This window comes from Mesoplodon mirus (assembly GCF_964341445.2).
Source record: "Mesoplodon mirus genome assembly, chromosome: 3".
NCBI classification, from domain to species: Eukaryota; Metazoa; Chordata; class Mammalia; order Artiodactyla; family Ziphiidae; genus Mesoplodon; species Mesoplodon mirus.
In genome coordinates, this window is record NC_138978.1 from 64,723,120 (window position 1) to 64,867,298 (window position 144,179).

The 144,179-nt window shown below is 37.7% G+C and overlaps 2 protein-coding genes across 6 annotated transcripts; both read right to left on the reverse strand.

The window, feature by feature from the left end:
* Positions 1–30,855: 30,855 nt before the first annotated feature.
* Positions 30,856–109,527, reverse strand: PTGER3 (prostaglandin E receptor 3). Its single transcript, XM_082614057.1, has 4 exons — positions 108,452–109,527; positions 72,658–72,837; positions 33,476–33,567; positions 30,856–30,937 (listed from the first exon to the last, which is right to left on the reverse strand). The coding sequence occupies exons 1-4, from the start codon at positions 109,343–109,345 to the stop codon at positions 30,934–30,936; spliced, it is 1,170 nt and encodes a 389-aa protein (XP_082470183.1). The 5' UTR covers positions 109,346–109,527; the 3' UTR covers positions 30,856–30,933.
* Positions 109,528–121,698: 12,171 nt separating this feature from the next.
* Positions 121,699–139,981, reverse strand: ZRANB2 (zinc finger RANBP2-type containing 2). Of its 5 annotated transcripts, XM_082612410.1 has the most exons (11): positions 139,703–139,973; positions 137,206–137,258; positions 137,007–137,115; positions 135,874–135,956; positions 130,695–130,771; positions 130,269–130,403; positions 128,939–129,108; positions 127,304–127,390; positions 125,191–125,349; positions 124,060–124,133; positions 123,453–123,540 (listed from the first exon to the last, which is right to left on the reverse strand). In XM_082612410.1, the coding sequence occupies exons 1-10, from the start codon at positions 139,756–139,758 to the stop codon at positions 124,100–124,102; spliced, it is 963 nt and encodes a 320-aa protein (XP_082468536.1). In that variant the 5' UTR covers positions 139,759–139,973; the 3' UTR covers positions 123,453–123,540; positions 124,060–124,099. The 5 variants fall into 5 exon arrangements, with proteins under 5 accessions (XP_082468535.1, XP_082468538.1, XP_082468534.1 ...); XM_082612409.1 differs by lacking the exon at positions 124,060–124,133 and having other exon boundaries at positions 121,699–123,540; XM_082612412.1 differs by lacking the exons at positions 124,060–124,133; positions 139,703–139,973 and adding an exon at positions 137,510–137,932 and having other exon boundaries at positions 121,699–123,540.
* Between the last annotated feature and the right edge of the window lie 4,198 nt (positions 139,982–144,179).

Below are 144,179 nucleotides of genomic sequence, written 5' to 3' on the forward strand. Positions count from 1 at the left end.
ATTTCAATTATTTTGTTGTTTATCATTGTTTGTTTGCTCTTTAGTCCTTCTAGGTCTTTGTTAAATGTTTCTTCTGTTTTCTCCATTCTATTTCCAAGATTTTGGATCATCTTCATCTTTACTATCATTACTCTGAATTCTTTTTCAGGTAGACTGTCTATTTCCTCTTCATTTGTTTGGTCTGGTGGGTTTTTACCTTGCTCCTTCATCTGCTGTGTGTTTCTCTGTCTTCTCATTTTGCTTAACTTAGTGTGTTTGGGGTCTCCTTTTCATAGGCTGCAGGTTCGTAGTTCCTGTTGTTTTTGTTGTCTGCCCCCAGTGGCTAAGGTTGGTTCCGTGGGTTGTGTAGGCTTCCTGGTGGAGGGGACTGGTGCCTGTGTTTTGGTAGATGAGACTGGAGCTTGTCTTTCTGGTGGGCAGGACCATGTCCAGTGGTGTGTTTTGGGGGGGGTGTGACCTTATGATTTTAGGCAGCCTGTCTGCTAAAGGGGGGCGTTGTGTTCCTGTCTTGCTAGTTGTTTGGCATAGGGTGTCCAGCACTGTAGCTTGCTCGTCGTTGAGTGGAGCTGAGTCTTAGTGTTGAGATGGAGGTCTCTGTGAGAGCTTTTGCCATTTGATATTACGTGGAGCTGGGAGGTCTCCTGTGGATCAGTGTCCTGAACTTGGCTCTCCCACCTCAGAGGCACAGGCCTGGCACCTGGCCGGAGCACCAAGGCCCTGTCAGTCACATGGCTCAGAAGGAAAGGGAGAAAAGAAGAAAAATAAAATAAAATAAAAGTTATTAAAATAAAAAATTAAAAAGTAATTAAAAGAAAATGGACAGACAGAACCCTAGGAAAAATGGTAAAAGCAAAGCTATACAGACAAAATCACACAAAGAAGCATACACATACACACAAAAAGAGAAAAAGGAAAAAAATATATATATATATATAAAGGAAGAGAGCAACCAAATCAATAAACAAATCTACCAATGATAATAAACTCTAAATACTAAACTAAGATAAACATAAACCAGAAACAAATTAGATGCAGAAAGTAAACCCCAAGTCTATATCTGGTCTCAAAGTCCACTGCCTCAATTTTGGGATGATTCGTTGTCTATTCAGGTGTTCCACAGATGCAGGGTACATCAAGTTGATTGTGGAGCTTTAATCCACTGCTCCTGAGGCTTCTGGGAGAGATTTCCCTTTCTCTTCTTTGTTCGCACAGCTCCCGCGGTTCAGCTTTGGATTTGGCCCCGTCTCTGCATGTAGGTCGCCGGAGGGCGTCTGTTCTTCGCTCAGACAGGATGGGGTTAAAGGAGCAGCTGCTTCGGGGGCTCTGGCTCACTCAGGCTGCGGGGAGGGAGGGGTACGGAGTGCGGGGTGAGCCTGCGGCGGCAGAGGCCGGCGTGACGTTGCACCAGCCTGAGGCGCGCCGTGCGCTCTCCCGGTGAAGCCGTCCCTGGATCCCGGGGCCCTGGCAGTGGCGGGCTGCAGAAGCTGCCCGGAAGGGAGGTGTGGATAGTGACCTGTGCTCGCACACAGGCTTCTTGGTGGCGGCAGCAGCAGCCTTAGTGTCTCATGACCGTTTCTGGGGTCTGCCCTGATAGCGGCGGCTCGCATCCGTCTCTAGAGCTCGTTTAGGCGGTGCTCTGAATCCCCTCTCCTCGCGCACGCCAAAACAATGGTCTCTTATCTCTTCGGCAGCTCCAGACATTTTCCCGGACTCCCTCCCAGCTAGCTGTGGCGCACTAGCCCCTTCAGGCTGAGTTTACGCCGCCAACCCCAGTCCTCTCCCTGCGCTCCCACCAAAGCCCGAGCCTCAGCTCCCAGCCCCCGCCCACCCTGGCGGGCGAGCAGACAAGCCTCTCGGGCTGGTGAGTGCTGGTCAGCACCGATCCTCTGTGCAGGAATCTCTTTGCTTTGCCCTCCGCACCACTGTTGCTGCGCTCTCCTCCGTGGCTCCGAAGCTTTCCCCCCTCCTCCACCCACAGTCTCTGCCCGCGAAGGGCCTTCCTAATGTGTGGAAACCTTTCCTCCTTCACGGCTCCCTCCCACTGGTGCAGGTCCCGTCCCTATCCTTTTGTCTCTGTTTATTCTTGTTTCTTTTGCCCTACCCAGGTACGTGGGGAGTTTCTTGCCTTTTGGGAGTTCTGAGGTCTTCTGCCAGCGTTCAGTAGGTGTTCTGTAGGAGTTGTTCCACATGTAGATGTATTTCTAATGTATTTGTGGGGAGGAAGGTGATCTCCACGTCTTACTCCTCTGCCATCTTGAAGGTCCTCTCTGTAATTCTTATATTTTCTGAGCTAGTAAACAAAACTAAACGTGGCCCCTTCTAACTCAGAGAAACTGACAACAGTGAGACACAAAATCTGGTCCTAGAAAATGTACCCCAACACCCTACTGCAGACCCTTCACTTAATGTTGTCCTTATAGCTTTGCAGTTTTGTGAAAAGCGACACATGAGAGATTTTGCTATCACTTAGAACTGTGGGACTTGGTGTTTACTACAAAATGCTTGCTCTCAAATTCAGACTGTGTCTCTGCCTGCCAGGTGTGTGTCTATGCATATGAAATCCAGAGAAAAGGACTCCAATGGAGTAAATTGGGATGTTGTCCAAAGACTTGGAGTCATAGGACAATAGATCTTATACAACCTAATCTGACTTGATTTGGCATAGGTACAAATGTTTTTTTACCAAAAGTTTACATTCTCATGTAGTGCTGAGACTGTACAGATGTAGCTATGTATTGCTATTGTTTGCTTCATGTCAAATTAACAAGAAAATATTCACAAAACAGCAATTCCTTCCTCACAGAAAAAAGCTATATTTATCTTTTAAAATACATGATTCATAGAAGTGCATGAAAAAAACACCTAATGGCCCTTTGAAAATCTCATTGCATGATGTAAACGTCTGACATGTTTCTTATCGTGGAGAAGGAATTACTGGTGTACACAGACTCAGTAAGATTCTTTATATTTTGCCCTGAAACCTCTCTCCAGAGTCCACCATTGTGGACTCAGAAGGTAGAGAGTACTAAATATTGTTGAATTTAGATGAGATGGATTCAGTAAGGCAAAGTTAAATACCTCAAGTGTACATCCAACACCAGAAAGTGTCTTAGGTAAAGGAGATTTTGAAATGACTTTCCGATATGTCATGATTTCCATAGAGATGGTAGCCAATATGGGATGAGAGAGAAATGAGAAGTAATCTTAGGACCGTGCTGGCATCTGCTTTCCCTAGACCCCTCACAGGTGAAGTTGCTGAGGTCCCACATTTGCATAATCAGACACCGCTGTCTGAGTGTACCCATCAGAACCCATACTCTGTATACCATGGACTATGACCTGGGCTCTGGGCTCATGCCATCTGGACTTGAGTCGCTGCTCCACCACAAATTACTTTTATGAATTTATGCAAGTTACTCAGTCCCCTCCTTTATTTACCAAACACTTGTCTAGCAATTACACTGAGCCCGGCACTATTTGAGGCTTTTTAGACTCTTAACCCAAAAAGGTGAGCACCGTTATCCCTCCTAGTTTACAAATGAAGAAACTAAGTAACAGAAAAAGTAAGTTTCCCCAGCTAGAGAGTACAGGCCATTAAGAGCCAGAAATCAGACCCAGGCAGTTTGGTTCCAGAGTCCATGTTCTTTACCACTACAGTTTAGCCAGGCTAAACTGTGGCAAATAATTTTTCTTCTTCATGGCTGTGGTGAGGTTTAATTAAGATAATCCACACAAAATATCATACAATAGCAGGCATAGATCCACAGTCAGCCTGTGGGTTCTGAAACTAACCTGTTGCTATAAAGCTGGTATGTCTGGAAGGTCCTGAGTGTTCATGAGCTCTCCCCAACAGCCCACCCTGCTTGCACAGTCTGCATACCTGGACTTCTGCTGTAGTTTTCCTGTTTGACATTCCTGTTTGTAATGTGACTGTGGCCCAAATCTGACCCCCAGATCGTTTGGCTGGGGTCCTGACTAGTTTTGCTCCAGAAATCATGTGTGCCTGGTCACAGCTCTTATGTTTCACATACTGCTACACTTTACTTTCCCTTGTTGATTTGCTCCTGCATGTCCTTGGGCAGGTTTATATCATTCCAGGTATAACTATGTAAGAAGGGTTTTGGTGACCTGAAGTAGCATGATAAATGAGAACAGGAATAAACTTGAGGGGCTCAGACCTGGGTTTAAATCTTAGCCTCAGCGGCATGTTCTTGAGAAGTCAGTTATCTGCTGAGTGACTTAGTTCTCACTGGTAAAATAGGGATGCAAATTTTTACTGTTAGGGTGATTGTTAGAATTAAACATGATATCATATGTGAATATATCTAGCACCATGTTTAGGCTAAAGTAGGTGCTCAACAAACTTACTTTCTCTCAGCTTCCAAAAGTAAAGGGGAGCTCCATATGTCTAGAAAATTAACACAAATTAACTTTTGCATTGGACCACACACAAACTCAGGTTCTCACACTGCTGTAGACTGGGATTTTCGAGCTTCAGTTTGCACTGCTGGGACTTACCAAAGCTGATGGGATCACGCATGGCTTCATCAGTGTTGAGTACTTGCAACTCAAATAAGCAGCATGATATCATTTAGAAACAGTCACACTCCATACACTTTTGTTTAATTATCTGCGTATAAGTGTTCTAAAAATTTATACTTTTACATGCTATGGTTTGTCTTGTTTTGATAGGATGAATGATTGTTTGTGCTTGGGAATCCTAAGAACCAAATTATTTTTTTTAAATGTCCATAGTAATCAAAACATAACCTAAGTACCAGAGAACACAATCATGGGTTTCATCGGGGCTGAAGACGTAGTGAGTGTAATGGAACAGTAGAGTTTTCCTGTAATGCCTGAGAAAGAGCCTGATGACCCCTCGCTGCTGGGGGGAACAAGTAAATGCTATCATACAAAACCAACACTCCCTGCAAAACAGAACATGAATCTTTTAGCTTTACATGTTGCCACTAATCTGAAAATAGCTGCATACTAATTTATACTCATTTTTGTAATATTTAAAGAAAGTGGAGGGACACAATCTAATCACAGAGACTGGAGACCGACACAGTTCCACATGCAATTAGTTTAGCAAGTGTGTCTGATAATTCTTTTATATACTTCCTTTCTTGAACAAGATATTTTTTAATTATATAGAAACAGATAAGCATGATTTTCTGAAATGGGCCTTGCATGAACCGAGGAAGAAAAATGATCAGCTGCATTGAACTTGAATTGTAAATAATTTCTCAAATCGATCCACATGCTTGGCTTAATCAAGATTATGAGTTCCTTGTTCAAGTGCCTGAAAATTGAGGTGAATGTTCTGATCTTGGTCAAATTGGGATCCTTTGAATGGGGATTTGTAAAATCTTTGTTATAGTTACTGCATTTTCAGGATGATATTGCAACTACAGATATGTTATAGAATCGAAGTTTTCTCTCCATTTTCTTACCAACCTGAGACATGCACATCAGGTTCAATTCTCAATTCTTGAGTAAAAATGTCTTGTATGTTTGTCACAAAGTAAACACATTTCCTGCAGAGATATTTGTCCTCAATCTCTGCACATCAAAGATGGAGACAGGGTGACCAGGGAAAGCCAATGAAGAAGCAGTGTGGGTGAGATGCCAGCTCGTGTTTAATATCCACTCAAATATATTAGTACTAATCTATTTTAGATTACTAATCAGAAAGTATCTTCAGTGGGGGTATTACAGCTCTCTGCATCCTTTGCTACAATTTAACCTCATCTTTAAATGCTGCTAACTAGATAGAGGTCAGGTGTGAATTAAAGGAAGGACCAGAGCCCAGATGGGAGCTGAGCTACTCCTGACAATTCTGCTCTTGTTGTGGATGGTTGTTCTGCTGAAATGTTTTCTCTATCTATAGCTATCACAAAGAAAAAAAAAAGATGAATTATAGCGTGTTTCTCAAAGGCTCTGCCAGTATTAGAATACGTTCTTAGAGTTAAATATTGGAAAATATTCAGACATAATTTATACATTATCCACAGAACTGCACATGTCTCTTCATGTGTGGAGTAAAGGGTTTGAGAGAAAAGTTTTTAGTGACGGGGAGGGAGTCACACACACGCACACACACAAACACATGTACACACATGGACATGCCTACAGGTATAAAGATACAAAATGTTTGTTTCTGTGCAAAACACTTGGAACAGTTTAAGTCGCTAGAGTTAAGATCTTTTCCCTTAAGAAGTTTAGTATTTCATCATTTTCTATGCGTGAAATACAGTTCCCCTTTCTCCCTAAGCCCTAAATCGCTTTCTGATGTTTAATGAAATGAATAGTCAAGCAACATCAAATTAACCCCCCATCTCTAAACTGTCCAGAGAGATGGAGGACCTCCTCTTCAGGTGTCCCACAACACCAGCGTATACTTGAGATACTAAGTGGGGACGGAAGAACAGTCTGAACAAAAGGAATGGCATGGGGCTTCCCTGGTGGCGCAGTGGTTGAGAGTCTGCCTGCTGATGCAGGGGACACGGGTTCGTGCCCCGGTCCGGGAAGATCCCACATGCCGCGGAGCGGCTGGGCCCATGAGCCATGGCCGCTGAGCCTGCGCGTCTGGAGCCTGTGCTCCGCAACGGGAGAGGCCACAACAGTGAGAGGCCCGCGTACCGCAAAAAGAAAAAAAAAAAAAGGAATGGCATGTTTAAAATTGGAGTCAAGAATTGTAAAGTAGTTCAGAAGAGTACATTTTAAGGGGAGGAGGGATGGTAAAGTTAGACAAATGATAAAGGTCAGGATGGATTTTGTAAGCTTTGTAAAAGAGTTTGGAAAGCAGTGTTATGCATCATTAACTGAAAAGAAAAAAATGTCAAGGACATTTGTACTGAGATTTAGCTTGTTAAGAGCTGTGTGGTCACTGATGCATTCCTGTCAGGGCTGCTCACATTTTGGTCAGGTTGTCATATGTTAAGAGACACACATGGCACAGATAAGTGAAGCTCTGTGTACTCCAGAGCAGCTCTGTTCAGTACAGATTTCTGTACCTTTTAGACACAATACCTGATAATAAATTCTAGCAGTTCACAAATCCATTGAGAACTTGAAATGAGGCTAATGCAATGAGGATGGTAATTTCAGTGAAGGAAAAATAGATAGGCTTGTTGGGGATCAAATGCTAGGAAATATGGGCATAATTCCAAGACCCATTCTGCATATCCAGAGTAATATTAAGAACATGGCCAATTTTGGTGACTGCAGGACAAGCCAAATCTAGAGAGTGAATGAGTCACAGTCAAGAGGCAGATTACCGCAGAATCTGGCAAAAGTTAAGGAGAACAGCAGGCTTGTAGGAAAGTCACAAACATTCTTCTAGACCTGATTCATCAAAGAAGAATTGTTTTAGACACACAAGATGTGGTCCCCACAGGTTGACCTTCATCAATCTTAAAGGAGAGCAGATGGAAGTACACATCCTATTGCCTATGAAGCAATCAACAAAGAAGAGAACAAGTGAAGAAGATACATTGAGGGTCTTTCTTTTTGTGCATCTAGAACAGTTGGCTGTACACTGGTAAATATTTCCCACTCCAAAATGGACACCATTTTTTTTTTACATCTTTATTGGAGTATAATTGCTTTACAATGGTGTGTTAGTTTCTGCTTTATAACAAAGTGAATCAGTTATACATATACATATGTTCCCATATCTCTTCCCTCTTGCATCTCCCTCCCTCCCACCCTCCCTATCCCACCCCTCTATGTGGTCACAAAGCACCGAGCTGATCTCCCTGTGTTAGCTTCCCACTAGCTAACTGTTTTACGTTTGGTAGTGTATATATGTCCATGCTACTTTCTCACAACTTACCCTTCCCCCTCCCCATATCCTCAAGTCCATGCTATAGTAGGTCTGTGTCTTTATTCCCGTCTTACCCCTAGGTTCTTCATGACATTTTTGTTTTTTTCTCTTAGATTCCATATATATGTGTTAGCACACAGTATTTGTCTTTCTCTTTCTGACTTACTTCACTCTGTATGACAGACTCTAGGTCCATCCACCTCACTACAAATAACTCAATTTCATTTCTTTTTATGGCTGAGTAATATTCCATTGTATATATGTGCCACATCTTCTTTATCCATTCACCCAAAGATGGACACTTAGGTTGTTTCCATCTCCGGGCTATTGTAAATAGAGCTGCAATGAACATTTTGGTACATAACTCTTTTTGAATTATGGTTTTCTCAGGGTATATACCCAGTAGTGGGATTGCTGGGTCATACGGTAGTTCTATTTTTAGTTTTTTAAGGAACCTCCATACTGTTCTCCATAGTGGCTGTACCAATTCACATTCCCACCAGCAGTGCAAGAGTGTTCCCTTTTCTCCACACCCTCTCCAGCATTTATTGTTTCTAGATTTTTTGATGATGGCCATTCTGACTGGTGTGAGATGATATCTCATTGTAGTTTTGATTTGCATTTCTCTAATGATTAATGATGTTGAGCATTCTTTCATGTGTTTGTTGGCAATCTGTATATCTTCTTTGGAGAGATGTCTATTTAGGTCTTCTGCCCATTTTTGGATTGGGTTTTTTGTTTTTTTTGTTATTGAGCTGCATGTACTGCTTGTAAATTTTGGAGATTAATCCCTTGTCACTTGCTTCATTTGCAAATATTTTCTCCCATTCTGAGGGTTTTCTTTTGGTCTTGTTTATGGTTTCCTTTGCTGTGTATGGACACCATTTATAAATGAATATTAGTCCAGAACTGTGAGGAGTTTCTTTTAAATAAATACTGGTCTCTCTACCTGCAGAGCTCGACTCTAAAGTAATTCAGGCAACTGATCAAGAAGAATTAAGACAGGCCTGTAGGACTAATTCCTTCACCTCACTGAGTCATAAATTCCTCATAAGTAAACTGAGGGAGTGGGTTCATCCATCTTTCAGGGAGAAAAAGGAGCACGCTCCATTAGAAAACTACTACTTTCAGACAAAACCAGACTAAAAACATCAATGAAAGCCAAACATGCAAGAAGTGTATTTTAGAGTGAGATTCTGTTCCACACAGAGCTAAACTGATATAAGTTTCATAATTATGCCTCACCTTTCAGACATAATATCTGATGATAAATTCTAGCATTTCATGTTGTTCTTTAAACTTATTCTTTTCCTTTTAAATGCAGTATTAATCATTTTAATTTCAATGTGTCCAATAAAATCTAAATGTTAACCATTCATTATATGTTTAATTATTTTCACCTTTGTCTTAATCGTATTCTTACCCTGACTTTTTAATCAGTAGTTTATGTATGTTTATATTTTCATTTCCACTTTTAAATAAGAGAAAATGGCACAAAAGATTCAAGTAATTTTTTTTTTTTTTGCGGTATGCGGGCCTCTCACTGTTGTGGCCTCTCCCGTTGCGGAGCACAGGCTCCGGACGCGCAGGCCCAGCGGCCATGGCTCACGGGCCCAGCCGCTCCGCGGCATATGGGATCCTCCCAGACCGGGGCACGAACCCGTATCCCCTGCATCGGCAGGCGGACTCTCAACCACTGCGCCACCAGGGAGGCCCAAGTAATTTTAACTTACCATTGCTCAAGACAAATATAGAGATACTGTAGCACCTGTAGGAAGAGATAGTAAGAAATAGGTGTTTGCTAGCTGATAACTAATCTCCAAATTTGGTATAGAAAAGGTCATGTAAAGATGTCAGTACATACTTCACAAAAACACAGATGTATTTAAAGACAAATGTATCAAAGCCAAGAGTAACCTTTTCTGTTCTCTGTACTTCAGTATCATTTGCATTTAGTTAGGGTTCTAGGACATTCATATGTGATGGGGAGACATGCCAGTGTACCTTCAGCAGGGAAATGTATAGGTTAGAAAAGGTGGAGATTGACTGGGCAGCACTAGTAAAGGAAAGGGAAGGAATACCAATATTTACTGAGCGCCACCTAGGTACTTAACTATGCACTTAATTATCTCACTTACTCTTCACAACAGCTCCTTATATCATTGCACATGTATTTCTTGAACAGCAGCGATGTGGCAAGCACTGTGCTTGTTAGAGACAAGGCTGAACAAGAACAAGCCAGTCTCTGCCCTTGTGAAACTCACATTCTAGTACAGAAAACAAGGAAGTAAACAGACAAAAAAAAAAAAAAAACAAATGACAAATTAGGACGGGCACACCATGAAGGAAACAAATGAGTAGAAGTAACAAGTAATAAGAGGAAACAACCACAGATAGGAAGATCAAGAAAGACTGCTTTAAGAAAGGATTTAATTGCTAATCTAAGGAAGAAATAGAGCTGACAAGATAGGAAATAGCAAAGAGTCGGGTAGCATGTGCAAAGGCCCTGAGATAAGAAAGATTCTTATGTCTACTGAGTTGGAGGCAAAAGCAGAAATGGAAAAATCATTAGGAGGCTATTGGTGGTGATTTAGCTGAGAGATGAGTTTCTCCTGAATTAGGAGTATTAAAGATGAAAAGAAGTAAGCAGTATCAAGATGTATTTTGGAGGTAGAGATATATTTTGTAGTAGTACTTGTCACATTTATTTATTAATATCCCCCACATAACAGATGATAAATAGCCTAAAAGAATAGGAGATTAACTAAACTCTTATAGTAGTTTCAGGATGGGGTTATGAACCCTGCTTTCTTTAAAGCCCTTTCCACTACATCACACTTCTTTGCTTTATTAATTCAAGGTCAATGTAGGTTTCATAGAGTCCTAAAAGTAGAAGCATTTGCCAGTCAAATGATTTTGAATTAGAATATTCTTTAATTACCTGGACAATTTACAGATTTTTCAGTTCACAAATCCAAAACTTCATTTCATCTGAAAGGAGCACCACATTCTATGAGCACTCCAATATAATTTTTCTGTACAAAATGTGAAAATACTCTTGCATTTCTTCCAAGGATGTGCTGAGTTATCCCCATACATGTGGAAAATTTTCTATTGACTAAAGCAGCAATCTGTAGCAATTCTGAACCATATGCTGTTCTTACCATAAGTCTTAATTGGGTAATTTGAGTGACCAAACTGTTTTTTCAGCTTTGTTAAAAATATTTCTGTCTCTGCCCATATTTAAAATGACTGGTTGCTGATAATCTCTCACCTCGCCAAGTAAATCAACACGTGAATAAGGCTTGAAATTAGCAGGTTTGTGTTCAAAAGCTAAGCTGGAAAGGACCTTGCTCTTTATAAACTCAGTACTTCTGCAGTTTTGTTTTTTATTATTATTCTATCTTTACTGTTGAGATTCTGCTCACCAGTACTGCCATTTCTTCTTCTCCTCTGTGCATGATAGGCTTGTACTTCCTCATTCTCTTGGGTTGGCATGACGTAGTCCTTTCTCTGGAAGTAGCTAGGAGCTGCTATACAGTTCTCCCCTCCCCCACTGCAGGGTCTAGTGATGTTCAGAGCCTTTGTTAGCCTGAGTCCCTGATGAGGATGACCTGCAGAGAGTCTCCCCAACTAACCCTCAACAGACGTGTTGTATGAGGGCAAAAGAATTTTGCTGTTTTAAGACACTAAGATTTAGAGGTGTGTTGTTGTTGCTGCTGCTACATAACCTCATCTCTTTGACAGCTATAGGTTTCCTCACATTCTTGACATGAAGGAAAATACAAATTTCCAAATTAGAGAAGCATGACAGACAGTACAGTTGGCAGAAAATGAGGAGGTTTGGATTGAAATGGACCTGGTTTTAATCCAGTCTCTGTACCTTACTTGCTCTTTTAGCCTTCTTTTTCTCAGCTGTAAAAAAGAGATAATAGCATAGTTGTGCTATGAAAATTTAATATGTCAAGTGCCTAGCAGGATGCCAAACCATAGATGATGTTCAATGAAAATAGCTATTTTGGGGAGGAGTAATGGTAAATAGACTAACGGTCTAGAAGGATATATCCATGTATGCAGGACTGAATCTGAAGAGACTGCAGAAATGGGGGTAAAATTGCCATTTATCCCCTCGCTTCCCCTTTATTCTCCCCCTGCAAGCTTCTTCCTAGTCATGAGCATGACTTTCTCTCCCTCTGTGTACCCTGATGCTTTCTTTGCCCTCTTCCAACTCTGCTTTTACAAACTGCCTCCAGGAAGGTATGTATCACTCATTAAATCATTCATTAAAATAGCTGCATTTTAACAGGAAATAACTTGAGTTAATAAACTAAAGCTCCAACATGGTATTCATCTCGTGGTATTCAGGTGAAAAGCAGTGGGGTACTACCTTTCACCCAAACCCAGGATGGCAAAGAGGATTCCCCAAACTTGTTAGATCCACTAAGCCAGGTAGGTCTCCTTGGTAGTCTTTAGAGAAGACGTTGATAAGGCTTCCATTTATGAGTCTGTCTAGAATCTGCTGGGAAAAGTACCATGATAGTTTGGCAGGGTCTTCCATGGGCTCAGGAGTAGGGACTGGCAGGACGAGTACTATGTGTTTGCATGACTTGAAAATTCATAGTGCCTTTACATGCTATCTCCACATTAAGCCTCATTGCAGATGATAGAACTAAAGCTTAAAGCTTTTAAATCATTTACCAAATTCACATAGATGGGAAGCGGAGGAGTAGATATCCAAAACCAGTACCTCTGATTTCAATTCTAACACACTTTCTCCTTTTTACTATCACAGTTTTTTTTTTTTTTCTGTCCCTGGAGGAGCAAATTTGATAATGTTTCTTGACTTTAAGAGCACATGCTATTATAAAGTGAAGATATTTCTTTTTAGTTATATATTTGGGAATGTGAAATTATGCTTTCTACATTTATAAAGTAACTGAAAGAAGATACATCAGGATTAAAAAAAACTATAAACATGCTCTTGAAAATAAAATTAAAGTGAGGTATCCTGTATAGCAATTTGTTCTGGCTGAGAATAATACCCATAGTTTCAGAGAATTTTCATCTCTTCCTACATGAATGAAAAGAGAAGGAAATGAGGAAGGATGCAAAATTTTTAAGTCCTATCATTTCTTTAAGAAACTATAGGGACTTCCCTGGTGGTGCAGTGGTTAAAAATCGTCTGCCAATGCAGGGGATATGGGTTGAATCCCTGGTCAGGGAAGATCCCACGTGCCGTGGAGCAACTAAGCCTGTGCGCCACAACTACTGAGCCTGCGCGCTAGAGCCCATGCTCCACAACAAGAAAGCCAACGCAGTGAGAAGCCCACGCACCACAATGAAGAGTAGCCCCCGCTCACCGCAACTAGAGAAAGCCCGTGTACAGAGACCCAATGAAGCCAAAAATAAATAAATAAAATCAATAAATTTATATTAAAAAAAGAAGCTATAATTATTTTCTGTGGCTAATATAATTTCTAATATTCTATCTCTTCCCAATCAATTTTAAACACTGGAAACATCTTGAAAGATACAATGAAAATACAAGATTTGTAGCCAGGCAAGCCTGGGTTTGAACACTGGTTTGATCATCTAATATGTTGGGAAGGCAAGGTAATTAAATCCTAATTTAGAGATGGGCCTCAAGATTTTCATCTTTAAAATGGAAGTTTACATTAACATTCTCATAGGATGGTAGTGAGTATTGTATGAGATAGTGAATAGAAAGCATTTATATATTGTAAATTTTAGAAAGTGTTACTTCTCTTTTCCCTTTGCATCATATAGATTCACATTGTTCTCTGATTCCTATTCCCAAGTAACACACAGTCAAGATTTTATTAACTTAATAAATATAGGAAGGAAAGAAGGAAGGGAGGGAGAGAGGGAAAGAATGAAAGAAAAATCCCTATTAAGAAAAACAATTCAAAAATAAGGTAGAAAAAAAATAAAAAAAAAATATGGTAGAGATACTTTTCCTTCTCTGAATGATCTGATATTGTTCTATCAGCAGATATTGGAAGGCTCTGGAGTATTCTGCCCTTGGCCTCTTTCCCCAGTAGAGACATAAGAGATATAAAACCTCTTTATAACATTTCTGACAATATCACTAGAAACTGGTCATTTTTTTCCAAAAGCGGAACCTCCTTCTTGAAAGGCTTTTAGCCCTGTTTGACTTTGTCATTTATTAATGGATGAAATTTTCTCAGAAATATATTTTAAGGCTGCTAATATCATCACTATACACAATTATACATTTGTCTTTCAGACAACTGACCAGATAACTAATGTAAACCTGTGAGACAGAGGGATTTCCCAGTACCCAGTCTTGGACTGGTCTTGGCTGAAATGTTGCTGTTTATGTCACCTCAGGTAGCTATTTCAATCTTCACCTAATAGGAGAACCTCTATGGGTTTGGGCAGTTATCTCCACCATAAAGAAGGCTTAGTTTCTCATACAGTTTCAGAGTCTGAAATGTGAAATGTGAAATTTTTAAGTACGTGTTGAGTGTTGTCAAATGGATCATATCAATGTGTTCCCTCTATTTCTGACAATAATTGATATATAGACAAATACCCTAGGTAATTATAGGCATTTACAATTAGGTTTTACTGGGGAACCATTTCAAGAAAATGATTTGTTCAGCTGTGTACTAGATTAGTAACACAGTTGGGTGTTGGCAAAATCTTCCACTGTGACTGTGAAAACACAGCAAGAAGTGTTGATACAAAAAAGAACTTTAGAAATATGCTGGAAGTTTCATGATTTTTCCAAAAACTATTGCATCACTTCCCAGAAACATAAGTCCATGTCTTTTCAACCACTATTTTTCTTTTTTTAAAGCTATTTGAGGCATACATAAATACAGAGATGAAATGAAAAAGTACAGCCAATGGAATTTTACTGGCACAACCTGTAAATCAGGAATTGATTAACACTGAACAATGTTCTGTGTGATCATGAATAGCTTTTAGACACCTCCAGAGCACCCACATGATCTGGTGTCAACAGTCAGACCTACACATCAAAGAGACTAGGCCAGGCACTTGACCCTTTACCCAAGATGAGACTTCAATTAGCAGATAAAACAGAGGTACCACTGCTTGTGATGCTCCTTTGAAGGTTTATCCATGCACAGGCATGAAATCATAAATAAAAATCTCCAAATAAGCAAGCTGACTCAAGAAAGCAGTAGCTGGACCACCATTACACTCTGGGCTCAGTAATAATATCATATACCTGTTTGAATGCCCACTTGTTCAAATGACTTTGTAAATCCTTAATTATCCCCTTTTAAATGAGTAGCATTTGGTTTCCCTTCAAACTTCAACCTCTAGATGAGTATATTGCTCTGATTTGGAACTTACCAGAGTAAAAATGTGACTATTCAAAGCAATGAAATCAATCTGAGTTGATAACATAAGTGCAGGAATTCTTACAAGCTCCCATTCTTCCCAACATAAATAGAGCAATTTGACTTTCCTCTAATTTGTTCATTTAAAACCTGGTACAAACACAAATATCTTTCCCACCACTTGTTTTATGAGCTTTTTACTGGGTTTTTTTATTTATATCTGGAAAAACTTCCAGATATTTCAGTGTCAGAAATATGATCATTTTTGAATTGTCTTTCCTAATTGGAGCCAGGGCTGTCATGTGTCATTGAGATATTTATTCCTAACCCATTAAATCCCCAAAGCAGCATCATTTAGGTCTTGTGATCTTGGAGTTTAGATTTGGCTTCCTCCCTGAATCAACCAACCATTCTGTTATTGTTGAATTCTTCCCCCTGCCCCAATCAAATCCATATGTTGAAGTCCTAACCCCCAGCACTTCACAATGTGACCTTATTTGAAAATGGGGTCATTGCAGACGCAATTAGTTAAGATGAGGTCCTGCTAGAGTAGAATGGGCCCCTAATCCAATATGACTGGTGTTCTTATAAAAAAGAGAAATTTGGACATGAGATACACACACAAGGAGAACGCTACGTGGGACGATGTATCTACAAGCCAAGGGATTCCAAGATTGCCAGCAAACCACCAGAAACTAGGAGAGTAGCATGGAACAGAATCTCCCTCACAGTCCATGGAGGGAACCAACACTGCCAACTCCTTGATCTTGGGCTTCCAACCTCCAGAACTGTGAGAAATAAATCCTGTTATTTAAGCCTTCCAGTCTGTGGTACTTTGTTATGGCAACCCTAGCAAACTAATACACCTTTTTCACTGCTGTGGCAGCAAATAATCTCCTTGGCTGATTAGTGATTCCATTTTTATCTCTGTTCCTATACATTAAATGAGAATATTTTGCACATTAGTGGTGTTCCCAGTTAGCCTTCAAAATGATGGATATGTTTTTAAAAAAGGACAATGTCTTTCAGCATTGCCTTAGCCTTCCATAATGTGAAAAAAGATGAGACTTAGAAGAGAGAAGAAGACAGTGTGTTATCTGCTTACACCTTCCTCCAAAAAAATATCGTAGCCCCTGGCTGGGTACATACGAATATTAAAAAGCATTTTGATAGATGTGTGAGTCTCAGTCATAAATAGTTAGAGCCAACTGGTCATTCAGCCAGTGTTTTTAAGCGGGGAGCTAAGCAACAGGAGGATTTCAAGTAGGAAAATAAATAACAAAGTATATTTGTAATCAGGAAAGAGAGAGGAGCACTACCCTGATCATTTGGAAAACCAAGGAATCCACAAAATCAAACTACTCTTTAGAAAATAGAAAAGGAGGACTGATGTCAAGGGAAAAGCAGCAGTCAGCAACTGGATTGAAGTCATGACTTTCCTAGTCCTAGGAGAATCTGGATCAAGTGAGTTTCCTAAACTACAGCTATGCTCCCAACTTCAAGCTCTCTGGACCACATTTGACATAAGGAGTTCTCAAATTTTAGTGTGTGTGAGAATCACTCAGAGGGCTTCTAAAACACAGATTGCTGGGCTCCAGCCCTGGAGTTTCTGATTCAGTAGGTCAGATGGGGCCAAATAATTTACATTTCTAATAAATTCCCAGGTGACGCTAATGCACTGGTCTAGCGATGTACTTTGAGAACCACTGGACTACATCAATGTTGTCGCATCTGCTTGTTGAGAAGAATCACCTAGGAGAAGCTTATTTTCAAAATACAAAATCCTAGGTCCCATGCCAAACTTTCTGACTCATAACCTCCAGGGAAGGGACCAATATTTTCTATTTTAATAAACTTTGAGTGATTAGTATGATCAGGCAAGTTTGAGAAACACTGCACCAAGTCTTCATGAATTCCCTTTTTGCATCCGTCATTTTCCCACATGGTACCAACGGGTGGGTTTCACAATATGGCAATAGTTGTATGAGAAGTTAAGAATAGCACAATCACTGAGTTCTGTAACCCTAATCTATTGATACTGCCTATAGGCCAACCATAGAACTGCACTTCTCTTCACAGACAGATGCCCTGGGAGAAGTCTTTCTTAATACCAACAGGACCTGGTACTGTGATGTAGTCCAGAGCCCACACTGAAATAGGCCCAGGTGATGTAGCTTTTACTGGCAACTCTAATACTTCTCTTTTGCTCCTTATTATTCCATAACCATGTCTTGCTTCCAATATTAATGGGGTCTCTAGCCTCAGGTTGTTTCCTCTTTAACTTCACAAGTACTTAGTGTGAGTTATACTCTAGGAGTTTTATTTCAAAACCACTTTCTCTTTTTTTTTGGCAGGAATATTCTTGCTGGCACCTTCAGAGGAAATCTCACTGGCTTAGCAGCTGGTTGATGGTAATTCAAGTTAACTGTTTAAAGGGTAGTTGGGGATTTGCAAAGAGCTTGTAGTAAAGTTGATTGGGGCCCAACTATGCCTATGTGCTGCTTTGGTACACATATAATTCCTCAGATCCAAATTCCAACCACTTACTCAAAAGTGAGGCATCCTGTAAATGGCTTTCTTTGGACCATCTTTTACCTCTGGGGATTTACAGTGATCTTAAGAATAATGGCCTCAAACATATCATATCTAATCTTTTCAGCAACCCTAAAATGTGTTTGTTACTCTTTTACAAACAAGGAAACTGAGGCTAAATGAGATTAAATATAGAATCTTCAAGGTCACATGACTAGCTAGTGTCAGTCAGGATTCAAGGCCAACTGTCCAACTTCAAAGCCTGAGCTGTCTCTGCAAGACTACAGTATTCTGCCTTTGAAGAAATTCAGGATCAAGTTGGAGAGCAATATTTCAATTTGTTATTTTTTTCTTGAGTTTCTAAGATTGCATCTAAACTGCAGTCAAGTGAGATAAGGTTGTGGCACTCTTTCTCAGTTTTGTCAGTTACTTCCACAGAATCTCTGCCAACTTCAAGTGTAAATACAAACCTAGTTCTATGACCGGAAAGTCAACAATTGGATGGTTATTCAGAAAGTGTGGTTAATTACCTGCTTTAAGTAACATAAAGACAGTTTGGATTTTGAATTATCTTGAACTTTTGCTTTTGCTCGAAGTCTCATTGCTGATTGTTTCACATCTTCTTTCTGTTCTTTCTTTCACTGGCAAGGACTTATTGAATACCAGTTCTATGCCATACACCAGACTCAGGGATGAAAAACATATCCCTGCCTTGGCTAGCAGAGAAGATGGGAAAATACACCAACAAATTATAACACAGATGGACGTTTTATCAAGAAGAAGGTTTCCTGATAGAAGTGGTACTTGAGTTGAAACTCATGAAAGATGAGTTAGGATTAATCATGTACAGAAGAGGAGAAGGGAGTATCCAGCCGAGAAGGAACATTATGACAAAAGTACAAAAGGGTTGGACAGCAGTTTGGCATTGCTGGAAAACAAGGTGGATGTGGAAGAGGAGACCAGAGGCTCAGCAGAGACTAGATTGTAGAAAGCCCCATAGACTAAGTTAAGTTGTTTTAACTTTATCCCTAAGGCTATAGGAAAAGATTAAAGATGTTGTGAAGGAAAATAGCATAAACAGGTTTTCATTTTATTAAGAAAATATTACTCTGACAGCTGATGTGGAGGATGATTAAAGGGCCCAAGACCAGAATCAGGACATGGGTTACTGGCGTAATTCAGATGGGAAGTGATGGAGGCATAGATTTAAAACATGGCAGTGATGACGAAGAGAATTGAGAAATACTGGTAGGATTAACAGAACTTAAAGGAAGGTTAGATATATAGAAAGAAGATTAACTCAATCTTTACTTTTTTTCCAAAGTCTTATTCAAAAATATTACTATGTTTTCCCTATTCCCCCAAATTCTCTTAGTATAACATTTACTTAATTTTGCTTGAATATCTATTTCTATTCTTTACCAGCAGAAGCAGGAGCCTCTCCCACCACCACCACAACAATCAGCAAGTAGTTATGGAGCACTTATTACTAAATCATACTTTGTCTAGTCTTATAACAAATTTACATCCCTTTGTTTTAATCCTGAATTTCTATTGGTAGTCTCTGTTTGGTTTAACCCTGTATTTTACGTGACATTGTGGTTTTTTAGTGTATAATCTATTCTGCCCTTCCTGTGCTATAGTATTATAGTGTTTATTAAGTTCTCATGTTTTCTATGTATACCTGCAATTTTATTCTTTATTATTTTCTCTAAGTAATTCTGAATAAGTGCTTCTTGTCAATTTCCAAAGCATTTTAAAAGATTTAATATTTCAATTATAAGTTAAATACACTGATAAAAAAACATGATCAGCAACCACTAACTTTCTTTAAGAAATCAGCTAATAACAGTTATTCATTTACTATGCCTCTGGTATACTTAGTTCGAAAAGGAAAACACTATACTTTGCTCCAAAAAGTCATAAAATGAAAATTTTCTACTACCCTCATATGTGCAAATTATGTTCATTTTATTCCATAGGCTATATATCTTCAGCAATACCTTCATTTACTTCTAAGTGTAGTAAAATTCAGCTCATATACCAACGTAAGAAATAACTTAGCTAACAAAAAGACAAGTTAGTTTTATATGTAGTTTCTATTTATCTCATTTATTTTTTTCTAACAGCAATCACCCCATATTCAACAAATATTTACAGTTGTTTTCTTCAAGAAGTCTAAAGAAGACTCTCTGCACAACTCAGACTTAAAGACTGACCGAGAGACTTCCGGGTAAGATGGCGGAAGAGTAAGACGCGGAGATCACCTTCCTCCCCACGGATACACCAGAAATACAGCTACACGTGGAACAACTCCTACAGAACACCTACTGAAGGCTGGCAGAAGACCCCAGACCTCCCAAAAGGCAAGAAACTCCCCACATACCTGGGTAGGGCAAAGCGGAGAAATTCCTGCACAGAGGATCGGTGCCGAGCGGCACTCACCAGCCCGAGGGGCTTGTCTGCTCGCCCGCCGGGGCGGGCGGCGCTGGAAGCTGAGGCTCGGGCTTCGGTCAGAGCGCAGGGAGAGGACTGGGGCTGGCGGCGAGAACTCAGCCTGAAGGGGGCTAATGTGCCACAGCTAGCCGGCAGGGAGTCCGGGAAAACTCTGGAGCTGCCGAAGAGGCAAGAGACTTTTTCTTCCCTCTTGGTTTCCTGGTGCGCGAGGAGAGGGGATTAAGAGCGCTGCTTAAAGGGGCTCCACAGACGGGCGCGAGTCACGACTGAAAGCGCGGAGCCCAGTGACGGGCGTGGGACGCTGGGGCTGCTGCTGCCGCTGCCAGGGGGCCTGTGTGCGAGCGCAGGTCACTGTCCACACCGCCCTTCCGGGAGCCTGTGCAGCCCGCCACTGCCGGGGTCCCGGGATCCAGGGGCGGCTTCCCTGGGAGAACGCACGGCACGCCTCGGGCTGGTGCAACGTCACGCCGAACTCTGCCGCTGCAGGCTCGCCCCGCACTCCGTGCCCCTCCCTCCCCCCAGGCCTGAGTGAGCCAGAGTCCCCGAAGAGGCTGCTCCTTTAACCCTGTCCTGTCTGAGCGAAGAACAGACGCCCTCCGGCGACCTACACGCAGAGGCGGGGCCAAATCCAAAGCTGAGACCCAGGAGCTGTGAGAACAAAGAAGAGAAAGGGAAACCTCTCCCAGCAGCCTCAGAAGCAGCGGATTAAAGCTCCACAATCAACTTGATGTACCCTGCATCTGTGGAATACATGAATAGACAACAAATCATCCCAAATTGAGGAGCCAGGAGTCAGTGCTGTGCCTCTGAGGTGGGAGAGCCAACTTCAGGACACTGGTCCACAAGAGACCTCCCAGCTCCACATAATATCAAACGGCGAAAATCTTCCAGAGATCTCCATCTCAACACCAGCACCCAGCTTCACTCAACGACCAGCAAGCTACAGTGCTGGACACCCTATGCCAAACGACTAGCAAGACAGGAACACAACGCCACCCATTAGCAGAGAGGTGGCCTAAAATCATAAAAAGTCCGCAGACACCCCAAAACACACCACCAGACGTGGACCTGCCCACTAGAAAGACAAGATCCAGCCTCATCCACCAGAACACAGGCACTAGTCCCCTCCACCAGGAAGCCTACACAACCCACTAAACCAACCTTAGCCACTGGGGACAGACACCAAAAACAACGGGAACTACGAACCTGCAGCCTGCAAAAAGGAGACCCCAAACACAGTAACATAAGCAAAATGAGAAGACAGAAAAACACACAGCAGGAGAAGGAGCAAGATAAAAACCCACCAGACCTAACAAATGAAGAGGTAATAGGCAGTCTACCTGACAAAGAATTCAGAATAATGATGGTAAAGATGATCCAAGATTCTATTTCCCAGATCCAAAATCTTGGAAATAGAATAGACAAAATGCAAGAAACAGTTAACAAGGACCTAGAAGAACTAAAGATGAATCAAGCATCGATTAAAAACACAATAAATGAAATAAAAAATACTCTAGATGGGATCAATAGCAGAATAACTGAGGCAGAAGACGGATAAGTGAGGTGGAAGATAAAATAGTGGAAATAACTGATGCAGAGCAAAATAAAGAAAAAAGAATGAAAAGAACAGAGGACAGTCTCAGAGACCTCTGGGACAACATTAAACGCACCAACATTCGAATTATAGGGGTTCCAAAAGAAGAAGAGAAAAAGAAAGGGATTGAGAAAATAGTTGAAGAGATTATAGTTGAAAACTCCCCTAATATGGGAAAGGAAATAGTTAATCAAGTCCAGGAGGCACAGAGAGTCCCATTCAGAATAAATCCAAGGAGAAATACGCCAAGACACATATTAATCAAACTGTCAAAAATTAAACACAAAGAAATCATATTAAAAGCAGCAAGGCTAAAACAACAAATAACACACAAGGGAATCCCCATCAGGATAACAGCTGATCTCTCAGCAGAAACTCTACAAGCCAGAAGGGAGTGGCAGGACATAATTAAAGTGATGAAGGAGAAAAACCTGCAACCAAGATTACTCTACCCAGCAAGGATCTCATTCAGATTTGATGGAGAAATTAAAACGTTTACAGACAAGCAAAAGCTAAGAGAATTCAGCACCACCAAACCAGCTTTACAACAAATGCTAAAGGAACTTCTCTAGGCAAGAAACACAACAGAAGGAAAAGACCTACAATAACGAACCCAAAACAATTAAGAAAATGGGAATAGGAACATACATATCGATAATTACCTTAAATGTAAATGGACTAAATGCTCCCACCAAAAGACACAGAGTGGCTGAATGGATACAAAAACAAGACCCATATATATGCTGTCTACAAGAGACCCACTTCAGACCTAGAGACACATACAGACTGAAAGTAAGGGGATGGAAAAAGATATTCCATGCAAATGGAAACCAAAAGAAAGCTGGAGTAGCAATTCTCATATCAGACAAAATAGACATTAAAATAAAGACTACTAGAAGAGACAAAGAAGGACACTACATAATGATCAAGGGATCGATCCAAGAAGAAGATATAACAATTGTAAATATTTATGCACCTAACATAGGAGCACCTCAATACATAAGGCAAATACTAACAGCCATAAAAGGAGAAATCGACGGTAACACAATCATAGTAGGGGACTTTAACACCCCACTTTCACCAATGGACAGATCATCCAAAATGAAAATAAATAAGGAAACACAAGCTTTAAATGATACATTAAACAAGATGGACTTAATTGATATTTATAGGACATTCCATCCAAAAACAACAGAATACACATTTTTCTCAAGTGCTCATGGAACATTCTCCAGGATAGATCATATCTTGGGTCACAAATCAAGCCTTGGTAAATTTAAGAAAATTGAAATTGTATCAAGTATCTTTTCCGACCACAATGCTATGAGACTAGATATCAATTACAGGAAAACAGCTGTAAAAAATACAAACACATGGAGGCTAAACAATACACTACTTAATAACGAAGTGATCACTGAAGAAATCAAAGAGGAAATTAAAAAATACCTAGAAACAAATGACAATGGAGACATGACGACCCAAAACCTATGGGATGCAGCAAAAGCAGTTCTAAGGGGGAAGTTTATAGCAATACAATCCCACCTTAAGAAACAGGAAATATCTCGAATAAACAACCTAACCTTGCACCTAAAGCAATTAGAGAAAGAAGAACAAAAACATCCCAAAGTTAGCAGAAGGAAAGAAATCATAAAAATCAGATCAGAAATAAATGAAAAAGAAACGAAGGAAACAATAGCAAAGATCAATAAAACTAAAAGCTGGTTCTTTGAGAAGATAAACAAAATTGATAAACCATTAGCCAGACTCATCAAGAAAAAAAAGGGAGAAGACTCAAATCAATAGAATTAGAAATGAAAGAGGAGAAGTAACAACTGACACTGCAGAAATACAAAAGATCATGAGAGATTACTACAAGCAACTCTATGCCAATAAAATGGACAACCTGGAAGAAATGGACAAATTCTTAGAAATGCACAACCTGCCAAGACTGAATCAGGAAGAAATAGAAAATATGAATAGACCAATCACAAGCACTGAAATTGAAACTGTGATAAAAAATCTTCCAATAAACAAAAGCCCAGGACCAGATGGCTTCACAGGTGAATTCTATCAAGCATTTAGAGAAGAGCTAACACCTATCCTTCTCAAACTCTTCCAAAATATAGCAGAGGGGGGAACACTCCCAAACTCATTCTACGAGTCCACCATCACCTTGATACCAAACCAGACAAGGATATCACAAAGAAAGAAAACTACAGGCCAATATCACTGATGAACATAGATGCAAAAATCCTCAACAAAATACTAGCAAACAGAATCCAACAGCACATTAAAAGGATCATACACCATGATCAAGTGGGGTTTATTCCAGGAATGCAAGGATTCTTCAATATACGCAAATCAATCAACGTGATACACCATATTAACAAATTGAAGGAGAAAAACCATATGATCATCTCAATAGATGCAGAGAAAGCTTTCGACAAAATTCAACACCCATTTATGATAAAAACCCTGCAGAAAGTAGGCATAGAGGGAACTTTCCTCAACATAATAAAGTCCATATATGACAAACCCACAGCCAGCATCGTCTTCAATGGTGAAAAACTGAAACCATTTCCACTAAGATCAGGAACAAGACAAGGTTGCCCACTCTCACCACTCTTATTCAACATAGTTTTGGAAGTTTTAGCCACAGCAATCAGAGAAGAAAAGGAAATAAAAGGAATGCAAATCGGAAAAGAAGAAGTAAAGCTGTCACTGTTTGCAGATGACATGATACTATACATAGAGAATCCTAAAGATGCTACCAGAAAACTACTAGAGCTAATCAATGAATTTGGTAAAGTTGCAGGATACAAAATTAATGCACAGAAATCTCTGGCATTCCTATATACTAATGATGAAAAATCTGAAAGTGAAATCAAGGAAACACTCCCATTTACCATTGCAACAAAAAGAATAAAATATCTAGGAATAAACCTACCTAAGGAGACAAAAGACCTGTATGCAGAAAATTATAAGACACTGATGAAAGAAATTACAGATGATACAAATAGATGGAGAGATGTACCATGTTCTTGGATTGGAAGAATCAACATTGTGAAAATGACTCTACTACCCAAAGCAATCTACAGATTCAATGCAATCCCTATCAAACTGCCACTGGCATTTTTCACAGAACTAGAGCAAAAAATTTCACAATTTGTATGGAAACACAAAAGACCCTGAATAGCCAAAGCAATCTTGAGAACGAAAAATGGAGCTGGAGGAATCAGGCTCCCTGACTTCAGACTATACTACAAAGCTACAGTAATCAAGACAGTATGGTACTGGCACAAAAACAGAAAGATAGATCAATGGAACAGGATAGAAAGCCCAGAGATAAACCCATGGACATATGGTCACCTTATCTTTGATAATGGAGGCAGGAATGTACAGTGGAGAAAGGACAGTCTCTTCAATAAGTGGTGCTGGGAAAACTGGACAGGGACATGTAAAAGTATGAGATTAGATCACTCCCTAACACCATACACAAAAATAAGCTCAAAATGGATTAAAGACCTAAATGTAAGGCCAGACACTATCAAACTCTTAGAGGAAAACATAGGCAGAACACTCTATGACATAAATCACAGCAAGATCCTTTTTGACCCACCTCCTAGAGAAATGGAAATAAAGACAAAAATAAACACATGGGACCTAATGAAACTTCAAAGCTTTTGCATAGCAAAGGAAACCATAAACAAGACCAAAAGACAACCCTCAGAATGGGAGAAAATATTTGCAAATGAAGCAACTGACAAAGGATTAATCTCCAAAATTTATAAGCAGCTCATGCAGCTCAATAACAAAAAAACAAACAACCCAATCCAAAAATGGGCAGAAGACCTAAATAGACATTTCTCCACAGAAGATATACAGACTGCCAACAAACACATGAAAGGATGCTCAACATCTTTACTCATTAGAGAAATGCAAATCAAAACTACAATGAGATATCATCTCACACCAGTCAGAATGGCCATCATCAAAAAATCTAGAAACAATAAATGCTGGAGAGGGTGTGGACAAAAGGGAACCCTCTTGCACTGCTGGTGGGAATGTGAATTGGTACAGCCACTATGGAGAACGGTATGGAGGTTCCTTAAAAAATTACAAATAGAACTACCATATGACCCAGCAATCCCACTACTGGGCATATACCCTGAGAAAACCATAATTCAAAAAGAGTTATGTACCAAAATGTTCATAGCAGCCCTATTTACAATTGCCCAGAGATGGAAACAACCTAAGTGTCCATCATCGGATGAATGGGTAAAGAAGATGTGGCACATATATACAATGGAATATTACTCAGCCATAAAAAGAAATGAAATTGAGCTATTTGTAATGAGGTGGATGGACCTAGAGTCTGTCATACAGAGTGAAGTAAGTCAGAAAGAGAAAGACAAATACTGTATGCTGACACATATATATGGAATTTAAGGAAAAAAAATGTCATGAAGAACATAGGGGTAAGACAGGAATAAAGACACAGACCTGCTATAGCATGGACTTGAGGATATGGGGAGGGGGAAGGGTAAGCTGTGACAAAGGGAGAGAGAGGCATGGACATATATACACTACCAAACGTAAGGTAGATAGCTAGTGGGAAGCAGCCGCATAGCACAGGGAGATCAGCTCGGTGCTTTGTGACCGCCTGGAGGGGTGGGATAGGGAGGGTGGGAGGGAGACGCAAAAGGGAGGGGATATGGGAACATATGTATATGTATAACTGATTTAATTTGTTATAAAGCAAAAAATAAAAAAACAAAAAATAAAAAAATAATAAAAATACGTTTAAATACAAAAAAAAAAAAAACTGACCGAAGCAGCACATCAAAGAGGAAAAGTAAACAAAGAATCAACTGTCAACTAAATGCTACCTTTCCCCATATTGTGCATACCTAGTGTCATAGGCATCACTCATGTAGATTGCAGTCTGGCCACTTAGACTCGCCATCAAGTTTTTATTGAGCAATTTCTATGTGCTTACCACAGTACTAGGCTCTGTAGGTACAAAAGCAGAGGTCCTGCCCACAAGGGGCTTACAATATGGTTGAGTATTAAAAAAAAAAACTACAAAAGCTCTTAAAAATGCATATTGTACAAATTATTTTTATATAAAAAAGTATTTCAGATAACAACAATAAAATAAAGTCTTAGAACATGAATAAAGAGCGAAACATTTTAATCCATGAGGTAAGCCTAGACATATTTTGAATTAAAATATTTAGTAAAAGCCTGGATTAATGAAACACATAAGCACAAATATTTTTTTGAGGCAGCTGTTAAACATTTAAGTATTCATAGTAATTAATTAAAAGCATATCAAGCAAGGTATATTTTATTCAGATCCTTAAGGTGTCTGAATAATTACAATTATCTTAACAATAGACTTCTTTTAAATGTGCTTCCAACTACTGAAGATGTTGAAAAAAATTTTGTTCTTTTAAGTAGCTGATATGGTTTCCTTATAACCTAGTTTTCATTATTTATTTAATTTTTAAAAGTCGTTCTTGTAGACACTAAAAATGTAGACCAATTCAACACTGTCTGAATTTTCATATACTTCATGGACAAAGATCCCCTTATAAGATACATATACACATTTACATACAAAAGATAATGACTTTAATTTTTTCCTCCTTCCTTGGGAGAATTTGGATAAATATAATTTCTGATGGAAGCTCAGTCTTCTAACCCTAATATTCCTTGTTTCCTTTCCTTGCCCTGGCTCTAAGATCTCAGCATGTCTTGGCATGCCTCTTCACATTACCCTGTCCCAACCTCTTTTGGGAACAGCATAGCTGGATTTTTTTTGCTTTTGTTTATTTTGTTTCACACTGGGTTGCAGTGGTGCTGAATGAAATCACTGGCTCTGCAATAGAATGTTGGTAGAAGTAGGCAGGAGTTTATTTCTTCTAATGCAAAAGTCATAGGTCTATATGTAGTCAGGAACAAGGTCTATACAGCCCATTTTTTGTTGTGTCAAATACTGTACTAGTGCTATGAGACCCATGAAGAAAATATAAGAAATGTGTCTGTCAACCGTGAAATAGAATTTTGTCAAGGGAAAAAGACAGGCATAATGAAAATATTTAAGGAATAATATAGTAATTATCGAAATGAGCACTATATAGCTTCAGAGCTGGGGAGAGAGGTAAGCAGATAACAAAGACATAGTAGTCCTCCCTTATTTTTGGGGAATACATTCCAAGACCCTAGTGGATGACTAAAACCACAGATAGTACTGCATCCTATATATAGTATGTTTTTTCCTATACATAAGTACCTCTTTTAAAGTTTAATTTATAAATTAGGTACAGTAAGAGATTAACGATAATAACCAATAGTTATTGTACTAGCTCTTTTTCCTTCTTCACAATTTCAAGAATAGAAGATTTCTTCTTATGTAGATTTTAGCAACCTCAACAAATTTTTTTTCTTTCCTTATTAAATCGAGAACTTTCACTTAAAGGAAGCACTTTACACTTAAAGGAAGCACTTTACAATTTCTCTTTGGCATATCCGAATGGCCAAGCATCACTACTCTTGGGCTTTGGGGCTATTATTATTATTGTTATTATTATTATTATTTTTGACCACACTTCGCAGCTTGGGGCATCTTAGATCCCCTAGCAGGGATTGAACCCCAGGCTGGTGGCAGAAACCACGGAGTCCTAACCACTGGAGCACCAGGTAATTCCCTGGGGCCATTATTAAGTAAAAAGCATATTAAGTGCTTGAACCCAGGCACTGCAAACCTCAACAGTGGATCTGATAACTGAGTAGGCTATCATGTGACTAATGAGTGGGATACGGGGGACAAAGTGATGATTCACGTCCCAGGTAAGACAGAGCAGAACCCTAGGAGATTTCATCACGCTACTCAGAATGACATGCAATTTACACTTATGAATTGTTTTTTTCTGGAATTTTCCACTTAATATTTTCAGGCTGCTCTTGACCACTGGTAACTGAAATCGCAGATAAGGAGGGGCTTCTGTACTTAAATTGTCCAAGGTCTAAGGACAAGGTGAGATTCGAACATGTGGGAGATGAGTAGGTTTTTTGTGGGCAAAAATAACCATGAGGTATTAGAATCAAGAAGAATAGCATCCAGGGATTTGTTGTTACATAATGTTGATTCTGTCCATGACATTTCAACCCACACAGTCAGGAAGCCAGTTTATAGTTGAAAGTTAGAACTCGTATTATACAGTTGGAGGTAAGCCTAGATAAAGAATTAATCACAATTAATACTTATTGAGTACCTACTGTGTTACACTCACTTTACGTACCTTATCACAATAACCCCACAGGTATTATTGTCTTTAGTTTACAGATTAATTCATTGAGACTAAATGAAATTAATTAACTTTCTCAAGTTCACAGAGCTAATGAGTGGCACAGCCAGATTTACATCCAAGTTTGATTCCAAAACCCATACTTTTATTACTAGATCACATTGTCTTATAAATGGAATATCATTGTAATAAGTCTCACATCCCACTGTGCTGTAGGGAGAACAGTAAACCTAGAATCAAAAAACTTAAACTTGGATCTGAATTCCTACTTATGTTAGCTAAGTGACATTGGGCAAGCTCTCTGTAAACTTTGCGCTCTTTTGTAAAAATAAAATAGTAAATAGATGACAGCTAGACAACCACATAGCTGGATGATGGACAGATAGAAGTAACAGGAGTATGGATATTCCTATGATGGTTTGCAAATTCTACTTGCTCAATAAAATATGTTGAATTTAAACCTGAATAAAGGGATTGTGTACAGCATCAGTTTCGTGCCAGTTACATGGTGCTTGAATTTCAATACATATTTAATGAAAATAATTGTAGTTTGCAGCTAATTCACACTGGTTCAACTAGCCAAAAGGAATGATTCAACTATTTTGATTTCATCTTATTGACAGAAATGTCAATGGAGTCACATTATAGGCTCCTATTGCAAAACTACTGATACCATATTATCATCTCTTTCCAATATATCCTCGTAGGTGACAGCATAGCCTTTAGGTGCCTAAAGAAGGGACACTCAATAAATATGTGTTGAATTAAGTGAATGGGGTGAGGGAAAAGAAGGAGGAAGGGAGTGGGAAAGAAAGACAAGATAAAGAAATGTTGGTTGAATTTATGAGCAGGTAAGGGCACCTTAGCTGAGAGATAGTAGATGACTCAAAGTATTTTTTTAAAGTTCACAGAATTTCTTATTTCAGACAAACTAGACCCTTTTATTTCATAAAAAAGTAACAAAACTTGATAGTTGATAACTATGTCATTTATTAATTTTTTCTTTTGTATGCCACCCAAGAAGAAATTGTAAGAAGTGCTGAATTGATAGTGGTGGATTGGAGGCTGCACCTGGATTTTTTAATGCTCCAACTCAACAGTTCACCCCTTAGCTTCAATATTATTTTCTATGGCATTTCAAGACAGCCCTTCATTGCATCACACCTTTCAGTCTTCAAAGACAGAGAAATAACAATTATGCTGATTCCTGAGTTACTAAATGACACATAACCAGAATATAGACTTAAGGACTTTTAGTTCCCAGCTTAGCCCAGAAGAACATATCTCCAAAACATTAATCACACATTTTGCATAAATATCTTTGGTCATGGTACCTTCCTGCCTTCATTTGGCATCCTTTTCTATCTCGTGAAGTTTATGTTTTATTGGTTGAATTCTTCCTCTCAGTAAGTTGACTTTTCACTGAGAAAAACTTTTACTGATTTTTCAAACTCATATTGTAAAATCAAAACTACCATAAAATGTAAAGATATCCACATCAGTTGAGATTCACATAATGGTTTGAAGTTGGGGGAAAAACTCCTGAAGGATGAGGTTTTCTTTTTCTCATTTTTTTCACCAGTCACCATCTGTGCAATCGTGCCCAACTTCTTAAATATATACTCAAAATCCAGTCCCAGAAACCAATTTTTAATACCAAAGACACATATTACAGTAATAAACTTGGTCTCAGTGGATATTACTGACAAGAAAAAACATTGAAATTTTTAAAAAGATGAAAAAGAAGAAACAATCCAAATCAAGATATAAAATTCTCCTTCTCAGGTAGGAAGAAATACAGAAACTCAGGGAAGCAGGAATTGCAATAAAAAGTCCAACTCCGTTCTTTCATTATCTGTTAGAATAAAGAAAAAAAGATACAATAAGCATGGATAGGAATACTTTTGTTTTTGTATGGTATGAGGACTAAGATGTAAGTGCAAAATATAATGTCTTAGATATCAAAACATTCTCATTTGAAGTAATTACATCTGTGTTTTGTAAATAAAAGCGATTTAAATAATTCTGGATTTTGGATCATGTTAGCCTCTGGATCATTTAATTATGCTAGGTGTATGCCTTCATTCTGAGCAATTTTTCTGGTTTCTAAGATTATAATCCAGAAGAATAATCAACTTATAAAACTATATCAATTGTATAAACATTGAATGGTCAAATAATCTTGTCTTAAAAACAAGCCCTAATCAGTATATAACCACACTCTAAAAACATCAGGAAGAGTACTGATTAAAAGAGCCATGAAATACAATTTTTCTCCTATCAAAACAACAAAGTATTGTGTGTGTGTTTTAAGATACATACAGTGTTGGTTAGAATAAAGCAAAGTAGAAACTCTCACACATTGCTGAAGAAATTTTAAATCTCTAGTAATTCTTTTTGAAAACAGTCAGACGATAGGCATCTTTCAAGAATATTAAAAATTTATACATTATTTATTCCTTAAAGTATACTTTTGGTAAAAACAATCACAAATACTTTTTTTTTTTAATTCTGCATTTCAGTCTTTGGGTAATAGATACAACTCTATTCATCATGGTGCCAAATGTAAACACACATAATGATTAAGTAAACTATAGTATATTCTTTTAATAGGCTATTACATAAATATTAAAGTTACTTTAAAAATAATTTGTAAATAATCTGAGGAATGCTTATTTTATGTTAAATGAAGTAAAAAAAAACAAGACACAATAATGAGTATATATTATCATAAGTATGTAAAACTAAATCAAGGAAAGTGTAGGGGAAAATGAAGAGAGAAATACACTAAAATGATGGTGGGTTTTTTCTTGCGTAGTGGAAGTAAAGTTTAGTAAGTTGCCTTTCTTTCTAATTTTCTTTATTTTCCAAAGTTTCTATAGAGAGCCTGCCTTATTTATATAATGAGGGGAAGTATGATAAGATTTACTTTAAAAAAATAAAAGTGGGATTAGCATGAACGTACCAATAATGAGATGGGAGCTGGTTATCTCCCTTCTTTTCCCTTCTTTTGTGTTCCAAGGGATCTGTGTTCATAGCAAAACAATGCCTGTAATATGTATATTACAGGCAGATATCCAGGGGAAGGATATAAGATCATAAAAGTGAGTTGAGTAAAAATTTTATTGGCCTTGTGATTTTTGAGGTATGTTCCAGAAGCAACCAGCTTATTCTTATCCTTTTGGCATTGTTGCACAGTATTTATTGGAAAACACATTTAGATCTTGCCCTGAAGAACAGAATTGATTATCTCTCAGTTACTGCCACTATGGTAAAACAAATGGTCAAAGAAATTGAGCTGCTTGAATGTCCACATGTCATAACAACTTATATTGAGTAGAGGAGCTATTGTACCCAGCTGTACCCAGGGAATGAAATAAAATGAACATGCTGACTTTCCATTAAAAATGAAGAGTTCAACTTATTTGAAAAGACATGTGCTATCTTTGAAAATAAATTTAAACTTTTTACATGCTCTCATTAAAACAAAAAAGATCATACAATGCAATGATACACAGAAGATTATTCATTCAGTTTACCCTACCGTCAGTAACAAGAATATTGAAAGGAAATGTTTGAGGGAGGAAACTAATGCTCGAAATTTAGTCTGACCAAACTTGCATCACATTTGGCATTATGTTCTGTTTTCTGTAATGTTCATTCATTGAAATATATGTTTTATACAAAACAGATATAATCGAAAGGGCAAGTAAGAGTGTGCTAAACATATGGTGAACATGCTGAGTTCTGGTGCCTAAGCAAAACAGGGGTCACTTAGCTTTAAAATACTCCTGGAAGGATGGGATTAACATGTACACAATACTATGTACAAAATAGATAGCCACAAGGACCTACTGTATAGCACAGGGAACTATACTCAGTATTTTGTAATAACCTATAAGGGAAAAGAATTTGAAAAAGAATATATATATATATATATATATATATATATATATATATATATATATATATATATATGTATGTATGTATGTATGTATGTATAACTGAATTTCTGTGTTGTTGATCTGAAAATAACCTGACACTGTAAATCACCTATACTTCAATTTAAAAAAAAAATTAAGAAATACTCCTGGAGACTGTTCTTACTATGAAAAGTAAGTGACGTGCAGGCTCCTTCACTACATGAGAGTTGGTCAGTTCCAAGAGCAGCTTGGAGCCAGTCTCAGAAAGTTCTTAATTGGAGGAAATGTAAGCGAAGTTGTAAAAAACAACAGTAGCTCCTCTGGGGAATCTAGTCCTCCTTAATCAGATGTGTGTGCTTAGTTTGCATTTTAATTCTTAGAGGTATTCTGCCTTTGTAACATGAACTCGGATCAGAACAGAGAGATGAGGGAGGGCTAAGCTGTAGATCCAGACCGCTTCTACATCTCACCTTTCCAAGTGGTCACTCGACATCAAGGTTGAGGAACACTGGTGGGGTAAAGAGGTGGAGCTGGATGCATAGTTGTTTGTGTGGTGCCTGATCTGTGAACAGACAGAGGGTTTCAGTGGACGAATTATTGATTATGACTCCTTTCATCAGATGACACTTCCCTGAACATTTTTAAAAAAACAGCAGAGCCCCAATCCATACATCCATGCCCATCGGTTATTACCGAGTAAACAAAGATGTTTTAGATATTATCTCCCCGCGACTGTCTCATTCCTACCTCTGTGCTTTGACCCACACTCTATTTTTTCCCACACTGACACACCAGACATTACTTGAGAGCAGAAATCGGTCTAATGTGACTTCGGGAGTCCTAGAGCATTTATCACAGCATTTGTTAAATGCCGAATGAAAGCTCACTGACTTCAAATGATCTTTATAGGTAAATCTAATTCTACCACTCTCCAGCTTTCAGTGGCTTCCTGTTGCTCTTAGGGTACAGATCAAAATTCTTAACATTATCTGCTTGATCTAGCTTATGGCTGCAACTCCAGCTTTGTTTTGAACCTTTTGCTACTGTGTGCTCAGGCCACACTAGCCGTCCAGGAACATCACAAACAGGGTCATCCTCCTCCCTACCTCAGGGCCTTTGCACTTGAAGCTTCCCCTATCCAGAGTGCTCCTCCGTCCCCTCATCACCTGGCTGACTACTACTTGTCCTTCAGGTCTTAACTTGGAAAATCACTTCCTCAGAGAATACCCCGTTGACTAGGACTGGTCTCCCACTGTGTGACCTATTATTTTCTTTTCAAGAATTCATTGTAGTTTGTAACGACTAGTTATTTGTGTGATTATTTGTTTAACATGAGTTGTTTTCTCTAGGCTACAAGCTTCATGAGAGCAGAAATTATGCCTGGTTTAGCTTATCACTGCATCTCCAACAGCTACCACAATGCTTGGCACATAGCTGACGGTCCTTAAGTATTTGTGGCCTGAATGAACAATGCTGCATAATTTGCCCTGAGGCCCATCCTTCAACAGCATTCTACAAATAATTGCTTAAATTCATTCGATGCAATAAAATATTGAAATATACACATTTTGACAAAGTTGAAATACATAAAAAGAAAATATACCTGAAAAATGTTTCCTTTTTATACATTTCTTAGTAATTCTCTTACAAGAACTAGCAAAGTGAAATGAAATTCTTATAAGAAATTGTTACAAGAAAGAACAAAAAGAAATTGAATTCAATGTATCCTTAGTCAGTCTTTTTTATCAGATTGCTAGAGTCCTTTTTTTCTCAAGAGTATAGTTAAGATCATCTTAAATAGCATGTCCAACCCAAGTGGTGTGACATTATATAAAATGTCCAGACAGATATGTGGTTCTCCAGTTCTTGACTGTGTTAAGCAAATAGACAATTTTTTGTTTTAGGAAGGCAGTGTTACTTGAAGGACAATAAAATGACATGTCTTCATTGCAACAAAAAAATATAATTTGGCCAATATCTATTTCAGAGCAAACAGAAGATGTTCAGTGACACTTTTTATAGAAACATTGTGGATCTGGAAGAGTGGTCAGAGTCGAGGTCAAAGTAGAAAAGAAAAACAAAACAGGTTTTCCTCTACATTCTCTGAGACTTTCAGAATCCCCTGTGTGCCCCTGTATGAGAAGACCCTTCATATGTTAAAGAGCAATCTGGTTAGATTGGGTCCCTTCACTAGAGGACCGCTAAGTTTCTCTTCCTGCTGTCATGCTGCTTAGGCTCTCGTTTAGAGGACTGCTTTAACTAAGTAAATACACTTGGGATTGCATTATTTGTTGGCCCAACTTTAAGAGCAAATATAACAGTAGGCATTTGGGTATCATATGCCTGTCCAATGTCAAGTAGCAGGAAAAGAAGGAACTAAAGAGAAATGAGGCACTGCAAGGTAATAGGTGAAGAGCCATGAGTTCTGAAGCATGGTATGGTGCCTTGTTCCACTCCCTAAACTCCTCCCCTGGTGGAACCCATCTCCCTTATGGACATTCTCCGTGACTCACTCCATCATTCACATTACAAAATTTTGCTTCATGGTCACATCTAATTCTGCAGCTTACTCTGCCCCTGCATTTCATGACAATTTTCTCTCCTGTGTGTCTCTTTTATTTCACTCCTTCTCTCCAGTCTTCACGTCATTGTTCAGATTCTCACCCTCATTCTTCTTGTCCAGTGTATCAATCTGAACTATATGAAATTCACATTTTTGTTGGATCAAAAATGGTTGGATATTGGAAATTATATCTGATTTAACATAATAACAGCCTTCTAACTAACTAGTGTTTCTGACTGGAGTCTTTCTTTTCTCTAACACATCCTTCATATTGTTTCCAAGGCAAACCTTGGCAAATCCTAAACATCTTTGAAGGTTCCCCACTGCTACAGGATAAAGTTCTGAAATATCTAAGGTGCACCACTGAGTGGTTCCAACCTCCACCTCTGGGTTTATCTCCTGCTTCTCCTCTTCGTGTGACCTTTGATTCAATCCTGTAAACTACTCACACTTCCAGAAACCTGCCAATGCTCTTTTACACCTACTTACTATGGAGTTTGCTATTCCCTTTCTAAAATGCCTCTCTCTACTTCTGTCCAGAATCAATTGTACTTTTCCTCCAAGATCCAGTCTTTTGTTTTCTTGGAAAAGTATCTTTCCTTCTATCATATTACCATGGCATCGTATACATTATTCAAGATGTAATTATCTCATTATATTGTACTGGAGATCCAGTCTTTTGTTTTCTTGGAAAAGTATCTTTCCTTCTATCATATTACCATGGCATCGTATACATTATTCAAGATGTAATTATCTCATTATATTGTACTGGATTGGCCAAAATGTTCGTTTGGGTTTTTCCTTAACATCTTACAGAAAAACCTGAACAAACTTTTTGGCAAACCCAATACTTATGAGTGTGTCGGTTTCTCACTTTCTGATTCATAGCAGGAGCCCAATAAATGTTTGTGTGTAAAACAGTATTCTAAGAATGATTGGCTCTCCTCAGTGGTCAACATTATGAGGCCAAGGACTAACCAAATCTTTTGGCACACATAAGAACCTACTAGGTAGAAATCACTTTATCAGGCATGATGATATGTTCATATTTTAAGTTTCTTTTGACTCTAGAAATGTGTAGTCTCTGTATGTCCCATATAATACTTGAGAATATCCATGGTTACATTTCACCTAACTATGTATCACTCTAACTCACTGGACTGGGATGAAAGCACTTAGACACTCAGTGCACTTTTTTGAATGAATACATGAATAAATCAATGAATAATAAGTGAGGACTGTCTTGTGCTGAGTATTCCCAGAAGCAGACCCTGAACCAAGGGCTTGTATGCAAGTGACTTATTAAGGATGTACTCCCAGGAGAAACAGTAAGGGAGTGGGAAAGTAGGACAGAGAAGGAGAAGAAGCCATGATGTAGTGAGATTTTAGGTAATTCCAGTCTCAGTCTGAAGCTTTGGGAAACTCTGGAGGGTAAACTACACTTCAGAGTTTATCCCATCTCTATACGAAGGGACTGGGCTTTCCTACTCCCATACCCATAAGTCATTTCTGCTTTGGGGAGGAGTAAAACTCATAGGTTATGCTGATTCTGCCTGTGGGTGAGTCTCTGAAGGTACTGGTGTGAACAGTTAGCAGCAAAACAAGCAGAAGCTGGAGACGGGTATAGAACTGGTGTATGGGATCCGACAGGTTCTGCGTAGGGATCCAGTCATGTGGGATAGACTCCAAGCAAATATTTGGCAAGTTAAGTTTAGCTGGTAGTGGAGGACACTGCCCATGTGTGTAGATTGGGGAGCTCTGTTCAGCGGGGTGTCCTGTTAAAAATAATCTTCTTCACTCCTGCTGCTGATGCCTGGACTCCCTTTAGCTAGGGATAAAACTTCTTAACCTATATTGAGAAGCAATACTTAAAAGGGAATTACTTTGGGTGGAAGGGAAAAAAGGTAGAAATATTTATGTCAGGCAATGCCAAACTCTTTTACGTTTAATCCATTTAATGCTTTACCCCTTTAAGACACTGAATTTCATCCACATCAAAGCATGAGTCTTTCCTGAGAGTGTAGGATGTACAGGCGCTAATGGGCCTCTCTTAGACATCTTAGCTCTTACCACCATGAAGATACTGTCCAGCTCAAAATAAGTCCTCTTCCTCTTGCTTTAGCTAAGCTTATAGCTTTGTGTGTTCTTCCCAAATTACCAAATATGTATAATACCCAAGCTGCTAGCAAAGCTGGTCCTCTCTCTGGATATGAGAACCCCAAAATTTTCAGTTAAAGCAGCTTTATTTACTCAGCCTTATTACAGGATATTTTTTAAGATTCCTGTTAAGATAGAAAAGACTCTGTGTGTGTGTGTGTGTGTGTGTGTGTGTGTGTGTGTGTGTGTGATCTTCACTTTGAATTTGACTCTTGGACCAAATTATTTTCCTGTGGCAATTGCAATAAAAAGATAGATGTATAAGTGGTCACTCCAGTCACCTGAACACAACCCAGTTGTTGGGTCTGCTGCCATGGCTTGTGGGTGGACCCTGGTTGTTAGTGGTTTGGCTGAGCATGCCCTATGCCTGTGTTCCTGGAGCCACCCTGCCTCTGTCTGGTGAACCCTGCATTAGTCTGTCTGTGAGGTTCCTTCCAGAATGACCCAGATGCACCACAGAGTGAAGACTACTCTTCAGCATGTTGCTAAAGTTCCCTCTGTTTACTTTGCATCATCTCACTAATTTCTCCCCATCCACTGTTTGATCCTGAACAGCTGAGGTGTATGGTCTGATCTATTGTCTTCAGAATTTCAGTGTCAGACCTGTAATATATTATAAAGGCTAGCTGAATTCCTGAGGAACACAGAGAAAACTATTTGATGATTACTTACCTTCCATCACTTCTAACTACCTGTGTCCTTGTTATAGATCACCCTGCCCCTATACCTAACCCTCCCTCTTCCAACTTACTGTTCACTGGCTCTATTCAACTGCCTTCAAAAGTCATAGGCTTCCCTTATCTTGGGAAATAAACAAACACCTGTTCTTGACTGCTTGTCCCTTCCCCTTTCTGTAAGTGTGGTCCAATCTCTCGCTCCCTTTACCACTAGCTTCTCTACATGATATATCCACTACTCTTATTTCCTCTCCCTTCAACTCCCTCCTAAAAGACAGCCCCAAATTATAAAGTTCTTTCCCTTTGTCAGGCTCTGTTCTAAACATTTGACAAGTGTTCATTCTTTGAAGTTTGCACTACTATTGTCTCTCCACTTGACAGATGAGGAAACTGAGGAAAAGAAAGGTAAAATAACTTGTCCAGGGTCACCCACAGGTAAGTGGCAGAGCTTGGATTCAAATGCAGACAGTCTGGTTCCAGAATACATGCTAACTACATTCTACACTTCCTCTATAATTGGATTTCATCCCAATGACAGTAAAACTAGTCTCTTGGAAACTTTGGAACTTACTATCATCTCTGGTATTGTAGTACTTGAGCTAGATACACCTATGCTGCATACTAAGATCTAAGATTTACAAGATTGTCCTCTTTTTATACAAGTATAATGAAACTTCATTAATTTGGAATGAACAAATCATTCTGATGAGGGCTAAACTAAATGTTGTATTTTCATGATGTATAAAAAGGGGTTAATTGGGGACTTTCCTGGTGGTGCAGTAGTTAAGAATCTGCCTGCCAATGCAGGGGACACGGGTTCAAGCCCTGGTCCGGGAAGATCTCACATGCTGCAGAGCAACTAAGCCCGTGAACCACAACTACTGAGCCTATGTGCCACAACTACCAAAGCCCGTGCGCCTAGAGCCCGTGCTCCGCAACAAGAGAAGCCCACGCACTGCAACAGAGTAGCCCCCGCTCACCTCAACTAGAGAAAGGCTGCACTCAGTGACGAAGACCCAACACAGCCAAAAATAAATAAATAAAATAAGTAATTTTTTAAGGGGTTAATCGATCAAAGAAATAAGTAAAGCATGTAAGTCAGTAGGGGCAGAATTTGACCTACTCCAGGAGAAAAAATATAATTTTAGAATATTGAAGTGCAAATATGTGACAAAGTTATTTTTTATAACTAAAAAATAGAGCTAGCTAGCTTGCAGCAAAGTCTTGTCTGGAATTCAGCCTCCTTATTTCTGTTCCATCATAAGGCCCCATAATCAATCTATAGATTTGATTAACTTGTAAACACCCCCAGTAGATAACAGTTATTCAGCAAACACTTGTTTCATAAAAAAAGAAAGAGGTGGATAACTGAGCAGTGTGAAAAACTAAAATGTGACCTGGCCAATTATACTAGTCAGTGAACCCCACAAGGACAGAGATTTTTATCTGTTTTTGTTCACTGATTCACCCCCAGTGACTAGACCAGAGCCTGCCACAATGCAGCTTAATTACTGTTTAATGTTTAAATGAATGATTTCTATGTGTTTTTACATAGAGTGCCTGCAAGTGGGTGGATATTGTTTCCATTTTATAGATGAAAATAAATAAATAAATAAAAGCTCAACAAAGTTAAGTAACTTGCTCAGGTCTAGACCTAGATCCAGGACTAGAAACTAGGCCTTTTGCTCCTAGTTCATTACTTAACAGTAAAAATATTGCTTTCTGATTTTTAAAAAATCAGTTCATTATTCTGTATAAGGGATAAAGATAGATATGGAAGCTTCAGCAACATTCTAAGGAAATGCGTACCGCTGGTGCATTATCTACTGTCATTATGCACTTGCTGGTCTCGGAATGAGGCATCGCTTCTACTCTGGGTCCTCCTATTCCACACTATCAAGAAGAAGAAACAGGGCTTCCCTGGTGGTGCATTGATTGAAAGTCCGCCTGCCGATGCAGGGGACACGGGTTCGTGCCCCGGTCCGGGAAGATCCCACGTGCCGCAGAGTGGCTGGGCCCATGAGCCATGGCCGCTGAGCCTGCGCGTCCGGAGCCTGTGCTCCGCAACGGGAGGGGCCGCAGCAGTGAGAGGACTGCGTACCGCAAAAAAAATAAATAAATAAAAATTAAAAAAAAAAGAAGAAGAAGAAACAGTTTTGCTTCTTACTCTTCAAAGCTTTCCTTCCCTTCATCTTTCTCTTCTCAGAGAAATGAAAGAGGTAGGTGCAGCGCCTTTTTTCTAACGATGGTCCTCATGCTCTCACTGAGACTGAGCAGCTAAGGCTACATAAAGGCTCTAATGTCTGACAATCTCCTCCTCAGTAGAACTTCATCTTCAGGTTTTTACAGGCTTACAGTCCAAAAATATTACACGGAAACTCGGCTATGTGACCTCCAATGCTTCTGTTTTAACCTAGTCTTTTAAAGGCATTCTGCCTTTTTCTCCTTCTAAAACATTAAAATGTGTTCTAAAGAGAATAGACCTTAAATGTAATTCACGGTGGTTTCCTCACAATAGTACAGATCGTAGAAACCCTAAGAATTCAGAGAAATGGAAATAAAAGTGGTTTTTGTTTTGGGGAGGTGAGGTTTCATCAAGAGGTATAAGGTGCGAAAAGAATTGGTAGGGAGGAGGGGGAAAGCTTGAACAAAGAGATGCTTGAATGTACAAGAGTCAGAAAAGCACAAGTGGGCTTCCCTGGTGGCGCAGTGGTTAAGAATCCGCCTGCCAATGCAGGGGACACGGGCTCGAGCCCTGGTCCGGGAAGATCCCACATGCCGCGGAGCAACTAAGACCGTGCGCCACAACTACTGCGCCTGCGCTCTAGAGCCCTCTTGCCACCACTACTGAAGCCCGCGCGCCTAGAGCCCATGCTCTGCAACAAGAGAAGCCACCGCAGTGAGAAGCCTGCGCACCGCAATGAAGAGTAGCCCCCGCTCGCCACAACTAGAGAAAGCCCGCATGCAGCAACGAAGACCCAATGCAGCCAAAGTTAAATAAATAAGTAAATTTTAAAAAAAAGAAAGAAAGAAAGAAAGAAAGAAAGAAAGAAAGAAAGAAAGAAAGAAAGAAAGAAAGAAAGAAAGAAAGAAAGAAAGAAAGAAAAGCACAAGTTCAGCTGGCAGTAATGGGCACTTCACTTTGGGACTAAGATTGGGTAAAGCTGGGCAGCAGCTGAGGAGGCAGAACGGCTTCCCACCTCAGAGAAGTCTAAGACTTTGACACAATTTGGGGGATTACAGACTGATAACTGGTAGCCAGAAACCTCATGCAGGAAGGAAGGCTAAATGTTAAAAATCCCATTCTGTATTACTGAGCCATAAAAAGGAACGAAATTGGCTCATTTGTAGAGACGTGGATGGATCTAGAGACTGTCATACAGAGTGAAATAAGTCAGAAAGAGAAAAACAAATATTGTACATTAACGCATATACGTGGAACCTAGAAAAATGGTACAGATGAACTGGTTTACAGGGCAGAAATTGAGACACAGATGTAGAGAACAAACGTATGGACACCAAGGGGGGAAAATGGCCGGGGGGAAAGTGGCCGGGCGGTATGGTGGTGGTGTGATGAATTGGGAGATTGGGATTGACATATATACACTAATATGTATAAAATGGATAACTAATAAGAACCTGCTGTATAAAAAAATAAAGTGAAATTCAAAAAAAAAAAAAATCCCATTCTGGGAGGAGCTTCCCAGACTCTACAGGGAGCAATGGTTGGTCTAGCCTCTGGCTCCCAGGGAATATTATCCACCCCTCTGCCACACCTGCTACAGTGCCTGCAACATCTGCTCTCACATCTGGCTTCTCAGGAGACTCCGAGAAGCTGGAATATCAACACTGAGGTTATACCTCACCCCCGAAATTTTCTTTATTTCATGCTACAAAGTAACGGGGTGGGGGGGGACGTTTTCCCTTCAGAAATCTGGCTTACATTATATAAATGAAATACGAGAGTTTCTCAGTACCCTGAAATCTAGCCAGCCTTTTGTGGGTAATATCCAGAGGCGGGGAAATTTTGACGGAATACTACTTCTCTGTAAGAAGAATATAATAGTTTCTTCCACAGCTTTGATAAAATCTTTGGATACTATACTTTCCAAGAGCCAATTTAGTCATTTTTCCACTGCTAAGAAAATTTAAATCTCTTTTCCAACTAGATTTTTTTTCATTAGGAGGGCACTTATAATGCATTTTACTTGAATATTTATTTCAAAATTCCAATTCCAACTTATCACCAAATCCAAGTGATTCTTTTTGTTTGTTTGTTTGTTTGTTTTAATGTATCTGGGAAATCCTTTCTTCCCTAACCATTCTGCATCTTTCTTAGTTCCTCCTGTATTACGCACAGTGTCATTGCAACCTTCTTTAGTCCCTTAAGTGATTTCTCTGCCTCTAGTCTCTGCTATAACCCAGCCCTCATAAAATCCCACATTCAGCCTATGGCATCGAAAAAAAATGGATTCTAAAACATACCTGATTAGAATCCTGGTTCCAATAGTTATTAGCTGTGTGACCTTGAGGAAGTTAGTTGAATTTGCAGGGCATCAGTTTCCTCCTCAGTTAAATGGGAACAGAAGTAGTTCTACCCCATAATATTATCAGTAGGATTAAAAGAGAGAATGTATAGGAAGTGCTTAAAATAGAAATTGACACACAGTAAGCTCTCAGGAAGTATTAGCTACTTCAGCTACATTGGACATGTCATTCGTTGTACCACCTGCACCTACAGACCCTTATAAGGAAAGTTCCTCTGCTCACAGCCCCACTGAAGGGGCATCCACATCCACAGGCTACCATATTTTGTACAAGGATTCTGCATATCCCAGGAAAACCCAGTTGGACAAGGTATATAAACCTAAGACATAGCCTTGCCAGTCAAGGAACAATGAGCTGACAAGGCAAATATTTCCTCTCTTGAGAATCTGAATTTGGAAATGTTGAAAAAATAAGGAAGTTAGCAGCAGGACCAGTGTCATGAGGAAGCAGATATTGTAAGTAAAGAAAAATTATAAAGTTAAGAAATTATATTGACAGTGGAGAGAAAGACTTGGCAGTTGGTAATGGAAACACGATCAAACATGTAGAAAATAGCTAGGTCCAATGATGGCGGAGGATTAGCAAGGAACTCATTTATTCCAACAGTTGATTCTCTGGATCCTGATCTACCCTCCAACTCCACCCTACATACTCCAGGACATGATATTCCATTATAATAAACCTCCCCTTACTTGAGCTAACCTGAGTGGTACTCCATTTCTCACATCGCAAAGAGACTAAATAACAACATTGGCCATTGCAGACACCTTAGCTGATGAGTTGGTAATCGGATCCCTACTTTAGCAATTCTTACTGCCCGTCAATCAACTCACTGCCCTCCAATTCACCCTGTACACTGTCCCTACAATTCTCCTCATCCTGAATGGGCTCCCAGTCTTTTATTTATTTATTTATTTATTTATTTATTTATTTATTTATTTTTGGCTGCTTTGGGTTTTATTTTTTAACATCTTTATTGGAGTATAATTGTTTTACAATGGTGTGCCAGTTTCTGCTTTATAACAAAGTGAATCAGCTATACATATACATATATCCCCATATCTCCTCCCTCTTGCGTCTCCCTCCCACCCTCCCTATCCGACCCCTCCAGGTGGTCACAAAGCGCTGAGCTGATCTCCCTGTGCTATGCAGCTGCTTCCCACTAGCTATCTATTTTACATTTAGTAGTGTATATATGTCCATGCCACTCTCTCACTTTGCCCCAGCTTACTGTTCCCCCTCCCTGTGTCCTCAAGTCCATTCCCTATGTCTGTGTCTTTATTCCTGTCCTGCCCTTAGGTCCTTCAGAATCTTTTTTTTTTTTTTTTTTTTTTTTTTAGATTCCATATATATGTGTTAGCATATGGTATTTGTTTTTCTCTTTCTGACTTACCTCACTCTGTATGACAGTTTCTAGGTCCATCCACCTACTGCAAATAACTCAATTCCGTTTCTTTTTATGGCTGAGTAATAGTCCATTGTATTTATGTTGGGCTCTCATTCTTTTGGGGAATATGCACAGCCTACTTTTCTTTCAAGAGCTAGGTCAAATTCCATTTTCTCCATGCATACCTGGGTACCATAGCAGACAGAACTGGATCCAGTCTTGCAGAACCTGAAGAATATACAACTTTCTTTAATGAAATGAATATAAAACCAGACCTTGGAAAAGGCCTGTGAAATGAGGGGCTTTGAGGCCTGAGCTTCATTAGCTTAACCATACATCTGCCTCTGGTACCAACTCAGGAGGAACTTTTCCTCAGTGAGATTATTCTACCAGGTACATTTACAGCAATTTGTATAATCACACGGAGCTGCTAGATAAATTATTACAGTCTTACACCTGGCCTCCCACTTTGGGAACATCATTTGTGAGTGGGCTGCAGCATTCTTCCTTCCACTTGGCTAGAATTGGGGTTATTCAGACATAGCCAAAGTCACTTAAAAGTATCAGTATCTCCTGATTGTAAGTTCCATGGAAGCAGGGTTCACATCTATTTTGTTTCTGCATCGTGCCCACATATCACAGTGCCTGGAACAAAGGATGAACTCAATAAATATTTGCTGAGTGAATGAATGAATGCATGATCTTTCCATTAAGATTCTAGTCCTTTAAAAGCAGGGCCTGTACTATAAATAGTCTCTAGCTAACTCCAAAGAGCCCAGCATGATGTATGACACAGAGTGACACTAGTCAGTATTTGCTGGCTGACTTATGATGCACTATGTATGTATAAGGGAGATTTTTTTCTTTAAGCTTGGTGATAACCATGCACACCTGGTCAAATTCACAACCTGCCTTATCTTGTATGCACTCCCCAGGTCTATAAAGGTAAACCATGCAAAAGGAAGAACAATTGATTGGCATCAACAAGATAGTAGACTAGAGACTAACCCTTTCCTACACCATCCTTGCTGCTCTCTGATTCATTGAATTTGGTTGGTTTGTTCCACATCTGGAGTTTTCTGGTTCTCAGAACCAGGAGGATGTAGCCCTATACCCAGACATGGACTTTAATCTGAGCCTGGTTCCTGAAAAATCCTGGCCTGCAGGGATTTATTGTCATGGAGAACTTGAGCTGGACAGGGGCCTATTAATGCCCATAGTTGTTGCTTTGAACGATGAAAACTTGTTGTTACTGGGTATACAGTACTGTATGGCTTAGCTATTGTAGCTATCTGTTATGTTGCTAATTCATTTATATAATAACATTATTTAGATTGATCAAAATAACAAAATTATTTTAAGTATTCAAAATTACTGAGAAAATAAAGGTAACCTAGGAACTCACAACCTACTCTCCAATTGAAAGGAAGGGAAAATATTTTTTAAACTTATTTTTTCAAAGATAGGAAAAAATGAAGTAGTGTAGTTCAGAAAAATAGGGGAAGTATTTTGATGAAACAACAACAATATTCTTTGAAGCTTTAAATACCTCCTAATTATTTTTTGGATCAGTAAAAGTATTGTTTCCCATTTCCTCCCCGCAGCCATGGAAGCCGTTCCATCATCATAGCCCCAGGCAAATGGGACCAATTTAAGAAGGAAGAAATGTCATGGAGGCAGTCAAAAGCCTTTCTAGTGCTAGGAGGTGGGGATGATATAGGAAGAGAAGCAGGAGAGATGTCTTTACTTCTCCACCACAACTGCCTCAGCATCAAACCCCACAAGTGGGAGGGTGACAAAAGAATAGAAACCTCAAGTAGAAAGAAGGGATGGTTACAAGTCTTTGAGGACACAGTCTCAGAGTGTGCCCTGGCACACATGTATGGATACTTCTGGGGAGGGGAATAGCAGAAAGAGGCCATGATGATTGTCTTGGTGCCCCCAGCCCTCGCATGATAGAGAAGGTACCCCAGAGTCTCCCTGGGATTCATGGAAAAGAGAAGAAAGCTAAATGCCAGAGGAGCTGCCATGGAGCTGCTATGTTTAGGACCAGAGTGACACCCTGGCAGAGATAGCAGTTCCTATGGGTTGGACAGCCCAAAGCAGTTTCCAGAGGAAGGAAGTGGCAGAGCCTTGAGGGTCTGCTATGCCAGTGAGATAGCAATGGGGCCGAGTCAGCAAAGTAGGACCACAGGGCTCAAGTGTGCTGAGGAAACAGTTCACAGGCTTCAGCAGCCCTGAATTAATGGGGGATGCTAGCAGCTACCCAGCAACCAGGAAGACCAAAATCAACTCTAGGGAGGGTAGGGAGGACCCAGCGGACAGAACCAGGTCCTCTGTGTGGACAAGCTGCCTCTCTTTATCTGCCCCCATTGCCATGAAGGAATATAAGTTTCTTCACACAGATGCCAACTTGGCTAAGGAAAGGAGCTGGGAGAAACCATGAAGAATACATCCCTCAAAGAGACTGAGTTAATGCAAACTGAGAAAACAGATGGACAACATACCTTCAACTGTAAGTTTAAGAACCTACCCTCTACTGTCCCACCTCCCAGCCTCTGACCCAGCCAGCAGAGAACATAGTCTTGTAAGGAAGTTTTGTTCTGTACAGAAGATTTTTAAAGACATTTAAAAAATAACTAAGTTTAGACTGTACAATTATCACCCTAGACTTTAGCAAAAGTAGAGACTCCAAAAGTCAAACAAATGCAAATAACACTAAATAAATACAGTGACCACCTTTTAAATCTGTGACTATGGGCCTTTGTTTTCCAGTTTAAGGCATTATAAGGGAGATCAAGAAGGAAGCTGAAACAGTGCCCAGATGACTAATAAAAGAAGCCCATCCTAATTCTAAACAAGTCAGGAGTATACAACTAAAGACAAATTAAATCTAATAATATTTGCAAGTGTTGTTCTGTTGTATAACTTGTAATGAGACAGTCAATGGAAGGTCTCATTGCAATTTTACATCCAGTTTTTAAAAGGTAAATCACAGGACATATGGCTCAAATAAAAAGAAAATAATCAAATGCATTCTTATCGTATATTACCAAATTGATAGCTGGGAAAGATTAAATAAGATTAAAAACTATCATAAATATGGTAATTGCACTGGGTAATGGATTTTGTGAAAAATTAATCCTGATCCTCCAGTTCAGAGCTGTTTTGCTTGATCTCTACGCACTTGGGCATTCCGGAGGATTTTCTAGTCCCTGAAGCTACAGGTGTGGTCACTGTCTGAGGTAAAACACTTGCATTCTTATGAAGTTACCTGATCACCTGCAGTCCCTTCTGTGCATAGGGACCACCACAACCATCCAATACAATCAAATTAAATCAGCACCAGAATAACACTGTCATGAGGCTAATGATTGGATACTAGCAGATGCTATCAAGGGTCTTTTAGCCAACAGGCGAGTAAATTCCATAGAGTAGTGAAGGTTAATTCAATTCAGCACTCACTGATTGTGTATTGTCTACGCGTAAGACACCATGCGAGGCATTGAAGGAAAATCTTGACTCATCAATAAAAATGTTATAAGCTGTATATAATTAAATAGTATTCATTATGTGCTGTAAGTCATACATATTTAATGGTTATGATAAGTCTAAATTCTCGACACATTCCCATTTCTCTAAGTGATGACAGCAAAGAAAAATGGCTAAAGTCTCATTAGTCACAATTTGGTCAATTGGAATCTGGATCTTATATAAAAGTAGTTTCAAAGCCAGTTGCTTATCTTTAAATACAAAATAATATAGCAAATTATTTAGTATTCAGCTTCTTTTGTTCTTACTAATATAATAATAATATAGTATAATATATAGTAGAATAATATAATAACTATGATCCTCGGGCAGAAACTTGATAGATTCTTCTACATAAAATAACCAACACACATAAAAGACATTTAGAAAGTCATGTAATACGAGAAAGAAAGACATCCTGCCATTTGTGACAACACAGATGGACCCCGATGACATTGTGCTAAATGAGATGTCGGACAGAGAAAGGTATGGTATGATATCACTCATATGTGAAATCTAAAATAGGCAAACTCATAGAAACAGAGAGTAAAGTGGTGGTTTACCAGGGGATGGTGGTCATGGGGATGGGAGAGATGTTTAAAAGTACAAACTTGCAACAGGTAGTCACAGGCTCTAGACATCTAATACACAGTATAGTGTACTAGACAACACTATTGTATTATAATCATCAAACTTGCTAGGAGACTAGAACTTAGTTATTACAACCATTAAAAAAATGATAATTATGTAGTGTGATGGAGGTGCTAATTATTGCTACAATGGCGCTCATATCATGATATATAAATGGATCAAATTAACATGTACACCTTAAATTTATGCTTTGTTATATGTCAAATATGTTTCAATAAATATAAAATTTAAAAATAATTTAGGGCTTCCCTGGTGGCACAGTGGTTGAGAGCCTGTCTACCGATGCAGGGGACACGGGTTCGTGCCCCAGTCCGGGAAGACCCCACATGCCGTGGAGCAGCTGGGCCTGTGAGCCATGGCTGCTGAGCCTGAGCGTCCGGAGCCTGTGCTCCACAACGAGAGAGGCCACGACAGTGAGAGGCCCATGTACCACAAAAATAATAATAATAATAATAATAATTTAAAAGGTACATAAAAATAAGGAACCGTTCTTTGACTGTGACAGAGATTGCCAGTTGTTTTCTTTATAATAGAATCCTGATTATTAGCTGAGAAACAATTTAAATACTGCATTTCCATCTTTGTCCCAGTTAGGTGTGGCCATGTGACTAAACTCTGGCCAATTATATGAAAGCAGGAAGGAGGACTCAGATTAGTGGCTAGAGCTCAAGCAACCATACTGCGCTATGAGTCAGTATACTAAGAATGACAGCTAAAAATAACATCAATCTCTGATGATGAGGAAGTGGCCAGATCATCCCTGGATGGACTATATACAGAGTTTATATAAGTAGGAGAGAAATATCCTTCTATGTTTTTTTTAGTTATTGTTATTTTAGAATTTTGGTTTTTTTTTTGCAGCCCATCGAAACCTAACATGCATAACATAAAGCCATCGCATTAGCCAGTGTAAATTCTAGGCAACTGTCAAGAGAAAACCTGAAGTGGTGCAGAGAGAAGGCATACTAATAAAAGGAGATTAATAGTGTTTTCATCATGTCTAGCCTAAAATGAATCCATTATCTAAAATGTGCAATCCTCAAGGCTTCAGGAGTTGACATGAGGAGACTGATTTTTTGGCCCTAACAGGATGTACCCAGCAGTTCAATGATGACTTCAAATAATTTGCAGGTAATTTTCCCAAAATGTGTACAGTATTTCTGCATTTTCAAAGAGGAAAGGTGGCATAGCATCATAAGACTGCATAGTTCAGATCTTCTCCTTCCCTGTACTGTGTTTACAACACTGATGGTGACACTGGAAGGAGCTCAGAAACTGAAATCATAAGAGCTGGGCTTGAATCCTAACTCACTCTAAACCTGGACAAGCTTATTTAAATTTTATAAATCTCCACTTCTTTATCTATGTTATAGGGATAATGATAACGTTGGCCCCACTTTCCCCATAGGGAAGTCGGGATAATCAAATGAAATCGATATATGTCAAAGTGTTATCAGTGTTACTAAAATCATTTTGGTATTTACTTAAGTTTCACTGGGAGAGGCACTTTCTTTTCAACTTTCTAGGATAATTAACTTTAGAAAGTGACTCTTTTCCCACATTAACTTCCTTTCTCTAACTGTCTCATTTCCATGATTCTGTATAAAAAAATTTGTTTTTATGATGTTTGAGTTTTTAAGGGCTACATGTATGCAAGAATTTAAGCTAAAAGGATGTTATTGGGAATGGGTGTTCGGCTAACTTAACAACTGCTTCTTTTGAAACCAGCATATAAGAAGCACTTGGACAGACATTGAAAATAAAAATAAATTTATTAACTAATTACAGAAGACTGTGTAGTTAAAATATATCATTTACTGATTGAAATCTAAGTGTTCTGTGCAGCAAATTCCCTTTAACCAGGAATTCAGCATCGAGGCGTTTCACATAACAGAACATTTCACAGCATTGAGCACTTATCAATGGTCATAAAAATGACTCTGGGGATTTCCCTGGTGGTGCAGTGGTTGAGAGTCCGCCTGCCGATGCAGGGGACATGGGTTCGTGCCCCGGTCCGGGAAGATCCCACATGCTGCGGAGCGGCTGGGCCCGTGAGCCATGGCCGTTGAGCCTGCACGTCCGGAGCCTGTGCTCCACAATGGGAGAGGCCACGACAGTGAGAGGCCCGCGTACCACACACACAAAAAAAGACTCTGGACCTACAAAATATTGAAGCATTTTCTTAACTATCAAAGAATCAATGTATTTAACTAGCTGAAGTATACCACACCACTATCTTATTTATATAGCAGGAAGGTTCAGAGCAATAAAAAGACTAGGTTATCTGAGATCTACATGAGATCTACATGGAGCAAAATAACAAAGGTTATAATTCCATTTTACAGGTAGTAAAAGTGAGATTGAACTTCTTGCCCAAAAGAAAGTAGCTTGTTTGAATTTGATTGTCAAGACCTGCCTTTTGGATTGTGATTCACTTCATAGGCTCCCTTCCAATTCAAACTAGATGATTAGCCATGTGATTAGCAGTGAAAGTCACCTAACTTCAACTCTACCTCTCTCTCTCTCTTTGCTTTCTTTCTCTCTCTCTCTCTCTCTCTCTCTCTCTCTCTCTCTCTCACACACACACACACACACACACACACACCCCATTAGAACTTTCCCTCTTCAATATGATCTTGAAAAATGAGACACTCTACAAGGATGTGAACTTGGGGGCTGGCCCTGGCCTCATATTTTAGAGTACAAGGAAACATATGGGAGAAGAGGAACTGACCAGTCATCTAACTGCTTTTTTTTGAAAACCCACCCACCTGCCACTCACCATCATCAAGGCTGACTGATAGGACATCCCCTGAGTCAGTATACTAAGAATGACAGCTAAAAATAACATCAATCTCTGATGATGACAGGACATCCCCTGTCCTGTCTCCTCTCCAAACTCTGTCTTCCCTTATAAACTTGCTTTATTTCTTTTCTTTTTCACTGTGACTTTCAATATAGTATCTGAGCCAGAAGGTGAGGGAATAGGGGATGTATGTGGAGTGAGAAAGGAGAGGACGACCTACCCAGGGAGTGAGCACACGTAGACTGGGCCCCAGTCCTTTCTGGGAATTGTAGGGAGATTTATTCTGTGCCTCAGTCTCTGATGTGTGTCCAGAAGAGGATTTTGAAAGGGGCCATATTTGTTTCAGGCCTATGTTTTCTCTCACCAGTACCTTCCCTACAAACTTGGCCCCTCTTAGCCTTCATGGCTTTCCTCAGTTTTCTAAAGAAATCCTATACCCAACTCACCATAAAGCTTAGGTGTTCTAAGTCTCATTCTTGTGAGGCTCTACTAAGTAATTAGAGCCAAAGGAAATAATTGTTTCTGAGATATTAGAGAATGACAGCGCTTTACTATTTTATTTTTACCCAGATAATGCATTTACTTCCTAAGATGGGGTCTTCCATGTTCTTGGGTAAAGGAATAATAATTCTGGGATTTTAGATCCTATGATGGGTCCTATAGGGTCACGAGAGCTTTTAAAAATCTTTAGTGTCATAATTGAATTGCAGGATACCCAGCTGGTGTTGAAAAATTGATATGGGGAGAAAAACCTCATATTTTGTGTCATAAGTGTTAAGAGTAGCGTGTAGAAGAAACAGGTTCTTTTTGTTTTTTGGGTTTTTTTTAGAAGCAGAACAATTTTTTAATGAAATTCCAATTAGAAGCCTAATAGACATGACAGACAAAAGAGAGATCTTGAGCTTAGGCTATAAAGATAGCTGGTCTTGTACTGTCCAAAGTCCAACCCATTACCCCTTGCCCCTAATTCCACCTTACACACACACAGACAGACAGACAGACAGACAGACACACACACACACACACACACACACAGGGTCATCCCTGTAGATAGGACTCTGTTGAACCGAACTGAAATTCTCTTGACTCCCAATCTCTTCTGCCTCTTCCAGCTGTAGGATTCTATGCAACCAATTGTGTAGACACACCTAGCAGTAAAATCTCAAAAATACGCCTTCCTCTCTACAGTGCTCTCAAGTGGAAACAACCCAAGTAAGAGTCAGAAAAGAGGGCAAGCAAGCATTTCATCATTTCACTTGATTTCCTTTAGGTCTCAAGCAAATAAAGAAATTTAAAGACTCACCCTATGCTATGAATCCCACTCAGGGAAACAGGAATGAGAAATGGAGTTTCTAAGCACTTAGCACAGTGACTGGCATCTTGGAAGCATTTGATGAATGATCATTGAGGCTGAGTTGAATATTATAGCAAAATATGTCCAAGGCTCACAACATAAACAGTTCCAACATCACTGTGGGCAGAACTCTTTGAGATTAATTCCATTAGATACTTGAAAATAAGTTCCACTGACTTTATTTTTTCTTTTACTTCAATTAAAGTACATAGTTAGCCCCTCAGTGTTGAACTCCTCCCTCTTCTAACAGCAAATTCAGATATTAGAGCTGGATATACTTCCTTCCCACCTCCAGGTAGTCTCTAAGAACCTCAACCTGGGACTTTCCTGGTGGTCCAGTGGTTAAGAATCTGCCTTCCAATGCAGGGAATGTGAGTTCGATCCCTGGTCGAGGAACTAAGATGCCACAGGGCAACTAAGCCCACGCGCCACAACTACTGAGCCCACGTGCCGCAATGAAAGATCCCACATGCCACAAAGAAGATGCTGCATGCTGTAACTAAGACCAAACACAGCCAAATAAATAAATAAATATTTTAAAGAGAAAGAAAAAGAACCTCATACTTCCTTTCTGCACAGTGGAACACATTTGTCTTTAATTCATTTACTTTTCAGTATCATTGTCCTACCTTTGTTACGTGTTCTTCCCAAAAAGCAGAAGATGTAACAGATGATGTCTCTGTTAAAGGGAAAGATCCTGGAGAAACCAAGGAAGATCCCGTGGTTTTGGTTTGCTTTGTAAAGTGCCTGCCTGCACGTGGGTCACTGGTGAACACACCTCTGGTACCTGAGCTAGAGGACCCCTAGTGCCATACTCTTTCTTAGAAATTCACTACAAATTGCCAAGTGAGCCAGTCTTAGGCAGCAACTTACATTTTGTATGGTTAGGCTAGAACATCCAACAGACTCTCCTTTTGCTGCAGTGCCTTAATAAGCCTGGGTGTGGTTGAGGAGCATTAGTGGAAGTAAGATCTGCTGTCTCTGTCTGAAGGGCTCAGGGCAGAGTTTTTCAGGAATGACCTATGGCGGCTGCTCAGGTGTGTTTTTGGGTTTTTCAGTGTTTGAGGTGTGTGACATTCATGCTTTGCTCCTTGAGGGCAATCTGTATCCATGTGTGGCCCAGCATAGTAACAGGCAGACAGAAGTGAGTGGGTGAATGAAAGATGAAGTGAGTGAGAAGTAGAATTGATGGGGAAACTGTGGTCTAGTGATATGAGTACTGAGAGGAAGCAGAAAAGTGTTTCCAAGTGTTAAACAAACAAAGCCTTGGAGCTGGGCTGATAGTTCCCAGTTCAGCTTCCTTGCAGGTCAAAAGGAGAATTTGGTCAGAATTTCTTTCTCTTGAAAAGCTCTCCATTCTTGGAAAGAAAGTGTTCTTTCACTCTTTATCAGCCTCTGACTCCACAGCTGTGTTGCCAAAAGGGCTAGGAGCAAGCGTGTGGGATCCAAAGCTCAGACTATTTAGACCATGCAGCCAAGGGCTGCTCTGCTTCTCATACTATCTTGCTAACCACAGCTGCCTTCTCTTCTCTCTGCCAGCCTGGACGATTGCCTCTCAGCAGGCCCATTCCCTGGGTTATTCCACAGACAGATGAATCAACAGATAGGTGAATCAACACAGGCAAGGTTTTCCCTTCACATTACCTTACAAGCTTATCATGAGTATAAGAAGTGTTGCACCCACTGAGACTAATGGTCTCTCCAATTTAATATTTTGTCCAATGATGGCAACAAGGGACCTTTTACTGGGAAGGAATAAGGGTCATTCTGAATGACATGTATGCCAAAAGTTTGGATGCTATCATCTCTAATTTCTGTCCCTAATGTAGTTAACAAATATCTGTTGAAACATGTACTGTATATCTACCACTGTGATAAGTTATGTAAGCCTTAATTTTTTTAAAACTCCTCCTTGGAAATTCTTGCATTTTTGATTTGTACTATTTGTACTGTGGTCGTTTAAATCAATCTAAAAGATATTTCTATGTCTACTATGTGTCTACACTTCAAAGTTTGCGGGAGGAGAGGAAATGGAAGGGCCTGGGACGCTAAGATTAAAAAGATGTGGTCTCTCATTCAAGGAGCTAATAGTCCAGTAGGAGAGCTAGAAGCATGCATAACTGACTATAATACAAGTCAAGCAGGGAGAAGTAATCACAGAGGCATAAATAAAGTATTGTAGATGCACAAAGGGGGACTTAGTAATTCCAAATGAGGCATTAGGAAAGAATTTTTAGAATAGGTGTCATTTAAGCTGGGCCCTAATGAATGAGTAGAATTTTTTCCATTAAGAAGAATATCAGGGGCTTCCCTGGTGGCACAGTGGTTGAGAGTCCGCCTGCCGATGCAGGGGACACGGGTTTGTGCCCCGGTCTGGGAGGATCCCACATGCCACAGAGCAGCTGGGCCCGTGAGCCATGGCCGCTGGGCCTGCGCATCCGGAGCCTGTGCTCCTCAACAGGAGAGGCCACAGCAGTGAGAGGCCCACATACCACACAAAAAAAGAAGAATACCAGTCAAGCAAAGAAAACATAGAAACAGAACTGTGAAAGTACATAATGTGTGTGAGGAAAGGATTCCCAGAAGACTGGGAATCTGTGTTGCCAGATAAATCTGGAAAGGTGGGTTGGGACTAGCTTACTGAGAGCTTTGAAGAAGTGAAAACATTCATACTTTGTACAGTGGATACTGGGAAAGCATCAAAGGTTTTTTGAGGGCACTGCTACTATCTCCACTATCCAAATAAGAAAACTGAGACTTAGAAAGGGCATGAAAGTCACTCTTAGGCAAGTGTGGAGGTGGTAGTTGAACTGAAGCTTAACTCCAAAGCCCAAACACTACACTTAGTCTTTTTTTCTTTTTTTGAGATATAATTCATCACAATATTACATCAGTTTCAGGTGTAAGACATTATTTTATATTTGTATATTTTGTAAAATAGTCACCACAATAGGCCTAGTTAGCATCTACCACCACATATAGTTATGATTTTTTTTTCTTGTGATGAGAACTCTTAAGATCTATTCTCTTAGCAACTTTCAAATATACATTCCAATATTATTAACTAAAGTCACCATGCCGTACATTACCTCCCCATGACATTTATTTTATAACTGGAAGTTTATATCCATCCATCCTTAGTCTTAGTTTTTACCTATAAAGTGATAATAATAACAGTACTTCTCTACCTACCTAAAAGTTTGATCAAATAAAACTACATATACTAAAATGCTTTAGAAATTATAAAAGAATTCTTTAAGTATTACTTATTAGTATTATTTTATTGTTACCACTTACAACTAATATTATTCCTAAAGGTAGCATAAATGCATTTTTGCAACTGCAAATAGTGTTATTTAATGTCAATACTGGCTATAAGTGATTGAGTTCTACTGTGCTTTTTACATGTATTATCTTATTTCCTTTCACCATACTGTGAGATAGGAATCATTATTTCCAATTTACAGATGAATAAACAGAGGTGGAAAGAGATTAAAATATCGCCCAGTCATGTAGCCTTTAAGTCAAGAACTAGGCTGCAAATCTATGTCTTTGAATCCCCAAACTCTTTTCATAAGGCTGCCTACTGCTTTCCCACTGATGATGTTATAAACCTTTCAGGTGGCAGTGGCACATGGAAATGAGGTATTCAGGAAGCAATTAATGTTGCCAGTGATTTCAACACTTCCAACAAGGATGGCAGTGTCTGATTCTGTGTTTCAAAAAAGATGTAACTATTTCTAACCCAGTTAAGGATCATGCTGAATAAATAAGGAATATGTTTCCTTTAGGTTTAATTTTAACTGGAAAACATGACCTATTCTGTCCCACCCTCTGAAAATGAAATAAAGTCTTTCTTTGAGAATAATTCCTCTTGATTGATTTTTTAAAAAGTTGATTTAAAAAACAAAACAAAACTCCTTATTGATGCAATTGTATTGATTTTTTATAGTTATTTCAAATTTTAAAAGCTTCCTTAAACACCTACTCAATCATTTGTTTCTATATTTTAAAGTATATTTCTCTTTTTTCTTGGTCAAGAAACTTAAAAAGAAACACTAAGTAGGATTGGTAATGTACAAAAATTTGATGACTATTATTCATGTTCAGTTTATTCTTCTAAAATATATGTTTTACACATAGTAAAAAATTATCAGAGTAGATAACAAGCTGACTTTGACCAAATTAATAATCTTGGCAGTTTTTCATGTTTAATGAGGACAATCAGATACCCTAGGCAATAAAATCATTGATAATAAGGCCACCAGATATTCCAATTTAATGGGAAAATAATTGTTGTTGCTCTTTTTTTTTTTAATATCACATTCTTGTTTTCCTGAGTAGAGTTTTCAAAAAATGTTGTAAACTAATAAGGTAAACACAGACCTCGAAAGGCTGGCTTTGAGATTAGATCCAACTATGATTCAGTTAGTGTCACATAAGGCAGAATATAAAGCACATAGGAATGGGGTTTGAAGCAGAGCACGCTCAACAGCTAAATTCAGACAAATTTCTTTCTACCATTTCAAATATTTTAGTCACTTCATAACCGGTTTCATGCAATGAAATCACTTTGACCAAGGATTTTTTTTTTTTTTTTTTTGCCACACTGTGTGGTTTGTGGGATCTTAGTTCCCTGAACAGGGATTGAACCCTGGCCCTTGACAGTGAAAGCATGGAATCTTAAACACTGGACACCAGGGAATTGCCTCACATCCTTATTTTCTTACCCTAAGTCTTGAGAAGTTTGAATAAAATTTGTATGCTTGTGAAGACATTCAGCCTCAGCTGGAAACTGAGCTTGATTTTGATATTAGTGATAATAATTTATAACATAATAATAACCATTTATTGAATGCTTATTATGTGCCAGGTGCTAGGTAAACACTTGTACACACATTGTTTCATTGAATCTTTGCAATAAATCTGTTGAACTTTAGATAACATTATTATCTTCATTTATAGTTAAAGAAACTGAGGTTTAGAAAGTTTAGGTTAATTAGCTTGATTAAGGTCAGCCTACTAATAAATTAACAGAACTAGGATATGCCACCAAATTTAGTCTAATAACAGTTCCCATCCTCTCAAACACAATGCTATATGTTTGGGTCTCCCAAAATTATATTAAGGAATTAGTACAGAGGTTGGGATGTCTTTTTCCACATTCCCAATATGGTTTATGGATTCCTCAAGCAGTTAAGATTGCTATTGTGGTTACTATTACTACTATTAGTACAGCATCAATAACAACGACCCCTGCATATTTATCATACCCACCACTCTTCTGGAATATTTACACATTTAATCTTCACAGCTACCCTATAAAGTAAGTGCAAAAATCCCAATTCTTCATATAAGGATTCAAAATCTTAGAGAGTTTAAGGAATTACTTTCAAGTTCCATAACTATTAACCCAAACTTTGATCCAGGTCTGACTCTGAAACACATACTTTTATACCCCTGAAGGTAATCTGACCATGACACTTCTCATCCAAACGAAGTTCCTACTAATCTAGTTGGCTTCCTAGTTGCCTCTTGCCTTTCTCCAAGGATATCACTCTCTCCCTTCCAAATGGTGGTCTCATGCAAATGAGAAAGATCCCCTAAGTTTGAGTGTATCATTCTCCATCCAATGAAACGGAGAATGGTGTTTCCCATTAAGAAACTTCAAGCAATGTAATCATCCACGGTTTTTACTTTTTTTCTTTCTGAACCCATTCTCTCATTAAAACTTACTTTCCTAAAATGAGGTCTGTAAATTACTACATTATTTTAAAAGTTATATTATTATTAACAACAAACAATTATGAAGATCTTCAGGCTCCATTTCTCATGCAAATTACATAGAAGTTGGCAGGCAGAAGGAATTTACCCTTCAAACATTTGCCTTAAGCAGTGGCTCATTTGATTTGGTTTAATTAACTACTGGGTCAGTAAAAAAAAAAAAAAAAAAAAAAATATTTAATAAAGGTTTACATGTAATTGGGTTAAGCCTGTTCTGAATAGATGCTAATCGACCCTTGAGATGCCTGAGAATTGCTGACTATTGTTGCAATTGAAATAGTAAAGTGCAAAATTAGACCAAAGATAAATTCCAAGATGCACTGATTTTTTTTTTTTTTTTTGATTTTTCAAGTTAAACTGCTATAGGTGGGTTTCCATTTGCATTCATCTGAAAACATAGAATTCAAGTTTTGGAGATGCTGAGATTTTATTCCCTTGAGCAAAATGTTCTGCACTGTTCTAATCAGCCTGACCAGTTCTGAAGAAAACAGAGCAGCCAGTTGAAGAGAAAACTTGTGAAGGGATAAAATGTCAAATATACCAAATAGATTTTGCTTGCTAGCAACAAGGGAAGAAAGACTCAAAAACTGGGGACAGCTTTTCTCTTTCTCAAAGATAAAATATGCTCTGCTATGAAATTGCATAGTATTTTGCAGGAAGAAGCTAGAGCAAATTTCAAAATTAAACAGGAGGAGGTGATAAACAGAATGGTTTCACTGCAGATAAATGGCCGGCTCTCCCTCTGGCCCATCCTGAATTTTACAAATTCTCCCAGGAGTCACTGTGTCATTAGGAAGCAAAAACACCTTCTCATTAAGCCTGATCCTAAGTTACCTTACAAGCAGGAGAGAAAATATGAAAGGAAAAACAAAAAAAGAAACAAAAAAACACACAAAAGGACGGAAAGAGATGCTTACTTAGTAACCCAGATCATGATAAGCTCTTAGTTTTTAGCCAAACTCACAGGCATGGGCAGCAAGCGAAAGTGCCCTCTTTTTTGTGCAGCCATCTGCTGCCAGTGGTGATATTCTCTCCACTGCAGAAGCAGCTCTGCATCCAACAGGGAAGGTCTGAATATTCTCAGTAGTGTGCACACGCCAAATTGGACATAAGGACTACATTTTTGCTGAAAATCTTGTTTGCTGAATCTAATCAGTACTGTTGGAAAAACCACCTTCCCACTGCTGCCCAAGATTATTTCTGGCTGAGGAAAAATGCCCAGGCATCAGAACAGAGTCAAAGCCTTTCTTTCATGGGGCCTTAGAGGATTTCTCCCAGATAAACTTGATGCTTCAGAAAATAATCATAGTAGTAGTTCTTCACTAAGTGAATTCCCAACAATTACATTCTAACCTGAAATCAGGTGAGAATCCCAGCTACACTTCTCACTAACTCTGTGGACTTGGCCACGCAATTTACCTTCCCCGAGCCTCAGACTTCTCATCTGGAAAGTAGTGGTAATAACACCTACCTTGTGGCATTGACATGAGAATTTGATAACATATATAATATATAGGTGCTCATAAAATGATATCTGCCCCTATTGTTATTATCACTATTATTGTTAGTGTTCATGTGTATTTAAAATCATTTTCTTTTCTAGGAGCTTGGTTTCTTACATTTATTTTTTTTTCTATTAAAAAGCCCATTTTAAAGCTGGTGTGATCAAAAGAGTGAATTATTAAAGAAATACATCAAGACATGGAATCTAGGAAACAGCGTATCTAATAAAAAATAGGCAATAGGCTGAATAGAAGAGAAACTTTAAAGGAGGTACAGATTATCTGATTGGTTTGAGCACTTGGAAAACTGTTAAGATTTGGTCATTAACACAAAGAAAGTTAAGCAAATTTAACTTGATAAGTTCTTAACTCTAGAAAATAAAAAAATGTGTCCAAGAAAAGAAACATGATGACACTTCTACTGATTCTGCAGTTAAGAATATTTACATTATCATAAAAATTCAAACACTGAATTCTGATTTAATAAAATTGTGTTAGAACCGTAATGGGACAATGCGTGAGGAGAGAGTTAAATCCAGCAAAATAGAAAATCAGCCTACAAGGTCCAAAGTTGATTATGCAGGATACAAAAACATAAATATGTTATTTAGAAATATGATGGTATATTTCAGAAGAAATGTTGAAAAAAAGCTGGAGAGCAGGCTGGTGGGGGGAGGGTTAGAATGAGGAGTGTGGGTATCATAATAAGCTTTTTTTTTAACTGAATGAAAGATTCTGTAAATTCTTTAGTGCTTTACAATTTTCAAAAGTTTCACACACATGATTTCATATAATCCCATAACACGTTTATATATCCCCAACCCTATATTGCCCCATCCCCCCACTAGTAACCACTAGTTTGTTCTCTATATCTGTGAGTCTGCTTCCCTTTTGTTTTATTCACTAGTTTGTTGTATTTTTCAGATTCCACATATAAGTGATATCAGACAGTATTTGTCTTTCTCTGTCCAACTTATTTCACTCAGAATAATGCCTTCCAAGTCTATCCATGTTGTTGCAAATGGCAAAATTTCATTCTTTTTAATGGCTGAGTAGTATTCCATTGTGTGTGTGTGTGTGTGTGTGTGTGTGTATCACATCTTCTTTATCCATTCAGCTGCCATAATAAGCATTTAGTGCCACTTGACTTTTTAAAGGGATGAACATAACATTGTGATTAAAAATGAAACACTGAAGAAAAAAATACACATTTGAGATATAATGGACATCCCATACACAGACACACACACACACACACATTGATAAGCCCAAGTGTATGAAAATCTACACAATCTAATCTTTGTAATATTTTCTGAGCCAAAAATAAATAAGTAAATGAGATCTGTCATCTAACAATCAATATTATCGGATTTGGTAGTTTGGATGAGGAGGAAAAGGAAAGGAGGCAGAAAAACTTAAGAAATAGAAGGCATGGCCCCTGAATTCAATGATCCTCCAGTATGGTAAGAGGACAATCTCATAGGAGAAGAAGGTTGGAAAACTAAAAATTCTTTTTAGGGAGAAAAGGAACAGAAACCTTTTATAGGCACTTCTGTCTATGTCACCTAGAGATTTCCTATGAGCTGTTTATCAAAATTCAAAAGAGAAAAACTTGTCTGTGTTTAGCTGACAAGATGAGCTGCATGACATTCCAGAAAGAAAGGAAAATCATGGTTTTTCAGCTACAAGATAACACATAGATTAACCAACCTCTGATTGTACAGATGAGATAAATAAACTTAAAAGAAGCTATGTATCTTTCCCTATGTGGGACCAGAACTAGACTTCTAATATCACTTGTGCGTTCTGGTGAATGCCCAATACTAAGTTAGCCAGACTGTACTATAGTGGTTTGAGATGAGAAAAATCATAATTAAATTTAATGTTCCATTGATGAAATCCAGATAATAAAATAATATTAACCATTACCTACTTGTATAGTGCTTTCAAAAGTGTCCTTATCTTCATTCTTATTTAATCCTAATAATCCTGTACTGATAAGAAAATTCAAGTTCAGAGAGGTTTACTAAATTGTCAAGGGGAAACAACCACTGAATAGCAAATTAGATAAACAGACTTAAGTGTTCTGACTCCTTGTCCAACACTGGGAGTTTTTCTTTTTCATTATGACCCACTAAAATTTAGAGAACATTTTAGAGAAATGATGTTGCTTTAAAAATGCTTTAAGGGGGCTTCCCTGGTGGCACAGTGGTTGAGAATCTGCCTGCTAATGCAGGGGACACGGGTTCGAGCCCTGGTCTGGGAAGATCCCACATGCTGCAGAGCAACTAGGCCCGTGAGCCACAACTGCTGAGCCTGCGTGTCTGGAGCCTGTGCTCCCCAATAAGAGAGGCCGCAATAGTGAGAGGCCAGCGCACCGTGATGAAGAGTGGCCCCCGCTTGCCACAACTAGAGAAAACCCCCACACAGAAACGAAGACCCAACACAGCAAAAATAAATAAATTAATTAATAAACTCCTACCCCCAACATCTTCTTGAAAAAAAAAAAAAGCTTTAAAATACTTTAAACATGCAATCTGTTAGTAGTGGTCAAATATTAATTAATTAAATTAATAAATGAATTATTTTAGGTTTCAATGACAATTCTGCTGAAGGGATAGTAGCAGAAATATGCAAAATGGCTATGGTGGGAGAAAATCTGTCATAAGGAGAGGAGCCATTCATGTCTAACTAGGGCTGCAAAACATTTAAGGCAGTGGTTCCCCTTCAGAGCTTGGCAGTAAATGAATATTATCTCTCCAAAATTTTTCAAGTAAAAATTAATTCTGTTACTGCAATTCTTAAAATAAAGAGGCCAGGCAAAAAAAAAAAATGTTTTAAATGGTCAAGGAATGTTGAAAATAAGTAACAAAGAGCAATTGCTCTCCCTCTAAAAATGGCTTTTCATGGATCTTCTAAGGAGAAGACTCCAAACCACTGACTTATGAAAATCAACCTGCAATTTCATGCATACTATGTACAGCTGTCCAATTCACATACATACACGTCCAATTCACATACACACATCCAGAATGTAGGATGCTCTGGTATCAAAGTGTGAGGTTTCCAAAATATAAATATTTCAGTGCTCTAAGATGGCACTTTTTTCCTCAATAAGGCAAGAAAAATGCAAATATAAATGTCATTAATTGCTCCAGATGTTTCCCTCTAGAGAAGTACAAACTATAAACATCAATACTGCATTCCAGTAATAGCTTCAAGAATTGGCTTAAAGCATCATTAATTTTACATTTGTAAGAATGTCTGCAGGTTTATGCCTTGCATTTTACTGAAAGTTTCAATCAATAGGTCCTCCTTGCTGCTTTCATTCTAAATAGCAACACAAAACTATAGTACAGGCAGAAGTGTAAAAATATATTTATCCATATACATAACATAACATAAAGTCATGTAACAGAAAGTAACTGGAAGTTAGATTCTAACCATTTTAGAGATTGCATTTTTCAGGTGAGGTGTAATTTATTTTAATTGATTTTTTAAATAGTTGGTTTTAAATCTCTCTTGCTGGATCAACACAAGGCAAAACTAAAACTCTGTGTAAGGCTAATGTGTCATTGGATAACTTGTAATTCTTTTTCAAAAAATGATCCTTTCATTTTTCAACCTGTTTTTGGCAAGTAACCTATATTGCCCCTATTCTGTTTGGGATTGTGTTGTTTCTTTTCCCCACATGATGGCAATTTTTAAAAATGATTGCAGTTCCTTTTAATAGTTCTACCCCCCATTATGTTGATTTACTATTATGGGCATTATGCTGATTGACTATTATGGGCATGTCATTCCTTGACATGAGATGTCAAGGAATTTTGGCATTCACAGGGAAGTAATTATTTAGTAATGATTTAGCTGCGGTTTTCGATTTTAGTTTTCAAACCAAACATGGACACTTGTGAGGTTCCTTGAATCACAAAGATTCTCTCACAGTGAGAATTCTTAACCTGTGTGTATAAATTTCCAAGACATCTGTAGACAGACTCTAGGAGGACTGCACAATCTCTGACACTGTAAAAAAATTCTCTGTGCTTTTTGTGAGAAGGGGATCCAAAACTTTCACCAGATTATCAGAGGGGTCTCTGACCCCACATTGTTTAAGAACCAATGTTCCACTGGGTACTTCTAGTTAAATTTAATTTTAAAAGGCCTCAGTGGGTTGTGATGGTTTCAGAATTATTTTCTTCCAATGTTCTTTTCAAAATTGAATTCAAACAACCTTGCATGTTACACTCAAAGACTTCTTTTTAAAAATTGCATAATAATATTAAGCATAAGCACTGATTATCCATAGACCTTCCCTACTTTGCCTCAGAAATTTACAGTAAACTAATGAGTACCTTTGTTTTCATTTTAATTTTGTGTCAGATTTGTGGTTTAAGTTTTTCAACTTCCCGTTTCATGCAAACTAGAGTTTAAATGTCAGTTATAGAGATCATGACTTGAACTCTGTCAGCAAAATGTATGGTAATAGCTCTATACCTGAGGTACTACAGACTGGCATGAACTCAGAAAAGTACAGGCTGTAAAGAGACATTTGCCCCAGGTTTGACTGCTCTTTGATAAAAATTATGTCTCAGATTAAATAAAGCTCTTACAACTCTGTAACACAGATCAGACATGCAAAAATTCCATAAAAGACAGAATTTGGTAAATCAGTTCTCTCTTACTAACGCACCTTGCCTGGAAATGTGAACTTAATTAAGAGGAATTATAACAGATTTTCGAGGTCCTGAGAGAAATGGACCATCTTTAGATAACCCTTTGAGAGATATATAACCCTAGGGCCTCTCATTAAGAACAAAATAGGGATTGGAGGCATCAATAGAAAGATGATACTTTCTACGAAATTGTACCTCTTTGTCTGTGAATAGGTTTATGTGATTACAGAAGTGGATCAGGGCCCATGGTGATCAGGGCACTGCTGTAGTGGTAGTACCACATTTTTGTGCAGTCAGACACAAACTGGCATTTTAATGCCTGCTTCCTTGAGAAATGCCAGAATGGTGCCTGTCAGGACCAAGATTCCACAGATGGCCTTGTCCTGAAAACCCTCACACATAGCTTCCTCCTAGTGGCCATGGCCCTTGCCCTAAGGCAGAGGGTCCCAACTAGGGGCCAATATGTCCTCCATGCTGCATTTGGCAATGTCTGGGGACATTTTTTATTGTCACAACTAGGGCGGTATTACTGGCATCCAGTGAGTAGAGGCCAGGGTAGCTGCTAAACAGCTTACAATGTACAGGACAACACCCCACAACAAAAAATTATCTGCCCCAATGTGTCAAGAGTTCCATGGTTCAGAAATCCTGCCCTAAGGCCAAGTCACTTTTCCCCACTCTGTGAGATTACAGAGGTATGCACGATTCAGACCCACACTTTTTACAGGACCACTAGAATTTAGTCAGTTTGAATGCCTTGGAAATTGTACTGCTTTGGGCAGAGAGGAGTGAAAAAATATCCTAAAATGTGCCTCCACCTTCCTGGTTAATACCAACTCCTTTCTCCAAAATGCAGATTAAATGTCAACTCCTACAAGAAACTATTTCTTATTTCAGCATCACCTCCCCCATATGCTTTCATTACCATAGGCTTACCCCAATAGCAGCTCTGTTCAAATGATTTGCTATTCCCCTACTAGATTATAAATTCATTGAAAGCTGGGTTTGTTTGTTTGTTTTTTAAAGCCCTGTGTCTTAGTGCCTACCAGAATGCTTAGCCCATAATTCGTACACAACAAATATATGTTGAAGAAAATAACAAGTCTGAAGGATTGGCTTGGATTCTGAGTACCTTCCTCCAAAATAGGTTTACTCGAGACTGTTTTAGGTGAGCACAACAACCTCCTAGATATCTAAAGATGCCTGACTCCTTGTCCTCTGAGAATATGAAACTGGGCAATGTCATTCCATGGCATGTAGGTTCATCAGCGTTGTAGTGGAAATTCTTGGTGTACCAGAAGATAGCCATGATGTTTACCTCAAATGCTACAAGACAAAGACTGTAGAGATCATAAGATCTGGTCGGGGGCTTCCCTGGTGGTCCAGTGATTAAGAATCCACCTTCCAATGCAGGGGATGCAGGTTTGATCCTTGGTCGGGGAACTAAGATACCACATGCCACGGGGCAACTAAGCCAGTGTGCCGCAACTATTCAGACTACTGAGGCCGTGTGTGCTGCAGCCTGTGTGCCACAACTAGAGAAGTCCATGTACCACAACAACAAAGAGCCCGTGTGCAGCAATGAAGACCCAGTGCAGCCAAAAAAAAAAGGTTTGGTCAGGGGTTTATGGCAGAGCTCTCCCTAAATGCCTTTTCTTAGGAGGAAGGAGGGTGAGCTCGGTGTGTTACTTATAATGAGCTTGGCTTTGCAATCTATGTTCTACAGAATTTCTCCCGTCACTGAGGGAGGAAGAAGTAGAGTTGAGCTGAATAAGCACATGGAATAGGGTAGTGGGGTAGCCCAACACATCTCTATCAGTAATCAGCTCACATCAATACACAGGTACAAGTCTGCTGAAGGAGCTATGAACAAGGGCAATTCTTATGTTAGCTGCCTGTAGATTATATTCAAATCCACAAGAAAGTAGAAGTTTAGAATAATTTATAAATGTGCTTTTGTATTAAAAACAAAAATTCTGAGATTATAACATGACTAGGTATCATATTGAAAAGCACCTCTCGGGCTTCCCTGGTAGCGCAGTGGTTGAGAGTCCGCCTGCCAATGCAGGGGACACGGGTTCGTGCCCCGGTCTGGGAAGATCCCACATGCCGCGGAGAGGCTGGGCCCGTGAGCCATGGCCGCTGAGCCTGCGCGTCCGGAGCCTGTGCTCTGCAACGGGAGAGGCCACAACAGTGAGAGGCCCGCGTACTGGGAAAAAAAAAAAAAAAAAGCACCTCTCAAGTTTATAGCACATCAGTGATAATTTGTACTATATGTTATTATGGAATATAAAACAAAATGATTTAAATGTTACAGATAGGATGATGCTATTGCATTACATTGTGCTGTTATTTTGACAAAGCACATCAAATAGGATTTTAGCAAAATGCTTAATGTGATTATAAGTAAAACATTCCTGACATGAGTTGGCATCAGGAAAGAAAGACAGGGACATTTCAAAACATTTGACTTTATTTTCCATTGACAAGCACAACATAAATAATGTACATTTGTTAAGTACACAGACTAGCTATGACTAGAATGCCATCAAAATTCTGATGTACTTTTCATAGTCTCTTTTATTTTTTGTCTCCACCATATTGAAGACTACCCTTAAAAACATACTGGAAGATATGTTTAAATACACTTAAGATAACTAACTACATAAAGGTGACAACAGTATACCTTCCCATTTAACCAAGTGTGTAGGGATGGGATGCTGAGTAGGAGAGGTGGAGAAATGTACACTTTCTATACTGAGCTTTTCATGATTGATTAAAGTGCCAATGATTTCAATTCTTACTTAGATACATTTTGAAAATAATATATTCATTTGTTGTAAACAGATCAAAATAATCAGTGCCTATTTTTAATTTGTTTCCTTAAAGAAATGTTCAACTTTATGCTATTTGTACAAAATTGTTTGGTTAAAGAAGAGGGAGAAGGTAAGATATTTCATATGTATGCAGGAAGGTTGGGAAGAAAAAGAGTTTAGCAGTCAGTGATGACTTGAGTGAATTTAACGTTCACTCTTACAGAAAAGAACACTGGCCTCTCCTCACTTTGTCCTACTGATGCTTAATTATGAAAAGATAAATGTGGCCTCTTCTTCTCCTTGCTTCTGTGAAATGGCCTAAAAGGATGAAGAATCTTGACAAGTTAGAAATACACAGGTTTTCCTTCACTTCTTTCTCTTTGTTCTCTGTCCCACCCTCCATGCTGGCTCCATATGAGTGTCCTCTCAAAAGCTGAAAGAACGTTGAAGTCCATCAGTAAGTCATACACATTTTCTCCTGCTGAACATTAGAGCTTTGATTTCTACAGAAACTGAAAAACATAGAAATAAACTATTTTCAAATAACTATTAAAGTCTGGTGATTGGCTAGCTTTTGGTTAGATATCTGATTCACTTTAATTAAAAAGCCAAAATATTCTAATTCTAAAACAATTTAAAAAAGAAGTTAAGATCTGCTTTAAAAAATTTAGAAGTGCTACCATCTCTAAAATGCTCAAAAAGCCTGAAAAGGCTAATTTGTATCTGATGGTAATCTCTTTCCTTCTTATCTTTACTCCCATAATAAAATTATTTCATCAAAGCAGATATTAAAAAGCAGATTCAGACGTTTCATATATTAGGACGTTAGCATATTAGAAATGTGAAACCATTCTCTCTCTTAAAAACAATCCCAGCTTCACCATAGTAAATATTTCTGTTACTTTTTCTCTGTGAGAAAATGGAAAAAACAGGCTGGAGGCAAGGGCACTCGGGAAACAGTCTCGTTCCTAATGAAGAAATAAGCATTCCAGTGGATATTTGAGTTGTTTATGATTTGAAACAGATTGATGTAAAACTTCTGAAAATAAAATAATTTTCATTCTCAATAGATAAAATGTGTGACTTATATATGAATAAATATGGTATATGTCTGATTGAACTGCATTTCTAGAGAATCAAAATGTACTTGGCTTGTGGTATCATAATGTAATGGTTTACAACTCAACTTGTATAAATTATAAGCCTTTAATAGAATCATCACTTTAGGAATTATAAAATAGAGACTATATGGGGGCTTCCCTGGTGGCGCAGTGGTTGAGAGTCTGCCTGCCAATGCAGGGAACATGGGTTCATGCCCCGGTCCGGGAAGATACCACATGACGCAGAGCGGCTGGGCCCGTGAGCCATGGCCGCTGAGCCTGAGCGTCCGGAGCCTGTGCTCTGCACGCGGAGAGGCCACAACAGTGAGAAGCCCGAGTATCGCAAAAAAAAAAAAAAAAAAAAAAAAATTGACAATCATTTAAATCTGGCATGATTAAATGCTTACGCTTACTTAAAATAACTTCATATATAGCATTAGGTAAATTTGATAAATCTTAGGATAACACATTTTGTTTCTTCAATTTAAAATATTTTAAAGATATCCACCATACTTATTTTATTTGAAAAGTAAACTGTTCTAATTGGTTGATGTGTCATCATTCTCTTCTGTGACACAACATAGTGGTATAAATTCACTGTTTGGAAAATCAAAACTGCTTCGTAAAATCTACGACAGCTGACATTACATATATTTCTATATTGAATTCACTCACTACTTTCTATTTAGTTTCCTAGGTCTCTATTTATTTTTTTAACCAATACTGAGAAGTTTTGTAATTCTCATAATTTATGCATGCATTTTTTTCCTGCTCAGATATATGCATGGATAAACTAAGTATATGCGAGTGAATTTAAAGGCCAATGAACTTAAACGTGGAAACTGACATACTCCTCTGCAGTGACTTTAGATGTTTACTTCTTAACTACATCTAGGGCCTCTGAACAACATCTCTGAAATCTAACTTCAGCTATCATCCAAAGGCTGATATCATTTAAGACTTATATTTCTTATCAGGTTTTCCATGTACTAACAAAGGGCTGCCTACATAACAAAACTCACATGCTGCTTACATAATTCTTCCTTTTCCATCTCCTGTTTTTTTTTTTGACAATAATATTATATTTTAAAGTCTCTACTAAAAAGATAGCCTCTTATGTCCAGATCTTTCTTCCAGAATTACTTGTTTCAATTATTTACCTATTCATTTATTCTTCTTTTTTTTTAACATCTTTATTGGAGTACAATTGCTTTACAATGGTGTGCCAGTTTCTGCTTTATAACAAAGTGAATCAGCTATACATATACATATATCCCCATATCTCCTCCCTCTTGCGTCTCCCTCCCACCCTCCCTATCTCACCCCTCTAGGTGTTCACAAAGCACTGAGCTGATCTCCCTGTGCTATGCAGCTGCTTCCCACTAGCTATCTATTTTACATTTGGTAGTGTATGTATGTCCATGTCACTCTCTCACTTCGTCCCAGTTTTCCCTTCCCCCTCCCTGTGTCCTCAAGTCCATTCTCTACATCTGCATCTTTATTCCTGTCCTGACCCTAGGTTCTTCAGAACCATTTTTTTTTTTTTTTTAGATTCCTTTTCAAGCTTGTTCAAAAAATGCCATCGTCCACAACTACCATGTATCCCTGGGCAGGAATTTGTTTTGTAGTTAAGCATGAGTTTTAGGCTGTTTTGTCTTTATGCATTTCTGTGGTTTGATGAAAAGTGATATTTCTTTGACAATAATCTCAATTACCACTTGGGAGTAGCAGTCTCTTAAATTATTAATACAAATAACGCATTTTGTTATGCAGCAATATGACACTGCACATCTGAAGATAAATTTGTGTTTCTGTAATTAAACAAGCAGAGATCATTCACTTTATCAGCTTGATGGTCTGTAATGGCATGAAGCGCTTCAACCATATTGTGAGGCCCCACCAATGTGCACTTGGTTTTGGCAGATAATGATTCATTCATTCACTGAACAAACAGTCATTGAACACTTTCTATATTCCAAGTGCTGTAGTAGGTGTTGGAAGAAATAACCCAATCAAGCTCATACCACTTGGGTCTACACTATGTGTATATCTAAACCTAGGGTCTGAGGACCACTCAAGAGGTAAAACCTATTCACTATAAGATCATTTAAGTACACTTTTTTTCCTGAAAAAAACAGTATGTAGTTTTGTTTCATCCACCATGAGGTGACCTGTAGGATAATCCAATTCTATGGCATAGAGAGATTTTATAATGGGGTTTTAGTATAGGTTATTTATCATCATTTTTTCCAAAACCTAGACTAGTGGAATGATCATGAGTTACAAAAGTGCTCCTAGCAGATTTTTTTCTTTTATTTGAATTTTTGAATTATATTTATTCATTTATTTTTTATACAGCAGGTTCTTATTTGTTATCTATTTTATACATATTAGTGTATATATGTCAATCCCAATCTCCCAGTTCATCCCACCACCCCCCCCATCCCCGCCACTTTCTCCCCTTGGTGTCCATATGTTTGTTCTCTACATCTGTGTCTCTATTTCTGCTCCCAGCAGATCTTGCCTTCTCACTCAATTTGACATGGTCATTTAAATTGATTCCTCCTGATTGACTTAGAGTGGTGTACATGTTAATCTAATAGATATTTTGTACCTCTTAAAATTAATTCTTCCCCAAATGATTACTGAACACAAACACAAATGTAGTTACTATAAAGGAGTATAAATAAATCTCAAGTTTCTTAAAACTAGGAAAGCAGTAAAGGAAAAATCAAATTAAAATCTTCATGAGAAAATGTTAGTAAGTTTGCAAAATGAATGCTCTAAAGAGTATGAAGACCATTTTATGTAGGTCTGATTTGAAAGATTGTTGTGTTTGTTGGGGAAATCTTCTTTTTAAGTGTAATTCTCAAAACTTAATGTAGTGACCTACTTGTGCCAAAAAGATATCAAGCTTAGTTATCAAGGTTTGTACACATGTAGACCCTGAGAGAAACATTTTAAGAATAAATATTTAGATAGAGCTACTTTGAGAAGAGAGCAGAGAAAGTGCTGTGAGGGATCAATATTATTAATTTACTAATCCTATAAATAGGTCAAACTATGGAAAGTCTTTATAGAAGCTTCAAAATATTTATTGGTCTTAGAATCAGAGTTAGTATTTAAATACCCAAAATACTGAAGAGAATACTTTTGGTGGAAAATCAGGGAAGATAATTAGCCAGAGTACCTATATTTAGTGCTCAAATCAGTCCTTAAATAGCATTTTGAAAAATCACTTCACTGACTCCCAAGCACAGTTTTACGAATCTTCTGCAGGCTTGTAGGAATTAAAAATGTAATCAAAAGGAAGAACATTTAGCAATTTGGATGGTCACAAACTCTACCATTTTTGAAATAAATGGAATTGACTCTGATTCAGATAATGAATAAACCTAATTACCAACCCAACCAAAACTTAAACTTTGTAAGGTTAGCAGCTAATTTACATATTGAGCAATATTTAAATAACATCAGTACTAAGGAACACTGTGGATACATTACAGATTTTTTTTTTATCCTAACTCAACTTTTTAAAAAAGTATAAGAGGAATAAGAGTGACACAGAGAGAAAGAGAAAGAGAGAGAGTAAAAGAGAAAGCAGAAGGCCAAGGTCTTTGAGCAAAAACAAACCTTGTCTTCAACGATCTGTGCGTTAAATTCCCCATGTATTCAGAATACTAGAATATTAACTATTCCCATCCCGCCCCCATCACAGACCAAGATCATTTATATAGAAAAAAAGTCTTCACCTAATAAATAATCACATATTCAGCTACAAATGACAGAGTCACCCAAACACTAGACTATTATTAATCTATTTTCCTTTTTTTGTGTTTGAATACTTCTGGCACATAGGAGATTATCTATGCTTCTGAGACCATTTAGCCTGATATCAAAAATTCTACTTCAATGCATAAACAGTGGCATGCCAGATATGCCTAAATTCACCATAAGGTTTAGGGTTATTTGTTGTCAAAAGCTGTAAACATGCAAGTTGATTAAGAGTCCTTTCATGCCTCTGTCTGTGTTATTTCATTGGATAGTGAGATAGTCTGTACTTTCTTTCCATTATTACAGCAGCTGGAGACAGCATTTGCTACCTGGCAAAACTTTTGAAGAAGGATCTTTCTTAGCAGCAGATAAACCCAGGGATCCAAGATCTGGTTCAGTGAAGCCAGGCGAACAGCTATTAAGAAGAGGCTGCACTCTTTCTGCTTTTCTGTGTACATCTTGCAGTGCTCAACTGATGTACGACTGAAGATCATTTTCAACATCATTATCTAAGAAAAAGGGACAAATTATTATTCCAAAGATTAATAAAGTCATATGCAACTCCCCTACATGGTATGTTGCACATAAATTAACAATAAATTGGTTATTGGATTGAAATGATTAATTCAAGCAAGATTTATACTCACAGAACACAGCCCTGAATTATATAAGATATTCCTCTGGATTTTCCCACATTTTTGCCTATCCAACGTGATGCAGATTTTTTTAAAGTACATGTACTCAGGCTCTTGGTTCTTGGGATTTAAGAAGTTAGAAAACAACACATCTCAAAATTAGCCAAAGTCATCTGTCTTGCTGCAGAAAATACCAGGAGGTTGACACCTACATGAGAGCCAATGCTTCAAAAAAACCAAAACATATGTAATCTGAAACTTCAGTAGTTGTAACTGGAAAAAAAGAAAAAAAAAAACCTAGAAGAAAAAATAGAAGCAAGAAAGGGGAAAATAGTAGTTATATTTTCTTTTTCTTCTTCTTCTTCCTCTTCTTCTTCTCCTCCTTCTTCTTCTTCTTCTTCTTATTGTCATTAGCATTTGCCGAATCCTTACAATTTGCCTGACACTGTGTCAAGTTCTTTATATGCATTTAATAAACAATAGAAGATAAATATTATTGACATCTCCTTTTTACATTTGCAGAAACCAAGGTTTAATGCCGTAAAATGGCTGAGCCAGACTTAAACCCAGGTTCACTGACATACGTCAGACAACATTTTACCTTTTTTTGGTCTCTCCCTGGTCACTGCACACACACTAGAATGTAAACTCCATGAAGGCAGAATTTGGGACTATATCATTTTTTCCTCACTAGTTCATTCCCAGTACCTAGACCAGTATTTAGCAGAGGGTGTTCAATAACCATTTGTAAATGAATATACGACCCATATACAAATATAATATGACATCTATAACATACATAATGTAAATATACTTATATTTGAATGAATAAATATTTGTGATTTCCGCAGAAGAGAAAAAGATGAAGGTTCAAATGGATCTGGAAAGGTATTCAAGCTCATTAATCATCAGAGAAATGAATATTATGACAGAGTAAGAAACCATTTTACACCCACTAGCTCGACAAAAATGAAACGTGACTTTTGCAAATGTCAGTGAGGATGTGGAGCCATGTGAGTGCTTTTGCACTTTACTAGCAGGAGCGTGAGCTGCAGCAGCCACCTGGGAAGACAACGAGGCCCGTCTCCACTGCTGCTGTGCACAAGGCCCACTCCCAAGAGTACACTGCCCCAACTGCTGCACCAGAAGTTGTGTGTATGACTGTTCATTACAGCATTGTTCGTAACAGCAAAAAAAAAGCAGGAAAAACCAAAACATGGGTTCACACCTGCAAACAAAGAAAGGTGCTGACTTTATTACCAGCTCCTAAACTGGTCTTTCTAGACGTACATGACTATTAAGCACTTGAAACATGGCTGGAGAAAATTGAGATTCTGGGATATGTAATGACTAATGAAATGAAACTATCTTTGATATAGTGTGTTAAATAAAGTACACTATTAAAATTAGCCTCACTTGTTTCTTGTTACTTTTTAAAAAACGACATTACTAGAAAATTTAAAATTATATATGTGGCTTGTATTTGTTGCTCACGGTACATTTCTATTGAACCCCAAATGTCTCTCTCTTAAGGCTCACATTTATTTGGATGTTCTGTCCTCAGGTCACACACCCCAGAATGAAGGGGTCCCAACATCCCTGGGCATCCCAAACACCCACATACCTACTATCCCAACAATGGCACTTTCTTTCTTACACAGTCACCCTGGCTCAACACGTCAGAGTCACCTTCGAATCCTTCTTTTGCCTTGTCCTCTGCACTGCCATTTGCTCTTGTTCCAGTCTCATCCTCTCACCTGAATTATAGTGATAACAGACACCCCGATGGTGCAAATAGATGTCAGCACTACACAGATTCTCGGCATTCTAAATCTCGCCTCTGATCAAATCCTCACCAGCTATAAAAACGTCAGCTCGGTCTTACTGGACAGAATTGAGTCACAGGTAATTCTTAAACCAATCACTGGCAAAGGCGATGGAAATTTCCAGATTTGGCTTATGAGACAAATACATTCTCTGGGGCTTACACCCTGGTCCTTGACCAATTTAACACCTAATACCTGAACAAAATTATGGCTCTATAAACAAATAAGAAGAGAAAAATGGGTAGGCATACATTCTGACTCTGTAATTTCTTTCAAAGAAATTTTTTCCGAGGGATTTATTCAATAAAAGGAAAAAGCTGGACAAATAAGTGAATTCTAAGTGAAGAATTATCTAATCTAGTAAGAAACTGCAAACAAATAAATCTCTAGTATCAGGAGTAAAGTTTAATCAAATACAGCCTGTTTGCCTAATAATATATATATGAAGTAAGTGAAAAGAACAGAATGTAAGATACTATCATGTATATAAAATTATATTGTTATTACAATTAAATTATGTAAAATATGTAGACTTGCAGAAGGCAATGGAATTATTATTATTAAACAATTATTAAATTATTTAAAAATTTTTATGTACATAAAAACATTTCAAGCAATTTAGGAAAGTCTTTTGTTTAAAGGGAGTTGATTATTCCCTTCATTAATAAATATGAATACACTAAACACACCAAAATTATTTAAAATAAATATATCTACAGTAGTATCTTCTGATGCTGGCTCAGAGCCCTGTGAACTGAACACTACCTCCCACATGTGATGAATGTTAAGGGCCTCGAGATGGGGCGATTATTCTGAATTATCTGGGTAGGCTCAATGTAATCACACGGGATCTTAAAATTTGAGAACCTTTCCAGCTGTGGTCAGAGGGAGATGGGTCCACAGAAGAACGGTCAGAGAGATGCAGTGTTGCTGGTTTTGAAGATGAAGGAAGGGAGCCACGAGTTAAGGAATTATAGACGACCTCTAGAAATTGAAAGAAAAAGAAAAAAAAAAGCAAGGAAACAAGTCTGATTCTTCTTCAGAGCTTCCAGAAAGTAATGCAGCCCTGTGCATACCTTGATATTAGCCCAGTGAGACCCATGTCAGGCTTCCAACCTACAGAACTGTAAGATAAATTTGTATTGTTTTAAGCCACCAAGTTTGTAATTTGTTAAAGAGCTACAGTAGAAAACTAATACACCCACAGAGTGAGTTCTCAACAAATGCTGAAAGGGGATGGGGAGGTATGAGCTTGAAAACGACTTATTCTCTCTCACAGATAAAACATCCTAGCAATTTTCCTTACTTTGTGCACTTTCTTAGGAAACTTTTTTTTAACATAAATAATGTAAAAGTAAACTTCATCCTAACTCTTATCTAAATTATCTCAATTTCTATATTTGCAACATGTAAAAATGTATTCCTGTTATTCAAGTTACATCAGTTAGAGCTCAGTCTTTGACCAAAAGGTATAAAACTATATTTTCAGTTTAGTTGCCTTTAAGAAAAACACATGCTTATTAATTCTTTCATCTTCTTTTTATAAGATATTGGTGCTAAATTTTCAGTCCCTTACCTCATCCAATAATTAAATATATTTGACCACTTACCATCTTTCAGGAAGTGCTCTGAGCCTCATCTAGAATGATTTAAAAACTCACTTAAGTTACATTTTCATTTTCTTTTACAAAATAAAGTATTGGATTTCTCCAACTTTTTATAATCAGGAAAATTCACAAAATTACTTATTAAAATGGGATTTTAGTTATTTTACACAGTCCTTGATTATTTAAAAATTAATTTTTATGTGAGGCTAATAATTTAAAATTATTTTTATTAGGCTAATACAGGTTTCATATGCCTTACATTGGCTAGTTCACTGTAATTTCCTATTGACAATGCAGTGATTATGAAATTATGAAACCAAGCTCTGTAAGCAATAGCTGGCTCATGGGAAGAGACATTCGAGCTTTCCCAGAACTCATGAGATGTGTAGTATGAAGACAATTGGAATTAGAGGCAGTGAGCATGATATTGCCATTTCCAAACGGCAGCAGGGATGGAAGTAGAACTCTTAATTCCTTGTTTAATTTTAAACATAAATGCAAGTTAACATCCATGAAAAAAGCAAGGAAAGGAGTCTCCGCTTCTCCTGTAGAGCTTCCAGCAGGGAATAGAGCTCTGTGGACACCTTGATATTAGGTGTCCTATATTAGACGTCCTTCTATTTAAGGAGTTGAACAGTGATGAGAATTTTTTCAAATATATTTTAGACGATCAGACTTTGGGAGCAAAACTTTGGCATCAATATATAGACTTCTGGTAGATTATTCCCATTAGTCCCATTCTACAAGGGAGAAAGGACAAACAAAAACCAGGATGCTTGGCCACCACTGAAGCTATTTTTTCAGCAAACACGCTGCACAATTGCTCCTTCTAAACAGCCTCATATAACAATCTGATCAAGGGAGCCGTGAGACCAGCTGTGGTTAAACAGAGCTTCCCCTCTTCTGTCAGCACCTTCTCCAGGCTCCATGTGACTCTCTCAGGCCTCTTGCCTCTCCTCCGGTTATCAGCAGGAAGAGAGAGTTCTTTTTGTACCGTGATAGCAAGGAACACAACTACATCAGTAACCCCTGAATTCTCCATCCCTGCCTAGTGTCAAGGGCAACTACTTTTCTCCATCCTAAAGGAAGATTTGTCCGATTTGTCCCTTCCCCAGTGATAATGATCTTTTAAATGTACAAAACACTAACCAGGGAGACTTTTTTTTTTTTTTTTGGTCACACTGCACAGCTTGTGGGATCTTAGTTCCCCGACGAGGGACTGAACCCGGGCCCTGGAAGTGAAAGCATGGAGTCCTAAACACTGAACCGCCAGGGAATCCCCGGAAGATTGTTCTTAATATTCTGCATTTGGATTTTATTTTACTGCAGTAGGATTTAAAAGTACACATTTAAAAACCTTCAGTACTTTATTTCTTGGTTCAAAAATGCCTTGGGTTATAGGCCACATATATCTATTGAAAATGATAATGAGAAAACCCAGAAAAATTAATTTGTGGGGAGGGAGTAAAATTTTTATTTTCTCTTAGGCTCCATTACATGGTTTTTATGCATTTCCAGATTATTCCTAATATAATATGTAAGAGAACTTTCCTCACAGCCAATTTTTATTTATGATGTTTTGTTTTCCGTAATCTCCGGTTGTCAGGCTATGGGAGAATAACCTGCTCCACTGGAAACTCCCTGTATAGTTTGATAAATGTGCTACATTATAATACATTGAAACCAGTCTGGGAGCTTTGAACCACTTAATCACATAATTTGAAGGACTTTCATAAGAAGAAGTTTCACTGTAGATTTAAGAAATAATTGTAGTCTTTTCAATCTGGTTACAACTCTGTTCTCAGATTGCCAAATCATCTCAGCATTCTAGACTGTTTCAGAAGCTTCTCCTCTTTATCTAATCTGGAAAAGTTGGAAATAAACAGTTCATACACATTAAGAAAAGTTACTAGAAGTTGCATTACTTCATCTTTACTATTATGCAATTTTATCAAATGTTTCAAAACAACAATGGACTAAGAATCAGAAGAAGCAAATCCTACCCTGGCTCTGTCACCAATTATGACTTTAGGCAAGTCATTTACTCTCTGTACTTTATTAAATTTACTAGTAAACCATGGGGTTGGACTGGATGGTCTCTTACATATACTTCTATGGCTAAATTTTTTCTGATGAATTCTGGGGCAAAACTGGAAAATGAATAAGGATTTAATTTGAAAAAGAAAATAAACTGAAAAGTAAAAGATGTGGAACAAAAGACAAAACTTTTCTGCAGGAAAACCCCAAATGTGTTTTTTGGGAAATGGAAGAGAGAGGAAAACTACAAAGTTAGAAAGTGGACAGTGTAAGAAGACAAGGGACAAGAATTCATGAAACTTTAGGAGGAGATATTTTAGAAGTTCAGGCTTAGGGAAACACACTGATCAAGAGTTAAAGACCTGCCATAAATCTGACTCAGCTCTGCTTCTAGTTTGGGGACAAGTTACCTAACTTTGAATCTTGATTTCTCTTCTTCTCTAAAACATGATTAATACATGCTTACTAAGCATCTTCTCCATCTAGTAGTGCAGTTGCGAAAATTAAAATGAGGTAAGGATAATTAACACCTTCAATCTACACAGCATACCTCTCCCCAAGTCCCAGGCTACTGCACTACTGTATAGGTTTCTAGAACAGAATGCTTTGAGGTTCAAAGAAAGAATAGGGGACACTTAGGGGAATAGTGCAAGGAAATGAATGTATGATCTATAAGTCTGCTTTCCTTAAATTTCTACCTAGTAGAGTTATTTCAAAAAAACCTTCAAATTTGCACTTTAAAAATATTTGGTAATGCAGAATTATTATCCAGTCACTGCACAAAGGAACTCAAAATTGTAAAGAAGACTGCAGCCTGCCACCACATTATTTGGTACCTAGGAATTACTTTATTCTCTCAATTAGTATGAATTGTAAAATCTGTGTGGCTCAGTATAGCTCAATACATATGTCTAGAAAAATATTTATTTTTCTATTAGAATAGTAAAAAAATGTCAGTAACAAGTATTCAAATTCTGGCTGAAAGGGGGAAGGCAAAATCTACTCTATAAAAACATTCATTTCTTGGATTATGGATGATAGATTAGCTTTGTAATACTCATTTCAGAAGACGTATCTTTATTATATTTCAAACTTTTGTATCTCAGGTGTCAAGAGAGAGTCTAGACAACATGTCTTTGTCAAGGTTTAAGGAACATTAATGTTTAAAATGTTTAGAATTAGGATAATTTTTTTTCTTCCAAAATATAGTTTCATTTAAACCAAAAATACTCTATCCTACTATCTTACACTCAGAGAGAACCACAGTATTAGTGACAATTAACAGCAGCTAAATGGTTAAGGAAGGAATCAGAGATGTGGGCTAAGTTTTGTGTGCAGGGATATTCTCCTCAATAGAAAAGAAAATTAAAAACTTAAATGGCCAACAACAGGACAATGTTCAAATTATGGAACATCTCTCAATGTGCATAATATATAGTATGTTTTCCAATGTTAACATTTAAAATCATGTTTTTGAAGAATATTTAATAATGAAGAAAAGTTCAGGATGTTAAAAGTGAAAACAAATGTTTATTACATAATATAATCCAATTAAAAAAACAATTCTGTGTGTATATATAGAAAAATACTAGAAGCGGTTACCTCTGACTAGGAAATTAGGGTGATTTCTATTTTCTTATCTATATTTTTCTTTGTTTTCCAAATTCTCCACAACAAATGTGTTATTTTCACACTTCGAAAAGAAGCATTAATATTAGAGTACTTGAAAGCTTAGGTATAAAAAATAACCTACTATATAATTTATTGGTAAAATTTTAGCATCACAATCCATCCTAGAACCATCACGTGGTCATTTTAAGTTGAATTCTTAGGTAGTCAATGTGTGACTAATTTAACAACTAATAGGTAAACAGTCTGACACTCTTACAATGGGTCAAAACATTTAACTTAATAGAAAATTCAGTTTGGTTTATTAAAGGGAATGTGATGTTTAGTGGTAAAGTACTGGCATCTGAGCTTCATAGACAGTACAGCCATGATATGCAAAATCATCCCCTCCTGTGCCACAGTAAGTATACAACACAGGCTAATACTGTGATTCTAACCTGATATAACTTCTTATTTAACTTTGTTTTGTGTCAAAATGACACTCATTTTTAGATCTGTGTTGTGGGAGAACTTTACCTCATAGGGGGATCCAAATGGACACATGATGTGCTTGGGATGGGCACTGGGTAAATATGGGCACACTGGGATCTCTTTTTGAATCCATGATCCCCAGCCTCCTTATCTCATTCCCTAGGTAGCTCATCTCTCTCTCTCTCTCTCTCTCTCTCTCTCTCTCTCTCTCTCTCTATCACGCGCGCGCGCGCGCACGCACGCGGGCTTTCATTCACCACAGTGGCTATTTTACACATTTTCTACTGTCCTAATTCACACCACAGAAGAAAAAAAAAAAGCTGTTTAGGGTCTTTTCACCTTCTTAGGACCAAATTCAGCATCTGTAGCTCTCCATTCCTCCTTTCCTCTTGTTCAAACAGAAGACGTGTCCTGTCTCCTAGCTAAGACCAACTTCTGTCTGTGCCCTGGATCCTATCCTTCATGAATGTTAGAAGCCTTATTTTCTCAATTATCTCCTTCCTCTTTTATCTTTAACTTTTGGCTTTTCCCATTATCATTTTAACATATCTAAATTTATCTTACCTTGAGAAAATAAAACGTCTTGTGGAATTCTTACCTCCCTACACATACTGCCCCAGAAGTTACAGCTGAACTTCTCCAAAGAGTTGTCTATCCTCTTTATCTTCAAGTTTATTTCTAAACCTACTATAGCCTGACCTCAGTGCCCATAAATCCTCAAGAAGGGCTTTTTGAAATCCACCAGACACTTACCAGCCTTTCTTGAAACATTCTCTTCCCTAAGATTCAAGTTGCCAAATAAGTTCAGGTTGCCATTACCCAAATATTCTCAAATATTCAGATTACCATTTGTTCTGATTTTCTTACTAATTTTCCTGGTACCTCTCTGAGTGCCCCTTTGCAGTCTCCTTTATGGCTCCTATTTCTCCATCCGTCCTGAAAGTGTTAGCATTTTTCAGTCCTATATCATATAATGGGAGGGAGCTTCTACGCATAAACTCATTGGGTGATTTCTTCTAGCCCAATAACTTCAAAACCCATCTATGTGCTCTAGGCTGTACCTCTTCTCTGAGCTCCAGACTGATTGATTTAGCTGCCTAAAGCCCAGATCTTCCTAGATGTCTCACATCAAATTCAGCAGGTTCAAACTGAAATCATTATCTTCTTCAAAGCTGCTCCTCTACTAATCTTCTCTGTCTCAGTAAACCCAGTCCCCTGAAACAGAAACTGAAGAGTTATCCTTGGTTCATCTTGATTTATTTATCTCTGTATGCTCCTCTCTGTCTAGCTTTTGCTCTCTCATTCCACCTCATTAGTCATATTCCTCACATCCAATGAATCACAAATTCTCCAATTAACTTCTTAATACTTTTAAAATCTATCACTTCTTTCATTTTCACTCCCATTGACCCTAAGTTCAGACCATCATCATCTCTTATATAAACTACCACAGTAGTCTATTACATGATTCGTTAGCTTCCATTCTGGGTCCCTCCGTGCTGTTTACAAGATGTTGCTGAAATGAAAATATCACTGTGTTATTCCACTTTGAAAAGTTTTTTCAATGGCTTTTAATTGCCCTGAGTATAAAGTCTAAACCCTTTAAAATGGGCATTGAAGGCTCATTATCATTTGGCCCCTGTAGAGCTTTCTAGCTTAAATTCTCACCATTTGTTACTCCCACATCTATATTCCAATTCCTTTGAACTTCTTTGAGTTCTTTAAAAGTGCCAGTTCTTCTTTCTTCTAGACTTTTATAAATGTGGATCCCTAGGTCCTATAACTCTCACTCTCCTCTTCTTTTCTTGACTAATTCCAACTTATTTTTTGTGTATATTTGAAAAATCAATTTATCTGCTGTTTCCCCTGCCAAAAGCCTAGCAGATAATTCACAATATGTACTCCCAAAATTCTTGACTACTTTTTTCACTCCTACACACTTTATATTGTTGCTTAACTGCCAGCCTCTTCTAGTAGATGAAAATTGTTACAAGAGTAGGGCTAACTTCTATCGTTTTAGGTATATCTCAGGACAGGCCTAGCCCAGAATATATTACTCTGTAGATTTATAAATAGTTTTGAGGGGCTTCCCTGGTGGTCCAGCAGTAAAGAATCTGCCTTGCAATGCAGGGGATGCAGGTTCGATCCCTGGGCAGGGAACTAAGATCCCACATGATGCAGGGCAACTAAGCCTACATGCCACAACTACTGGGCTTGCATACCTCAGCTAGAGCCTGTGTGACACAAACTACAGAGCCCATGAACTCTGGAACCCGCACACCACAACTAGAGAGCCCACATGCCCTGGAGCCTGTGTGCCACAGCTAGGGAAGAGAAAACCCACACGCCACAACAAGAGAGAAACCCGTGCACCACAACAAAGACCCTGCATACCACAATGAGAGATCCTGCATGCCTCAACAAAGATCCTGCATGCCGCAACTAAGACCCGACACAGCTAAAACTAAATAAATAAATAATAAATAAATCTTTAAAAAATAAATAAATAGTTTTGAATTAACAAATGAATGAATAATAATAGTAGAGTGTATCCTATCCATTTGTGGGTAACAGATTTTAGTTTCACTTAATGAACAAATTCACTAATATTTATCCTTTTTCAAGACTCTGGTCTCTTTTTTTCCTTTCTGTTATTATAATTAGCCAAGATGACAGCTTCAATTTAGGTATTAATAGAAGTAAGCACATCTTATTACTCATAATTTTAACTAGAATGTTCATAGCTACAGCAGTAACTTGGAAGAGGCTGGAGAGTTGGGCTATAAAATCAACAGAAGAAGCAAATATTTAGAATAAAACAGAGGTGTGGGTAAGATGATGGAGTAGGAAGACACAGAGGGTTAGGCAAAATGAGAAGACAGAAGAATATATTACAAACAAAGGAACAAGACAAAACTTCAAAAAAAAAAAACTGAAAGAAATGGACATAAGCAAGGTACCCAGTAAAGAGTTCAAGATAATGATCATAAAGATGCTCAACAAACTCAGAAGAATGGATGAACATAGTGAGAATTTTAATGAAGAGTTAGAAAATACAGAGAAGAACCAAACAGAGGTGAAGAATACAATAACTGAAATAAAAAATACACTAGAAAGCATCAAGAGTAGAGTAGTTGATACAGAGGAAAGGATCAGTGGACTGGAAGACAGAGGAGTAGAGATCACTCAAGCTGAACATAAAAAAGAAAAAAAGAATTTTAAAAAATGAATATAGTTCAAGAGACCTTTGGGACAACATCAAGCATCCCAACATTCACATTATAAAGGTCCAAGAAGGAGGAGAGAGAGAAAAAGACAGAAAACTTATTTAAAGAAATAATAGCTGAAAACATTCTTAAACTGGGAAAAGAAACAGACATTCAGATCTTAAAAGCACAGAGAGTCCCAAACAAGATGAATCCAAAGAGGTCCACATGAGGACACATTATAATTAAAATGGCAAATATTAAATATAAAGAGAATCTTAAAAGTAACAAGAGAAAAGCAACCAGGTATGTACAAGGAAACTCTCATCAGACTATCAGCTGTCTTTCTGGTAGAAAATTTGAAGGCCAGAAGGGAGTGTCATGATATATTCAAAATGATGACAGGAAAAAACTTACACCCTGAAAGGCTATCATTCACATTTGAAGGAGAGATAAAGAGTTTAGTGGTGCTAACAGAGTTCAGCACCACTAAACTGGTTTTACAAGAAATCTTAAAGGGACTTCTCTAAGAAGAAAAGAAAAAAATCACAATTAGAAACATGAAAATTACAAAAGGAAAAATCTCATTGGTAAAGGCAAATATACAGCAAAGGTAGTAGATCAACTACTTATAAAGCTAGTAGGAAGGTTAAAAGACAAAAATAGTAAAATCATCTATATCCACAATAAGTAGTTAAGGTATACACAAAACAAAAAGATGTAAAATATGATGTCAAAAACATTAAAAGTGGTAGAGGGTAGTAAAAGTACAGGGTTGTTAAAATGTGTTTGAACTTAAGAAGTCATCAACTTAAAATAATCATGTATAACATAATAAACATGAACCTTGTGGCTATCACAAACCAAAAACCTATAATGGATACACTCACAAAAGAGAGAAAGGGATTTAAACATAACACTAAATATAGTTATCAAATAACAGCAGAAGAGAGCAAAAGAAGAAGAAGAAAAAAACCTATAAAAATGACCAGAAGACAATTAACAAGTGTATCTATCAATTAATTTAAATGTATATGGACTAAATGCTTCAATCAAAAGACATATAGTGGCTGAATGAATTAAAAAAAAAAAGACCCATATATATGCTGCCTGTACAAGACACTTCAGATCTAAAGACACACATGCAAATGGAAACAAAAAGAAATGTGGCCTCAGAATGGGAGAAAATATTTGCAAATGAAGCAACTGACAAAGGATTAATCTCCAAAATTTATAAGCAGCTCATGCAGCTCAATAACAAAAAAACAAACAACCCAATCCAAAAATGGGCAGAAGACCTAAACAGACATTTCTCCACAGAAGATATACAGACTGCCAACAAACACATGAAAGGATGCTCAACATCTTTACTCATTAGAGAAATGCAAATCAAAACTACAATGAGATATCACCTCACACCAGTCAGAATGGCCATCATCAAAAAATCTAGAAACAATAAATGCTGGAGAGGGTGTGGAAAAAAGGGAACACTCTTGCACTGCTGGTGGGAATGTGAGTTGGTACAGCCACTATGGAGAACGGTATGGAGGTTCCTTAAAAATCTACAAATAGAACTACCATATGACCCAGCAATCCCACTACTGGGCATATATCCTGAGAAAACCATAATTCAAAAAGAGACATGTACCAAAATGTTCATAGCAGCCCTATTTACAATAGCCCAGAGATGGAAACAACCTAAGTGTCCATCATCGGATGAATGGATAAAGAAGATGTGGCACATATATACAATGGAATATTACTCAGCCATAAAAAGAAATGAAATTGAGCTATTTGTAATGAGGTGGATGGACCTAGAGTCTGTCATACAGAGTGAAGTAAGTCAGAAAGAGAAAGACAAATACTGTATGCTAACACATATATATGGAATTTAAGAAAAAAAAATGTCATGAAGAACATAGGGGTAAGACAGGAATAAAGACACAGACCTACTAGAGAATGGACTTGAGGATATGGGGAGGGGGAAGGGTAAGCTGTGACAAAGTGAAAGAGTGGCATGGACATATATACAGTACCAAACGTAAGGTAGATAGCTAGTGGGAAGCAGCCGCATAGCACAGGGAGATCAGCTCGGTGCTTTGTGACCGCCTGGAGGGGTGGGATAGGGAGGGTGGGAGGGAGACGCAAAAGGGAGGGGATATGGAAACATATGTATATGTATAACTGATTAAATTTGTTATAAGGCAAAAAAAAAAAAAAGATCATCTATAAAAAAAAAAAAAGAAATGTGGGGTAGCAATACTTATAAAAGGGACAAAATAGACTTTAAAAAAAGACTGTAGCAGAGACATAGAAGGACATTACATAATGATAAAGAGATTGATATAACAATTGAAAATGTATATGCACCCAAAATAGGAGCACCTAAAAACATAAAGCATATATTAACAAAAATAAAGGGAAAAATTGACAGTAAAAAAAATTGACAATAATAGTAGGGAACTTTAGCACGCCACTTATATCAATGGATAGAACAGCCAGACAGAATACTGATAAGAAAGCACTGGCCTTAAATGACACATTATACCAGATGGTCTTAATATATATAGATCATTCCATCTAAAAGCCACAGAATACACATTCTTTTCAGGTGCACCTGGAAAATTTTCCAGGATAGATCTCATGCTAGCCAAAAAACAAGTCTCTATAAATTTAGGAAAACTGAAATTATATCAAGCATTTTTTTCTGACCACAACAGAATGAGACTAGAAATCAACTAGGAGAAAAAAGCTGCAAAAAATACAAACACATGGAGGCTAAACAAATGCTACTAGACAACCAATGGGGGACTGAAGCATCAAAGAGGAAATTAAATTCCTGGAGACAAATAAAAATGGAAATATAACAATTCAAAATCTGTGGGACATAGTAAAATTAACTCTAAGAAGGAAGTTTATAGCAATGCAATTCTATCTCAGGAGATAAACAAAAGAAAGTCTAAAATAAACAATCTAAACTTATACCTAAAGGAAGTAGAAAAAAAAGAATAAACAAAACCCAAAGTTATTAGGAGGAAAGAAATAATAAAGATTAGAGAAGAAATAAATGAAATAGAGACTAAAAAAACAATAGAAAACAGAGTCATCAATACAGAGAAAAATAGGTTGCCAGAAGAGAGGGAGGTGGGAGCACAAAATAGTTGAAGGGGGTTAAGAGGTACAAACCTCCAGTTATATAATAAATAGTAACAGGGATATAATATACAGCATAAGGAATATTGTCAATAATATTGTAATAACTTTGTATGCAACAGATGGTTATTAATGTATGAAAATGTCAAATCATTATATAGTGCACCTAAAACTAACATAATATTGTATGTCAATTATATTTCAATAAAAAAATAAATAAAAATCAAATAAGTCTAAAAATAATAAATGCTGGAGAGGGTGTGGAGAAAACCCTCCTACACTGTTGGTGGGAATGTAAGTTGGTATAGCCACTATGGAGCACAGTATGGAGGTTCCTTAAAAAACTAAAAACAGAGTTACCATATGATCCTGCAATCCCAATATTGGGCATATATCTGGAGAAAACTATAATTCGAAAAGATACATGTGCCCCAATGTTCATTGCAGCACTATTTACAATAGCCAAGACATGGAAGCAACCTAAATGTCCAAAGACAGATGAATGGATAAAGAAGATGTGGTATATATATATATATATATACATACAAAGGAGTATTACTCAGCCATAAAAAAGAATGAAATAATTCCATTTGTAGCAACATGGATGGACCTAGAGATTATCATGCTAAGTGAAGTAAGCCAAAGACAAATATCATGTGATATCACTGATACGTGGAATCTGAAAAAAAAAGATACAAATGAACTTATTTATAAAACAGAAACAGACTCACAGATTTAGAGAATGAACTTATGGTTATGAGGGGGGGAAGATGGGGGGAAGGGATAGTTAGGGAGTTTGGGATCAACATGTACACACTGTTATACTTAAAATGGATAAACAACAAGGACCTACTGTATAGCACAGGGAACTCTACTCAATGTTGTGTGCCAGCCTGGATGGGAGGGGAGTTTGGGAGAGAATGGATACATGTAACGTATGGCTAAGTCCCTTTGCTGTGCACCTGAAACTATCACAACATTGTTAACTGGCTATACTCCAATATAAAATAAAAATATAAAAACAAAACAAAACAGAAATAGACCCACAGACATAGAAAACAAATTTATGGTTACCAAAGGGATAGGGGCAGGATAAATTAGGTTGGGATTAGCATATACACACTACTATATATAAAATGGATAACCACCAAGGACTTACTGTATAGCACAGGGAACTATACTCAAAATTTTGTAATAACCTATAACAGAAAAGAATCTGAAAAAGAATATATAATATTCTTTTAGTATTAGCATGGGAACTTCCTGACATTATTTTCTTTTTCCCAACACAAAACACTTCCTTATAAAATTTACCAGCTTTCTTTATAGTTAACTCTCGTTCTGTTGACTATAAATAGGGGCTAGGTAATTGTGCAATGCCAGATCCACAACTTGAGGGGAGTAAAGTGTCACACAGTGGCATCCTTTTTCTTTGACATTAAGAAGAACTTTCTATGATTTCCTGATTGTGACAGGAAGCTCAGCCTCCAATGCCTCAACCTTTTTAAAGAGAACTGTGTTAACTGGGTTTAACTTCCACTTCTATTGCTTGGCCTTTGTGAGGGGGGAAAGTGACAACCAAAATTTTTGATGACTATCCTTTTGGGTTTCCAAGTAGCAGCACTGAAGATATTGATTCCTGCAACCCACTCACCTTCCAGGTTTGCTGTGTTAACAGATATGGACGTATATTGTAACCTGACTTACAGTAAGTACTGTGTAAGTATTAGTTGTTATTGTTTTGGTATTATTAATATTCAGATGTTAAATATAATAAAAGGAAGCATAAAAGGTCCCTTCACTGTCACCTCTTAGCTAGTACATGAATTCCAATGAGGAAGAATGTGGCTATGACACACGACAGAATGGTAACTTGCCATGTCCAGTAGAGGTACAAGTTCCTTTTTGACTCCATCATACATTAAGGTTTATGTAGCACCCGTGTAATGCATCTTCACAATCACTCTTTCCTTTCAGGCACTGTATAGATGGCAGATGAACACCATCAAGTACCATGTGATATTTGCATTACAAATGATAAATTTTATTTTTCAAAATGCTCTTCTGAAAAGATTCTGCTTTCCATTTTCAGGAAATCAGACTATACAAAATTACATAAATTATAGTTAACACTTATAATTTTTTACCAGATTTGAGCAAAGTTTGAAGAAGATTAAATTCATATTATATGTAATGCAGGAACATGGAGCTTGTAACCTCTTCATCTTCTATGTTTTCCCCCATTCAGCTGCTTTTTTCTCATCTGTTGATTTAGTTGGATTCATACCATTTGGTCCAACAGCAAAGTAAATAATAGGAACCAGAATTAAGCAAACATGAGGAAGAAATCTATTTTTCCCATGACTCAAATGCCAAACTCTTATGAGAATTATAGGCTTCTATGGAAGATAAACAGATCCCAACACCTGAATCCATTAGCTCCCTCTCTCCTTAACCTGTGAGTTCCGAGAGGAATTTTATTGCAGTACTAATCTCCCAGGGGAGACCTTAAAAAATTAATAGGAGTAATTGTAAAATTATTCCTGTTATTATCTTAGAGACTTTTGTTGATTTCATTTAAAAACCTATATTTGATGTAAATATTTTCAAGAATAATTTTGCAGGAATTAGTGAACAGATATTATTGGGACTTGGAAATATCCAGCTCCCCACTCCATTGAACCAGAACAGCTTTGTTTGTTTGTGTTACTCTAAAGGTACTTACTGAAGTAGTTTTCCCAGATAAAACAATTGGAAGATCATTGATCTAATGCAGCTCTGTCCAAAAGAAAATAATTCAAGCCACAAATGTGAGCCACATGTATACTTTTAAGTTTTATAGTAACCACATTTTAAAAAGTAAAAAGAAACATGTAGAATTGATTTTAATATTTTTAAATTTATCAAATATATCTGAAATATTATTTCCACATGTAATCAATATAAAAATTAGGAGATATTTTACTTTCTTTTTGTACATAATCTTCAAAATCTGATATGTATTTTACACTTATATCTCAATTTGGAGTATTGATATTCAAATGTCCAATAACCAAGTGCTCCGGGCTACCATATGGGACAGTGCAGGTCTAGTGCTTTATACTTTTTGATGGCCTTCCACCTGTTTCCTCTCAATTAAACTGCATAAATGTCATCACTATAGTGTCCATTATTGGTTTCCTGTTCAAAATCCAGTCTCCCATCTCCGCTTCTCCCAGCACACCTATTTTCATTGAAGACTAAGTGCTTCAGGGCTGACCCCATCCCTAGCTACTGGAAGTGTCTGGATCAGGGATGATGATATGACCCCATACTAGGAAATGAGTCCCATGAGGAAGTTCCCTAAGGACATTTGGGGAAAAGTTTCTTCATTTTTAGGGGAGAGCCATAGAAAAAAACATGGCTTCTCTCTCCTGCTAGAGGTGAACTAGGAAGCATGTACTAGCAACCATCCTACTACCTGAGGGGAACAAGCCATAGGATGAGGCCAGACTGCAAAAGAAGGGGCAAGCTGGATGACAATGCTGAGCTTCTGGATTAATCAACTCTGAAGGCTGCCCCAACTCTGGGTTTGCAGTTATGTTTTTTATTCTGAAGACACCATATTATACCATCTCTAATAACAACTGAGGGCAACATAAATATACTGAAACTTTTGAGCATATTTTGAAGCAAGTTTTTCCCCTCCTTTGTTAGTTTTACTGTTTCCCTATTGTTGCTAAAATTCCTCATTGTTTAATTGTTATCCCCAGGGCACTTTTCCAAATATCCTTTTTGTTTTTTTCTTCTTTGGACACCAGGAATTAGAACAGCTGTTTTCTAGTGCTTCTACCCACTGCTTCTAATTAACTTCTCTCTTGTTTTACAAAAACAATGCTGTTTCTCCAATCCTTGTATTTTTCAGTCTTTCTAAGAATTTTTATTACTAAGAACAATGTGGAAACAATAAAAGTTAACAAATAAAAGGAAAGGTGTAATGTTTTTAAAAAAATGCTCACAGTTTTACTGTATAAATTAGTACCATTATTCATTAAAAACAAGCTGCACTGGTGGCTTTGGAATAAAAAAGAGTTGGGTTTGATTTGCTCAGTACCATTTACAAACTGTGGGACTTAAAGCAAGTTGCTTACCCAGCAAATGAAAAAATAATATAATAAAATAAAATAGATAAATACCTTCTACCTTGAAAAATTTATGCGAAGATTAAAAACCATGTAACATATGTAAAACTCTTAAGGCCAAATTTAAACCTCAATTTTCTGATTCCAAATCTAGCGTCCTCTTCAGTTTATTGCAACTTCAATTCTTCATTCATTCCACGATCATTTATTGAGTGCCTGCTATGGACTACGAAGATTTATAGACAAATATGGCAAGGTCTCTGCTCTTTAGCAGTTTACAGTTTATAGTACATCAGACAAAAAAATGGATATTAACAAGAGGGAGGCCATTTCATTTAGCGGTTCATTACATAGGCTATAAAGTCAGACAAATCTAGATTTTAAGGTCAGCTCTGCTTTCTGTTAACTTTGTGACCTTGGGAAAGTTACTTAACATCTCAAAACCAATTTCCTCATCTGAAAAAGGAGATAAGAGTATCCTCTTGTAGTGTTGTTGACAGAAGAAAATGAGATTATGTCTGTGAAATGCTAAGCTCAGTGCCTGTTGTAAAGCAAGCACTTGTCTACTGTGGGCAATCATCCTCACTGTCATAATAAACACTATGACAATTGTAAATATAACTGTGCATAATTAAGTAAATAGGGTATGTGCATGCCCTATGGAGTATAGAAGCAGGGCATTTAAATCAGTCTCCAGGATTAGGGAAGCTCTGTCCCCTAAAACAGCAGAAGTTTCTGGAGAGTTTTGAAATACTGAGTTCACACTTCTAAGTGTGAAATTGTGAGAGTCATTCTAGGAACTTCAGATTGATTTCTATGACTGAAGATAGGGATGCTGGGGGAGGAATGGAAAATGAGAGGTAAATGTGGCCAAATCCAAGATCTTAAGGATTAAACTAAGGAATCTGAAGCCTTTTAATCTGGGTGAGAGGGTACTGGATGGAAACATGCCTGAATTCCATGTTAGAGAGTCACTGTGAACACACTAAGGTTCAGTAAGGTTCAGGCTCTTTTTCTTCTCTATAATTATAAGAAAAAAAAGAAAAAGACAAAAGCGGGTTTGCAAGAATCCCAATTGTACTGTATCATGCTAGAAGTTTTAAGACTGTCAAAACAAATTTTCTAATTTTGACTTTAGTCAAACACTTTCCCACTAAGCAATGAGAACTCAATAAACAGTTTTATTTGTTTTATAAATAGTTTAGTAAAAAGAATAATATTTGTGAATTGTACTAGCTGAAAAATGTTTGCCTAGTAAAACTTTACCACTGTATGTGAGTGTTCTAAACCTGAAGAGACAGAGAGGATGAAATTGATGCTGCCCCTTAATGGAAAAAAACTCCTAAATTTTAGGTATCATGTTGAATGGAATCCTTTAACAGTCTGTTGTAGGACAAGCAAAATTTCTTGTCATTTCTACAGGGATTTTGACAGTATGTTCTCTAGAAACCCAAGCTCCTAAGAAGGGCAATCAATTAATGAATGAATGAAGATACTGCAGGAAACCTTTAATTATGTGACCCATCCAGTTTCTGTGATTATTGACTATTCTCAATCAATCTGTTGTTTTTTGTGTGACATTTTCAATGAAGTAACTTGAAAACGTTTTAGTAAACTAATAAAGAAAAGACAACCAATGTGAAAGAGATTTTTATAGCATAAAAAATCTAGCTGCTACCAATTTCTAGGGGTAGGATTGGGGAGAATTTTTTAATTGTTTAAATTTTAGTATGTGCAACTGAAAGATGGGGATAAGAATGCCAAACTGATAAACTTGTGAAGATTAAATGAGATAATAAACTAATTCTCAAGTACTTGCATATAGTAGGCATTCAATAAATATGTCCTTTTGTTTTGTAGGTCTCTTCAGCTTCTTCTCCACCAGTCTCACTACACTCCAACTCCTCAATAAGTGACATGAACACACACATACACACAACACACACAGGACTTGAAAGATACAACATTACTGTCATAATGTTTCTAAGGATGAATTTGATGATAACAGTGAACTCCCATCTTTTATTATTAGTGCCCCAATTTTGACAAACTTTTTCTATATATTCTGGGTGGGAGAGAAATCTCAGCATATACCTCTCACTATCAGTTCCTACTTCAAAAACAAGTTGCTACACGTGCCTAATCCTTCTTCTAGTGACCCCTTCATATAGCTGGTGGGCAAAAAGCAGTCAGGTTTGCCCCCAGGACACAGAGACACAAAGAGCAATGGAGCTTGTAGTTCATCCTAGCAGCATGCAGCAAACTGTTTTGCAGCAGGATCTTGGCAGTGCGGCCTGATGTTCAGTATCTAGAATAGTTTGTGTCCTGCCTCTTCCAAATCTGGCCTGCCAGCTTTCCCTCCGTTATACTTTTCACATAGGCTCTTTGTGCTTGGAGTCAGATTCTGTTGTTTGTGACCAAGAATCAAGTTGAGGGAGAAGACAAGAGATCTGATGTCAGAGAATATTCCCACACTTCCTGAAATTGATCTACAGCAGAATTTAATTACAAATAGATGCTAAAGGAAAAAAAAATCAAGATGTTCCCTAATATCTTTTATAGAACAAAAGCGAAGAAATTAAGAAATTTACTTCTGGATCCAGGCAAGTCCTTAATCTATTCTGGAGGAAATTATTACCATTAAGTAAACTCAAAAATATGCCACCCAGCCTGTGGGCTGTTAGCACATCCACTGATTTATAAAGAGAAAGTCGCCAGATTAACATCAAACCCAGACTGCAATTCACCCTTTATGGAAAAATCAAGAAAGAGCTTATTTTTTCTTCTCCTGTTGCCTCACTGTGGTGTTGATGGCTTATTTGTGAGCTTTCAGAGCCTTATACAGCTACCTCTGTTCCATTGGAAACTTCACATTACACCATTAACTCACTTCTGGACAATTCTCTGAGCCTAAATCTTTTATCATAGCTTAACAAAACTCACAGTAGTCTTTGAAGATGAAGTGCTGTCCTGAAACTTTTTGTCATGTATAACTGTTCCTTGTACTTACAAAAAAAAAATAATAAAGAAGAAAGAAGGAGTGAGGGAGGGAGGGCCAAAGGGAAGAAGAGAGGAAGAGAGGAAGAGAGAAAGAAAGAGAGGAAGGAAGGAAGGGAGGGAGGGAGGGAGGGAGGAAGGAAGGAAGGAAGGAAAAGAAATTTGTTGACAGTCCTTCAAGAAGACGTTGTCACTGAAATACTGTATTGCTACAAAGGCAAAATTAAACCCCTACATGCAGGCTGTAAATATAAACCTATTAACCTAAAGCTCTGAAAAAAAGTATATGGGACTTGGACAATGAGCTGCAAACCTATGTTTTATGTTGGTTCCTTAGAAGCAGAGCCTGAATTGGAGATTCTGACACAGGCAAGAAGTCAAAGTGAGAGATACAGAAAGAGAGAGTCCTGGCTTCTGTCTTCCACAAGGCCTCCTCCACTCTGGGCACCCTCAGCAATTTATGTAAATCAAGAAATCCTCCCCCCACCCTTTTTTTTTTTTTCTTAAACTAGTTTGCCTTAGCTTGGTCTGGATCTTCTTTGGGGATGATTCTTATAACATCCTACTATTGTATAAGCAAACTTTGCTTATTTCCCTTTCTCTCTGACTATTCCAATTCACATCTCAGAAAAAAAAAAAATAGCGCCCATTAGATAGAACTTAATCCTAAATCTGCCCATTGCTAGCTGTGTAAGCCTGGAGTGGTCACTTCCATTTTAAGGAGTCATAAGGAAAGTCATTTGTGGACAGATAGCCACCTCCCTACCAGAGGCTCAGAGAGCAAGACAGGACCCTATTTCTTGTCATAGTTACAGGACAAGGATTAGAGAAATCACAGAATGTCTTGTAAACTCTTATCTCCAAAATGCTCTATGTGAATATACCCACTTCTCCACTCCAACCTCAGCTGTCATCGTCCTTCACTTGGAGAACTTCAACACTTTCTATCTGGTCTCCCTGCTCCCACTCTGGCCTTTCTGCAATCCAGTCTTCACAGAGCTTTGAGAAGGATCTTTTAAAAATGTAAATCCAATAATGTCACTCCCTTGCTTCAAGTCTTCCAGTGTTCTCTTAAAATCATATCAAAACTCCTCTGCATGACCTCACACAATCTGGATCCCAACACGGTCTCTGACCTCAGTTCATGGCACTCTACTCTCTCCCTGCTCATCTCACTTCAGCCACATTGGACTTCTTTCTATCCCTTGAGCCCACCTTGAGATGAAGACATTTGCTGTTCCTTCTGCTTAGAATGTTCTTCCTGGTGATCATTCATACCTGGTTCTTTCCTTTCACTCAGATCTCAGCTTAAATATTACCTCTCATTTAATAGGCAGCTTTCTCTCAAGACCCCATCTACAAAAGTTTCCCAGGCTCCCTCTATCACATCACATTGCTTTATTTTCTCAACAGTATTTATCACAATCTGGCTTTCATCTAATTTAGTGATTCACTTTCTCCTTCCACTAGAATGCATGTTCCCCGAGAGCAGGAAACTAGTCTGCCTATTTAACTACTATATTTCCAGCACCTAGAACTCTGCCTAACACATAGTAGTTACTCAATAAGCAATCACTGAATGCATGAATGGATAAATTCTGAATGGTCCCCAGCTTTTTTCCTATATTCAAAATTGACAATGGAAAATAATGTTGCTTTTTTGAGTCACAACCTCAAGTTTCTCCAGGGAATCATTCAGTAAACAACACATTCTTTGAGGACAAGGACCATATCATTGTTCTCTCAGGTTGTGTAGCAAAGTGCCATGCACACAACTGATATTCAATAAAGTGTCACTTAAATGAATTAACACATCATGGCTCCTGCCCCTGACATTGTCAAGATAATTTCATGTTATTTTACTGTTTATTTACATTGATTTGGTAGAACTCCTTGATACCTAACTTAGAAGTATAGTGTCATATAACTTTAAAAATAAAAAATATCTCTAATTAAATTTAGTATTGTTCCACATAAACCAAGGACTAGAATTAGCAACACTCCAATTCAACCAATATAAGGGAAATTAAAATTTTCTAATAGAAAGAACAACTCAAGATGAATTGGGCTACATTGAGTCACCATGGCTTGGAGAAAAGAGCTTGGCCATTGATTCCCAGTTTGACTGCTTATATTGAGTGTTACCTTGAATGAATCACTCAACCTCTTTTAGCTTTGGTTTCTTCATTACCTGTATATTGGAACCTCATAGGGTTGTTGTAAGAAATAAAGAAAATTATTTGTGAGAAAGAGCCCAGAACATGAATGTAAGGCCTGAAACCATAAAGCTCCTAGAAGAAAACATAGATGGTAAGCTCTTTGACATAGGTCTTCATGATGATTTTTTGAATCTGACACCCAAAGCAAAAATGAACAAGTGGGACTACATCAAATTAAAAAGTTCTTCACAGCAAAGGAAACCATCAACAAAATGAAAAGGCAACCTACTGAATGGAAAAAAAAATTGTAATTCATATATCTGATAAGGGACTAATATCTAAAATATATAAAGAACTCATACAACTAAATAGCAAATAAACAATCATTTAAAAATGGGCAGAGGATCTGAATAGACAGTTTTCCAAAGAAGACATACAGATGGCCAAAAAGCACATGAAAAGATGCTCGACATCACTAATTATCAGGAAAATGCAAACCAAAGTTACAATGAGATATTACCTCACATCTCTTAGAATGGTTATTATTAAAAAGATAAGAATTAACAAGAGCTAGTGAGGATGTGAAGAAAAGGAGACCCTTGTGCACTGTTGGTGGGAATGTAAATTGGTGCAACCACTGTGGAAAATGGTATGGAGGTTCTTCAAAAAATTAAAAATAGAGCTACCATACAATCCAGCAATTCCACTTCTGGGTAGTTATTGAAGAAAACGAAAACAATAACTTGGAAAGATATATGCACCCTCATGTTCACTGCAGTATTATTTACAGTAACCAAGATATGGAAACAAAATGCCCACTGATGGATGAACGAATAAAGAAGATACACCCACACACACAATGGAGTATTACTCAGTTACTCAGCCATGAAAAAAGAATAAAACTTGCCAATTGTGGCAAAATGCATGGGCTTCCAAGGCATTATGCCAAGTGAAATAAGTCAGAGAAAGACAAATATCATATGTTCTCACTTACATGTAAAATCTAAAAAAATAACAACAACCAAGCTCAGAGACAGAAAGAACAGATGGGTGGTTAAGAGAGGTGAGGGTGAAGGTGAGAGAAATGGGTCAAAAGGTAAAAGAAAAAAATTAATAATAATAATAAAAGAATATGTTAGAGGGTGAGAATTTACTGTGTGCCTAATGTTGTTTCCAGATCCTCAAAAATAAATAAATAGATAGATAAATAAATAAATAAATTTTTAAAATAGAAGAAAAAAGGAAATGATACACAGTAGTATTTTATATTGTATATATTGTATTATACAATAAATATATAGTATTTATATTTTATATAATATATTAAAAACACTTAAAATGAATATACTAGATTCATTTGTGTTAACATGGATAAATCACAAAACATCACTGCTAATTGAAAAAAGGCAAACTACAGAATAATATGTATAATATGACACCATTTTGTCATATACACACAAACAATACTAAAACAGTGTTCTGGAAAATCATAATAGTGGTGACTTCTGGAAACTGAGGAGAAGAAGTTTCTGTCACAAGTTGGAAGTAGGATAATGGAGCTAATTTATTAAGTTATTAAGTGCTTATTAGTGTGATATGATGTTTAAGTGTTTTACATATATTATTACATTTGACCATAAAAGAAAGAGAGAGAGAGAGAGAGAGAGAGAGAGAGAAAGGAAAAGAAAGAAAGAAAGCCTAGCACAATGCTTGCTTCTAAGAAAATTTTTTGTGCCCCTTAAAAAGCAATAAATTTCCTATAAGTAAAGGTATTCAAACAAAGCTTGGACAATTTCACCAAGAATATTCTAGAAAGAAATCAAACAAAACAATTGTTTTACTAAATGACCTTTTATAAACCAAGAGATTTTATAAGGTCAACCTTCTTATTTTACAAACGTACAACAGAAGTATAGACAAGCAATACAACTTGTGCAAGATGAAATACAAATTCCTATTTCTAATTTTCAAGGCAATCTACCAACGCACTCCTCCCTCCCTTAACCCTTAGTCCCTATTTAACTCATAATATTTCTTGACTTTCTCAAGCATACTTCAACAAAAACAGATTTACTTACCATTCCCAGCACACCTGGCTCAATTTTTCCCTCTGTGTTTCTTCACTGACTCTCACTCCCACTGCCAATTCTATACCAAGCTATGTCCCTCCTTCTTTCAAAGCAACACTTAAGGAAAAAAGTTTATCCTTATTAATGTCTCTACATCTCCAACTGACCTCAGTACTCAAGGGCTCTGATGCCTCACTTTTCTAATTCATAAGGCAACCTGAGTGATCTTCTTAATACACAAAACAGAACAAATCACTCCCTTACTCAAAGCTAGTTGTTTTCCATCATACTTGAGATAAAAATCTATAAACTCCCAAACAAAAATGACAAGGTTCTACATAGTTTGGCCCTGTCTACCTCCCTGGCTTCACCTTAAAGGCACTGCCCGTTTTACTCTCTCTAATGTACCCATCTGACCCTCTTTAAGTTACTCTAATGCTTCCAGCTCTTTCCTACACTGATGGCTTCACAAGCTGCTCTTTCTTCCTCAAGTAACATCTTTCAAGATTCAAAATAAATGTCATTTTCTTAGGGAAGCCCTCCTTAACCACACCTGCATCCACCAATGTATCAAGAGAAGGTGCTCTTTGACACTTTCCCAAAGCACATTTTTCTTGCCTTCATAACACACCCATTGTTTTAATGATGTATGTAAGTGAATGTCAGAAGCTGCCCCCCCCCTCTTCTCTGTTCAGGTGGGCAGAGCAAGTCATATTGGAGCAGATGTTACAGAAGTAAGAAACATTTACTTTGGTAAATGTAGAATGAGTAGATTTACACAGTGGAAACTTGTGTGGTACAACAAAGGAAAATCCATGCAACACACCTGGTATAAACTGCTGATCACTTGGGAAGAGGTAGACCATCATATTTTCTGGAAAAAAGAGGCTGAGAAATCTAACCTCCTCTCCCAATATCTGAAGCCAAGAAACTTAAAGCACAGTAACTCTGGCTACATTCAGTAGAGGGAAAAGACATGGAAAGCCTTAAAAGAATATTTACTGGAAGAGAAAGACAGACTTGTGAGGGGATGATCTGAGTACAACCCAGAGCCTAAAGACGCAAGAGGGAAGGTTGGTTCCAGGCAGTATGTGGCCTGAGGTCAGTTACTCTCTGGGTCCTTACCCTCTAGCACAGTGGTTGCAGTCCAGGAAATTGCTGATGAGCTTCAGGGCTGAAGTTATGGGTGTGAATTAATGTTCTCTCTAATGATTGCGCCCAAGCACGGACCCACTACAGCCTGGACAGGCACGTGCTCCATCAGGGCCTCACAGTGGCAGTGGACCAGCACTGCCCTTCAGCCCCGACAAGGCCAACCTGCAAAAGCTGTACCACGTGGCAGTGAAAGCAACCAGGGTAATGATCCATCAGACTGGTTACATTTGTTTATTGGAAGGATTGTTTATTCACGGTTGGTCTACCTTAGTGGATTGAAAGCTTCATGGAAGAAGCTAACATGTCTGTTCGGCTTACTCTCAGGGCTACCAAGTACAGCACAGATGGCACCCTGCTCCACAAGGACTGTCATTCACATAGAACATGATGTGAAGAGTGACCCCTAGAGCCACATAACCATTCAGCATCTAGAACCGTACGCATCAGCCCTGGTCACCACCATATCACCAGAGTGGCAGGCATGTAGCAAGCAGTAAATATTCACAGAATAATTGTATAACAGAATGCATGATCTACTCTGTCCATTTGCATACATTTCTATGATTTTTCTTAAGAAGTCTTTGGGTATGTTCCCCCACATATTTAATATAGTATGTCCAAAAGGAATAATTTTATTTATTTCGAGCCACAGGAAGTCAGAATCGGAAGGAAGTTTAGAGTGATAACTGTTTTATCTTACTGATGAGGAAAGGGAAAACCAGAAAGATACAGTGACTTTTATCCTGTGGTAAAAAAGCCAAGACGAGAACCCTAGGATCTTGCCTTCCAGTGCCTTATTCTATGGCCCTCACCTGCTTCTTCAATCACTTTCTCTCTCTTTGTTTTTAACATCTTTATTGGAGTATAATTGCTTTACTATGGTGTGTTAGTTTCTGCTGTATGACAAAGTGAATCAGCTCTACATATACATATATCCCTATATCTCCTCCCTCTTGCTTCTTCCTCCCACCCTCCCTATCCCACCCCTCTAGGTGGTCACAAAGCACCGAGGCGATCCCTGTGCTATGTGGCTGCTTCCCACTAGCTATTTTACATTTGGTAGTGTGTATATGTCAATGCCACTCTCTCACTTCATCCCAGATTACCCTTCCCCCTCCCCTTGTCCTCAAGTCCATTCTCTACATCTGCATCTTTATTCCTGTCCTGCCCATAGGTTCCATTTTTTTTTTTTTTTAGATTCCATACATATGTGTTAGCATACAGTATTTGTTTTTCTCTTTCTGACTTACTTCATTCTGTATGACAGACTCTAGGCCCATGCAGCTCTATTTACAATAGCCAGGACATGAAAGCAACCATATTCTCTTGCTCTTCTTATGAAACACAGGCAGAGGTCACTTAATCACTAACTGCTGTTTGTGCCTTTGATTGCTGAGGCACTAGTCTATTTGGGGAAATACGGATGTGTGTGCTCTACTTGACCCAAACAAGGTGGTGGTAGCAGGATGTTATCAGGGAAATTTCATACATCAAGACCACAATGAAAGCTCCATTCTACTGTCCGGTGAATTTTTCAAGACGTGTCGTATCTTTCAGAATCTCTCTTTCAGCATTCACAACATACTCCTTTTTCCAAATTTTCATGAATTTCACCAACAGCAGCATAGTCTCAACCACAGAAAATGACACATTGAGTATTCAGAAAGAGGGTCAGAAAAATCAAATTTACTTTTAGGAAATAAAAGATTAGTAGAAAGTGTATTTTTAAAATTATACTTTATTTTTATTAGATCAATAATTGCTTAAAATAAATAGGCTTCCAGTTCCAATTTGGCCTTCTGTCTTTGTATTATCAAGATTTTTAAAAATAGTAATGCTATTTGGTGTAGAATTTATCCTATACTTATATTACATGACTCTTACCTTAATTAGTATCTAATTTCCTTCTTTCTAACAGAATTAAAGTGTGAAAAATCGAGCCTCCTCTTCTGTCTCTGCCACCATCTTTCATTTTTAGATTTACAGTCCTCAAACACCTATCATAAAAATCAGTATGGTAAAATAATATATAGATTTTGAATAAGTGACAAGATCAGCCACTGAAATGTCCTCCTTATAAATGTTGCCCAAGAGTCTGGGAGGGCCACTGGATGGGAAAATTACACTTTGTGCTACTTGCAGATTGAAAATAATATTAATGTCTTGTCAGGACCTGGTCTAACTGTGAGGCAGTTTACAGCTCTGTGTTTCTCACACTGTGGTCTGATTTAAGGTTTGTGTGAACTCAGTTCTGGGCTGTGAGTCAGTGGTGGAGATTCTGTGCAATCCCAACATTCCTGATCACCTGTGAAGAGATGAGGACAACCAAGGCACAGGCTCTATCCTTAAGAGGTCTGCAGAGTAATCTGACCTAGGACAGCAACTAGATGCACAATTAATTTGACTCATTTACACGAGGACAGGTCTGAGCACACCACGTCCCTGACTGGAAAGACAAGAGATGCATTCTAGACAGAGGCCTTCAGAGCACGAGGTAGTGGGCACTCCTCCAGGTTCAAGAGAAGGGTGAGATGGGATCCAGCATGTTTTAGATTTAGAGGGTTACCTGGCAGCTGTGTGGGGGAAAGCATTCCAGAGCTGAGAGAATGCAGAAGAGTGATGGCGACAGGGGGAGAAGAGGAGGAATGAATTACAGTACCTTGTAAAAATGTATGCACCATTTTTCTTATTTTATTTTTTTCTGAAAAGTCACATTCTCCACCACATTTCCCCACCAGTTAACTATAACTAATCAAGCTGTGAAACATCACTTGTCTCTTTTCTCCAGTTTCCTGGGGGTAAGGTCTCTCTGAAGACAAGAAGTCAACATTATCATCCAGTAAAACATCATAGTAGTATTCCTAATATGGAAGAAATATTCCCTATTATTTTCACATACATTTATTTTGGTTTTCATTACAATCCTGTAAAATAGGCTGAGTAGGTGTTTTTACTCTTATTTTACAAAAAAAAAGGAAAATAGTTCCCAAAGATATCAAGTAAACTGTCTAAGGTCACACAATGAATTACGTATGTCACTGGGACCAGACGCTGTCTTTTGATTTACGTGCTCAGATATTCAGTTAATAAGATCCTCTAGAGAGGATCAAGCAAGGCTCCTCTAACAAAGTGACTGCTAACTTGGGAACTTAACCAGTCCAAGATGGGTGACTGCTCGTCAGCAATAGCTGAATGATTGAGTGGTGAAGTGTAAAGTGGGAAAATGGAGACAAAATTGTTCTGAGTAAAGGGAACAGATTCACCATTCCACAGTGCTACTTCCGTGTGCATGTGTCCCTCTCATGAAAAAAGTCACACGCTGTTCAACTGTCATTTCTATGTAAGAATGAATTACTGGGCTTCCCTGGTGGCACAGTGCTTGAGAGTCTGCCTGCTGATGCAGGGGACACGGGTTCGTGCTCTGGTCCGGGAAGATCCCACATGCCACTGAGCGGCTGGGCCAGTGGGCCATGGCCGTTGAGCCTGCGCGTCCGGAGCCTGTGCTCCACAACGGGAGAGGCCACAACAGTGAGAGGCTCGTGTACCACAAAAAAAAAAAAAAAAAAAAAAAGAATGAATTACTATGTTTACTATAAAATGTTGACATGTGCTCAAGAGACAAGATATAAGAGGAATCCCCAAAATTAGGTTCCTTCTTTAGTTACCTTCATTAATCTATGAAAACTGGAATTTTCTAGGGAAAAGGGGGACTTGAGAGGCCATCTAATAATCCTCAAGAAGCATGGTAGGAGTTGAAATACAAACTTCTTACTTACCTCTATGATAAGGAATTGAGGGGAAAAGGGGGATTCGGAATGTGACATGCTACAGTTGTAGATCTTAAGAGTTGCGAGACAAGAATGAGATGCATGTGGAACCATGGTGGATTATAAAAATGCTACCCATATGTGAGGAGTTTGAGGGAGGACTTCCCTCCCTGCTTCCCCACACTGTAAGGCAAGGACTAAAAACTTAAACATGACACCCAGTACCCCTCACTACTACCTCTCAGCTCCCCCAGACAAATCATCAATCATCCTCTGTTACAAATGCCTGTAGCACATATTCCTGAGTGTTATTCCCAGAAAACTGATCCTATGGAAACTTTCATAATTGAGTTATTGACCTTTACAGCTTTTTCAAAAGAGAAAGGCTAATGAGTCACAATTATGCTACAACTCTAGACCATCTGAATTTCTTCAAATATGATGGCTTAAGAATTTGTTTAATTCTTGGCTCTCTCTGACAAACTCAAACTTTTAAAAATCTACATTTTTAAGCCCTGATTTATGCCATTAATTTTCAAGTTATAGTTGCTTCTGGATATATCATTTAGATAATCTGCCATCTCCATATGCATGGTGTCCCAAAACCCTAGAAGCCCCCATTCTTACAAAAAAACAATTGACCAAGCAGTCTCCTTCCCAAATTTCTCATTCTGGATCATTAAACCATGATTCTCCCAAATCTCTCATAATTCTCCTGAGCATAACAAATGGAAAAAGACCTTAGATATCTATTAGCTCTACTTTTGCAGGTAGAGGATACATAAGAGGATACATAACTTGCCCAGTACTACTATTAGGACTAGAATTCCTGGCCTTTATCTAAGCTAAACAAACAGATCAATGACAACAACAAAAAATTAAAAATAAACTCAGAGTCAGATATCTTGAATTAGAAATCTGGTTCTAATATTCTTTATACTTGAGTTCTTCATCTGAATGATGTAGAAAATAGCGGCAATCTCACAGCATGCAGTTAAATGAGGTAATATATGTGAAAATATTTACCGCAAAGAATAGGACACAGTAGATGTGTAAGAAATGTTTGGTGAATCAATCACTCCTTAAATTGACCATTTCTAACAGCATTAGTTCTCTCTTACCTTTCTTTCTCTGACTTATCTCTTCCCAAAGTATCTACCCTTAGAGCCTAACCCACCTGCAGAAGCAAGTTGTAACTGATCTCACTTTCCCATTTTCCAGTCCAAATCTATCCACACACTACAGCCCTGCCAATGTTTTTAAATCTCATTCCCCTATTCAAAAACCCAAAATAGAGGTTCTATGGCCTACTGGCAAAAGGACACAGTCCTCATCCTATGTTCATCCTAACTACCTCAATCTGGCCACAGGAACCTTTTCAAACCATTCCTCCCGTGGTTCCATTGTGCACCCTCTGTATTCATGGGCTGGGTCCACAGACACACACATTCTCAGCCATGAGGTCAAGCTATGCCATCCCAGTTCTTCCTGGAAGCCTACTCTGGCAAATTCAGAGAGACTTTCTTCCCAGAGCCAAAGGCACTATTAATTACATCCAATCTTGTATTGTTCTCTAAGTTTTTCATTCATAAATGTGGGAATTCTACTTCTCTGAACAGATTATAACGCTTTGACCAGTTGTTAATAAGTCTACTTAATATCCCTTCCACAGTGCTTAAATTGTAGTAAACTCCAAAAAAAAAAAAAAAAAGAAGTCTGAGTAATCTCAATTCTTATAAAAACAAATTATAGAAGTTTTTTCCTATAATGTCGATTCACATGTTTAATCATTTTCCCTGAAGCAACATCCTGAACATGGTAGAAATTAATAGGCAGAGAAAATTAGCAATTTAATAATACTTTTTAATACTATAAAATGCATTACTTCTGTAAAATAATGTATTGCATTTATCACATGAAGTATATTTAAGACAAATTTCCTTTGTCAAAATATATCCTTAAATTAAAAGAAAACTTACATCTATATTGCAAAATATCTCCTTGAATCAAAACATCCCTGTCGGCATCTGTGGATGTTGAGCAGGGAGTTTGCTGGTTCAAGATTAAAGGCAAAAGTTTCTAAGACTGCTTTTATCCAGTTCCAAAGTTGTAGACAAGAAACTCTGTTCCTCATACCTCTCTTTTCACAATGTTGATAGTTAGCTTTATATCTACTATTTTTTAAGACAGCTACAGTATTAGCCACGTTCTACATGTTTGAAGAGTACCAGGTGTACAAAAGTATAAAATGTAGTCATGGCTTCCTCTGAACAACAGCTTCAGGTTATTCCTGCTTCTGGAAACTTGTCTATCATGTCAAACAACTGGACTATTTGGTGAGTGTAGTTCATAAAAAAATGTAACGAAAATAATAAGTCAAACAGATTGCATTGCTGAGTCAACTGTCTGATTCCAACAGAATTTGATGCCTCACATAAATATCGACTAAGAACTGTAGTTCATCTACCAACGGTGACATCATTTCCCACTGTAGTCTCACTTAATTTCACATTTTCTATTGTACTTTGTAAAGTTTCTGGGAAAAAACAAGGTAAAAAAGCTTTTGTTTGCAACATAGATAAACTCTCAATTTAAGTATTTGCATAGCAGGAACTTGTAGCAGTTGGGATGTTTTCTTATTATGGTATCTTTATTCTGCTAAGATTTTCAGCAATGACAACTGAATATTATAGTCATGATAGTTTTCCAAGATAAGATATACTCAGGGTCCTTTTAAGTAAGGAGTTTGGATAATTAGATTAGTATCCTATGCCCAATTCAGAGAAAGCTAATAGGGAATCTATATTTTATAGTTAGGAAAAAAGTATAAAAGACAATCTCTCACTTCAACATTAATACACTGAAAATTCAATTCACTAAATTCTAGTGTTTTCATTCTTATAATTCCCTAACCTATTAAAAAAGCAGTTTTGCCAGTTTCCTTCCTTTGAAAAAATTCCAACTTTGTACTGTAGATCTTTCTGAAGATAGTTGGAGATTTAATTTCAGTGGTGAACAAAACAGAAGATAGAATAATTTCCTTTAGTTTAAAAAATACCTATTTTGGAAACCACGAATTTCTTCTCTTTGATATGATGACATGTTGAATTTATTTTGTTTAATGTTTTTATGAGAACTGAATGAATAAAGTATCTGATAAAATGCAGCAAACCAACAAATATTTTAATTGCAGCTATTAATTGAAATTAAATAAGATGAATTCCAAATACAGTCTTTCTTAAGAGAGTGAGTTTGGCCGTCCTAGATTGCAGTTTTCAGAACTGATCTAAAGTCTTCCTAAGGCTGCTATGCTCATCATATTAGGATCAAAGTTTTGAAATAAAACCCACACTACATAGTTTCTCTTCTACTTAAAAAAAAATCAACTATAAGTCTCGTTAACTGTATGAGTAAGCATCTTATTTGTATCATTTACCTTTTTTCTTGGATATATAGAGTACAGATATAAAGAGTGTGATAGAACAAACTCAGATATGTTGGACTCAAATGACTGTTGTGAAAAATTCAAATACTCTGTTTGCCTTTAAGGTTATGTTAATTATCAACTTTAGCAAAGTGCTTATTATTTAGAACTTTTTTTCCTTCTATTTGGCCACCTACACACCACAGAAGTAAATATGTCTAAAATTGGTGCTGGCTTTGATAAGTCATGGTGATGACATCAGTCTAAGTTCTAGCTCCCAGAATGCAGAACTGAGACCTTACAGCGATTTGTGGGCTATGAGGTTCCAACATAACTCTCCTTGTCACCACCTATTACTGATTGGGAGCCAAGACTCCTGCTCTAAATATACTACACCAGTTAAATACAGGTATTTTGTAATATCTTTGTTGTCAAATGCAGGGGAGGGTGAGGGGGAAAAGGAACTAAGTTCTCTTATAAAATACCAGGGATTTAAAACTATACATGGTACACAACAATGTTAATGTACTTAATACCATTTAACTGTACACTTAAAAGTCATTAAAATGTCAAATTTCACGTTATGTGTATTTTATCACAATTAAAAAAAGAAAACTACAGGATTTCCCTGGCGGTCCAGTGGTTAAGACTCCATGGTCCCAGTGAAGGGGGCACGGGTTCCATCTCTGGTGGGGGGAAATAAGATCTTGGGTGCCGCTGGGCCCGTCCAAAAAATTTAAAAAACAGAAGACAAGAAAAGAAAACAAAGAGAAAAAATATACGTGGGTGGGTTCTGAAAACCGTGCCATGGGATTCAGGAGTTTTTCACAACTGTCTAATAAATTTCCAGGTCCAATATATCATCTGTTATAACCCTGTCACAGTGACCAGATCGCTCTTTCAGGAACATCTACTAAGCCAGGCTGCTTGGGGCCTAAAAAAGCAACCATTCATCAGGAATTAGTAAACAGCACTTATACAAAATGTCTAGCTAAAAGTATCCCAGAGGAAAACATGGAAAGTACAAAAGTAAGAGAGAGCGTTAGACTAGGAGGGTATGGAAACTCACTTGCTCCCGAGCTGTGGCCCCCGTGGGGAGCCAGGAAGTGCAGGAACCTCTACTTCCCATCCCAGGATTGGCCTTGCCATCAGCCCTGTGCGGTAGCCACAAGGACAAGCAAAGGCTGGTCAGGGGGAGTTACCAGGTCTCAGGGCCCACTGGCTGACTGTCGGTTCAAGCATTTCCTAGAGGGAGAGGGTAGAGCACAATTCGAAAGGGCTGAGGCTGCCCGAGCGGCAGGATGCTTCTTCACTCTCCTGCCTCCCTTCAGGAGTGAGCCTGTAAGCAACGTGAGCGCCGGCTGCTCCGGGAGGGCAAGGAGTGGCTCAGAGACTGCAAGACGGCTGTGCCTGTCTGCAGTGGGTCGCAGGTAAAGTACTTCTGCAGATTGAAAATCGACTCAACATGCGAGAGGTATTTGAAACAGGAGAAAACCCAGAGCACCGAGCTACCGTTGTCATCGCCATCCTGCTCCCAATGCACCCAGGAGAAACCTCTATTTCTGCACGAGCACTGAAATGATACCTGGGTATCCTCTTACTCTCTCCGGTTAGAACGTGAGCAGCCCTGTGGTCTCCATGAGTGTACAACCAGAGCCTAATACGATGACTGGCACTTGGAAGGGGCTCAGCAAGTAAGTGAGGAGCTCAGCTCTGAAGCCGCGACCAGGATGGCACAGGCAGAGCCCTCTCCAAAGTTCTGTACTTGCAAACACATCCCTGCAGGTGCTGCCATTTCCAAAAGTCTCCATTGCCCGCCGGCGCGCACGCTCCCACCCCGAACTCCCCACGCCCTGGAACTACCTACCAGCAACGGCGACCAGCAGACCGACAGCACGCACATGATCCCCATGAGCTGGATAGCCGTCTCGGTCGTGATCCGGCCCCACTGGGTGCTGGACTGCGACGCCGTGGCCTTGGCCCGGCAGCGGGACACTAGGGCCTTAATGGTGGCCAAGTTGCAGGCGAAGGTGACGGCCAGCGCTGACAGCCCCAGGAAAGCAAAGGAGGAAGCGAAGAAAATGTTGCCCCAGTTGTGCGAAGTGCTAGTCCCATTGCCCCTTGCCCCGGTACTAATGAAGCACCACGTCCCGGGCCACTGGATGGTGTACTGACCCACGCCCAGCACCGGCAACAGGGCGAAGGCGAGCACCGCCAGCCACACGCCGAGCAGCACGGCGCGGGTGGAGCTCGTCTTCATGTGGCTCGAGTACCAGTGCGGAGCCCGGGTGGCCAGCGCCCGCTCGACGGCCATGGCGCTGGCGATGAAGAGCGAAGAGAGCCCAAAGACGGTCATGGTCAGTCCGAAGAAGGTGCACAGCCTCCCCGACGGGTCGAGCTGCTCCCAGCGCTGGTGGGACAGATACAAGACGATGACCACCGGGCTGGTGAGCAGCTGCCCGACCAGGTCGGTGAGCGCCAGCCAGCCGATGCATAGCAGGAACGACTTCTTGCGCTTGCCCTCCCGGCGCCGGTAGCTCTGAGACACGAGCAGTAGGGCTAACGCGTTGCCCACGAAGCCAGTGATCAGCATGGTCATCGGGAAGGCTACGGACACTGAGCCGCAACCCTCGCCGGACCCCGCGGGATGCGTTAGGTTGCTCCGCGCCTCAGCGGAGCGCTCGGGCGCCCAGATGCCAGGGTAGGAGTGGTTGAGGCGCGTACAGAAAGGGGAACTCGGGTGGCCCCGCGTCTCCTTCATACTGTCTTCGAGGTGAGGAAGGGACGGAGCCCTGAGACCAGCGACGAGAGCCGGCAGACCGGACGCGGGAGGCGGAGGTTATCGGTGGCGACTGGGGATGGGGCCGCGGCGGAGCTGCCCTCCATGATGCGGGGCTCAGCCGCCGCCTCACTTCGCCACTTCGGCGGCGGCGGCGGGGCTTTCAGGAGACACAGGTAGGCGCGCCGTCGGCTCCGGGAATCGTCCGGCTTCCAGGCGTGCGGAGGTGCCCGGCCGGTTCTATAAGCCCGAGGGGGGCGGGGCGCCCGCGGGTGTCGGCCAAAGTGCTGTGGGAGGGGGTGCGGCAGAAACTGAGCGCCTCTCTCAGCTGCTGCGCGACCAATGCCTTGGCCGCCTGGGCTCGGCAAACCCCCCGGAGGACTCCTCTCGAAATGTTCCAACCCCTGGTGAGGAGCCAAGGCCGCCGTGCCCGGCTCCGCGCCTCCTCCGGTTCTCTGCCAGAGGAGCGTCCGTGGGCGGCGGGGGCTACAGTGTCTCCCTGGTCTACCCCACCTCAGCCAAGTTGCCAAGGCGGACCTGAGCGCCGGCCCTCCTCCTTCTCCATCCACAGACGCTTGTGCAAGGACCAGGTCTTCCTCCTGAAACTCTTTTGTAACCCTGACAAGTGTCATTCACCTGACGCTGAGCAATCTAAGCAGACCACTCTCCCGTTGCATAGATGAGCCTGAACATTTTTCCCTTTCTGCTTCGGGACTCTAGCATGATCATGAGCGGGCCAAGTTCCCCAGGGGCGCACTGAAACTATAAAACTAATAGTGCCTCGAGATTTAAAGGGATAGGTACAGGAAAACAAAATAAAGTCAGACGGTCGAATTCAAAAATAAAGAAATCCCAACTACCAACCTACCCCCATCTCCCGCCTAAATTCTTCCCTTTCATTAAAAAAAAAAAAAAAAGTTAGCTAGGGCAAAAGTGGCTAGAGGCAGGTGGCAGCCACTCACTACCTCACTCTTTCACTATCTCAGTGCATCTGAGATATTGAAATCAAAGGCTGCTTGCCTTTGGGAGTGAAGGCGGGGTGGGGCGGAGGAAAAAGGCAAGTTCTTACAAAGTCTCCAACCACCTTTCTCCACCCCTGGCCCATTCCTATGCAATTAGGACTGGAAACTGCATTTAGATGTTATGTAGGCCTTCACATTTAGTGAAAATGGGCATAATCGCCTAGTAACATCTTTTACTAAGCCTATATTTTATGTTTCACAACAATTTTCCCATTTTTTTTCAGACATCCTCCAAGGTCCTGTTGCTATTATTATTATTCCCCTTTTAAGGTGAGGTAACTGAGGCTCCATGAAGTTAAAGGATGTGCCCAAGTCTTTCAGCAATTCTCCAGTCTCCATCTTCTTATTTGAAGCACAGTGTTCTTTACATAGGTACCATAACCACTCTCAACAGGTGAAAATCAGTGGTAAGACCAGCTGTTCTCAAATCTAGGGAAAGCCTGGTTTTTCTGCCTCTTCATCTTGACCGGGAAATGAAAAGATTTAAAATTTTACAAACTTCATTTTTCCTCATATTTAAGAAAGTAGACCTAATCATATAGCACTATGAAGACCATTACTCAGACTTCGGCTTGACTTTCAGAGCAAGCCCCGGTCAGTTCAGTTATTCATGTTGATATTCTTATTGGGTGTAAATCAGTGGTAAGAAATGAGAATGGAATATGTTCCCCTGCATTCTTTCTTTCTATGCTGTTGCTTTGATTCTGTATGAGAGTTTGAAAAAAAAAATCATTATAGGGCTATATAGTTTTTAAAGGAGAAAAAAGCAAAAATGTAATGTAAACTCTATTTTAACAACATACATTAATCATATCACTAATTTCACTTTGTGTTTTACTGTTAAATTTTTTTAACCCTTTTGAAATTTATTTCTCTTTTAAAATGTCATGTTTCTAATGAGAACAATAGCTAGGAAGGAATGAAGTGGTTTACCTTTTAAATCTTTCCCCAAACTTTTGTCTTATTAGTTTTAATTACTCTCAAACCCACACTTGGGAAAATGTTTTTCTAAAATGTCCTTTGAAAAGTAAAATTATTTTGATGGTATTTTTAGATACAAGCTTTATCCAAAACAATGGGATGAATGTACATGTCAAAATTTAATGTTACAGCAATAAAATTCTAGTGTAACTATGTATTTTATTTTAAAATTTAAGACCTTTTTATGATTCATACATCAAAGAAAGCAAAGCTAATCTCCAGTTACATCAACAATTATTCTCATTTTTATTTATGAATATTTGACTTCTTTGAAACTTTTGTTTCCCCCATTGCAGTATACACAATTTAGATTTCATAAGAGTTACAAGCATAAGGACATACAGTTATCGAAGAATTAGTGTTAGCCTCTCTTAACTCACCTCTACACCAATGCTTTAAATGTGTTGCATTTAAGATCTTTTGTGTAACACTTTCCTCCTTTTGGTGTTTTGCTTCATCCCATCCTAAGTTGTAGCTATTCACTTTGTAAACAAGTAATTTGGGGGATCTGAAGAGTCACACAATAGAATGCTGGCAGTTGGATTCTGATTGGCGTTCTTTTGGTGTCAGAGTAGAAAACGTCTGAATTGTGTTGGTCTGAAACACCAGTACCCTCTAGTGACCAAAAGGTTAATAACATGCTATGCAATTTGTAAATAACAAATATATGCTTTGCTTAGGGACCTCTGATATCTTTCGCAGGGGCCTAAATCATTAATACGTAACTGTGGTCATTCTGTCTTCCTTTGAGTGTCTGCTTAATCAATAGACCAGTGAGGATTAAGATTATAGAGTCAGATAATTGAAAGACCACATATTCAAAAACTTTTTTAAAGATTTTAAAGCATGTATTCACCCATTATATATTTTTAACTGATATTATGCTCTAGAAGTAATTTTAATCCATAAATTTAAATCCCCTCTTGTATCTTACATTTAAAAATCCACGACAGGGCTTCCCTGGTGGCGCAGTGGTTGAGAATCTGCCTGCCAATGCAGGGGACACGGGTTCGAGCCCTGGTCTGGGAAGATCCCACATGCCGCCAAGCAACTGGGCCCGTGAGCCACAGTTACTGAGCCTGCATGTCTGGAGCCTGTGCTCCACAACAAGAGAGGCCGCGATAGTGAGAGGCCCGCGCACCGCGATGAAGAGTGGCCCCCGCATGCCACAACTAGAGAAAGCCCTCGCACAGAAACGAAGACCCAACACAGCCATAATAAATAAATAAATAAATAAATAAATTCACGACATATGTCAATATTTAGCTAGTGTTGATGAATTTATTCTATTTACTTCTACTGAACTTCTATTAAGAAATCTTAAAATAGATATAGATAAAAAATTAATAACTAGTTTCATAAAATCAGGCCCTTTTCTGCAATTCTTACTCCACAGAGCCAACTACTAAATTCAGCATGTTTTTAAGTCATTTATTCAATAAATATTGAGCACCTACTCTTATGTCAGACACTATACTAGTCATTAGGGATACAAAAGAAAAACACAAGTTTCTACATTTATGGAGTTTATATTTTAGTGCAAAACCCTTGATTTTTTTTTACCCAAAATAACAGAAGAAAGAATGCTAATCTCAGTGGCTTTTGTGATTTGCCATGGAGGTAGGATCTTATAGGAAACACAATTTTAAAAACAATCTACAGTTTTCATGAAAAAGTGGAAAAAATATGTACAGTTTTCATGATCAAATAAGATTTATCTCAGGAACCTAAGGTAGATGTAGCACTCAAACATTAATCAATATAATTAGCACTTCAACAAAATAAAGGAGATACTTTAAGTCTTTTCTAAATCAAACATCTGGGTACCCTGAGTCATTTTCTATTGACTGCCTTTTCTGCAAACTTTTCTTCGTTTCTTTACATGCCTAGTAATTTTTAATTGAAAACTGGACATTGAAGTTCGTATACTGTAGTGACCGTGGATTTCACTTTTTATCTTCTGAGGATTATTGATTTGGGGGGCTTCTTTTGGCAGTGCCTGAATTCAAAATGCCAACATTTTCTCTCCTGTGATAGACAGCTGCTGCTGTTTCTTAGTATATCTGTTTTTATAGATACATATATACAGAGATATAGATACAAAGATATGTATACACACATATGTAAATACAAATTCAATTAATTTTCAGCAAAGTGTTAAGGTAATTCAATAGAGAAAAATGTTTTCAACAAATGGTGCTGGAAAAACTGGATACAGTACCTACATGCAAGTAAAAATGAATACAATCCTTATCTTACACCACACACAAAATGGATTATACATTAAGTATAATTACATTTAATTTTAAAATTATAAATCTTCTAGATTAAAACAGGAGAAAAATCCTTGTGATTTCTTTACCTACCTATTGTTACTGGAAGTACTCCTGCAACTTATTTTTTTGTCTTTTGCTTTTAAAAATTTAACAAAATGTGATTATCTCTTTGGTCAGTTTGTATAGACATTCTTCATAATCTTTTTAAATACCAAGAATCACCTAAATTTTTTTTTTCTGAATGTTTGGCTTATTTATAATTTTTGCTATAAGAAGCAATGGTACAATAACATTTTTGTATATATTGGTGTGTATATCTGTGGGGCTTATTTTTACATGATAAATCCTTAGAAGAGGACTGATGTATCCCAAGTTTATATCTGCAGCCTATACTTCTCCTTTGTATTCCAGCCTCATATATCCAATTGACTATTTGTCATCCCATTTGGATAGCCCATTGACACCTCAATATGTTCAAACGGAACTTCAAATTTTCTTCCCCACTCCTGGTTCTACCTGAGGCTTCCCCATTGCAGTATATAATAATACCATCCACTTACTCAAGCCAGAAATCCAATGGCCATCCTTGAGTCTTTGTTTTCCATTATCACTGTCTTCCAATCTATCATCCAGTAATATTAGTTCTAATTCCAAAATATATCTCAGGTACATTCACTTGTCTCCATTTCCACAGCTACTATCCTGGTTCAGGCCACTACCATCGTTTACCTAATCTACTGCAATCTTTTTTTTTTTTTTTTTTTTAATTACCTTGATTTTATCATTTTAAATTTTAACAAAATAAGCTAAGCAAGAAAAGTTTAAACAGCATGTAGATTACATTTTTAAAGGTTAATGATATCTTCTACCTCGTCCTCATTTTCACTCCCGAATTAACCAATATAAACAGGTTGGGGTGTATTCCTTCAGATTTTTCTTTATGCTAAAAGATATATGCACTCAAAATACATGGATTTCTGCTTCTCTGTTTGCCAGCTCTCTATATTATTGCTGTCTGAAATATTTACAATCTGAATGAAATATTTTACTGTTAATTTGGATCTCCCTAACTAGTGAAGTTAAATCAATTTTCACATGTCTATTAACTTCCTCTTTGACTAGTTGATCTTTGTGCATTTCCTATTGGATTATCATTATGCTATTAATTTGCAGGAGCTCCTTGGATAGTTAGACACCGCCTGTTTCTCATTTTCCTATCTTATCATTTCCTTTTTTACTTTTTGTGTAATGTCTATTACCATATGTAAAAAAATTTATTCAGAAAAATGTTCATCTTTTCCTTTATGTTTAGGATTACTGCTTAAGAAAGTTAAGAAAGTTTCTCCTTCTTAATTTCTACACTCAAGTTACATTTTGGAAAATATTGCTTTAATAGTCATACCTTTTAATCAGATAGATTTAAATTCGTACATTTTTGCAAATGGTAATAAGACGGAAGTTTAATTTTTTTGATGGGTTATCATATGAATAGCTAGCACCATTTATTAGCTAAATCATAATTCTTCTCTTAATTGAAATACCATTTTATCAAATAATAAATTCCCATATAGCCTAGAATCTAGATCTTGCTTTCTAAATATCATTCTCCAGTAAGACCAACCAGGGCTCCTTGGAGAAATGGCTGATTTATGGCTGTGGCAGGGAAAATATAAGATGAGCCTAGAGCATCTTGTATTACCAAAAATTAAATGTAATCCAAATATAAAATATACATTGTCCATACTGATTGATTAAATGGGAAAGAGGAGGTAAACCTCCTTAATATATGTAGATATTCCCCTCCCCCCCCCGCCTCCAGAACTGAAGCATAATTCCCCTTGTGCCTTGAGGGTATGCTTGACTTCATGACTTTCAGGAATTTATTGTACTTTGTTTTATTCAGCTTTGCGGATACTGCATTTTTTTACAGATTGAAGGTTGGTGGCAATCCTGCATTGTCAGAGAATGGTTAGTACTTTTTAGCAATATAGTATTTTAAAATTAAGGTATGTACATTGTCTTTTAGATATAATGATATCACACACTTAATATAGTATAGCGTAAACGTAACTTTTATATGTACTGGCAAACCAAAAAATTTGTGTGACTCACTTTACTGTGATATTCGCTTTATTGTGGTGGTCTGGAATCGAACCTGCAGCATCTCCAAGGTATGCCTGTTCTTCTAAATGATATAGTATGAAAAGAAAAAAATAGTATCTTTGCAATGGAGAAATCTGGCAAACACTATCTTAACCAAGTGATGGTTAACATCACCAGTAATGTCATGTGGATATTATGCACCTCCTGATATGTGATGAGGAGAGGGCACTTCACTCCTGTAGTAATCTTTCCAGTCTAATCACGAAAAGAAAGTAATAGATTAACCCCAAATGAGGGTCATTCCACAGGATACCTGGCCAGTACTCCTTCAGATTAAGGTCATGAAAAACAAGAATGACAAAATGTCACAAACAGGAAGAAAATGGGGGACATAACTATATGCAATGTACCACCCTCTATTAGATCCTGGAATATAAAGAGGACATTAGTAGAAAAACTGGTGGAATTCAAAAAAACTCTGTTGGAGTTAACAGTAATGTTTGAATATTGATTTCTTGGTTTTTGCAAATGTATTATGGTAATGTAAAATATTAACACTTTAAGGGTATGTACGTTTTCTATATATCTAAAATTATTCCCCAAATAAAGTCATTTAAAATTCCTATATAGGTGTGTATTCTTTTTTTTTTTTTTTTTTTGCGGTACGCGGGCCTCTCACTGTTATGGCCTCTCCCGTTGCGGAGCATAGGCTCTGGACACGCAGGCTCAGCGGCCATGGCTCACGGGCCCAGCCGCTCCGCGACATGTGGGATCTTCCCGGACCAGGGCACGAACCCGTGTCCCTTGCATCGGCAGGCGGACTCTCAACCACTGTGCCACCAGGGAAGCCCTGCTTTCCATCTTTATCACAGGCTTTAAACAATTTGATTATGAATAGTTCTGCTCTAATTTTCTTCATGTCTATGCTTAGACCTTGATATGGAATGCTTTGTGAGAAGCATTTAAACTCAAGGATTTAACTTAATTGAAAGGATTTAAACTCATTTATTAATTTGGGGAAAATATTAAAACGTAACTATTACAAGTGAAACGTCCCAATCTTCTCTCAGCGTTTTTTCCATTGTAGGGTTTTAGTACTACAGGTACTGCAGTACTGAATGTGTAGCCTGAGAAGTACTTACGTGGTCTTCATTTCTGGTAGAAAATGAACTAAACACTTTTTGACCTTTCCTTTTTGGTGATTCTAATGTATTAAGAACAGTGTAATAAAGGGCAATGCAATTTTGTGATTCCAACCACAACATTTACAGAGTTGCAAATATTTCATTTTCTGATCATGGTCACTAGAATCACATTAAAATTCTTAAGCTCTAATAGCCACAGATTCCAAATTACAAGAATGCAGATGATTTATCTTCCCTGCTCAGAATTCTGATGTGAAGTATTTAATCATTGAAAAGGCAACATTTTCAGCAGGTTTGAAGTCAACAGGAAGACTGTATACAGAGGTAATAATGTCACTAGGAGGATTAATATAATTAAAGGTTAATTTGTCAGACTCGTTTCATCCAAACCACTTCCATTTTTGATTTTCAGGTTTTCATTTCACTAATGAGCAAATAACTCATAATTTACTTTTCTCATATAAATGTCCCAATCATTTTTGCCAGTAAAATGAACTTCACTGGTGTAGTTATCAATGCATAGTATTTTATGCTATTTTCTTCTATTAAAAGCTTTTAAGGCCTTAAAGCCAAACTTATTAAACATGGTTAGTAGTACGTAATACATTTACTGTTCTAAAGACCCAAGTACATTTATGACAGTTATTTTAATACACACTAAACCATTTTGACCTCTATTATCTGGTCCTACACCAGAACACTAAGGCTATTTTTTAAATTCACTGCTTATTTTGCATATGATGCACCCCAATGCACTTCGTTCAAGAGTCATACATTCTAAAGGAACTCAATTTACCAATTCATAAGCAAAGTAGCTTAGGTTTGTATTTTTGCAGAGACATGTTAGGAAAAAACCAATAATTAACCAAAAAATCTTACTTCCGGAATAATTTTTAGTGCTTCTGTCCTTGGTGATATAAAAAGAAACTAAAACAGATTTCAAAATGTATACCAGTGAGGCTTTGTTTCCAACCTTATCTAAGCTGTTTACAATAAATGTAAGTTGGCATACTTTAAATAGAACATTGAGGACAAAGAACAGTGTTTACATACAAATTCTAGATTCTATACTACACTGAAACATAGCTGGATAAGTAAATTCAAACCTTATCAGCTTGTGAAGAAATGGACCTATTAAACTTCAATAGAAAAAAAAAAATGAGACCTGTTTGGTAACTGGCTGTCATGATATAACTTCAGGAAAAAAACTCCTGCAATCTAATACTTCCAGTAAAGAATAAGCATTTATTAGTAGCATTGGAGGAAAAAAAAATATTAAAACCTCTTAAGAAACATGACAGATATTGACACCCTTGTCAAACACCGAGTGCTTGCTGTGAGAGAACACTGAAAGGGCTAGAAATACTGGGTAAGGCCTTTCAAGAAATTCACCTAATTCCTATGGAAACTCAGGAACCAGGGACGGCATCCTAGTGTTCTGAATTGTCAATGAAGGCCAAGTGAAAAAGGGATGGTAATGAGGAGTGTGCAGGGCATTTCAGGCATAGGAAGCCTGTACGTGGATGAAAATCTATCACAAGTAGCTCAGCATGGCTCATGTGGCTAGCTATATAGGCTATGTGCCCAAGCTTGCTGGAATTGACAGGGCTGGGGGCAGGGACGGTGACACAAAGGATTTCAGTTTAATCCTGAAACCCATAGGAAAGATGTTAAGCAAGGAAATTACATGAACAGAAACTGCTTGTTAATAAGACCACTCTGGTATGAGTAATGAAAGGATCACTGCTTGGTTAAATAGCATTTAGCAAATATTGTGGAAAACCTACTATGTATACCAGACAGGACTGGAGGCCAAATGACCATTTAGGAGGCAACTGTAGTTATCTTAGCCCATAAACCAAAGCAGTGATAGCAGTAATGGAGCAGTGCAGGCTTGAGGGTTAAGAACTATCGATTCTAGGGTAAATCAGATTTATTTGGTATGGAGTTGGGAGGCAAAAGAGAAATCTAAGAGGATCCCCAAAGTCACTGATAATGGTGTTTATTGATGTGAAATATACTAGTTTTGATGGACAGATTGCACGGGGAGAATTTAGGTATGGTGAAATTGATATTTAAAAGGAGATACACAGTAGGCAGTGAGAGAAATGGATCTGGTGCTGTAGAAAGAAGTAGGAAATAAACATTTGATTATTAGTATATATGAAATAACTGAAAACATAAGTAGGGAGTGAAATTAATAGCCAATATTTGCTGTATACTTGTGTGCGAGGCATAAAGATGTCCAAGGTCATACAGGTACCACGAAGTAAAAATTCAAATCTGGTTCTCTGACTCCAGGGAAAGAGTGTAGATAGAAATTAAAGTTCACCTTATTCATCAATAAACTTGTCCTTCAAGACTGCTCAAGTCAATTCCTTAAGAGTTTGCGTCTTCATTCAGACAAGACTGATTTTCTTGCCACTTTAGCAGACTTTATTTCTACCGTGAAGTATTTTTATAAGAGCACTCCCCCACTAGATTTGAGATTATGGGAAAGGGGTTGTCGTATATATAGTTTAGCTTCAAACCCCAGGTCTTCTTATTCTCTTGGATAATGCTGTATAGCATTCTTCATCTTAGATACACTTTTAATCATTCATTTACGTACGTAGGAAGTTACCAGTTATTGTAAATATTTTTCTTATGCTAGAACCTTTTATTTTGCTAAATACAGGCATTTGGGAACTATGAGTTATCACACGTTCATCTTTTATCTGTGTGCAATGCTACAACACCCTCTACCCTCCTGTAAGTTATCCATGTGGTTCAATGTGGCTGGGGAAAAAAAAAACAACTGTGTTTACTGGTCACTCTCAGTGACTATAAACTTGGCTCTAATGCTACCTGGATTCATCCATCCTGATACTATAAGGTCAAAGCTATCATTACTACCACCACCACAGGTCTAGATTCTATTCCCTCACCTACTTGATGATAAACCTCCCTCTTAACAATTCTTCCTTTCCTTCCTTCCATTTGATTGGAGAATGGAGGCATGTCAAAAGACTCTCAATGGCCAAAGCTGGAAACAGTTTGAGCAATAAAATAACATAGCATTGAACTTTCACTTAAAGGATAAATATGAGGAAGTCCATACAGATGTAAATAAATAAGAGACAAATCTTTGTAACAGAGGAATTATAAATATGAGTAGACAGCCTTCCCCCACAGGAGGTAGAGTTGAATTCTCCCTATCCCTACTCTGAAGGTGGGCTACACTTAGTAACTTGCTTCCAAAGAATGGAATAAATTAAGGGAAAAAAATGAACTACAATGGTGATTTCAGGCAATTCCCACCTTAATCAAGTGATGAAGGTTAACATCCCCAGTGATGTCATATGAATATCATGTATCCCTGACATGATGTGGTGAGAAGGGCACTTTTCCTCTGTGGTATTTGCTCTAAAAACCCACAACTCCAGTCTAATCACAAGAAAAACCAGACAAATTCAGAATGAGGGACATTCTAAAGAATACCCAGCCAGTACTCCTCATAACTGTCAAAGTCATCAGAAGCAAGGAAAGAATGAAAAACTGTCCAGAGGAGACTGGAGAAATGTGACAAAAAAGTGTAATGTGGTATCCTGGATTAGAGTAACAGAAAAATGCTGAAATTCAAACAAAATCTGGATTGTTAAGTAATAGTAATACATGAATGTTGGTTTCTTAGTTTTGACAAAATCACAGGGTAATAAGCTAACCATGGTGGAAACTGGGTGGGGGTATATGGGAACTCCCCATACAACCTTCACAACTTTTCTGTATATTTAAAGTTATTTCAAAATAGTATGCCTGTCTACCAATCTACCTACCTGTAAATGACTGAAATTAACACCTTCTTACTAAATCAGATTAAAAAACACCTGACCATTTTGGCTTAACTTCTATCTTCTCAAACATGTTATTTGGTTGTTATTAGAGGTAATACTGAAATCTGCCATCAGACTTGGGGTTGAATCCCCATTATGCTACTCCTATGGCTCCCTTGGGCAAGTTTTTAATTTCCTTAAACTATAATCTTCCTTTTTGTAAAACAGGGGATGATATACTACAGTATGTAAATGTGACAGGAAGAATTAGCCTGCAAATCACTATTATATACCTTAAATTGTCCTTAAATTAAAACTCTCCACTGTTTTCCAGAAATAAAACTATTTCCAGTTCAGGAAAGCTATAATGCTATTTCTATTAAAAAACAAAACAAAACAACTAACGATTATGTCAAGATTGTTAGGTGGGGCAGAAGGGAGAAATTCCCTGCCTTCTCACCAGCATCTACAACACTAGCTGTGGATGCCAAATGTCAAGAAGACATGAGGAAAAAAAAAAAAAAAAATCGAAGATTAGTTTTACCTTGGTAGGTATGCCTAGAGATGGTCCTATGCTTAGAGCTTGCTCTGAACTTGGACATTTGTTACCAGATACCAACCATTCAATGTTGTTTAGATGAAGGGTTCCACATGGAAATTTAAGAACCCTTGGCAGTTAAAAGGGATACTTGTTGAGTGCTATAAAGTGACAGTTTTAATGGAAGCACACTATGGCATGTTTTTTGCCACATGGAAAAAGGTTATGTTCTGGTATAAAATATTCAACAAATTTGGGTACTCTTCTGTTTAAAAAAGTCACAAAAATTGTTCAGTGCCCAAGGTTATAGTGATCATGGCTTTGGAATGTTTTAAACCAAGCATTCATATATAAAAATAAGGTGACCTTACATAAAGGGTAAGTGAATATAGGGAGTTTAAGATGCACAATCAAAAGTAACAAACCAGACTGTAAAAAGCTTAAAAATGAACATTAAATCAGAGCTTAAAAATTCTAATTTATTTCTAACAAACACCACTTGATGCTTGACTCACAAGCTTTATTTACATTTGTCTACAGCATCATTTCCTTATGAAATGAACTAGTACAGCTTAGTTAAACCAAATAAAATCATAATCATTTGAATTGTCTGTAAACTACTATTAGCTAAATTTATAACCTTGCATTTACTTATTAGTACAGCCAAAGTTTTAAATACAGAAAGCACAAGAATAAACCAACGATAACATGTAGAATCTAGAAGATCATCTGGGCAATTTAGAAGGTGGACTTTCAAGAAGTCTGAGGCACAATTACAAGAGAGTAAAGTTCTTGTGCAACCTACAGTAAATGTAGCAAAGAAAATTTTAAGACATAAAAAAAGCAGGGGAAGTTCATTGTAAAAATATTATCAAAATATTTCTAGGTAAGCTATTTCGCTTTCATCTTTAGATGAGTTGAAGAGAAAAATCACTCATTTCAAAATAAAAAACAAATATAATTTTGTTCTACTAAGTACCTTAAAACATTTTAATTTTTAGTTGCAGTAGACATTAATATTAAGGAAACACAAACAAACCCCCCACCCAAAACAAAAAAATGTGGATACTGATACTGATCCCCATGACAATAAGTTCCCAAGCACAATTGTCAACTTCCCTTAATATACTTACCTTGCATTGTCACTGAAGATACTGTTAAGAGAAACCATTTTTAAAACCATAAGACAGAACAGAGCTCAAATGACCAGATTTTAATTTTGAGAAATAAACCTTGAAAGTATTTTAAGCCATAAGTAATTTCAAGTGAATAGGAACAATTATTCCTGCTTATGTCATGAGGAAATAAGCATTCATTTGTAACTCAGAAGAAAATTTTACGCAATGTGTTTAAAGCTAAACATCTCAAAGCAAATGTTCACTTAAATTCACGTCTGTTGGTCTTTCACCCAAAGAGAAATATACTTCAAAAACTTTCTTCAATTTGTTCCTCGTTAACTATGATTTAACTGTCTACCCTATGATGTGATAACTAGATTTTTAAAGGATATCACACAAAGCTCCTAAAAATATTAAACATTTAAAAATAAGATGTTTTTCTCATCAACCATATTAGTAGAGATGAACTGTTTGGCATTCTTGCTCAAAATTACGTGTCAGAAAAGGAGAAATAAATAACACCTTTCTCCTCTCCAATTCACAAAACTTTTCTGTATTAAACTTGGTGGTGCAAAAAGTAAAACTGGATAAAAGAGAAACAATGATTCTAAGGCACCCTTAACATAGGGAATTCCAAAATAAAGAAATTTCCAGTTGGCTGTTTTAGAACTAGTTAATAAGAATCACTTCGACATAGGTTAACATAAACAGGTTGACTCCTTTTCCCGGATTAACATAAACAGATTGTTTCCAACTACTTTACCACGGTCTTGCTTCCATGCCCAAAGTCCAGACAAGCCTAGGTAATGCTCATATTTGGAGATGAGAAAAACAAGAGTTCAAATTAAAAAACAAAGTACTTTGTTATAGCTGAGATGGTTGTAAATAACAAATGATAAACAAAGCATCTATTTTGGGACATTATGGCTTAAAATACCATTTACTTTTAATTTCACAAATAAACACAGCTGTATTGTTCTGAAAAGCAATGAAAGGCATGCACCTCTACTAGCAGATTTAGCACTTCTGACCAAGTAAGACACCAACTTCTTAAAAAATATGCTTCGCTTCATGCACTGTACTAGACTTTTTTTTTTTAAGATGTAAATTTTAATTCATTATTTCTTTTTTGAACTTGAACGGGAACCAGAATGGGATGATCCAGAAGGTGACCTGTGGTGCCTGTAAGACATAATGGAGAAAGCAGGTAATCTGGTAAGCTGGAGCTGAATATCAGCATTCGTAAGACTTTGAGAATATGAAAAATTAAACCTCATTACACTGGTAAGAGGAATAATTAAAATCTGAGATATAAACTTATACACATAAAATTAACTAGTACTTAGACCTTGGATATGAGCCCAGTAGCAGTGCAATCATAATTTAAAAATCTCTCAATATAGCCACCTCTCAATTATTTAAGGTAATGAAAGAAAGCCTTGCAAAATTGTATAAAACTACAGATTACTACAACAAAGACATATAAACTTGGTGATGGCAGCGTGACTTAATCGTTCTCTGTGATACACTGTATATAATGTGGTAATCTATATGTAAAATAGATATAGCAAGGCTTCTGTGTATGCAAATATATATCCATAAATAATTATGTTTTGGAAATCTAGGTCACACAAGATGATTGTACAAATTAGTTACAGGATTATATTCATGCAGCTAATATGAATAAGGCAATATATCAACCTGGGTAAAGTAGTGGTGTTCCGAGGGGTTGGCCCTGGGCTCAGGGTTGTTTAGTGTTTTCACCAATCACCTGGCTTATGGAATAGAGAACATGTTCATTAAGTTTAGATGACAACAAGCTAGGGGGATTATATGTGGCTAAGATAAAAATTTGCAGACGTGGAAAAAAAGCAACAGAATGAGTTTCATTGAAGTATGGAGTAATTTTCTTACAAAGGAACAAATGCACAGAAATTAGACTACTTGTGTGTAACCTTAATATCTAAACTACAAAATGGGAAGATGCAAAACCAGTCATTATGTACAAGTAGAGGTAATCCTAGCACTGAACACAGCAAAAATCAGATTTTATCTAATCCTTACTTTCACAAGCTGAAAGGATATAAAAATTTGCAAAGATTATTAAGGAAGCCATTAAAATGACTATGTAGACATTGAGAACCAAGAGAAAAATAATAAATCCGAATAATTAATTAGCCTGCTGCAGAAAAGGCTGACGTATGACACACTTTCCCACTTTTAAAAATGTCAACACAGATTAAGTAATCTAGTAAAGGTCTTTCTCTACAAAAAAAAAAAAGGATTTGGACTGAAAGATGAAAAATGTATTAGCTACAAGAACAATTTCCTTATAAAGGTCACGAAACAATAATTTGTTGTGGAAATGCATTTATACATATTTAAATTAGGACAGATTTCCAATGATCTGTAATAGTTAATTTTCTTATTAGATGCCCTAGAATCCTACGGTTTCTAATATTTAATGTAAAATCAAGAGCATAAATACTGATAAAAATCAACCTCTAAATTACGTCAACACACAGCTTCTGAATTAAAATCTTAAGAGACAGAAATAACCGAGAGTTGGCTATAATAATTATATATGAAAATAAAAATTTAAACAAAATGATCAAATAGTGGAAGAGAGTGGTTTGATCTTTTCTAAACAACCTGATCAAAGCACAAAGGATAAACAAAGTAATTATCTGTTTTTTGAAGTCCAAAGTTGAAAAGAATAATTTAAAGTGGGAACGAAGGAGATAATGAAAATCTAATCCTTGACTGAGAAGTTCAGTTACTCTATTAAACACACTTAAGAACACCCATTCTTATTTCTACAGAAACCCAAACCTTTCAGGTGACCGTGATCTTGTTCGTCTTTTTTTGCGATCACCAGATGAAGAAGATCTAGAACGACTTCTCTTTCTGTTCCTCTCAGGAGAAGATGATGAACTTGAGTAAGATCTTTTTCGTGGGGAAGAAGAGCCCCTGTGGGACCTGGAGCTGGATCTTCATTGATTGAGAAACAAATCAAACATTTCATTAAAAGAAGAAATCAGGCAGATGGTTTAGTTAATAGCTCCAAAAATAAACAAACAGAATTTATAACTATAAAAGTTTTATAAGAAAGAATACTTACTGCTTACTCAACAGAAGACTTCTGGTTCAACCATGAAATAATTCTACTTAAATAATTTACTTTAATTTCATCACTTTAAAAAATTCTAAGATAAGTGCTCATTACTTACAATTAAAAACCAGCTTACTGTATTATAAAGTAGAATTAAATACTTCTTTTAAAATTTAAGGCTTTCATTTTAAAGTATACATAAATAGCAAAGCTAACAGGTGGGCATTTGCATGACTTTATGTCTAGAAACTACATCCTTCCATTTGGGGAAAAAATATGTATCATACAACTTCCTGAGGAAAGTAAGCATAACAATTCGCTGTGGAATTATGCAACTAATTAGTTAAGCTGCTGTAGAAAAAGCAGGAATAGGGGGACAAAATGACAAAGAACAGTAGCTATTAAATCGCTAAGTATTCAAAGGAAAATAAAATGAATAACTTTAAAACTTGATTTATATTAACAATATTTATTTTTATGAAGGATTACTATCCATGAAGTATGAAGTGTTGACATTCACATGTTTCAGGCCGAGGTAAATGCGCAAATGTTTAAATACAATTTTTTTCTTCATTTACATATTTTGGTTGAAGTAATTTAGCTCAAACTTCCCAAAAAATTCACCTTTGGGCTTAAAATAAAATCAGAAAGCCCAAAAGGAGAATTCTTTGGAAAGTTATAAGCAATGAAAAAAATGTTTGAAAAGAATATGAAGGCTGTTCTGTAAACCTTAATTAAAGTGCTTCCCAAAGGGAACTAGGACTTAAGGATCTTCACCTAAGAAGCACTCAAATAAAAGAAAGGAAACATTGATAATACATAATAACAATAATCTCACTTGCTCTCTATTTTGTATTGGCTTAATACAAGTGTGCATATCATTCTTTTCTCCTTAATGTTCTCAACTTACAGTTGCCCTCTAATGCTACAGATTGGCTCTAAAATAAGCTATTAAGCAATTATTTTTACCAAAATAGCTACCACTACACTTCAGTGTAGTTCCACACAAGTGGAATTTTCGTTGTTCTCTTATTCACGTTAGCTGCCTTTAATAGATAAACAAATTAAATTAAAAAGAAAGGCAGTATATTTTGACCAAGACTAGAAAAAACTCCAAGAGGCTAAAAGCTAGTTTCTCACTTGCTTCTCTACAAATTATTTTCCCTCTGCACGTCTAACTAAATGCAACCTGAAGTTAACAAGAATGCTTACTTTAACATCACACGCTACCTAGACTAACCAACCAAACTTCTTGATTTAATTTGTGGAATTTACAAAGTGTCTATATTTCTTACATACTATACATACTGTGTACAATATTCTGTGTTATATTACAGATAAATGAAAATAAAACCCTCCAGAAACTTCACCTAATATAAATGACAAAATTGTTTCTATAAATGTTGAAACAATTGCCATGCAAAACAAAATGTTTTGAGGCAGTTATTTTTCTTCCTTTTAAAATATGGAGTAAAGTTTTTATTTGCATATCTCAATTTATTTTAACTACTACTGCAAAATAACTTTAATGAACAGACATTTGGTGATAAGACTTGGCTCCATCTTCCTACTTCATCACAGTTTAGCACAAAAATAGCAAACCTTGCATAATGCAAAATAACCATGTTAATTCAATCATGGGAATGTCTTGGCACACTGCTGGCAATGGAAACGTCTCACGGTGAGAAAATTAAGCTGAGGCAAGTGCATTAGTTTTCTAATGCTAAAATAAAATTGACAAGTAGAAGCAAAATAAGGGAAAAAAAGCAACGCCTTCTGCAGCCTTTAAATATTTTTTCTCTCTGCTTTACAGAGAGATGCTACCTCATTCACCTTGATTTCGACCCACGAGATCTCGAACGTTCTCTGGAACTGGAACGAGATCTTGACTGCGAACTGGAAGAACTTCTTGAACGGGACCTGGAACAACATGGAAGGATTTTTTTTTTCCAGGACCACTTAATTAAGCTTTGTGATACGAACACTGAAAGAAAAATATGTATTAGAATTCATTTTCATATACTAAGAATACTATTTAGGACATATATTTTCAAAATACAGTATTTTAAGGTTTATTTTAAACTTTTATTCTGTATTAATACTTATGCCAAAACTTAAGGTAATAGATAATTTTTGAAAATCATCAACTAATACTTTCCAAGTTTGACAAAACTTCTCTAAAAATCATTCGAGATTGTACAAATAAAAACGTCCAGCATTATCACTTTATTAACACTGAATACTTTATATGTTCACAAATATTTAAAAGTATCCCGGGACTTACACATCCAGGAATACTGGATGTTGCAGTTTATATTTAACTTCTGTGAAATATTTCCATCAATTTCCCTTTTCCAATTTAAAAATCCTTCTATTTTCTTAGTCACTATCTAGCATAAAGCTTAAATGTTGATATGTGTACGTTTTTAAATCCACAGGTTTTTCTGTCTACTCAAAGGTTAGAGAATTAAAGAGAAACTGTATTGACAATCCTGTCACTGTTTTACATAAATATATTACTGAAAAACGACATAGGGGAGATAATGGTCCATGTGAATTTAAAAAGTCAACAAATGAAATAAATTTCATTTAATTTATACACTTAATTTGTCCCTGAAAATAATTATCTGCAGAAAAACAATAATTTTTACCTTAAAATTATCTTTATAATCACTCTTTTAAGCTTTCAGGCTTTACAGTACTCAATTAACAATTATCTAATTATTAATTACTCAATTAGCTAATATTTTATTCCCAAATACAGTTAAAATTCATTGCACATAGTTTCACCTAACTAAATAGGAGTTCTTCAAGGGAAGATTGCTTACATAAGGTATTGCTTTTTCTCAACCAAAACTTCATTTTTATTGTTGCTTGCACAATGAGGGACTTTTCAATTAAAACTTTACATTACTAACAAAATAATATTCAAGTACAACACAAATTAAGTCTTCTGATTTATTCCTGGACAGCTCTAAAGTATGAGCATTAAGACAATAGAATACAGCTGAATTTGCTTCTTTATTCAGAACACATATACCAAATAAAACACTGTGTAGTAAGCAACTTAAATGCCTAGAAAATTTTTGTACTAGTGTTTAAAATCATCAGTGGAAATATAAATCTTCACTTTATTTACTTTAAAATTTCTAAATGTAAACCATCTCCTTAGATAACTCAATATCACTATATATAATGATTTAATTGAATTTTAAAGTCTATTTTAATAAAAGGCATGGTGTTAAAATGGACTAAGGTAGTTTCATATTAAAATTTTGTATTTCTGAAAATACTGGACAATAACTTCATGGCACTAAGACAGAAAAAATTATCTTATAAAAAGATGACTTGAATGAAAACTCTGAAATAAAAGGAAAGCTTATTTAGTCAAGAAAAACAAAATTTATAAGTAAAGAAGTTAGATACTGACATTTTGACTGGTGTTACCCTTGACCTGTACCCGTTTACCTGGACCTAGACCTTGAACTGGAGGGGGAGGATGAGCGTGATGAAGATCGTGAATGTGAAGACCGAGACTTTGAGCGACTTCGTCTATTAGATTTCTTTTTATTACTATCTTCTTCTTCACTGGCATCAAGATTATACTTTGAGAGATCAGCATCATCTTCATCCTCATCCTAACGAAAACTCAGAGTCAATTATATTTAGACATTTAGATCCATGCTATCTAGGAATGATGAATAGTTCTGTGTACTGGACATCTCCATATGGATTTATTATATAGCTAACACCTCAGCAAATTCATTCTCAGTCCTGAAATCTGACTACTAATTCCTCACCTCAGCTAAAGAGACTTAATGACTGTCTCAGACAGTAAAAGAAGTAAATGTAGAAGTCATACTCATTTTCTTTTTCATCACAATGTATTTCCAAATGAGCTGTCAAGAATTTTCAGTTTTACTCCCTTAAAAGTTCTTGAATCCAGCTCCCTTAGTCTTAGTTCAGAACTTCATTCTTTAGTATACTACCATAACCTTTTAGGTAGTCTCCCTAACTGCAAATCCATTCTGCCTCCCAAGTATCTCAATATGTTGACAGTCATCACTCTAAAACACAGATCAGATAAATATACATTTGTTTGTTTTTAAAACTTGTTTCGCATTGATTTGTTCAGCTGCATTCAAGGGCATCTTATGCTCAGTCCCCAGAGTACCCTTAATCTGGATCTATTCATCCATAAAATTTTACACTCAGGCCCCACAGAAAAAACATCACCAGACCTAATGTGGCTGCTGACCCCCCCCCATTACATTCTCCCCTCTGCTCTAACCACACTAGCCTATGTATGATTTTTTGGATGGTGCTGGCTTGTTTCCTGCTAGGGGAAACTTTATTTGCTGTTCTCCCTGCCTTAAAAGTGCTCTGACCCCAGCTCTTACAGCAGGCTCCTTCATATCATTCTGCCACTCAAATTTCAGCTCAAATTCCACTGCCTCAGAAATCCCCCAACCACTAAAACCAAAGTAGCTCTTCTAATGCTCTGCTATCACACCATGTGTCTACACCACAGTACTGCTATCTAAATTATCTTGTTCATTTATGTCTTTCCCCCTCTGGAATTTAAGTTCCCTTAAAAGAAGGGTGGTTGTGTCTCAGTCACTATTGTATCTCCGGAGTCAGAATAATGCCTGGCAGAGCAGAAGCTCAAAATCTTTGTGAAAACAAATGATTACATTGGAGAACACATCTTCACCATGGGCCAAAGGTTGTCAAAGACATTCATATGTTATCCCATAGCCTGAGTAAGACAAAGGGGAAATATAAGGAAATAATTTACCTCATCTAATTTATATTTAGAAAGATCTTCATCCTCATCCTCTTCTTCTCCCTCAGATTCTTTATCTTCAACTTCCTTTAAAATAGATGCAGGACCAACTGCCTTCCCTCTGTATTTTTTCTTTTTGCGTCCAAACTAAAGAAAAAGTTTCATAATACTTCTGTTAGCTGAAACTGTTAAATACTTTTTTTCAAAGAAATTATTTTATATATTTAGGTTAATATACATTTTTATGTTGGTTAATATACATTTTTATGTCAATTATATGTTTAAGTCCATTAGGATTTCCTACAAAATGGTAAGCTGCTGTAAAAGACTCAAAGTGTACTTACAAAAATGAGATACATTTAATGTTTTCCTTTTGCAAGGTATTTTCTAACATGTTTCTCTAAGTTGCTTTCAACCTGCACACTAATGTATGCTTACCTCATCATATTCACCATCAGATTCTTCTCTTTCTATATATTCAACATTTTCTCTTTCATTAAAACCACCACCATATCCTAAAAAGGGGGGGGGGCATATACTGTTATCACAATTCATCAAAGTAACAAAAACATGTCAGAATCACAAGCAACAGAAAAAAAGAAAATCTTATCAAAGACATTTGTCTACCCTTTAATAAATTACTGGTCTCAAAAAAAAACCCCCCAAAAAACCACCAAATCACTATAGAGAACAGTCTAAAAGTTACATACCATAGCTGGAAAAGTCCCGTGGCTACACTTATAGCTCTTCTCAATTTCAAAATGTCCTATATGACTTTAGTAATGCATGGAACATATGGGTGGAAAACATCTCCTTAAACCTCTGCTATAACCAAGTTTTAAAAGGACTTTCCTCTGTAGTTTACCCTAATTATTCTGGGAAAAGAGGGTTCAATAAGAACCAACTAACAAATTTTACTGTTTACTAGTTGAAAATGGTCTGAAATCTTTTGATACACTGAAATTTTGCTGGGCTAAAATGTAGCTAGAGCTTGGAAAATGTTTAATTATATAGACAAATATAATGACACAATAAAGGACATCCAAACTGGTTTTAAATACAGTTAAAAGTCACTCAGGTTTTTGAAGAAGCCAGTAACTTCTCTACTGAAAATATGCTACTAAAAAGCAATCAGGATCAGCAAACCATTATTGTTTGCTGTCACAACTAACATCTACAATTTAGACTGACAGATCGAGATGTGATTAAAAGTAATGTAATCTAACTACCTCATATTTCAGAGCAGTACCAGCACATAAAGAGTGATTCCTGGATTTAATGAACCAGCAAAACGTTAAGTAAACTTACAGACAAAGAAGTATTTTTAAAAATTCAAGATTTGTGACTTTAAATCTGTCAATCACGGACATTAAAAAAAAAAACTCATCACTTACCCTCTCATCATTTCATAAAAGAGCCACAAACAAACAGTAGAGAGCATGTAATTGCCCCAATAAAATAATGTAATAAAATTAACTTTCTTAAAAAAAAAATCACATTAATACAAAATCCTTCCTTTCTTCACTGTACTTTGTACCAGTGAAAACTGCAATGTATCAGTGTTTATCCTTGGATATCACTTGATATCATCCCTTTTTTCCTCCTCCTCCTACCTTGTTCTGGAGACAAAACAGACTCCAACTGTAATACACAAGAATTTCCTTTTGTTTCTATGCATATGATACAAAAATGAAAAGTGTCTTAAATACCAATAACAACTTTTCCTTAGTAAAATCGTGGCTCTAGTTTTTCAGAGTATCAAATATATAGAAACAGAAACAAGTACAACTGGGTATATGTTCACCTCAAAACAGCTCAAATTCAATGTTAATTTTGGAATATAAACACTGTAGAAAGTTATAATTCAACAATATAACTTCCTGTCTCTACATATATGTTTAATATTATATCAGTATGTCCTGAGACTAAGGTACGAGTAGTTTGATAAACAAATTGTAAGAGATGACTAATAGTAAAGACCTAAACCTCAAAATACTTTGAAGTTGGTGAAAAATTAAGACAAAAAAATTCATGGGATCTAGATGGAAAGTGATTCACATAAGAAAAAAAAGGAAAAATACGATACAACAGAATGATTGTTTTTAAGGCCAGTGCAGAAAAATGCCTGATAAACTGGGTATATATTTATGTAAATATAAATAGTTATATGTGGAAATGTAAACATATTAAAACAATCCTATTTAAAATCAATAGGCTTTTAGTACAGGTCTTTGTTTAGTCAGTAATCTAAAGCTAAAAAATGGTACGGCAAATATGGGGAGCTAAAGAATCAATTATACCAAGATTTAGAAAGTGAACTGTAACTCATATAGGTAGATTTTGCATAGGTATGTAAGTAAAATTACTTTAAAGTGAGTTTGATAGCAAATACAAAGCTATTTTCATGTTCTCTCACATAGGCCATAGAAAAAGAACCTAAACAATCTGTTAACAATAAAGAGATTATTAAGGTATGCTGTTTGAACCCATACAACAAATACACCTCATGAACTCTTTCCCTATACGTGGGAAATATAGCAGCTCTATCATAAAAAAAAATTCAGCATCATTTCTACTGAATAATAAGTGAGTTACAGGAATAACTGGCTTAAATTTTATGTGTGTTTCCTTCATTCTACTGGTTTGAAGCTCTTCAGGGAATACTGTAAAAATTGGTCTTCTTGCTTCCACTCTTGCCACTCCCACCCCCTAATTCTTTTTCCATAAACCAGTAATGTTTAAAGAAAATTAGACGTGTCACCCTGGTAAAAATCCTTCAGTTACTTCCCATTATATTTAGAACAAAATAAAACTCCTTACCATGATTTACATGGCCTTTGCCTATTTCTGAAGTGATTTCTGGAGCTCCTAGGAATTCATCCAATATGCTAAATTCTTTCAAGTCTCAGGGCCTGATTCACACAAACTGTTTGTTCTTGCTTAGAATGATCTCTCAACTTGCTACTTTCACTTCTTAGCTTAAACATTGCTCTCTCAAAGACTTCATTAATCCTTGCCTTTACATGTCTGTTTTGCTCACTGAAGTATCCCCAGAACCTTGCCCAATGGCCAAAAAATACTTCTTCAATATATTAGTATAGGAAATGCCACAATTCTGGTACCATTTAAAGAATGAGTTTTGCTTTTTTTAAAAATAATACAATTTAGATGACACAAGCAACCAAGAACCTCTGTATGTTTTTAGCAAGTGTTAAAATAAAAATCATATCTTAAAATTTGTCTCAAAATATGAAAAATATGAGCAAGGACCAGTAAAGGATCAAACACAGATTTAAAACTGGCCTGAATCAGGGTTGTGACAATGGAAATGAAGAGAGAAAAGGGGATGAATATAACATGTACTTCAAAGGAAGAACTGAGATACTACCTTGAAAATTCTATTATTCTGTATTTTGATTAATTAGTAAACAGAACAAATAGTAAAGAGAAACTAGAGAGCAACAGTATGTATTAGCTCACATCTTCAACAGTGACCAGCAAAAGACAACTACTTATATATGGGGAAATGGGAAAGAGTCAAGACACCAGAATGACAGAAAAAAGATAATGAGTAAAGGAAAGTGAGGTTATCAAACAAACTTTGACAACTTCAGTTGTTAGACTATAGCTCCTGCATTAGTGAAACTTTTAAAGGAGTCATAAAATAGGTCAAAGAGAATGTGAATAAATAAAAGGCTTTTAGGAATTACAATTTTTAAAACTGTTAGAAGATTTTGGACTTTATCCTAAAAGCAATCAAAACAGTTTTACACAAATGGAGTTTTAGGTTGGAACAAAAAACCCCTGGCTGCAACTGAGCAGGAGGGGAGTATGTACAGACACCAACAAGATGGCTCTTTTTCCAAGAAACAAGATATAGTGGTATCTCTGCCTAGGGTAATGATGGAAAAGACTTTTGGGGGTACAGGAGAGATGAAGGAGTTATTAAGAAGGACACCTAAGTTTCTGGTTTATGTAACAAGCATATGGTGGGTGGTACTAATCATGAGAAAGAGATCACTAAAAGAGGGCCACGTCCTGGGGGAAAATCATGAATTCAGTTTGGATATAATGAGTTTGACATTTACATGGTGATGTTGAATAGGCAGCTGAATATACAGGTCAAAGAAGTCTGAGCTAGAGACATAAATTTGGTTCTCACTGGTGTGCCAATGCTCACTTAAACTCAGGGCTTAGAAGAAAATGCCTAGAAAATATAGAGCAAAAAAGAGAGCTCAGGAATTGGACCTTGAAGAACCCCAACATTCTGTGGCCACGAAAATAAAACCAAAAAGGAGACAGAATAAACAACCAGAGGGGGTGGAGGGGATAGATTAAAAATACAGGGGAAAAAATGTAAACCTTAAAGAGCTAAGGGAAGGAAATAAAGGGAGACCCTTATTTAAAAGGTCTTAGTCTATACAGAGCATGGAATTGTCCAAAGTCAGAGAGGAAAAGAAAACAGGGAAATAGTTTACTAAGTCTAGGTCTGACAAGGTGACTATATATATAGAATGGAGCCTTTGATTGTACAAGTTGCTGAATGATAAAATCGGATGTGAAGTACACTGATAATGTGGTTGCACTAATTGATGATAATGGGAAAACTATATTCTATTTAGCAAATATTTTCACCCCACCACTGACAACACACAGAGCCAATGATAGGTTATTATTTAGGCCAATGATTACCAAACACTATCTGAATCACCTGCAGATTTTTGGGACTCACCCCAAAAGAGCTTTGATAGCTCTGTTTTGGAATCTGGATTTTTAGAGTTTCTCAAATGATTCTAATGTATAGCCAAATTTGATAATTATTGCCTAAACTTTAGACAATTACTTTAAATGGTGCCCCATGCTCTTTTTTGTCATACTAGGATATCAAATGAATTAAAAAAATGGTACTACCCTATCATTGCTAATAACAAACATTTAGACCAGCAGAGGAAAGAGTGAGGAATAAAGCATTTCTAAAACTATCCTAATGTCGACTACTTGTAAGGATAAGGCCTCCTGACACTGTACTTTGTAAATTGTGAAATTATCAAACAAAAGATGACTTGTGGATGAGGGGAAAAAAAACAAGGTAAAAAAATATAAGGGCAGGGACTTCCTTGCTAGCGTAGTGGTTAAGAATCTGCCTGCCAATGCAGGGGACACGGGTTCGACCTCTGGTCCAGGAAGATCACACATGCCGAGCAACTGAGCCTGCACGCCACAACTACTGAGCCTGCACTCTAGAGCCCGCGAGCCACAACTACTGAGCCCACACTCCGCAACTACTGAAGCTTGTACACTCTAGGGCCTGCGTGCGGCAAGCACTGAGCCTATGCTCCACAACTACTGAAGCCCGTGTGCCTAGAGCCTGTGCTCTGCAACAAGAGAAGCCACCGCAATGAGAAGCCCGTGCGCCGCAACGAAGAGTAGCCCCCGCTCGCCGCAACTAGAGAAAGCCCGCATGCAGCAATGAAGACCCAACGCAGCGGCCCCCCCTCGCAAAAAAAGGGCAGAATAAACAATCTTCATTTACTGTGCTCTTATGAAGTGGTACAATTATTAATTTCAATGTTTAGTTATTTTAAAATCATTTAGTTGGACTGTGTTTGAATATTACCTGTTCTTTCTTCCAGCTTAGCATACTTTGGAGTATTACACATGTTACACTCTGATCTTCTGGCCCAATTCACATTACTGCAACTTTAAAAGTGAAAAATATCCAATTAGTAGACTATAACATAAGACAAATAGTAAATTTTTTAAATTTTAAAATAAAAAGTAGGGTGAACTCACTATCATAAAGGAATGTGTACTAAGGATGCTACAAAGAAAATGTACCAATGTACGGATTCTGGAGAGAGTATGGTTCCAACAGACTGAACTACTTAAGCAGAGAAGCAAAACCTATACAGCATGAAGACTGCCATTGTCATTTTATGAGAAATCAATGACTAATTATATCTATAGAGAGTCTGCCATCATAGGGGGGAAAAATACCACTTTAAACGAAAGGTTCTACTAATTTCCCAGTCTCCAAATTCACCTCAAGAGTTAGGTTATACCTTCCAAATAATGTTAAAAAATTTTTGTTTTGCATAATGAGTTCAAGCACTGGATCCCAAATTCAGCAACTAATCTTGCTGGAAAGTTATCTAATACTAACTTAGTGTCTGTAAGACCAGAAATTTGTGTAAGACCCTCTTCTGATTCAGTCTTCTTTCATGTGTATTTGGTTCATCTGCTTAACAGAAAAGATGGATATTGGAAAAATCAATACAGCATGTGAAAACCAGAAATATTAAGAAACCTACCTAATTAGGAATAATTATCTATGGTATGCAACTTATGATTCTAAAATTACTGTGCAAACAGGCAAAATAAATTTTGTGGTATATTTCACACTAATGATACAGGCTAAAAGTTTTTTGAGATTTTTTAACAGAAAGAAATGTTTTAGTGCTTTTAAATACCCTTCTCTTCTTCTTTTTTTTGAATGTTAGCTCACCTTAAGCATCTGTTTACTGGTATACATAATTCATCTTAGTAACAACTGATATTACCATTAAACAATAGAATTTAAAAGTTCTTTATACTATATGTCAGATATAGACTTAATAATAATCAACAGACCTTTAATTTAAAGGTTACTTTGGCTTGTCAATGTGACTAGTGAGAGTAGGTAATATTTACAAGTAGTGGCTAGATATATTATTATGGGAAAAAGTGAGGACGATAATTTGAAACACATACGTTTTACACTGCCAGTCATTAGCACTAAACAAGCCTCGGCTCTTTTCTGCGAGTGTCTTTCCTATTTCAGTGCCTCCAGCTTTCATCATCTTAGCCTCAGTTGTTTTCTCTGAAGAATAGAAAAATGAAGTATGAATCTGGGAAAATAAAGAAATGATCTGTATACACAGTCTTAAAGGAAGCTTCCTTAAATGCTTACCTCGACCACATCTATTACAGCTAGTTCTTCTAGCAAAGTTTACATTTCCACATCTGAAAATAAAGTAAAAAATATTTATACAGACATCTACTAAACTTATATAATTTTAAAAATCTTATTAAACAACTTTTTAATGTGCCCTCGCTATATACCTGGGTCCAGAACTTCTACCACCATCTCTTTTCATGTTAATGTCAATGTTAACAAAAAAAAACCCCAAACACCAACCCTCACAATTTAGGTGGAAAAAATACAAGATTTGAAGTCACAAGTCGAGAATAAGAAACTCCAGTCTTTCACTTACCAATTATGTGATCCTGGTAAGTCACTGTGGATCTCTGTGCCTCAGTGTCCTATTAGCACATATCGTTAATTATAATGAAATCCCCTCACAAAGCTTAAGTGAGATGTGAGTCCACTTGAGCAATTACTGATGAAGCACCAGGGGTTCAAAAAAACTTTAAAGTAATTCTTCGTATAGAAAATAAGATTATACAATAAGAATTATAAGAAATACAAAATCCTAAGGGTGAACCAAGGGGGAGAAAATGAGTTAAGTCAGATACGGCTTCACAGATCTTAATAAAATACTCTTGTTAGAAATAGGAGGTGGGATGGTAAAAAACAAAGGGAGATAGGTTGTACTGATTAAAAATATAAATAGGTTCAATAATTAAAAGAAAACTGAGTTTTTGGAGATATTTATCAACCTCTGAAACCTGGTTGAAAAACTACAACCAATAATCTCAACACATCAAGTGACCTATCACTTTATACTGATATTTAACGAACAAAACCAAAAAACTTACTGGGTTCACTAACATGGTCTTCACAGTGCATCTGCATGTCAGTAAAAGCATGCTAAATGCTCTGAATAACATGTACAGATTAAATTTTAAAATGCTGATTATTTTTTAGGTGTTATACTAGCATGAAATAAAGCTGTGAAATATAGAATGGACACTAAACTGAAGCACTCCAATTAATTTTTAGGTTGTTTTTTTCCTCCTAAAGAATATCTTTATGACTCCAATAAGCATTGAAAATATATTCTGAAAATGTTTTCTGGATTTATACACATTGTAGAAGTTACCCTGTTCATATATTTGTAACTGAGTTGAAATGCACTCTCTTACAAAAACCTACCTCAAATATTTGAATATACTGTCATTAATGACACTGTCAAAAGCACATTATTCTACAAGTAACCAACAACACAAAAGTCACTTGTTTGTTCTGTTCAAAATGGTTAGACTTGAGACCCTTCAAGTCATCTTAATCTTTATGCATTCGAGAGCCATCAATTTTTTATGTAAAAAAACATGATGTTTCACTTAAACTCCTTAAAATATGAATAGAAGACAAATGCTGGGGAAATAAGGACTTACTCTCCTTTGACATTTGATTTTAAAACTACTATCCATAGCTATCAATCAGTATTTGCTACATTTTATTGCTCTACACATACAGTCTATGTTATATCACTATAAGGGAGCTCTTCCACCCTAGGTTTTTTTTTTTTTTTTTTTAAAGCAAAGTTAAATAACCTATTTAAAGTTCCATGATCCATAAGCAATAGGACTGGAATTAAACCTAGGTTTATTTGCTTCAAAGTTTTTATTCTTTACTACCATGAACTCCACATGCTATCTGTGGCTAGCTTAGAGACAAGAAATCAAATGGTTTTTTTTGGAACGAGTTGTGCATTCCATTTTTTTGACAATTACCTTCCGTAGTAATTTTCGTATCTCTCCAAATAGGTAGACCTACTTGAGGACCCGTCAATAAAATAGTACTAACGATTTAACAGAGCACACTGGTTTCAGCAGAGCTACTAAAACACGTGCTTCTTTGAAGCAGGCATTCTCCAGGGCTGAGCAGGCAAAAACACAAGCCTCATGTGTTTCGGCTCTAACGAGGCGAAAGGTCCAATTTTTGTGGGGTAATTAAAGGTCAATAAAGAAAAAATCAGAATGTCACCAACCAAAAGAGGATAGTGTTCAGGAGGAAAAAGTATGAACAGTATGTTAAGTTTAAATTGGAGGGAAAAAAAAAGGTGAATTATGAGAAGCAAAAACATGAGTTCAAGAAAAGAAATCTTTCCGCGAACAAGAGTCAAGTTCTGCAGGGAAAAGTCACGTGGGGGAGATCAGACACCGAGGTGGCCACGGTTAGGGAGATTTCCTTACAGCTGAAACTTGGCCGGGGGCGGGGGGTGGAGTGTGGGGCAAAAGGGCGGCCATCTCCCTCCAGAAAACGACGGGCTGACTTGGAGAGACATGATCTAGGAAACGCTGGAGACATACTCAAAACAAAGGCTCCCGAAAGACCTCATAGTGAGGAGACTAGGAGCCTCCTTCCCGCCCGGGAGCCAGCAATTCGCCGCCTCCACCCGGTTGGTGGTACCAGAGACCGTAAAAACGGAAGATGCCCAGTCGACTCGAGAAAGCCTCTACCGATCAACCCCGTTCCAATTCGGAAACCTTCATAAACTCACTTTTTGTCCGGGCAAATCCAGTCACCGTCACTGACTCGGAAATTCTTGGTCGACATCTTGGACGCCGCCACCACAATCACCCGCAGCTGCGTCTTCACAGGAGGAAGAGGGCCAGGGACTTTTGGCACTCCGGGGCTGTCCCCACGCTGCCTGACTCCTTCCCACCACTGCGACAAGGTTTGACAGTGAGAACACTCGGCCGGGATTGAGTTTGAACGTTATTTTCCAGAAAAATATGCCTGTGAGATTTTTTCCTAGCCGAAAGACTTACAATGCAAATAAATTCTCTGAGCTAAACTAACAGGCGCCGCCGGGACAGCCTAGGCGGGAGGCCTCCGTGGCACTAGAAGCCTCGAGAGCCCCCTACAGGCGGGAGGACCCGAAAGGAAAGTACTTCTGATCAGATGGGCGGAGCTAGGGAGGCGGGGGCGGAAGTGACGGTGATCCGCTGGCAAAGGCGGGTTTCTCTGCCTGCGTTAAGAGGTTGAGGTGTAGTGGGCTTTTCGTGTTTCTGGAGAAGTTATTTTAATAAAGGCTCGAGAACTCTGTTCTGTCACCATGGACACAGGATGTCGTTTAGACACTTATTGTTTTGGGGTACGTAAATAGGTATACCAGATAAGCATTGTACACATGGGAACCAACCAGCAATTTTGGAACTAGGATATTGCCAGTATTGTTAAAATTACCTGTCTTTTCCCATTCTGTTCCCTTGCTTTCCTCCAGAGGTAACACTCTCGTGTATTTTGGGTTTATTCCTTTGCTTTTAAAAATTTAGTTTGTGTACATGTATGTTAACTTTGATAAATGGTTGAGCTTTACAAGGATAGTTTATTGTTATGTAATCGTCTGCAACTTTTTTTCGTTCAGCAATGTGCTTTTAAATCATCCTAGGTTGTTGCATACATTTGTAGGTAGCTGTACTTACTTTTACTGGTCTACACTGGTAATGTTACTTTCTGTGACAGTTTATCCCTTCTGGTTCACAGGTTTTGTCATTAATTCGGACACAAAAATGCAAGAATTTTTCTAGAGTACAGCATATATCTAGAGACAATGTCTTCATCTACTCTAATTGTAATTGCTTTAAAGTCTTTGGTAATTGTAACATCTTGGTTATCTAGCAGTTGGTAGCTAACATCTTGGTTATTTAGCAGTTGGTAGCTGTTGATTTTTCCTTAAAAGCTGGCCATATTTTTCCAGTTCTTTAAATATTGAGAAATTGTGATCCTCCACCCCTCTGCCGCGCATCTTTGGGGATCTTAGTTTCCCAACCAGGGATTGAACTCAGGCCCTTGGCAGTGAAAGTGCGGAGTCCTAACCACTGGACTGCCAGGGAATTCCCGAGTAATTGTGATTTTTCTCCAAAACATTTTGATTTTATGTTGCATAGACTCTGGGTCCTGATAAAAGTCTTTGGGGAATGTTGATTTTTGTTTTGTTTTGTTTTAGGAGGCTGTCAATCCAGTTCAGTTCGAATCTCAAGTTGAGTCTCACTTGAGGGTGCTGGTTCCATATCAGTTCAGTTTTCAAAGGTTTTATTGTGCTCTTTGAGTCTGTTCTATACATAGAACACTCAGGAATATTTTGGAACTTGGGTAGTAATTTAAATTGTAGTTCAGTTAACATATCTTTTGCTGTGCAGCTTTTTGTCTGCCCTGCAGATGGTCAGTTCAGGTGTGAGCACAGGACTTATGTGGATTCATACATAGAATTAAGGAGTTCCCTTCTCCAGCTCGCCCCTTTTTGATATTCCTCTCATATTCTTTCCTCTCATATTCGTTTTGAAGGGTCTCCTTTTCCTGCTAGAAATATGAGGTTTCTCTTGGAGTTTTAGCTTTGTGCCATAGCTACAGCATCTGACTAGGGCCCACACTGGAGCAAAGAGGTGAGAGAAAAGAACAAAACAAAACAAAACATGAATTCCCTCCAAATTCTTTGGACCACAGAAGCTCCTGTTCCCAGTTTCCTTGTCTAGAAAGACAGGGTTTTTCTTGGGGTTGTAGCTGTCCAAGCCTAGGCCCTAACTCTCAGGTCAAGCCCAGAGGGAAAAACGGAGGAAAAAAGCCAAGTATTCCCCCACAGACTTTAGCTCACAGAAGCTCCCTTTCCCCATTCATCTGGCTAGAAATATGGGATTTCTGTCTGTTTTTGCTTCCTTTGTGAAACCACAGTTTCACTGGGTGCCAGACCTCAGGTCAAAGCTGTGAGAGAAAGTAGAAAAAAAACCACACAGGGCATTTTTCTAAGTTTTCACTCTCCTCCCCAATCTGCCTGTTTTTGTTTACTTTTCAGAGTCCTCAGGTAGTTGCTTTTTGTATTTTGCCCTGAAACTTTTAGTTGTAATCAGTAGGAAAGATAGGTGGTAGTGGTCTTACTCCATTTTGGCTGGCACTGTAAGTCAAGGAAATACGAATTACCACTATGCATCCATCAGAATGATTAAAATGAAAAATTTAGACAATACCAAGTGTTAGAGAGGGTGTTGAACAAATAGAATTCTTATACACTGCTAGTGGAAGTGTCAGTTGATCGTTTACTTTGGAAAATGTTTGTCAGAATCTATTAAGTCTGAACATATGCATACCCTATGACCATAAGATTCGACTCCCAAGTATATTCCCTACGGAAAGGCACATATGTTCACTAAAGATGTATATAATGCAGTGCAGTTCATCGCTGCACTATTCATAATAGCCCCAAACTAGAAGTTCCTAATTGCTTATGAATGGTAGCCTGGGTAAATAAACTGTTATATGTTCACACAGTGAAATTCTATATACAGCAATGACAATAAACAAATCGCAACCACATTGAAGAGTATGGCTGTTACACACACACACACACACACACACACACACACACATATTGAATTGGAAAAGCCAGATACACACTAGCATATGCTATATGACCCATTAACATGAAGTTCAAAAGCAGGCCAGACTAATCTAAGATGATGGTTACCCTAGGGAGTGGGGAGGAGATAATGACTGAAAGGGGACATGAAGAGCTTTTTGGAGTTCTGGTAATATTCTTTGTTATGGTCTGGGTTTTGGTTCCATAGGTATGTTCATTTTATAAAAATTCATTTAACTGTGGCACTTATGATTTAGGCATTTTCTTAAAACTTCAATAAGTGTAAACAAATAGGTTTGCCCATTTCAACATATCCCACCTATCCTTCTCATTCAGTAGATCCTGGCTAAATATTGTACTAACTTTAGGGGCAAAGGGAGTGATCACAGACCCCCCTGTGACATCCTGGGTATGATTGATACATGGATAACTTCTGGCCCTAATAGCGATTGAGGTTTCTTGCAGTTGGGATGTTGAATCCGCCATAACTCATATTAAGATGTGTTACAAAGCTATTAAGAAAAGATCTGTTCTCAGTTGTACAGTTAACTGGGGGTTTGAGGTGGCAATGATCTAACTTCTGAGGTTTACATTTCTAAACTAAGAGAATTTTCTTAAAATACAGAAAAATCAAGCAGATTTTGTTCTTGTATGTTCAGACACATGCAGGAAAAAAATCTACTGTTCAAAACCAATGAAAAGTAACTTTATAAAGTTCCAAATCTTAAATTCACTGCATGAGTTACAATTGAAATATATTAAAATAATGTTTTTTTAACTGACCAGAATTTTTTTTTTTTAATATATTTATTTATTTATTTATGGCCGTGCTGGCTCTTCGTTTCTGTGAGAGGGCTTTCTCTAGTTGCGGCAAGTGGGGGCCACTCCTCATGGTGGTGCGCGGGCCTCTCACTATCGCGGCCTCCCTTGTGGAGCACAGGCTCCAGGCGCGCAGGCTCAGTAATTGTGGCTCACGGGGCCAGCCGCCCCGCGGCATGTGGGATACTCCCAGACCAGGGCTTGAACCCATGGCCCCTGCATTGGCAGGCAGATTCTCAACCACTGCGCCACCAGGGAAGCCCCAGAATTTTTTAAAAATTTATAATATATCAATCCTTGTGTTATAAAATATCTGTAATTATAACTTAACAAGCAACCATAAAATGTTTGTTCTTGAAATAAGTAGGTCTTACTCAGAAGAACAAGGAATTTAAATAAATAAATAAATCTGTGAACTTAATACTCATAACTAAGTAATTCTCTAATTTTAATCTGGGAATTTGTGGAAAGTGAAAGTCACTTCTTAGGTAACTAGGACAGCAGTTACCCTAGGCAAAGTTGGGGAGTGTGTGAAATTGTGACTGAGTTTTAGAGCAATATGTGCTAGATGGAGAGCTGGGTGGCTGTGGCCTTCAGAAGGCACTCAGAATTAGAAATTGGGTAATAAAGTATCATTTGGAATTGAGGTTGGAAGGATTAGCATGTGATTGTTTAGATCAGCCATCTGAAAATAGAATTAACTCACTCTAAAATCTGGTTTGTGTTTGTGATATTAAGGTGAACGGGAATCTCCCAAATCCAATCCATATTCCTGAGGGAATTATTTTAATAATAGCTGTTT

What these genes read in the sequence shown, in the direction of transcription:
- PTGER3 (XM_082614057.1), bottom strand. Translation starts at nt 109,345, where the DNA reads ATGAAGGAGACGCGGGGCCACCCGAGTTCCCCTTTCTGTACGCGCCTC. An exon ending in TCTGCTGGTCGCCGTTGCTG is followed by an intron (nt 72,838 to 108,451) that starts GTAGGTAGTTCC and finishes CCTTTTTCTTAG; the next exon opens with ATAATGATGTTGAAAATGAT. An exon ending in TTCTTCAAAAGTTTTGCCAG is followed by an intron (nt 33,568 to 72,657) that starts GTAGCAAATGCT and finishes GTCTGTTCACAG; the next exon opens with ATCAGGCACCACACAAACAA.
- ZRANB2 (XM_082612408.1), bottom strand. Translation starts at nt 139,758, where the DNA reads ATGTCGACCAAGAATTTCCGAGTCAGTGACGGTGACTGGATTTGCCCG. An exon ending in TAAGCTGGAAGAAAGAACAG is followed by an intron (nt 130,772 to 135,873) that starts GTAATATTCAAA and finishes CCCCCTTTTTAG; the next exon opens with GATATGGTGGTGGTTTTAAT. An exon ending in TCTCGTGGGTCGAAATCAAG is followed by an intron (nt 125,350 to 127,303) that starts GTGAATGAGGTA and finishes CAATCAATGAAG; the next exon opens with ATCCAGCTCCAGGTCCCACA.